The sequence below is a fragment of the Gallinula chloropus genome (genome assembly GCF_964237585.1).
Source record: "Gallinula chloropus genome assembly, chromosome: 2".
Lineage (NCBI taxonomy): Eukaryota > Metazoa > Chordata > Aves > Gruiformes > Rallidae > Gallinula > Gallinula chloropus.
Genome location: NC_140086.1, coordinates 106,536,947 through 106,680,056, shown reverse-complemented (window position 1 = coordinate 106,680,056; position 143,110 = coordinate 106,536,947). Strand labels below are relative to the sequence as shown.

At 44.5% G+C, this 143,110-nt stretch overlaps 3 protein-coding genes across 6 annotated transcripts; 2 read left to right on the top strand and 1 right to left on the bottom strand.

Moving 5' to 3' along the window:
* Positions 1-599: 599 nt before the first annotated feature.
* On the top strand, positions 600-25,542 carry STK17A (serine/threonine kinase 17a; the record flags this gene model as incomplete). The annotated part of the gene is made up of 7 exons (XM_084279876.1): positions 600-775; positions 8,625-8,837; positions 16,988-17,132; positions 23,499-23,625; positions 24,284-24,332; positions 24,448-24,627; positions 25,209-25,542. 7 exons carry the CDS (start codon positions 600-602, stop codon positions 25,540-25,542), a joined length of 1,224 nt encoding a protein of 407 aa, XP_084136002.1.
* A 6,400-nt stretch (positions 25,543-31,942) lies between these two features.
* Positions 31,943-89,362, bottom strand: COA1 (cytochrome c oxidase assembly factor 1). Of its 4 annotated transcripts, none has more exons than XM_084279954.1 (7): positions 89,221-89,362; positions 77,577-77,793; positions 60,137-60,340; positions 43,600-43,702; positions 40,396-40,547; positions 38,299-38,375; positions 31,943-32,098 (listed from the first exon to the last, which is right to left on the bottom strand). In XM_084279954.1, exons 4-7 carry the CDS (start codon positions 43,691-43,693, stop codon positions 32,071-32,073), a joined length of 351 nt encoding a protein of 116 aa, XP_084136080.1. In that variant the 5' UTR covers positions 43,694-43,702; positions 60,137-60,340; positions 77,577-77,793; positions 89,221-89,362; the 3' UTR covers positions 31,943-32,070. The 4 variants fall into 4 exon arrangements, with proteins under 4 accessions (XP_084136080.1, XP_084136077.1, XP_084136078.1 ...); XM_084279951.1 differs by lacking the exon at positions 31,943-32,098 and adding an exon at positions 35,338-35,672; XM_084279952.1 differs by lacking the exon at positions 31,943-32,098 and adding an exon at positions 35,338-35,672 and having other exon boundaries at positions 89,291-89,339.
* Positions 89,363-111,140: 21,778 nt separating this feature from the next.
* Positions 111,141-122,244, top strand: BLVRA (biliverdin reductase A). The gene is made up of 7 exons (XM_084279950.1): positions 111,141-111,301; positions 111,403-111,530; positions 113,186-113,305; positions 113,896-113,993; positions 115,391-115,498; positions 116,168-116,339; positions 121,918-122,244. Exons 2-7 carry the CDS (start codon positions 111,412-111,414, stop codon positions 122,189-122,191), a joined length of 891 nt encoding a protein of 296 aa, XP_084136076.1. The 5' UTR covers positions 111,141-111,301; positions 111,403-111,411; the 3' UTR covers positions 122,192-122,244.
* Positions 122,245-143,110: the final 20,866 nt, after the last annotated feature.

Here is a 143,110-nt window from a genome sequence, read left to right as displayed (position 1 = left end):
TGCGGGCCGAGCGCCGGTTCCACACGCGGCGATGTCCTTCCAGACCGGCTCTCGCAGTTTCACCTCAGGCTTCGCCCTCCTGAGGTACCGCTCCCTCGGAGCACAGCCGAGCGCCCACCGCTTGGGTTCCTGGGTCGCGCAGACAGGACGAGGAGCCGGGAGCGGCGGTGCCTCGCCACCCGGCACCGCGTCTTTCAGATGCTCGCCCCAGCTTTGCGGGCGCTTCTACCCAGTCGCTTGGCGGAGGGGAACGGGAACGCCGCCGCCGCCCCTTCCCCGCTCACAGCGGCCGCCAGCAGGTGGCGCTGCATAACCGTCCCTCCAGGCGCAGCTCGGCGGCCCGCCCCTCGCTCCCGTCCGCCAAGGTGAGGCGTTAAAGGGCGGGGTCAGGCGGCTGCGCCCCGCCCCGCGGCACGGCGCGTGCTGCCCACCGAGCTCCTCGCACGGCGGCAGCGGCAGCGGTAGCGGTTGGCTGCGGCCAGGAGCCTGAGGGGAGCCCAGCCCAGCCCAGCCCAGCCCAGCGCAGCTTGGCCCGGCGGGGAGCCGAGCCGAGAGGGGAAGGAGACGGCGTCCCTGCGCTGAAGGAGAAGCCCCGCGCCATGAGCCCCGAGGAGAAGCCGCCGCCCAGCCGCTCCCGCGATGACCGGCCGCCACCGCAGCCCGCTCCCGGCCGAGGCCGGCGGCGGGGCGGCTTCCTGACGGAGATCCGCACGCCTATCCGCACCGAGCCCTTCCAGGAGCGGTACAGCCTCAGCCCCGGCAGGGAGCTCGGCAGGTGAGCGCCGCGCGGGAGGGGCGCCCGGCGCTGCGGCCCCGCTCCCGGGGTGCGATCGCTCCTGCGGAGCCGGTAGGAGGGAGGCGGCGTCCCGTGCGTCCCCCCGGCCGCCCCGCCGGCTTGGCTCCCCTGAGCGCAAGGCGTGTGCCCGTGGCGGAGCCTGCCGCCCGGCTGCCGCGGGAGGGCTGTGGGCGAAGCGGGTGCCTTCCCTCTGCTCTGCCTCTTCCCTCCGCAGCGAGTCGCGGGCAGTCACCTGCTGCCCCGCTGGAGCAGAGCGAGGTGATAACGGGGGGGAAGGGGAGGGGGATGTCACTGCCCTGTCAGTGCCAGAGCCGCCTTTAGTGCCATCCTCTGCTGGCCTTGCCCCGCTGCGGGTCAGCTCCGAGGACGTCCGCGTCGCGCTGTCCGGGCAGGGTTTGGCTTGGCTGGGAGGGGTGCTGGGAGGCAGCTGTCAGCCCAGCTGTACCCCCGGCATCCGGGCGCAGCTGGCTGTCCCTCCTCGCGGGGAACGAGCCCGCCTCGTCCTTGCGAGGCTGCCTGGGAAGACACGGTGCTGTTCTCTGGGAGCCGGTGTGGAGAAAGAGAGTGTTGCTCCAGACTTCCACTCGAGACTGGAACCTGCCTGTTTGTTGGGGTTTTTATTATCCTTGAGCTTTGTAAGCTCTGGCGTGGGGAAAGACAAGTCTAGAAGAGTTGGCAGTAGCGTCTGCTTGAGAGTAATCTGATGGTGGAACTTTTCAAGTCATTGAAAAGCTGCCTAAGAAACTTGGTTCTGAAAGTTGCTCTACATACAAGGTTTAATCGGTGTCCGATTTCACCATCTGAGTGAGGTTTGAGGCAAAACGTCTCATTAAAAGGTTTTTGCATCTCAGGAGGTGTGTATGTGTATATATATATATATATGGAATGTATGTGCCACTCAGCCAATGTTTTTGTCTAAAATGGTGACATCAAGAATGACAGTGCTGTTACTCACAATTAACTGTGCTTTATCTGAAGAGTATTCAGGTAAAAAAAGACTAGATTAACTACACAGGATATACGGCAAGACACACTCCTTAATATATATTATGCTTTTTTCCAAGTTATGCTAACTGTATAGCTTAGTTTATACAGCAACAAAAGCACTTGAGAGGTAAAGTGCTGTTTCAAAGCAAATTTAGGTGCTATAAGTACCTCTAACAAATTTTAGGTTGTCTAGGTGTCAACCTACTTAGTAACTCCGAGGCACTAGTAATAAAATAATAACTGTTGGACTAGGTGATCTTTTGAGGTCCTTTCCAGACCCTAACATTGTGAGTGTGTGTGTCTGCGTGATTCATGTGGGAAGCAGGTGGGAGAAACATCCTGTAAAGTGAGAAAACTATTTTGAGAGCTTATTTTTTTTTTTATGATGTGACCACAAAGCAGCCTAAATTCTAAGTAACAGCCAGGAAGGCTTGAGATTAGTGTAGCACAGGATGCCCTGCTATCAGTGCTGCTTGGTTTTTTATTTTTATCTGAAGATAAGATGTCCCCTCAGAAAATATTTTGCAGCTTTGCCATGGAGGGAGAGCTTCTCTTACAGCTGGGTGTTACTCATCGGCCTGACTAGAAAACAGACTAGATGAAGTGTCCTTCTGGTGCACAAAAGTACAACTGAAACTCTTAGCTTTGCACTGTGAATGAGAATTAAGTACCACAGCCAATCTTAGCCTCCAGTTTAAACAAGTCAGTCTCAGTGTGGCTTTTTGTGTGGAGCAAATTTTGGCCAGAGCTACATTTAAACATGACCTTTGTTTTAAGGTTGTCATTTTGCACCTGTAGTATGTTAAAATGAGTCAAGTGGTGGATCTAAGTGTCTTGTTTTTGTGCAAGTGGCACATATTTTGTTTCAGACTGACTTTTTCTCTCTTGAACTTCTCCAATGTTTTTTGCTATCTTTTCTCTGAGAATATAGAAATCTGTACATTTGAATGGATGTGCTTGGCTTTTTATTTAACAATTCAGAATGCTTTTTTAATTGCATCTTTGAAAGTGGATACTTCAGCTCAAGTACTCTCATTAAAACAACTTCTTGCTAACTTCATGGTGAGAAGCATAGGTGGTAAATGGAAAGCCTCTCTGACACTTGTACCCATTTCTGTCCCTTCATTGATAATGTATGCTTAGCAGGGATTGTTTCCCATTTGTTTGTTCTTAAAGTGTGTAAACCTCTACCTGCGGGTAGAGTTTATCTTTACAAAGGGCTCAGACAAATTAGCACCCAGGTATGATGAGGTTTTTGTCTCTGACAAAAAGCAGTCCTCCTGCGCATGACATGATCTACTTTAATTCTAATTTGGCAGCTGAATTGATAATGAAAAACGTTACACACTCTGTATTTGTCCAATCCCGTTTCCCAGCATTAGGAAAGCCATTTAAAAGCTGAGCTTTAGACAGAGGTTTTGAAAAACACTTGCATAAATTGAGTTTAAATCTTGACAGGGAGAAAAAAGAAATCCGTTTTAGCACCGTTTCCAAGAGTAAGGCTGCTGCATGAACTCAGCAGGTTTGTGGGCTCTTTGGCCTGTGATCCAGTCAGTCAGCACATGTATGTTGAACTCACCGTGGCAATTGGAGCCTCTGTTCCCTTGTCCACCAGTGCGTGGAGGGAACCTGGGGAAATGTTGAGGTGGTGTAGCTCTAGCAATGCAGGGAAGGGAGGTGCTGGGACTGCTGGCGGCTGGTGACATGTTAGAGGTGACAGTCCTGGGCAAGCATTGCTGAAAGCCATGGATGAGCCTGGGAGGAACCTGGTCACAATGTCAGCAAAGGGACTTGGGTGCAAAGCTGTAGGAAATCAGGCTTCATTAGTTCTGCTCACAGGGGAAAAGTGCCTTGAGAATGCAAAGCTGGAGTGGTTCAAAAGGCTGCTGCCTTATTCTCTGGCTGAACAGACATTTGCGAGCCTATTGAAACATGTCTGCTAGGAAACACAGGTTAATTCAGGAAAACTACCGAGGTATTGGTTATAGTGGCTACCCTGTAAAGGAAGTTCACTTGCTGAAAAGATTTTTCAGGGAATGGTTTAATAAACAAAATTTTTGGCTAGTCTTCTCAGCTTTTATTTTACTGTCCCAGAAATCAGAATGTTCTCTCACAAATTTTCTTTTCCAGTTGCACAATGTTTCACATCAAACTTACTCTGATGGATGTTTTATTGGTGCCAGATCTGCTCAGGTCACTCAGATTTATGTGGTTTTGGACAGCGGTAGCTTGAGTTAGATTAGTTTGAAGGAGTATAACCTTTGCAGAGAACAAGATGTCAGTTGCTTAACTCCTCTTTACCATCTGTGCTTAAGATGTAATTGTGCTGTAAAATGGGGAAGGATATATTTTGTATTACTGAGCGCTTCTTTAAAGAGTCTAATTGTATTTAGTTGCTTTGCTCTCTTTCATCAACCAAACAAATCTAAATGCACACAAAATATTACTAGACTATTCAATAATTTTTTAGCTCATGGATGAAGTAATGCAGTTGTTTTAAAAAAATTTAAAACAAGCTTTGCTGATATTAGAAATATTCATTTGTGTACAGAAAATAATACTTCTGATGCTAGATCTGGGTTGGAGGAAGGCGCAAATGATTTGGTTTGATTTCTTCTCACAGGACAGTTAACAGTCACCTTACCCTAACTTCTCCTGGTGTAATATATGCACTGCATGTGTATAAATGTATGTCAAGTGCAATTCAGTTGATTACCCCCATTCTCAGTTTTATGTTAAAGCAGGTAAGATCACTCTCTACCCAGAGCTAAGAATAACAGGTTACTTTAATCTTCTGAGGAGGCAGAACAGAATAAGGAAGCATTCTTTGTTTCTAACTAGGGACCAGGGTATAATTCCACATACTGATAATCAATTACTTTAATTTTTTTCCCCACAAACTCTGGCATAACTTGCTTATTTCTCAGGTAGCTTTCATTGAGGTGCATCTTAGTCGTACCTGACACTTGTACCATTTTGTTCATCAGTGTGAATGTGTACGCTTATCATGCTTCTGGCCTCAGCTGTTCTCTGCAGCAGCACAGTTGGCATGAAACTGTTGTAGAACAAAGTGGAAGAGAGGTGAAAATTAAGTTTCCGGTGGTTGGTTGTACCATTTGAGAACAAATTTATGTGACTAAATTATTAATATCAGAAATGGAATCCACACACCTTGCTATTTAGAAATCAATACTTGTGGGAGGGAAAAAAACACACTTGAGAATTTTTGATATGTAATAAATTGCATGTAGTTTTGTGGATCTCAGAAAAGTTTGCTGCACTTTATAAAAAGTAAGTGTCTTCACAGGAATTGCTGTTGTTCCTGCCTTTCTTGTAGTGGTAGGGGCTTATAGGCCAGTTTAAAAATAATTAGCAAAGTAAGGTTAGTTCTCTGTTCTTCTGAGCCTATGATAACCCAAATTAACTGGTGTGACACAAATGTTCCTGCTTATCTGATTTGACATTTGATTTGAGGCTTTTGCTTTAAGCCATAATGTATGCCAGATGAAACAATGCTAATTCTGTTGGCAATCTGAAAAGATGACATTGAGCTTCTTCGTGATCAGATATGATTTATCTTAAATCATAATTCTTGAATGAGACTCTTGTGAGGACTGAGAACTGCTTCTAATTCCCTATTCATGTCTCCCTTCAAAGCATTTTTGTTTGTGTTTGGATGAGTGGTAGTCAGTTCTTAATTTTGGAAATGCACGTTAAGTATTTCCTCTGAAAATTGTTCTTCCTTCGATGCGGTGTTCTCGCTGCTGCACTTCTCAGTACAGCTAAACTCGCAATACTCCGATCTAATTCTGTTTCCACTATTTAATAGATTTCTTTTAAAATCCTGTTTTTCAGAACTCCTTATGAAGAAAAGCAAAGATGAAGTGTGCTCAATGTATACTCTATGGGAAAGTCTGTTTATATCTGTCTTATCTGATATTCTGTCTCTGTCAAAAAAATTCTTTACAGCTTTGTCTTTTGGCTTAAGCATTGAGTGGATGGTATCTTTGGACCTTGGCTTTGAAATTCTCAGGCATGAATCTAGATTGCTGAGCAGTAATTAGTTCTGTTGGCTATAAACATGGGGTTTGTCAAGTTTGATCTTTTTTGGAGCTGTATTCAGAAAAAAGATGAGTTCTGGGCAGGATTCTTGATCTTAAACAACTAAGAATTAGTATTTGTTGGGTGGCTGAACTCCTGTGTAACCTGTCCTTTTAATTACGTCACCTATCAGGCTTCTGGCCAGCTCAGCTAAACAGGACATGAGTGGCCACACACAGTGGTGGCTCTTGATGCCCCATGAATACTGTTTTATTTCCATAGTGACTAATGTGTGATGAATCGGCAGCATTGCTACTCATTAGGCTAATTAACTTGCTTCCAGATAGATTTTTGTGTGTCATGCAAAACAACTCTGTGCTTCTTGAAAGCTGTATTACAGAGATTTCAAACTTTTCTTAAATACTTTCTCCTCATCCTTCACCAGTGCTAGAATTAAAAGCTTTTGACTCTGTGCTGAGGTGACGTTCAACTGGAAGGAAACTGTTTGGAGACTGTAAGAAAAACAGGCTGAACCCAGCGGTGAGATTTTTTTTTTTAAATAAGGGCTTAATATCTGCCAGGTATTAAAATAACCTGCTGCTGAAGGACTTATCTGTTACTTTCTCAATTTTTTTTCCTGTTGCTTTTTTTTCCTTATCAGCATAGTTGCTAGGTTTTTCTCCTGTGCTGTTTTTGGTTTTTAGTGCTAAAAACTTCAGCAAGGATTTTAATACTTCTGATAAATGCATGGCTTTGTACACAAATGGTACAAGTGCATGTCTTCCTTTGGAATCAGGAAGGTTGCTGTCTGTCGTGGTTAGGATGGCAATACTGGGAGGAGATTTATACTTCGTGCTGCCAATGTTAATCTCATGAGTTTCCTGGATATCTACCTAAAAGAAACACTGTCTTCAGTGTAATTTTGAGATCAGGGGCATCGTTAGCACACTCATATGTTTCCTGATGAGCTGTGTCTACTATTCAGACTTGTTACTTCTTTGAAACCAAGGTGGTTTCTGATAGATGTGTACCGGACACCACGAAGGTTGTTGGCCTTTAGGTGTCTGTTCTTCCTGTGGTGATCTGTGCCAAGTCTAAATTGATCTTTTATAGTGATCTTCTGACTGCACCTTCCTTGTGCTACAAAATCCTACAAAATTGTTTTCATGCATTTGCAAAGCTATGATGTTGTCTTAACGTATATATTAATAATGAAGAACTTTCTCCCCAAAAGCCAGACTCAAGATATTGAAAGCACATTGCTACTGTTTGTCTACCTTCACAGCCACCTGGGCTGTGCTCTGATCTAGCCTTATTGTGCAGCAGATAATGTGTGCTTATGCAAAATATTATTGCTAGAGGAATGACTGTGGCTACATCAGCGGTTAGGAGTCAGATGATTTTAGTGAGATTGCCTTGCAAATACCCGCTTCACGGGATTTTATTTGACTTAATTCATTTAGACTGGGTAATTTTGAAACAAAAGCTTGCTGCAAATAAGCTGACCACAACTTCTCTTAGCAGCTACATTTCACGGGTAGCAGCCTGCCAATGGGTTAGGAGCTGTGGGAGAAAACTTCGCCGTGAGCTGCATTAGTTAAATCTGTGAACTGCAGCTTGAGAGAGAGAGAGAGGCAAAACCCATGTAATTATATTCGAAACTACTCTTAGTTTCAGGAACCCTACAATCAGTTAAATAAAGAATTGGAATAAAGACCTCCAAGCCATTCCTGCAGCTTTATAAGCAAACTTTTACATATAAATAAAAATGATAGTTTTGATGAGCATTATACCTGTATGGCAAGAACTAAAAAAAGATTGCTGCTCTTCAAAGCTCGAGAATTCAGCATTGCACTAGATGGCAGGCATTAATTGATAGGCCTTTTCCCTCTAAAACCCAATACTATCTGAAAGGAACTGAGCGGAGCAGGTGGTGTGGGGATCTACTGCCAGGGAGTTTAGAGCAGAGGCCTCAGCCCCGCGTGCTGGGGGGAAGCCCTCTGACGTCAGGCTGCAGTGTGGTGGTAGCGAAACTGCTGGCTTCTGGTGTGTGTTGTCAGAAATGACGCTCATTAACGGGGTTAAACACTTTGCCTTTAAACCCGGCTCTGCTCAGTGTGTTTGTATTCCCATTGTTGCAAAGACATAAGCATAAAGCTTTATGTTGGCTAAGCAGCTTTTTTATAACTATCCACATTCCTTATACGGCAAGAGTAATCATAAGGCACTGTGACAACTTCTGAATAACCAAAAAACTCTGCCTGATATCTTGTGAGACATATCATGGTAAAATTACAAAGTGCCCCCTTTGAAAATGCAGAGTCTGGAAATGGCATGGCAAATGCAGTAGGGTTTTGATTCAATGAGTGCTGGTTGTTGTTGCCTTGAATATGGTGGGATACTTTATCATATAACCCAGTTACAGTTTTCTAGTCAGAAAGCAAAAATTGTCTATTTGTATGCTTTGGATTTGCCAGGGTTTTTTAATGAAAGGTTTCAGGGTAACTTAATCTTGTGAACTAGCACAGCTTGTTTATTCTGTATGTTTGAAATCCAGTTCCTTGGATTGATAGGTTTTTTAATTCTGTAGTTTTCATAGAGGTTAAATTACATTCTGAGTTGTGCTGTTCCTAATTTTTAAGTGTAGGGATTATCACTCACAGAGGCCTTTTCCTATATTTAGAGCATATTTTAAATGTAGCCATTAACAGCAATTGAGTTCAAGTTTCCTGAAATGTTAAGGACAGTAAGCTGTCACATAGGGACTAAATTTTAACTTAAAATTTTTCTTTAATTTCAGGGGAAAATTTGCAGTGGTGAAGAAGTGTATCCAGAAAGACACTGAAAGAGAGTTTGCAGCAAAATTCATGAGAAAAAGAAGAAAGGGCCAAGACTGTCGGATGGAAATAATCCATGAAATTGCAGTCCTTGAGCTGGCACAATGCAACCTTTGGGTCGTTAATTTGCATGAAGTTTATGAAACTGCAACAGAGATGATTTTAGTCCTGGAATAGTAAGTACTAGTAATAATTCCTGATTAACATTCTGCAGTATTTGCTTAAAACTAACATTGTAAAAATATTGTGTGTCCATATGAATAATGTGAAAAGATTTTTGTTCTTTGCCTGTTACACTTGCCTGAGTTCAGAAAGAATTGCTGAGAAAATCAGTAGAGCAAGAAGTTATATGTGGCTTGTAACTACTGCAGATGATAACAAATTTCTCCAATTCTGTAGTATCTTTCCGAGCTGAACTATAATTTATGTAGTTAAAATCATTAGTGAAATATGATCTGTGTACACTCCCTACTTTTAAAAGAGGAAGAGGAAAGAAGCAATGAGTATCTTTTCAAAAACTGAAGTTCATTTCATCGCCAGTGACAAAGAGTGAAGTTTAGTGGTGGGGGTTTTTACCAGTTACGGAAAAAGGTTTTGCAAGCAATGTCATTATTAAAAAGAAACTGTCCAAAATTACAGGTTTTGATCTTAGAGCAAAAAGCTCTCTAAAATGTTGTCTTCTGGGGGAAGAAAGAGTAGGAGCATTCAGACCTAGAATGGTTTCTTTCAAATGACATTTAACTTGTGACTCTGCGCTGTCTTTGTTACACCCTTGAGTATGTCTGCATGGGTGTTTCTGCAGCTGTAGTGACTGTTCATCTAATGTGCCACTGGTTTAGATATTTGACATGTAGGTTGGAAGAAGCAGGCAAATGCCTTCTAACTGTTGAAAACTGTTAAGATCCTATTCAAGGATTTATAAATTATTCAAGTATCTGTTCTAATGCAAAAGTGTAACAGAACTCCTGGAATTTTAACTGCTGTTATTGGCGACTCATTAATACATGCTTTAAGTGCTAGCAGCACAGAGCTAACTAGAATACAGTTTAGGTTTCTGGATCCCATAGGGATGTTAACAAGAGTGGTAGAATCCAAAGCTTGATAAAACAATGTCTTTTGTTACAATTTTAATGCAAAATTACTAGTTCTCTTTTAGAATTCAATTATCTTAGAATTACACAACATTTTTAATCCAAAGTATCATATAGGTTGTCCAGTAGTTACCAGGTTGTTCAGTAATTAGCAACATTATTGGTTTTATACGCATCAAACAGTCATACCTTGTTTCAGATAAATAGCTGTGTCTTAGAGTTGTAAATTACAAAAACAATCTTTCCCTGACTTCAGCAAGTATGTCTGGATGCTTCTTTAATGTCAGCATGTTCCAGAGACATGTTGCAACAAACCAGGTATGAATGTTAGTGAATTTCTGACATTCTGTATGCAGAAGATTAAGGACTGTATCTAGAGTGCAAACTTCTCTAGGGCACTTCAGTTTCTATTAAGCGTGGTGGGCTGTATGGCAGGTCCTTATTTTGGGAAAGAGAAAACCAAATACTTTTAATCACTGGCCACTGCCTTTAACTTTATCTGCTAAGGTTTTAAAGTGTCTTGTCTTGATGTTGAATCTGTCAGAAGGGGTAAAGGGGACACCTAGTGCTTTTTCTTCATGAAGAGAACTACTAATGTTGGGAGGGCTGTTTTTTTCAATTTTGATAACAATCTCAAAATTGGCCACTGTTAACAGTTCTGAGCAAGGGGGAGCAGTGAGGCATTACGGTGGTAGTTTCAGCTGCAGGAGAGCAAAGTGGTAGCTGCTTGCATCCACCCTGACAGTCTCTGACTTGTGGTTATTGGGGCAAGACCTCAAACAGAGAGTTTAGGTAGAGTTGAAAGGGGTAAGTCTGAAGTATGTGAAGCCTCAAATTATTCTGTGGGTCAGTCATGTTTCTGTATTCCAGTGAAAATGGAGTGAATGAGAGAGAAAACTGGGCTTTTACGGGAAAAGGTAGAGACACAGTCTGGGCAGCCTGACACATCAGATTTGCTTTTTTGCTTTTATAAATTTGGGGCTCCACACTGTATGCAACCTGCCTGGCTTTTTCCAGTTTCTTATGAAAGAAAGAGCAACAGAGCACCTAATGCTCAACAACTGGCATTTTTAGAAAATAGGTTCATAGCTATATGTTTATACTTCTGTTGAGAGGATAACTGATACTGGTGGGTCATTAGTGGGTTGAATGTGAAAGAAACCTGCATGTGTAACTTCAAAATCTGTGACATTAAGAACTTTCTGCAAAGAATTTCTGAGTCATTATCTCACAGGGTCTTATGTAGATAGGGGCTTTTGTTATGCTTACTTTAACAAATAAGTTGTTGCTACCATCTTGAAGACGTGGTCAGGATTTATTTGATGTGTTGGAATGAAGTGCTTTTTTCACCTATGGTTATTTTGACCTGGATAACGTTACTACTAGTCTTGGATGTTACTTATTGTCCTACCTACTGGAGGTATGGCTGGTTAATGTAAGAGTCTGCTCTGCTGGCAGGCAATGATTCACTTGACATGGGATTCAACAGATAGAACTCAAAGCAAAACCATTGTAGTCAGAAATAACCTCTGCTCCAAGGTTTGCATCTTGTCTGTTAGCCTTTCAAAACCTTTTAGGGGAAAGCTCAGATGGCATTAGTTACCTCTTGATTCTGTTTCGTTCAGTTCTTGGGCTGCCTGATAGGAAATGGCAGCCTATCAGGAAAAAAAAGGCATTTAAAGGCATTTGAGAACTTAAAAGAACACTATCTGCAACTTCATGCATTTAGATGCTTCTCTTCCCGTATGTCCTTATAGTTTTGAATGGCTGGGTTCTATTGGAGAAGGGGGGCTGCTGGTGTGGCTTCTGCAAGAAGCAGCCAGAAGCTCTCTGCAGGTCTGACAGAGCAAACACCAGCCGGCTCAAGGCCAAGTTATTGACCAAGGCCAAGCCCATCAGTGATGGTCACAGCACCTCTGGGAATCACAGTTATGAGACAAAAAATGCCAACAGCTGCATTTTGCCACCAGAGAAGGGAATGAGAAGATGTAAGAAACTGTGTAGGCACCAAGGCCAGGGAAAGAGGCAGAGGATGCACCCCAGGTGCTGGAGAGAAAGATGCCCCTGCAGCTTGTGCAGAAACCCATGGTGGAGCGGGTGTCCCCCTGCAGCCCATGGAAAGGCCAAGACCCCACCTGCAGCCCGTGGAGAGGCCCCACGCTGAGACAGGTAGAGACATACAGAAGATGTGACCTGTGTTGGAGCAAGCCCCTGCCAGCACTTGCAGCCCATGGAGACGGAGACACAGATGAGTGGGAGAGACCTATGTCAGAGCAGGTTTGCTTGGGGAGGGAGGCTTGTGACCCTGTGGAGGACCGAGCTGGAACAGTCTGGGCCTGAGAGACATTCTATGGTTCTATGACTGCACCCCATAGAAGTGACCCATGATGGGGCAGCTGGTGGAGAGCTGAAGCCCCATGGGAAAGGACTTGTATTGGAGAAGTTTGCGGAGAACTGTCTCCCATGGGTGGGACTCCATGGTGCAGCCGGAGAAGGGTGCCCCTCTGCCCCCATCCCAGCTAAGAAGGAAGTGACCAAAACTCCATTCCCCCAGTCCTTGCCCCTCCCTGTGCCACAATGTGGGGGGAAAGAAGGGAGCAAAATCATGACTAAAGTGAAGTCTGCTAAGAAGGGAGGGGTGGGGAGATATCGTCCTGGTTTCGGCTAGGATAGAGTTAACTTCTTTTCTAGCAGGGATGGAATGCCATGTTTGGGAGTTAGGATGAAAGCAGTGCTGATAACGCGCTGATGTTTCTAGTTGTTGCCAAGCAGTCAAGGACTTTTCAGTTCCTATTTCCCTGCCAACAAGAAGGGAGGGGACACAGCCAGGACAGGTGACCTGAACTGGCCAAAGGGGCTATTCCATGCCAATTACGTCATGTACAGCATAAAAGGGGGGCTGGTGGGAGGAGGAGCAAGCAGCTCCAGGATGCACAGTTTTGGGGATGGCCTGGTTTTGGGACAGCTCTGAGCTGTACTGCCTGAGTTTGTGCAGTTTGGTGAGAAACAGAATCGTGTATCATGAGTTCCATATATTTTGCTATAAAGTCCTGTTGTTGTTATATCCATTTTTCTGCTATCCCAGTAAACTATTCTTATCCCAGCCCATGAGATTTTGGTTTTTTGGGTTTTCTTCTCTTTCCCTTTTCCCCTCCCTCAACTTCTACACACCCCACCCCCACCCCCCTTCCTTTTAAAGAACAAGCAGCTGCATGGTGCTCAGCTCTCAGCTGGAGCAAAACCACAACAGAGGTGCCTTAAGACCTGGTCACACTTCTCATTACCCGACTCTGGTGTCACTGAGTGTGCAGCGCAGTGTCATGAATTAGCGTTTTCTTTCCTTTATTCTGTGTTGAGTCTGTTTTTCCCGTGACACTAATTGGAAAATGATCTCTTCCTATCATTATCTAGACTCCTAAGCCTCTCAACATAGACTTTTCTCCCCTGTCCAGCTGTAGAGGGGAGTGATAGAGTGACTTTGGGCTCCAGCCAGGGTCAAACCACCACAGACCTCTCTTCAAGTATGGAAAAATTATAAGTTCACTGGCTTGTATGGTATGGCTTAATGGTATGCTTAGCCAGGGGAAGGAGAGTATGACTGTTAGCAACAGTGATCATGAACCTAAGCTGATAGTGTCACAGTCACCTTCGTGTGATCTTCTTGTAATGTAAGCTCCATGTACAGAAGACAGATGTGTATCCATTTATCTTTCAAAGATAGCCTTTTCAAGAAAGGCTTTTGACAGAACATAAAATTCACGAAGTAAATTTTTGGCCCTTACAGACTGTATATGGTCTCACCCAGCAATTAAAATCTAGTATATTCTAGGAACTTGTACTCAGTACTCTGGGAACTTGTACTTCTGAGCCTCTCAGAAGACTGTCTGAAGGTCTGGGGGAATGTTTTAAGTTTTTCAGTTGCACTGAAATATTTTTTTCAGTCTTTTTCTAATGATACACTAAATTACTGTGCTAGTGTATTGTAAGTGCACTTGAAAGAAGTAGATGCTGAATTCCTTACAGTGCATTGCTAAGATATGTTTTAAGGAAGATAAGTAGTCCCCATTGAATTTAAAGTCAACATAATTGTAACCAAGATTAATGGTCCAGACTTCCAAATGACTTTTACGTGATTTATGATGATAAGCAGTAATAAAATGTGAGCATGCTTTCATTGATGAAGACCAGTTGGATTTCTCTTCAAATTGTAGAGAATTTAATAGCACAACAGTACTTTAAAAAAAAAACAAAATAACTAAAGAATTATGTTTGTGGCTTTTAAGTGTGGAAAGAATTTTTCTGTCTCTCTTTTTTATGCACCTAGCTAAGGGAGTGTGTACTGGAGTAATCATGCATTCTAAGGAACAGTGGATTTTAAAGAATTATGCCCTTAAATATTTCCTTATCCATTTTTATCAGATTAAGGTAGCTTGTTTTCCTAAACACTTACCTGTCCAAAGGACAATTCCTTGCTTTTATCCTCTGGGAACATTTTCTTTGGAGGTGGGCGGGGGTGCCCAGTGGTTTGCAAAGTTGTTATTTTGTCATGACCAAAAAAAGCTGCGGTTTGGAAAATGTGTTTGGGGGGGAAATGGGTAAATGTAATAAACAACAGAGAACTCTTAGTCTGCATGTGTACAGAAATCATAGCAATGACTTGCCCATAATACTTTCCTAGCAGGTATTTTAATCCCTTGTGTATTTTTATTAGATTTTTTTCCTGAGTTCTAGGTAGGGAATACAGAATAACTGAGTTGAAAGTATTGTTAAGAAGCTTGGCAAAAATTGGCATAGATTTGCAGGAGAATCTATTTGGAGTTCACTTTGACAGCAGTCCTTCCACTTGTGACTGCCTTGGCTCACAGCTAGCTGACTGTTGTGCTTAAGGGAATGATTTAAGCTCGCTCCACAGCAACAACATGCAAGGCAGTCTTGCAGTAACAGCTCTCCCTGTGTTCCTGTAAAGGGTTGCTAGTTACTTGTTTGAATGTGGTTGGTAATTCTTTTATAGAATGAATTGTCTGAAACAACTTTTTCCATCAGTATCCTAAATAGCAAAGTTGATTTTTAAAAGGAAAACATCGCATGTGTAATATTAAAAAAATCTAGGCTTCTTACATTTTAGCTTAGTGCCTGCATCAATGTTCACTTGTTTATTAGTGTGTCTTAATTGTACCAGTTGTCTACAAAACAGACATATAGCAAACAGGGCTTTAGAAGACCCCCCATTGCTGACTTTTTTTTTTTCAGTTGGGTCTGTTAAAAATGAAGTATGATCTCTGGTTGGCAACAGCAGTTTCAGGGTATAAATCCTATTACACACAAAATAAGTAAAACATACTCTGCTATTTCAGTCTGACAGAGCTGTAGAAGTAAAATCCCAAGGTTATTGCTGTAAAACACATCATGTTGGTAATTTTGGTGGTAGATCTTATCACTGTATGTGCATTATGATTTACTGCTAAAAGGAATTAAATCATTCTTCCAACTAACATATTATGGCATTCTTAAAGTAGAAACTTCAATTTCTTCATTATAGTACATTTGTTTCTATCCCTGTCTTGAAGATGCAATTGAAGTTGCTTTTTAAAATAATTTGGTTTAAAATATTAGAATATACTATCCAGTGTCATATTGAAAATGTCATTAATACCTGAATGCTGTTCAAAGCTAAAATATTACTAACGTCTTCCTTCAACATAAATGTGCTGGGGAAAGATGTGTCAGGCCTGTGCAATTTTTCTAGAGGAATTCAAGTATTAATAAGCCTTTGAAAACCCATTTTATTCTAGAGTTTTGTCATCTTCAGTATATGATGAAGAAAGATAATGATTATTTAATAGACTTATCTTTTTAAAGGGAAATCTTAGTTTAATAAATCAAACTGTTCTTCTGTACCACTATGCCAACATATAAAACAGAAATATAAAACTCTTTACAAAACAGTGAAGACATAACACTCTTAAATTCTTTCTGCAAGACAACTGTTGGAAGAACTTTCAACAACAGTAATGAAAATAACTGGGAGGGCAAAACGTATTTATAAACTATAAGGTATTTTTCAGGTACTAGGACTGTAGCAGCAATATTGACAAAATGAACAATTGAGTATATTTGTGTCCTTTTTCTGGGGGCACATAATCTAAATGCACCATTTTTGTAGAACCCTTGTTGCATCCTTGTTGAATATGTCTCTGTCTCCTGGATTGGCCGGGTAATACGATTGATTAGGAAAGAGCGAGCAAAGGCAGGATAGGTGGCTATGCATCAATACAGATTAGGGATTGTGCATAGTCAGGTTTGGTATGTCACTGTTTGGAGTAACTGGAGAAGATACAGACCTCAGGGGTTTCACCATCTTTCAGTAAGGGAGGATTCTAGAATTTCATGCAGAACAAAGTGTGTATGTGTTGAATTCATGCATTGCTGACAACTAATTCAGCAGTCCCTATGCAAAATGTTTCTATTCTATTCTAATGTTACATCCATTCTTATAGGGCCTCTGCTCCACTGATTTTACTCTTGGTGCTACATAGTTATGCTATAAAATGATTGCGCTTCTCTGGAGTTGCTGCACTGCATGTGGCCTCAGAGTACTTTAAAAACTTCACTCATCTGCAGTTATTTTTCTGTATTTCGTTACGCTTTTATTTATTTAAACATCCGTAAACAAAAGATAAGGGAGCAAGCTGAGAGCTAAAATTTTCAAAAGTATTTTTAGATGAAAGTCATTTAGAAGCTTAATGCATCCCTGTATGCCAGAGACTTCACAAACAATTCAGTTACAAACTCCACATTTAGCCATTTGAGTATGTGCAAAATGTTTTGAAGAGGATTGGGGATGAGGCTGTTACACTTTGTGTTTACAAAGGCTTACCTGGGCCAGATTTCCATTTGGTTTCATAAGAATTGCAAAAGGCACATCTTTTATGTAAACGCTGCCCTTAAACAAATGTGGCATTCATTTTAAAGCATAGTAAGCAGTGTTTCCAAAAATAGTCCCTACAATTTCTGTAGTACTTGTGTTCTCTAAGCTATATGGCTAAAATCTGTGCTTCTCTGTAAGCAGCCATACTGCAGAGAAGTCTTTCTAGGTGGTAAAAGCTTGCCAAATGTTCAGTAACTGAAAATATCATTATTGGATGCTACCACCTGCTGATCTTATGCTAAGTACAGTAGTGCAAACAAAATGGGTGCTGTAACTTTGAAATAATAAAATTCATATGGTTCCACAGTGCTGCTGGGGGTGAAATCTTTGACCAGTGCGTGGCTGAAAGAGAGGAAGCCTTCAAAGAAAAAGATGTTAAACGACTTATGAAGCAGATCTTAGAAGGAGTTTCATTCTTGCACAGAAACAATGTGGTTCATCTTGACTTAAAGGTAAGATTGATCTATTTTTCTCATGAATCTCTTACTTGCTGGCTTTCTTACTGGTTCACGTGTTACACTAATTCTAACTTGTAATTAACACAATTTTTATGTGGTTATTCCTTAAACAATAAAATTCAAATTTTGGGGTGCAGTTGGCACCAGGGTTGCAAGTCTTTTGGGGAGTTTCTAAGACTATGTCAAATATAAACTTCATTTGATCAAATGATACGTAATGAATTCAAAAGTGGATTTGCATTGCAGCTTAAATTGCACTTGAGTACTTTGGGTAAGACCTGACTCACTTTAAAGTGCAATAAAACTGTCTGGGTATTATATGGCCATGGAAAAATGGGTTTGTTTTATTGACTTGAGTTCTAATGCAGCAACAGGATGGCAGAGACACTGGTGGTATAAAGTGTAATGTTTCAGAATGAAGGGTTCGTGTGGGACTGTTAAACAGTATATATATCATAGAATGTCTGGAGTTGGAAGGGACCCATAAGGATCATTGAGTCCAACTCCAGGCTCCACACAGGGCCAGACAAGTCAGAGCAAGTCACTGGGTGCATCGTCCAGACCTTTCTTGAACTCAGCCAAGCTGGGGGCTGTGACCACTTCCCTGGGGAGCCCGTCCAGTGCCAAATCACCCTCTCAGTAAAGAGCCTCTTCCTGATATCCAGCCTAAACGTCCCCTGTTGCAGCTTCATGCTGTTCCCTGGGGTTCTATCACTGGTCACCAAAGGGAGGAGATGGGCCCCTGCCCCTGCACTACCCCTTGTCAGGAAGCCATAGATCACAATGAAGGTCTCCCCTCAGCTTCCTCTTCTCTAGGCCACACAAACCACAGGACTTCAGCCTCTCCTCATGAGACTTCCCCTCCAGACCCTTCACCATCCTTGTTGCCCTCCTCTGGACACTCTCCAATATTTTTGTGTCCCTCTTGTCCTGTGGTGCCCAAAACTGCACACAGTACTCAAGGTGAAGCCACACTAGTGCAGTGTAGAGTGGGACAGTCACTTCCCTGGACCCGCTGGCAGTGCTTGATGCACCACAGTTGTCCCTCCTGGCTACCTATAAATGTGTTAACTATTACATTTCTGTATCTTGAATTACTGTAAAAGTTAATTTAAAAAAATAAATTTTGTCACTTGTTGCCAGGCAGTTGGCCATCACCCTATTGGCATATCAATTATCATAAATTACTGGAGTTAATATTTTTTCTCTTACTGAATAATAGTTTTGACCCAAATCATGAGAAAAGTCCAGTTGCTATCATATGAAATCTAGACTATTGCTTATGGTTAAGAAGGGAGTTGTAATGGGGATCCAGCAAACTGTCCTCCCCCATTGGCAGCAAGCTTCAATTAATTTTCTTTAGCTACCATCCACACATGCTTACATTCCATACACATGGAAAATGCAATTTTATCTCATTCTGAGGCTGAACTACTTCTTTATTACCAAGCAAAGCAGTATCAAAAATATCTTGCATTAAAACTTCCAAACTCTTTTTACATGTCCAAGTCCTAAATTTCCTACATGTGTAGTAAGCTGTTACATGTTGGTTCTGTTGCTGAGATCCTTATTTACACTTAATTGCATTTTGGCTGTAGTACAAAGCTACCAATAGATTCCAGTATCAAGCTGTATGTACTTAATATATAACCTAGCACGTCATGAACCATTCATCAGCTAAAGCAAATGATGAGTAATATTTGCACACAAATATGTCACCTGCCTGGTTTTCCAACCATTTATTCAAATTATGTCTGGAATCCTATAATACTTTATGTAGCCCATTGATTTAGTTACACACTTAGACTATTAATAGTTTTAATTGCTAAAAAATTTCCATTAATTATTAAGTGATGTGAGAATAAGTGTTCAGAAGGACTGAAAATGAGCAGTTAACATTCCTTGAAGTTCCAGTATGCTTATGGAAGATACTCAGTGTCTCTACTATAGCTGGCCAAAAGTATTTCTGTCGAATGTCCTTAAAGCAAAGTGTGTAAAATGAAAACATGTCTTCTGCGGACGGTATATACTCATAAGTGTTTGTAGTTAAAGCTGTGGTGTTCCTGAGCACCACCACCTGGGTAGCTGTAATCAGAAATACATTACCTTTATTTCACTGTGGTACTTAATGGCGGTAGTAGGCTGGGATGTTGATTACAGCTTGCAGACAGGTTGCTTTTTCAATGCTCAGAGAACACTTAACTCTTTCCAACTGATCAGAAAACTTATAACATAAAGCATCTCCGGTTATTGGTGAAAAATCCAGCATTGCTTTGCTGGCTTGTAAGACTTATTTAGCAAAGCAAATTGTTTAAGTGTTTGAGTTTAATGTTTATATGTTACTGCAGTGTGCAATGTGGTTTTCAGAAGTGAGGAGTCCTAGCTGCAGCATGATTGCTGTCATGATATATGAGACTATTGGCCTTTTGCAAAACAAGGTGTAGGGAAATCTTCAGAGTACTGGTGAGTAAGGATGATGGAAACTCTAGGATTAAAAACTGTAACTTGTGAAGATTGACCCATGTCCCTTTCAAGACTAAAAAAGGCCAACTTTTCAAGGAACTTGAAGTTGAGTGCTGGTTTTGGCTGTGTGGTCTCAAACTAACTTCTGTGGTATAGTATGGCTCATGCCTAGTGTTTACAGCACTATGGAATTTACTCATTACTTAGCTTTGTTTTGGAAGATTGTACAAAATGTACTGCTGGTAAGTGAGGTGTTTGCCAATTTCAAAAAGTTTACAAACACCAATAGCACAAGGAAAACATTTTAGCAGGTTTCACATTTGAGTGTCTAAAGGTTTCCTTTGTGTTTGTCTGGTACAGATACCTTTGGAAAGGTCCATACATTTTCCTGTCTCACACCTTTAAAAAGAAGTCAGGCTCTATGCCTGGAATAAATTAAGTCAAAATGGTTGTACGTGATTGTCAGCCTGTTGTAGATTTGTATTATAAATGTAACCAACAGGATCTATGACACTGACAGATAGGTTGCTTTTACTTCTGTCTAATCCCTTAATAGATGGAAAACTTTTCCTGTGAGACTAAACACTGCAGAAAAAATGAGGTATTTCTGATGAGGCTTAGCAGGATTGCCACCTGATCACTTCCTTCCTAGAGCATGATTCTCCTGAAAGATACTTGAAATACTGCTTGTTTTAATGGCAAAATACAGTCATGTAATCCAGTTTTCACTTGGAGAAAGAGCAAATATAATACTGCTGAGTGCAAATTAAGTGTCACTCGACAGTATTGTGTTGATGCTATTTAATTTGCAGGGTGTGCATAGATTGTAGTCAGGAGTCTTTCATCTCCTCTTAATGGCGCATAAAACCTGCAGAGTAAGGGAAGGCTCCACTCTGTGTTTTCATTTGCTGTTTGACTTGATCTTGTATTGGTGTTTGGTAAAAGCTTAAACTAGTTGGGAATAGAAGAGAATTTAAAAAGGCATGGGGGTTGAGTAAGGACGAGGGATTTTACTTTTTTTAGCAATATTATAAAAATAGATAGCTAACTTCACTAATGTTGTGGTTTAAGGTGAGGCATTGATTAGTTTAAAAACATGACCCCTTAGTAATACTCTTTTTGAAACCAGCTAAAGGTACAGGAAGTACTAGAGCCTGAGGCTCACAGAAACTTCTGGAAAATTTGCAACTTAGGGGTTTTGCCATTATATAGTCAATATTCCATAACCTTTTGGCAAGGTTGGATAGCAGGTATCCTATTTTATGAAGTATACTTATTACAAACAATTTATGCCCTTTGCAGAGTAAGTTCTCAGGTGAGACAGGATCTTTGTATACAGGTGCCTTTGCTTGGCCTTTGTGTTGACGTTCATAGGTGTCAGGAAGACTATGGTCTTCATGTGACAGTAGTTCAATTGCAGTGGAAGATGTAAGTCTGGTTAATATTTGTAATGATAAACGATGCTTTTCCCTGCTGTTATATTAACGATGCTTTTCCCTGCTGTTATATTAACGTGATGATAGAGATACCACCAATGTATCAGATTCCAAATTTTCTGGCTGTTGACAATATGCCTGGAAAGTACATCTTTTCATCTAGTGTTTGTAATCTTCCCCAAGGTCCCAGTTTCTGGCTCTGCTCACTGTGGCATTGGGCTAAACATGGTGAGGCCGAGTTATGTGGCCTCTCAGCACAGACCAATCCGGTAGCAAAGAGCATCCATTTGGATTGACTGTATAGCCGAGGAGTTTCTCTTTTCATGTTTCTTTAAGCCTTACTGCAGTAGAGAGGGAGGCTTTTAAATGTTGTCATTTGATGGGTTTTATCAGCCATTTCTTTACTACTTGACAGTAGGAGTGAAAGGCCCCGTATTAGAATGGCTACCAGGAGAGCCTCTGGCCTGCAACTCCTCTGCCCTATTTTTGTGGGCTGATCAGCACTAGGCATACCTGGATGTATTATAGCAGAGGAAAAACAAAGACACAGCATTACAGAGGTGGGAAAATGATCTTCCTTTTCTGAAGGTTTTAGAGTAATGGTGTTGAGCTGAAATCTATGGTGAGTTCAGAGCTAGGGCTTCTTTAAGGCTTCATGCTGCTGTCACTTCACATGAACCCCATAATGATTCCTTAAAAGACAAAAAGAACTGGCATTTAATTATGAATGAATTTTAGGGTTATGACTCAAGTCATACTGTGGATGGGGTTTTTTCTGCATAGGTGTGCTTTAGGTAATGAGACAGTTTTTTAAAAAGGCAGTAAAAACTACTTCTGGCAACTACATTATCTACTGGAATATTATAATACGGGGCTTAAGAGTTTCACAAAATATTTCCATTAAAGTCTTTTCCTCTTTTAAATACAGAGAACAAATGATTTTCTCATGCTTTCTATTTGCCTCTTCAGAAAGTAGCTAAATTTCCCACTGGGATGAACATGAGAGAAGCTAATTAGGGAGGCATGGTCAGCTTTTTTGGTTGTTTGCTTTTCTAATACAAATCCAGAATAACAAATGTGAACTATAAAGCATATGGTAATGTGCAGCTCGAAAAGCCTTTGTACAACCACCAGATCCCAGTTTGTAAGCAAAAAAAAAAAATAATAAGCTGTTCTTAAATACATAGATTTACAAACAGAAAACAGATTGGTAACACCATGATGCTAGTTAGCAGTACCGCGGCTTAACTTTGTAGGAGTGAAAGAACTTGGCTATATTTAGGTCTTGGAGCAAGGAGAAGTGGTCCCAGGTTTTTTAAAATGTAATTGCAGCATTTTATTCCTGTGTTCAAAAGCCACTCTTGTGGAAGCACAAGACTAGCGATTGACTAGGGGGTAAGGAGAGGACAGCTCAGTGGGTAGAGAAGGAGCAGAGACGTTGGTGTAAATGCAGCTGGATTACCAACCAGTGGTTGCCGTGGTGTTCTCACCCTTTTGCCCTCTTCCCTTTTCAACCACCCCTGATGCAAGGTCATGTGGGTGCCTAATAAATAAAGGCTTCTCCACTCTCATGGAACTTGTGCTTACCAGAGCCACGAGCGCAGTGTTGACTGTCAGTGTCACCAATCAGAGGGGCTAATGGTGGAACCCTGTGTGATCCATGGTGTCATTGGGACGGGGAGGGTCACGCTTTTTATTGGCAAGGATATGCTTCAGTTGCAAAAAAATTTCTTAAGACCTTTTGTCTAAAGTTAGTTTTCAGGTTGTTTTTTTTTTTTTAAACTGAGCTAACATTTAAAATACACAGCAAGGAACTTCTTAATGACCACAGAGTTGCTTTGAAGGATGACAGCCAAGATCTAGTGACGTCAGAGCAAACAAGTTTATCCAAAGGTGATGCTCTTAAACCTGTTTTTCTGGCTGCTGTATTTTTTTAACTGTTCTTCAGTTAATATTCTGCAATACAATTATTTGTACTTTGAACAAGATTGAGGTCGGTTGCAACAGACTTTCTTTAAACAGGTGTAGTCAAAGTAGCTTTATGTGTTCAGGTTTTATAAAGTGATGAGGCGTTTTCAGGCACCCTTCAGCAGGAGGCATTTTGTGCCATCTGTTGGAAGGAAGCAAGTAGGAAAGGGGAGTTTAAAAGGTGATATGAAGGACTAAAGGTACAAATGTTGGAGGTATTTAGATGTTATTGGTCAGTGATAGCTATTGGCATGTCTTTTGTATGTATTCTAAGCTATTAAATGTAGGAGTTTGATTCTCAGTTATAGACAAAAAAATTCTGTCACTCTAGCCTACATGTCAAGTTCACCTGGGGGAGAATAAATAAATGAATGATCCTGGATATTGTACTTATTGCTACCCCTGTTCTAACTTAATTATGCAATGTGGTGTCACAAATGTTAGATTTGGGTGATGCTGAAAATGTCCTTTTTGGTTTGTTTGGTTTTTACAGCCCCAAAATATTCTTCTAACCAGTAAGTCCCCTCTGGGAGACATTAAGATAGTAGATTTTGGACTTTCCAGAATAATGAAGAGCAGTGAAGAGCTAAGAGAAATTATGGGAACTCCGGAATACGTAGGTAAGTCGTAGGAGTGATGCATGGACCAGGTTTTGCGGAGTGAAAAGAGAAACTACCTCAGTTTGGTGAATGCCAGACTGGCAGTGTAGTTGCTGTAAAAGGTAGAGCTGACAAGCCTCCTCAGTTTAGCGAGTGGTAACTGTGTGCTTCTGCTGAAGATGAGTGTGTGCTTTAGGTCATTCTTACCAGAAGTGAGAGGGGAGGTATTACTTGGCTGAAAGCTCAAGATTACATATGCAGTCTCTCAATATATTATTTTAGCCCATGGAGGTTTGTATCCATCTTTATTTTAAAAAACTAAATCATTCCAGGCCTTGAAAATATCTGAAGTTGTGTGCTACATCTTCATGGGGATGGTTTTCCATGCTGGACTATGGAACATTGGATATTTCTGATTTTCCACAAGACATTTCTATATAGCTTCCTTAATTGGGAGTGAGACTGGCCTGGCTTCTGAGGATGGCAATAAAAGGAAAAGAAATTTGTTTTTCTTAAACCCAATGAATTCCAGTAATCACTGGAATAAGAATATCTTTATTTCAAAAGACCATTGTGCTTCAAATGGCTTTCCTTAAGTTTTACCACCTGCTTGTTATTGCACAGTGTAACTGCAGTATTTCTGCATGTGATAAAAAATAACTTCTTTCTTTCTGAACAGCTCCTGAGATTTTGAGTTATGACCCAATCAGTACAGCAACTGACATGTGGTAAGTTGAACAAATTAATGGTCATCATAATTTACTTTACTGAAAAGGGTGGCTTTAAGAAAAAAGTATTTCTAAAAATCCTACCTTGTGTTGTTTGTTTATTTCTTTAACTCAGGAGCATTGGAGTACTGGCATACGTTATGCTCACAGGGATATCGCCTTTCTTAGGGGATGATAAGCAAGAAACATTCTTAAATATATCTCAGATGAATGTAAGTTACTCTGGAGAAGACTTTGACCTCATATCAGAGTCTGCTGTGGATTTCATCAAAACTCTGCTGGTTAAGAAACCAGAGTAAGTAAGCACACAACTGTGTATGCTCCTGTGTCTCACTGGGTTCACTGAAATGCAGCAACCGCTGGAATTTTCATTTTAAAGTATAAGCAAACCCAGATTATTCCTATTTCATTGTGTAATTACTTTTCACATGTGTGAAGATAATTCCTCCATCTCCCTCCAAACTTGCACATTCTGAATGTATCCAGCTGCCAGTAATTAAAACTCAGAATGGTTTCAGGAGAGTGTGTGGGAATCGTAGCCTGTGGTACGGTGTACTGGCTTCCCTTGCAGGTACTTTGCTGATGTCTTACACTAGGTTCTTGCTCAGAGTTATTTTTTCTAATGTTTTTAAACTTGCTGGCAACATGGGAGACTGAGCTGGTGTTTAATGATCCATTAATGGCTTTGGTTTGTATGTTAGCAGCTCGCCTCCTTGGGCTGCTGTTGGTCTCTTTGGTAAAAAATGTCTGTCAGAGCTTTTTTAAAGATCTGTGTGTCTCTAATACACTCATGTCCTTGGAATGATTTGTATGGATCTCTTCTGCAAGGAACAGGATTTCAAATTTATCTTTTTTAACACTTTCCTTCCTCTGCAGGGACCGGGCAACTGCTGAAGAATGCCTGCAGCATCCCTGGCTAGAACAAAGTGAGCATCCTGCTTGCAGGGCCTGCAGTAAGAGTACAGGAGGGGAGACCAGTGATGTCACCCAGAAAGATGCAGATTCTGCCTCTGAGAAATCGGTAGATGCTGAGAAGACTGAAGAGGAAGGCTCCATAGTGACAGAAGAACTGATTGTGGTGGCTTCATACACTCTGGGACAATGCAGGCAGTCAGAAAAAGAGAAAGTAACTGAGCAGAAAGCCATTTCCAAGCGCTTTAAGTTTGAGGAGCCATTACTGCAAGGAGTCCCAGGAGAATTCATTTACTGAACTCTGTGGAGCTTCCTAGCCCTAACTGGAAGGCAGTGTTTTCTACTAAACAGAGATATCCTAGCCAAGTCAATTTCTGATATGCAATAAGTGTTCTGGGTAAAAAACAAGTGGCATCCAAGGAAAATGTGCCAAACTTTTAATTTCATGGAACAGATACACAAGGCTTCCAGTGGCTGACAGGAATTTAACAGGAAGCTTATTTTTGTTTGTAAATTTTATTTCTGGTTTTTTGTTGTTGCTTAATGGCAGAGTTTTTGTTAATTGTTCCAGTGTTCCAGAGGAGTTGACATTGGAAGTGTTTCAGTGACAGATGTCAAGAGAAGTATTTTAGGATATGTTTTGGCATTTAATGCAAATGTATAATGCAGGGTTTTTTCCCCTTTAAACACCTTTTAGCACTCCTGACTTCAGTGGAACTATCTACTGATCAAAAAATGGTATGAGGATGATTTGGTCAGGTGGCTTGGCATACAGATTTCCAAGCTATGCTGTATATATATTTCTTTAAGTTTACGTTAAGTCTGAGGCCCAAACTCACCTGGTGTGTGCCCCAAGTGAGCTGCACTTCTCTAGCAAGACATCCTCCTGTCCCCCAGGTGAAGAAATCTGTATTGCTGAACAAATCCCAGGGCACAGCAGTGATGCTTGGGAGCACAGTGAAACCCTGCTCGAGGGGGGTGGAGACATCGCTTAAGCTGGTCACTCCTTACAGCCAGCAGAGACCACTCCCCTCTCCCCACCCCGGGCTGGGTGAGGTGTGCTAAGATTCCAGCTCTGTGTGACTGCAGCAAATGACAGAGGGTCTGGTGTAGCTCTAAGTTCCTTCCACTGACTTCATGTTAGATCAGACAGTTTGTCCAATGAAAAATCAGCCCTTAATTCCACCCTACACCCCCCTCAAAACCCAGCTGGGGTTTTACTGGAAGTGTGAGGTCATGGCTGCCTTCTTTCTGTTCCTCTAACTGCTGCTTTAGGGAAGAAAGAAGCATCCTTGGGCTAAATTGCATAACCTTGTGCAGTATGGCTATCAGATGAGGAAGAAGATACTGCTTCCCCAAAACAATGAAGCACAACTTGTACCTCATGCTTCCTGCTTGCTGTCCCTCAGACACTTGGGAAAACACCATGTGTATGATGGGGCCAAGTGGGATTAGGGAGCTGTATGGGTGGATCATAGTTCTCAGTGGACATGGTCCCTCAGAGGACAAAGCTGGGACCAATTTGGCATCAAAATTGACTGATTTTTGCAATGTAGAGGTCTGAGGATCTCAGACCAAGTCCTAGTTTTCTAAGAAATATTTCATATTAATGCTGTTCCAAAGTTTAATTTTTATGTAATTGAAGTTTAGTGCTATTATATTGCATACTGTTAAGTATTCAACTATTTATTTGGTTTCCTTATGCTGTTCCTTTATAATAAACCCTGTTAAAAGTTTTCTTGCTATAAAACAATGAATAGAAACTCTTCAGCTATTTTTTTCCACGTTGCTACAGGCTTTCCCAATTTCCAGTCTACCAAGAATGTTGTTGCTTTTCTGAGTGAAGTGATGCTCAGTGCTCTGTGATAATTACTTACAGTTCCTCCTTTGCACAAAGGTGAATGGCTGTTAACAGCACCAGCAGTACTGGGGTGACCTGAGGAGCATCGCTGTGTGGATGGGAGAAAGAGCTAGTGAAGGAAGCTGAAGAGCAGCAGTGTGGGGCAGTGAACGTGCCCCACTGAGAGGGGCAATGAGTGGTTTCTCCACTTCTCCGTTGCCAGGGGTCTGGTTGAAGGCAGATCAGAAGTTGCACCTCTATTAAACCATTCAATAGGGCTTCTTTCCCTGTGGGATTACATACTGAGTGTTGATGATGTAGGTAGGGCAGCCTTGAAGACCTTCACCTGGGCAAAGTATTGGATACTGGAGTCTGGCTGCGCTTTATATTGTGATGCAGAGATGCTGACAATGCTCTGGAGAAATGAGTCACTGCTGGTTTGTCCCTCTCCAGTAACCTACAGGCTCTGACTGAGAAGCGACCACGAAGTGGTTTTTTGGACAGCTCTGGCCATTAGCAGAAGGTAAAGAGGAATCTTTGGGCCAGCGGGGTAGCTGTGGTACCCGGGTGTTGCTGGAGGTAGCCAGCGGCCGCACTGCGGCATGTTCGCTGATGCCACCTGCAGCCTGGGGCTGGGTCAGGCTTTTGGGCACCTTCTGCTGAGCCGCTGGCACAGCACAGTTTGCCTGGGGAGGGACAGTACCTGAGGAAGCTCATTTCTGCAAGACTAAAATTTCTCCCAGGTTCTGTTGCTGCCATTTGGACTCTTTTTTCCACATGCAGACTGCCTTCCTGTTACAAAGTGGAGCCAAGTGCTGAGGCTGAAGCGTGTCCACAGCCCACCCTTACAAAACAAGTGCATGTTGCCCTGTCTGCCTTACCTAAATCTGTAACAGCTCTGGCTTGCGCAAAGCAAGTTGCTAGAGGAACCTACATGCTCTTGAATTCCTATTTGTATAACTACAGGTCGTGTCTCAGATGGGGAATGGTCCTGAAGGAAAAGAGTAGACACTGAGCAGCAATGCATTTTGTCCTATATCTACTGTTTTTAATGTATGACAGCAAAGATTAACGTGTGTAAATGAACTATGGACTTACTACAAGGCCAGTTTCTCTTGAATTGGCTGCTCTGAGACTTCAAGCGGGCTGTGCTTGTTTAACTTCTTGTGCCTTAAGGTGGATCTATACAGGGTTTTTTTTAACATCTTTAAGAATTTGTATAAAGTTGTGAAAGTTTAATAGTGTAAGTTATAAACGAGGCATCTTAGCTCAGCCCGGTAATAGGAAAAGCATTTCCTCTAACATGTAACTGCAGGACTGTCAGCCAGCCCCACGCACACTTGAAGTGCTCTCTGCACTGCTGTGAGTGGGTGAAGCTGTGAGGTGTTCCTTCCCTGCGCTGCAGAAGGGGGCTGTTGGGGTCAGGGGTTTTGAGAGGCTTAGTTACCACTGAGGGAACAGGTGAGGACTGGGAGCAAATGGCTAAGCTTGTGAAGAGCTGTTCTTCCGCAGCTCCTTATGTGTGGAGGGCTGCACGTGCATGCACAGCTCATCTGGACAAAGCAAGCTGCTTCTGCCTTAAAGTGCTTATGGGGAAGGGGGTGTGGAGAAGGAATCAACCCCTTGGCCCTTGTGGGCACCACTCTGTCCCTGCTCTCCAGGCTGGGCGCGTGCTGGCTGCCTTCGTAACACTGGGAGCGTGGCTGCTGTTTGCTTGAGCAGAGGGAGCTGAGAGGAAAAGGAAGTGCAGATGTTCTTACCTGTTGCTGGAGAGTGGTTGTTTCTGGGGTTCTGACGTAAGAACCACGATCGATACCTGCATGTGGGGGTAGGTTTGGGCTTGTGCCTCCCTTGTGGTTGTTGGAGCAGATGGCTAACATCTAGCAGAGCCTTGCCTCTGTGGTGGGGGGGATTGTTGCTGTGCTCACCTTTAAGCAAGAGGTTACTGATTTATAGCCATTAAGCTAAAAGTCCTATAGAACAAACCTTGTCTGCAGCAGAATTTGCATTTTGATGTGTCTCACTTGTTACACCTTTTATTTGAGGGTCCTGAAATAAGGGTGAGTTCCAGCTTGTGCCCAACCAGGTGAATCCAGGGGCTGTTGAATAGGAAATGCAAATAAAAATTAACTGCCTGTTCTGTGTGGTGGTGCTGGCAGGGGATAGGGAGGTGGGGGGTGGGGGGGCAGGGGCATGGCCTTGCTCCGACCTGTTCCATGGCTGGAGATCTCATGAACATTCCAGGTTCTGTTCCTGGAAGACAGCTCAGCTTTTTAAAGAAATAGTGCCAGTTCATTGTACCTCTGACAAGGTGTTTACTGTTTCAATAACTTTACAATAAATGAAATCTTGTTTTCTGAAGAGCTGACGGGTCTTTTGTTCTTTGTACATTGGGAAAACACTTTAAAAAAACTCAGTTTTGACAGAAACCCCACACCCATCTTCCTTCAAGGCAGTGGTACTGGTGTAAAATGCCAAAAGCTGTGGCAGTTTGGTGCAGAACGGCAGGATGATGACCGGAATTGCCATCAATCGGTATTAAAGCTGCACTGTGCACCACTGCAGCTTCCATGCTTCCATGGCTGGTGACGGTGTACCTTCACACGTGGCTTTGATCACAGTGAGACCCAATGATCTCTCGAGGTCCCCTCCAACCCCTACAATTCTATGATTCTATGATTTCTGAACTGCCCTGTAGTATTGTTACACAAGTCCCTGTTCCAAAGGCCTTGTGTTTCCCCAAGAGCTGCTGTGAAGTTACTTCTAACGCCCACATAGCGGGATTGTGGATGGTTGTGTGTTCTGAATTGCGCGTGTGCTCATTTCACAGAGGGCACCACTCATCTTTCCTGCTCTGAAGCAATGCACCTGCACTCTGGAGATCTTCGCAGTACAGCGTTAGAGATGCTGCATTAAGCTGTCATGGGGATAATTAAGTTACAGTCATGTTACCTGTGCAAATCTACCCGGGTTTTTCCTGGTGGATACTAAACCTAGAAGGGGGTTGCCATTAAACTTCAGGCTTTCTGATTCCAGACAGGTGTGAAGGGACCCGCCTGAAGGTGTGGGGTTGGAAAGATGGGATTTAAATGCCCTGAATTTGCTGTGTGCCACCTAGGACAGTGGTGTATCTGGGACAGGGTGGAGCAGATGGAAATCAGCATTAATCCAGGTGTAATGAATCATGCTGGGCTGCTCTGAAGCAGTACAACTTCAGTATCCCAAGTGCACTGTGTCTGTCAGGGTGCTACTTGCCTGATGTGAGTTTCTGTGGGGAATGTCGGAGCACTGACTAGATGCTGCATTAGAAAAGTGTTTCTTCCCTGGAAAGGCATTTCCTCTTCTCACACCGCTTAGGGTCTTTAACTGTCCCTGTTAGAAGATAACCAACAACTCTCTAGCTCTGTAAGTGTAAAATATTTTGGTGAATGGGCTGGAGGGCAAAGCCTATGAGGAGCAGCTGAGGGAGATGGGGATGTTTAGCCTGGAGAAGAGGAGGCTGAGGAGAGACCTTATCACCACCTACTATTACCTGAAAGGAGGTTGTAGAGAGGTGGGTGATGGTCTCTTCAGCCAAGAGACATGGGGAAATGGCACAAAGCTGTGCCAGGGCAGGGTCAGATTAGATGTTAGCAAAAAGACTTGTCAGGGCCTGGAACAGGCTGCCCAGGGATGGGGTTGAGTCACCGTCCCTGGGTGTGTTTAAAAAAAAAAAGGGTAGATCAGGTACTTAGGGATATGTTTTAGCACAGGGTGGGAATGGTTGGACTCAATCTTAAAGGTCTTTTCCAACCTTTTGATTCTATGATATAGAAACCCAGCTGGGCTGGTTGGTTGCGGGGTGGAGGTTCTTGCCTTAACAGCCAAGAGAGGCAAAGGCTGTCTCAGAGAAGTTACTGGATAAAGGTGCTCGGTTCTTCTGGGAAAGCCAATTAATAGAAGCTGCATTAGATCAGTCAAGGGATTATACCGTTCTTGTATGTTTATATACTCGCTGCTACATAAAATGAACCAAAGGTGTGATGCCTCTTCCAGAGGAACACCAAGAGTGTGACAGATCTCCATCGCTTACTGGGGTCACAGGCTGCCCTGGCTGCACTGCAGGGAACTTCATAGCAGAAAAGACGCAGGAAAAACTGTTTTTCTTTAACGAGCAGACAAGGTGCAGGTGGTGGGGAAGAACCGGATCCATCCTCATTTCCAAGAGGGAGGTGAATCCCACTGACTGAAGTTTCCTGTCAATGCAAGGTACCTGCCCAAGCTGGGAAGTCAACTACCAGGCCATAAATTGGACAAAACCCTATTGCTACCAGGGGAGGCACACCAAAGACAGAACACACTGTAACAGTCTGCTAAGTGGTATTTGTTTATTGTTCCCCAGTTCTAAATAAGTTCTCCTCCTGAACAGCCTGCTGCCTTGCTACTTCCCTTGAGGGTGAGGACTGCCTGGCAGAAGCTATTAAAATCAAACTAGAGTGCAAGAAACAAACATGTAATCTAGCAGAGGTCACAAAGATGGTGGTTGTTTTAACCACACCAACAACTAGAAAAGGGACCGTGCAGATTTTCAAGGCAATTTAAAAGAAATTATTTAACATACTTAGAATTATTAAGATGATTAAAGGATTGCAGCAGCTGTTAATGAGTCTGGGAGACCTGGAGAAGAGGTGGCTTGGGAAGGATCTTGATGTACATAAGTACCTGGGGGGAAAGAGCCCAGAATACGGGAAAAGGTTCTTCTCAGTGGTGCCCAGTGGCAGGACACTGAAACACAAGAAACGTCACAAAAACTGGTGTGGGGTAGGGGTTTTTTTATTGTGAGAATGTTCAAACACTGGTACAACTTGTCCAGAGGTTGTGGAGGCACACAGATGTTGTGGTGGCTCACAGATGTTGTGATGATCTTCAAATCCTGAATGGACACAGTCCCAGGTGATCTGCTCTGGCTGACCCTGCTGTGGGTGAGGCAGTTGGACTAGATGATCTTTAGTGTCCTCCTGACCTTAATTGCTCTCTGGCAAAAAAAAAAAAAAAAAAAAAAAAAGCTTTCTAAAGTAGTTTGACTGGGTGCTTTAGGGCCCTTTATTAAAAGATTAATACTTTCTCAATAAAAATGAAATTATTGCCCAGGCTGGTGTTGAGTGATGTGCAACACAATATAATTATAATGAATCAGGGCTTCAATGACATAATGAAGTTAAACACCAGCTACTCTGCTCCAGTGGTCCTTAAAAGAAAAGACTGCAAGAGGAAGAGGAGTGCCCAGGTGCCCTCTTGAATTCACTTGGGCTTTCAGCAGCTGCTGGTGGTTCCGAGACCTTTGCTCTCCCTGTTTTCCTGGCATGCTCCAGCTCACTTGGCTGCTCCTGCTGCACCTGTGTCCTCTCTGAAAACAGCTGCTGTGGGCTGTGGTATATTTAATGGGAGCCACATGGCTGAAGCAACTTGGCACTGAACACACCACCTTGCTGGGTTTTTTTCTTCCTTTTAAATGTGTGCATCTCAAAAAGAGCTCAACCATGGAGAAGAAGTGGTTTCTGAGGCTCATCACAGAATCATCCAACCTTTAAGGTTGGACAAGACCACTAAGACTGTCAAGTCCAATGACCATGTCAACTAAAACATGTCCTTTCTACATGTTTTGTTGAACACCTCCAGGGATTGTGACCCCCACCACCTCTCTGGACAGCCTGTTCCAACGCCTGACCACTCTTTCAGTGAAGACATTTTTCCAAATATCCAAGCTAAATCTCCTCTGATGCAACTTGTGGCCATTTCCTCTTGTCGTATTGCAAGTTATTTGGGAGAAGGGACCAACTCCCACCTGGCTACAGCTTCCTTTCAGGGAGCTGTAGAGAGTGATAAGGTCTCCCCTCAGCCTCCTCTTCTCCAGGCCAAACAACTCCAGTTCCTTCAGTTGTTCCTCACAAGACTTGTGCCTGAAAACCTTTACAAGCTTCATTGCCCTTCTCCAGACATGCTTAAGGTCAAGAGGTAGGGGGTCAAGAGGTAGGAAGTTCTATGGTGGCTATAAGGTAGTGGACAAAAGTGGGAATTCGCACTGCTCTCTTACTCTTGTGCCGTTCCACCTGGCTGCTGGCGTCCCGCTCCACGTGCTGCTTTCTTCCTTCTCTAGGCTTAAGGATCTGATTTAGAGATGGCACTGCCCATCTTCACAGTTGTGATGAGGGGTTAGTTAGGATGCCAGGGAGTGCTCAAAGTTAAAGCGGGGTCCTCCCAGGTCTCTCTATAGAGGGAAGCGAGAGACAGAACCTCTTTGCAAGCTGTGCTTCCCCCAAGGTAATCAAGCCTGCAGTGCTAATGGTAGGGCTTGTGTGGGGTGTCTCCCTCGGGCTGGGGATAACCAGGGTGAGGGGTTGTGGTGCAGCAAGATGTGGAGTCAGGCTGGGACACTGTGCAGCTGGAGGAAGGTCCAGGAGGGTGGTGCACAAGCCTTGTGCTGCAGGCTGGGGTGGCCACGGCCAGGATTCCTGGAATCAGGAATTCACACACCTTGCAGCTGGCGCAGGCCCCAGGCTCACTAAACACACACCAGTGACGAGGCCACAGAACAGCAGCCTGTGGTGGATGCTCCCAGCAGAGATGGTGGAGGGATGGCATGGGCTGGCGCTGCTCTCACAGCCACAGCATCTTTGGAGACTGGGAACAAGTCAAAGGTGCAGCCAGAGGAGTAATAGATGGATGCAAAGAGGTTGATTTGGCTTTGCTTTCTCAATCGGGTCCCCACAAATTTTTTTCAGTGGCCAAAAGACAGAGTTGCCCAAGCCCTGGGATACCAGGTGGGCAGAAGGCCTCCGTGTCTCCCAGGTGTTTTTTTTGCTAGGTCAGCTGCAAAAGGGCAAGGCTCATGTTTGTAAGGCACACTGTACTTTGTTTTCTGAAACCAGACAGCAGTGATTTCAGTCTTAAAGCTGGCATAGGCTGTCTCTCCTTGATTCATCCTAATCCTTCCCTTGGAGTGCTGGACATTCATCTGGGTTGGATCAGGTCCCATAGGTGCTGTTCATCCTAAGCAGCTCTTTGTGAATCCCAAACTACATCTGGAGTAGGTTTGGGTGTTGGGTTTGGGTTTGGTTTTTTTTTTTTTCCTTCTAAAACATTTTGTTACTGATGTTCTTCCTCTCATCTCTCCCTCCATTTGCTGTGGCATTTGTTCTGCAGACTTATTCAAAACTACCTCACCGCTTCATGGGGTCATTGTTGAGCAGGGAAATGCTCACCGGTCTTCAATGATTCCTTGCTCCAGCTCTCCCTTTTCTATCTATTACTCATTACCTTTGTAAAAGCTTTTCAATGCCTGTCCCTTTGGTGGATTTCTAGGATTCAAATTTGGATGGAGCCAGGAGAAGAAGGGAATTTAGTGGTGTAAGCTCTGGGCTTTCACTAGCCCATCTTGATTAACCGGGTCTGTTACAACTAATGCAAGACAGCCTTTCATCTGGGCACTCTCAGGGGCTCGCATGTTACTTGAAGGTATGAAGGCAGACCAGTTACTTGTGTCTCTTCATCTTCTCAGACGGTGCCTTAGGCTGTGCAGTTTGTAGGAATGCTCAATTTGGGGGACAAGGGAGTGTGTGGAAATTTGCCCTTCCCCTCCCCCATCCCCCTTATTCCTCAGTTTGCTTCTGGGGACAGGCACACGTCTACCTCTGGTTGAGCTGCTGCCCTGTCAGAATCAAGTCAAACCCAAAATCTCTCGTTGTAGCCTAACTGAACTGCATCAGTCACTTACCTGTCCTGCACCTCCTGGGTGTTTTCCTCCCTGTGCTGCAGCAGGGAGTGAACGTGCCCTCCTGAGCTCGTGTTGGGCACTGCTGGCGTCAAACTGTGCCGGCTTCAGAGTAACCTTCAGCGTGGGCAGTGGGAGCACAGTGGGCTGCTTCCTGGGGTTCCTGTTACCATGGGTGGCCTTGGCTATCTCATGACTGTGAGGGTGGAAATCTACCTGGTACGTGACTTACTCATTAGGATCAGAGGGGGCTGGCGCTGAACTTCACCTTCCTCCTGCTTTTTAGGTAACCCCTTGCTGAGAAACAAGGGGAACCAGCCTCAGTGGGGACATCACTTTGAGAAGCTGACTTTGTCTTCCAGCCATGACAGAGTGGCCCAACTGTCCCGACTTTGGGCTGCAACTGCAGGAAATCTCAGCGCCCCGGCAGCGTCTTTGTTTATCCCAAATTCATAACCCCAGCACACAGAGACTGTGACACGTGGCTCCTGTGGACCAGCGAGTCTGTTGCAAGCTGTTTATTTCAGGCCCCTGCCGAACACATGGACGCGCCGGCAGAAGAAAGGAATTACAACTATGGCAACAACGAGATCAGTCTCGGAGAGAAAATTGTCTCAGAGCGCCCACTTAAGTGACATTGTCGCTTGTGACAAGCGAGTACGTTCCCGGGCACGGCAGGATGCAATCGATTAATAGCTCTTTCAGCCCGACAGGAGGTGGAGAAGCAGCTGCCTTTGATTTTTAACCCTCCTGCACACCGATGCTTCCCATGGGGGAGTGGAAAACTGGAACATTCTGACCGTCCTGCAGTTTCAAGGTGACATCCTGAAGGCACCAGCTGAGACAAACCAAAAGAGATTTTTTTCAACTCGTTTCAACTGCTTTTAATATAGTAGTAAAGTTGGGGTAGAAGCAGCTGGCACAGAGGAACAAATCATTCCACACATTCATTGCTTTTAAAAGTTCTCCCAAGCGTTTTAAAGCTCAGCTTGCAAGTGCCAGCTTCTCAAAGCTGCTTTCCCCAACAGCGTAGCACAGCCCAGCTTTAAAGGTCTGGGATGCATGTTCCTGTTTGTTGCAACCCAAATAAAATCCTACCAGCTATTTTTAGACAGGACATTCCTCCCCCCGCCCCAACCCAGTGCCTTTCTTCCTCTCCATCCTGCGGGTGCATTCCTTGCTCCGCTCCTCTCCAGCCTTGGAGCCAGACTGTGTTGCTAAGGAATTATCCTGGCTTGGAGGAGTTTGAACACTGTGCGATAACTCAATGTGACTGCTGAAACCCTGACGGGGTACGGAGGTGGTTACTCAAACGACAGGGGAAACTGTGTTTGTTGGAGGCTGAGGGAGAGCCTGCCTTCCTCTAAGCTCTGCTCCAAACCTGCTTCTGTGAGGTGGCTTGTGTTGCTTTTCCAGCTGGGAAGGACTATTATTTCAGAGTATTAAGATAGGAATTATTTTTTTTTAAAGCTCCTGGCATTCTCCCAGCTCTGCTTTTGCTGGAGCTGGTGCCAGGTACATACAATTAGGTAATTAGGCTGCCCCACCTCTGTGTGATGGTTCTGTGGCAGGGCTCTTCCCTCACCAGCTCTCCACCTCCATCCGACCCGCAACAAGCTGCTGCCTCGTTTAAAACGGGGCTTGAAGGAGCAACAGGTCACTCCCCTCAACAGGCCCAGGGGGTCTTAACTTTCCCTCTGCGGGCTTTGGGGCAGGCAAGTGTCACTTTGCAGTACTTGTGCCTCAGCCACCTTCACGTCTAGGCACCCTCTCCATCCCTGTGCTTCCTGCAACTGAGCAAACATCCCAGGTCCTAACCAGCTCTCATGCTCCCAACTTCCCTCCTTTTCAGTTGCCTTTCCCCTGCCATAACTACATAAATAAACAACCCCTGATGCCAGACTGCCCAGTCTGAAGCCTTTCAGTGGTGTGGGAGCCTTTGCTACTTTCACAGAGCGGGCTCACCTCCTGGTGCCACTTCACTCTGCCTGTATCGGTCCAGCTGCCTCCTGGGTCTCTGCTGCAAGTGCCCACGTGTGCTCTCTGCAGAGCCCCACCGGGGCCTCCTGCTTGTTATTTCTCTTGGGGATTTCAGGAGCTCCTCTTTCGTGCAGCAGATGGGAACAAGCCGTTTAAGGTAGTTCCTCAGCTGGGTGCAAGGAAGGACACCAAGTCCTGCCCAGCTTCAAGCGTCGCTGTGCGCAGGACCCCCCATGTAAGCCAGGACAGTTGGGGCTGACAGATCTGTCCCACAAACCCCTTTACAGAAGATGTGGGGTCTTTTGGTTTGGTTTTGTTTGGGGTTTATTTTCCCCTCTTAGGCTTGCAGATGGAAACGTGGGAGGTCATTTTAAAACAAAGCTCAGAGATGTATGGGCTTAGTTACTGCTGTAGTTTAACACCTTGAAAGTTGTCCTCACAGTAACTTGGTGAAAGAGGAGACGATGGGGGGGAGGGAGTGGATCGGAGCCCAGGTGCCCAGGGAAGCATAGGTGTGTAAGAAAGGTGGCTGGGAACCTCTGGGGGTATCGCTGGTCACTAGGAAGGAGGCCAAGTCTGGCCCTGAGCCTCTCAAGTCCCAGCCTAGTGCCTTCCTCCCATCATTTTACACCTTACTTCTCATGGCAATTCAGAAGAAAAATACAGTAAGTTGTGCTCATCTAATTATGAAAAGAAAACATTACCATATGGCTGGTGGCAGCTGAGCAAAAATGTAGCTTTGGTTTTCTAAACAGAGCCAACAGAAGTGCCCAACAAACTCTAACAAACTCTGAGAACAAGTACGTGTGAGGAGGTTTGCATCTAATGACATTTCCTCTTTTGCATGGAGGATGGACTTTGAATTCAGGTAGTAATTCTTTGCTCAGTTCTAGGAATGAGTTTTCCCTTTAACAGGAGTGGCTTACAGAAATGGGAAATCATTACCCTCTGAGGTGAAGTCAGCATCCTTCTACTCCAGTGTACCTGTTCTGGCACTTTTAACTGCACTAATTTGATAGCTTGAAAAAAAATCCTGCATGATTTTTATCTCATCTTGCTAGGCTCTGATGTCATGTGGAGGACAACTCCCCTGCTGCAATACGTGATACTACAGTTAGGACTGCTGTTCAACGGCCTTGCGCCTTCTTGGGGAGCAGGGGTGGGGGCAGGGGCCTGTTACCTTGGCTCACAGTATTTGTACGTATCCTGAGCTATAGTTTGTGGGCTATAGTTTGTGTATAGTTTGCGTGTCATGCAAAGGAACAGCTTGTGTTGTGCTGTTTGTATCCAGGATAGTTCTCAACTAATTTTCATTTTTTTGTCGTAATGAGGGTAATAACCTTTCACGAGACCTTCAGACATGAGTTTCCTCTTCCTCTGTGTGCATGAGCTCAGCCATCCAGATGACTAAAGCAAATACCCTGCCCCACTCTTCTCCTTTACCACTGCTCTCCCTAAGCCTACACGTCCCTCCCAGTACGCACCGTTGATGGGAGTGGTCCATCTCTGCGTTGATCCAGAGGTACCCCGCTGATTTTGTTCCAGATACCGGTAGCTTTATCTGCAGGATGTAAAAGCACATTAAAGAGTCAGTGAAGCACATTACTGAAACAGACACTGGCTCCTTCTGCTGTCAAAGGCACAACACCTCCCTTTTAACCTGAACTCTGATTTTACTCCTGAAATGTATTTCAGAATGTCCCGATGCTTTTCCAACGGCAAACACGTGCGTGGCTACACAGGTACACCTGTTCTGCTACACAGGTACGCCTGTTCTGCCACACAGGTATGCCTGTTCTGCCATACAGGTATGCCTGTTCTGCCACACAGGTATGCCTGTTCTGCTACACAGGTATGCCTGTTCTGCCACACATCAATCTCTCCCTGCTGAAACAATGTCCTGTGTTACAGCTGCAGCCCCCAGGGAAAAACCACTCGCTCCCTGAAATATTTATGAGCAAACACCTTTCCTTACCAGAACACACAGTGATCCAGAGGTGACCGGCGCTGTGCTAGAGCTTCCCACGACCATCACTAGCCCGTACGTCAGGATCCCACACAGACCAGCATATTAATGTGCACCGAAGCAACGCGATGTTAAATGATTTATTTTTCTCAGTGTCCCAGATTCTACCCCTCAGCTGTTTAACAAACAAAGCTGGGAGCTGCAGCACCGACCACAGCTAATTGCACTCCACGTAACGTTGGGAGGAAATAAATGGTTCAAGGGTAGCGTTTGCCGGTGGTGGTGGTACTGCAGCCACAAAAGGAAAATACCTGGGGTTCTCCAACTGGCCCAAGAGGCAGCAGCTGAGGATACTGTACAGCCAGTAAATTGATCTGTGATATAATAATTAATGATAATGAACTAGTTTATTTCATGAGAACATGAATGCTCATGAGCATGAAAAAGTTGGAGAAGAAAGTCAGTGGTTTGTGTCCTGGGTGAGGTCGGCAGAAGTTTGACTTCACCCTGAGTCACTCAAGGAACCGTCATTCTTAAAAGGTGACACAGGAAAACGTCAGTGGGACAGGTTCTCTTTTTCTTTGCAACCAGTGTACGAGGTCGTGCGCTTCTCCCACATGCTGTGGCCTTTGATATGTTGCCTTGTAGAAAGTCTAAAACCTGGGAAATTGGGAAATGTCTTGGCTTTCATGTGGGTGAAGCCCAGCTGGAGTGAGATGGAAAGTGAAATTTCATGGGAGTTTGTCTAAAGGCTGTTTTCCCTTGACCTGACAGCACCCCCTCCATCACTGCACCATCTGCCTCATTCCTTACTGGTATTTCTGGGTCCCCAGAACTGAAAACTAGTCACCAGGAGGATCAGAATGATTCAAATGTGACCAGATCCCTCAATGAATTGCCCAGAGAGGTCACCAGGGACATTTTGTGTCACCAGCAAAACCAGGGAAGATCAGCCTGGATCAAGGGGTAAAATCACCAATTGAAAGTCTCCTTTGGGCAGCAACCTGGAGTGGAAGCGGACTTGTATTTGCAAGGCTTGCCTCACCCCTACCCTGGGCTGATGCAAGGCAGCCTTGTGCAATCCCTCAGCACCCAGCACAGCATTCTCCCGTCACTACGTAACCCCAGCACTCAGCCCTGCACCCAGCAGCCCTCCTCTGTGGAACAGCCTTACAGGTGCTTTTAAAAACCACACCACAGGTGCTGTACCGCAGCGTAGCTGGAGAGCTGGAGTAAAGCTCTACGGGCTTGTGTGGGGCATATCTGTGGGGAAGAGGGAAGCAGCCACTGATTCAAAGGTGGACCTTGATTTGTTTCTGAAAATTATTTTTGTGGCTTACAGCAGCAGGAGGGAGTTTGACTGATTTGGGAGTTCTCTTGGCATTCTGTGATGTGTCCCTGTAGCACATCATGAAGATGCCGCTCTTGCTGTTTCTAGTCCCTCACATTAGAGCACCGATTTATGTTCTGGAAACACTTTCCTCTTCCAAATCAACTGTCATCCCACCCTACCACCTTCCAGTGCTCCCAAGTCACTCATGACCTGCCAAAAATCCCTTAGCTGATCTCTTGTCACTGTGGGAAACCACCTTGTGGTACTACCTCCCAACATCACCTGTGCTCTTTCTGTGTCCACATGGTTGCTGCTATCCGTCAGTCGGATGTTGTGAACCTTAAGAGGGGGGGCACCCAGAACTTCCAGGGCATCAGGATTGCTGTTCAGTTGCTCCAAAGCCTGCTGGTAATACTGGGTCCTGGCAAAACCCTCTAGGTAAGAGAAACAGGGTAGTGAGAAGAGTGTTCACTTAAAATCAAAACATAAGCAAAAAGAAAAAAAGAAAGAAGAAAAATACGTCTCTTCCAGACTCCCACACCCTCCCTGGAAAATACTCTGAAACTATTAATTAGGAGAAATCTGGCTATAGGAGAAAACACACCCTTACATCAGAGAAGCAGTGCTGAGCTATAATGTCATTGAGCTCACTTTAGTGAAGAGGGCTCTGAATATTGCATGTTACATCCTGATGTAGTTTAGCTGATGGCTGTGTCTCCCTGATTTCCATACATTTGTATGTCACCTCAATGCCAACATAAAAAAGGATGGGAGGGGAAGCATGAGAATTAACATCTGAAAATGTTTTGGATGCAATTCGATTTTTTTAAAGGAGGTGCAGAAAATCCCTAAAAAATGGAGAATATTTTGCTGATTTTTCACTGGCACAGGCTGCCCAGGGGGGTTGTGGAGTCTCCTTCTCTGGAGATAGTCAAGACCAGTCTGGACGCCTCCCTGTGTCCTAGGGAGCTGCTTTGGCAGGGGGGTTGGACCCGATGATCTCTTGAGGTCCCTTCCAACCCCTATAATTCTGTGAATCTGTGATTCCGTTGGTGTGAGGCAGGAGCAGCTACTGCTGCTGCTGCAAAACTCATGCTGTGGCCTTGCTACAGCTTTTCCAGTGGCAGCCATGAAGCTGCAGCTCTGCTGACAGCTGCAGCGAAAGGCCGGCACAGGGAAGCGCTGTCAGAGGCACCGGTCAAGCAGCGCAGCGGGCTGGATGCTGCAGCGTTGGCATGTGGAGGACACCTGCAGTAAATAGCTGTTTATCAGTGTCTGGTTGCTCTGGGTAGCTGGGACATGCTGTCCATCAGTGACCACTGCATAATGCAGAGCTGAAGCAAGAAACATGCTGACCCTCCTTATGGAGGCAGAGGCTTGCTTATAAAGAGTTTTGAGGCTTGCCTGTTGGGATTTCTGGATGTGCTTCATGCCAGCCTAACGTCACTCTCTTGACATCAAGACAGGCTAAGAATGTGCATGTGTGAAAATCCTACTATGGTAACTTTACTCTCACTTTCCAAAGGGTTTAAAACAAGGTGTAAGGTTTGTTTTCTGGTCTCTTGCCTGTCAATATTACTCTTAGAGTGTGAGGCAGAAGGATGCTGCCCCCTCTCCCTAATTACAGGCATCCCCTGTGAGCCAGCAGCATCCCCTTGGCATAGAAACAGCTTTTCTGGGCTGCAGCCTGTGCTGGTCATCCCTGGGGCACCCTAAGGGGCTCCAATAAAAGGGGTTGCAGCACACCAGCCCTTCAGTGTTTGGAGATCATGGCAAGCAGTCACCCAGGCCACATCAAAAGTATGTTGTGCTCATTCTGCAGGTTTGAGGGTTTGAGTACCCAGGTGCTCCTTCTCAGCTGTTCCTTGTCAGCATCTTGTGCATTGGATATAAATGTGTTTGTCCACAGGTTGTCAGTAGGAGAGCTGAAAGGATGCTGGGGTTGGCTGGGGAGACTGCTCCTGCGAGGATGGTGTGGAGGTGGAAGGTGTAAGTAGACATAGGATTACCTGAGTGTTTGTACAAGCTTTTTTAGGGACCACATGCAGTCAAACTTCCATTGACCCTGATGAGAGGGGATGAAAGCAAAAGCACCCCCCTCCCCCTGCTCCCACCACTACCGAAGCCACTTGCTCCTTACAGGTCCCAGTATGGGCCAGTTCTGTGCACTGGGACAGCAGAAGGAACCTGGGCATGGGCCAAGGGAGGAAGGGTCCCAGCATGGCTCCCTTGCCAGTGGGAGGCTACAGAAGGACACACTCTGCCCCAGAAGGTGTCCTTTCAACAGCCTAGTTGGTTTGTCACAGAGTTACTAGACAGCTACTTGGTGGCCACCAATATTGCAACAGAGCCAGAAGTAGCCGTTGTGTTGTGTCACTTGATTGCACTAAGTGATACGGGAAAGGAGCCTTTCTGTGTAGCACAGGGGGTGACTTTTCTTTTCCCTCAGAGACTTCTAGATAACTATGCTGAAGCTGAAAATTAAAAAAATGCTAATGTCTTTGTTAAAGCCTGATTCAGTATCTTAAAGTGTAAGAGGATCATACATCTGTCATATACTGCAGAGCCTGAGGGCAGGGGCTGCCTGAAATTGAAGCCTGCTTTCCAGCCTTGTCTGATTTGTTATTAATACATGTAAAATGAAGGGGAGGTTTCAAAGCTTATCTGAGGGCCTGAGGAACAGGCTTGGCTACACTTTTCTGGCAGCATCCTCTGATATATGGGTAGGTGAAAAGCGGGATCATTTGACAGTACCAGTGAGGGAGAGGCACAGGCCCAAGACGCCTATAGCACTCCTCAAGAGAGAGGCAATGCCCATTTCTGGTCTAAGTATCTAGAAACAATTTTAAGACAAAAAAAGCATCTATAATTTGGATTAATAATTTGGATTCTTGGCCAATGACATGTAGCAACTGGAGCTTTCTGTAAGCAGCAATGGCACCTGTCTAGCCTTTCTCTCCTTGACCTGGTCTTCTCAATGCTGAGCGCTCCTCTCTGCCCTTCATTCAGAAGAAACTAGGGATGTCTTAGCACTTCATAGGTGTGTGGTGTTTCACAGTCAGGAGCACAGAGAGATTTACAGATAAGATCACTGGAATTTAACACCTTGTCACAGATGGTCCTCAGTTGTAGAATTTCAGTGAGAAACAAAACCTGCATTACTGCTTGAGCTTTCACTTTGCCCCACCCTCAGACACCACCTCACCACCACCCTCACCCCCCCCAAAACCAGACTTTCTCCTGACCATAGCAGCCTGCTTCCTGTGCAATACCCATCCCTGGAAATGCCTGTAGCAGTGTTTGGGAAAGCAGCAGCCCTGGGGCTGAACAAAGCGGAACCCAGGAAGGCAGAACCCAGAGGCTCAGCCACACTCCCCTTAACTTCATCTGCTTTTCACATCTTGTGTGCTGCTATTTTCCCCAGTGCACAAAAGCAAGTGAAAGGGGCAGAGGAGAAATAAGGTTGCTAACAGCACCAGGGCTTACTTTGCATAAGATTATACATCACGATGCATCCCCCGCTGCTGAACAGTCCCATGAAAACGGCCATTTGCTTCAGTTTCCTTAGAGAAGCTGGCATTTTTCCTCTCTGAAAAGAAAAAGGGAAGATATTTGTTGTAAAAGAAGAAAGCTAAAGGGTTATTTCTCCCCTCCTCCTCTTTCCTAAAAGCCTTCCAAGCGGGTCTGAATGAAAGCACACAGCACAGGCACCGGGCTCTTGCTTGCTGGGGCCCCACTGTGCGCCCAGAAGGAAGGGTGGTGAGAACAGAGCAAACCGGGGACCCAGCCGGGTTGAATGTGTTTATTCAACTTCTTTTAGCGATGCCACCACTTCGCTAATTGCCGAGAAGAAAATGACCTCCCCAGCGTGGCCAGGGGCCAGCGCTGTGGCGCATTGTGGCGGGGGGCTCCGGGTGCCTGTGCGCTCGCTCGCACACTACCAGCATTCAGCCTCTGGGGGCTGGATTTCTCTCTTGAGTAAACTCCTCTAAAGTAAACATGCTCATGGCAGGGTCGGGTTTGGCCTGGAGTGGTAAGGGACAGAGCCAAGCCAGCGCTGTGCCAGCAAAGATAATGGAGCCAGGGTGTCCGTATTCTGTTGTGTTGGGTTTTTTTCCCAAGCCGTGGATAAACAGGAAGGTTCTTGCAAGCTATTTTTCTTCCTTCCTGCACCGCCTCCCCCTTCCCTCCCCCCAGCCCAAGCTTGCCCTTTTAATGAGTCACTATTCTGGCATTTGAATGAATGACCCAGCAGAATAAGAAACACCTCTGAGAAAGTCAATATACTAAAGACTTCCAGGGTTTGGGTAAGAGAGGGACCGTGCGGCCCAAAGAGCCTGAGCTAATCCACAGCAGGTTAGTAGGAGTCAAGCTGAGTCGTCACAGTGAGAGCAGCGTGTTGCTTCAGGCTGCGGCAGGATGGGACTTGACCAAGCATCCCAGTATCGGCTTATGCTCTTGCATCTCTCGCAGCTGGGATGGTGGGGAGAATGGTCCTGACAGCAATTAATAAAAAAATAAAATTAGCAGCAGGCTGCCCTGTTTGATGTAGGATGCTTGGGGAAACTGCATGGGATTTCTAATCCCAAAGGCTTCGCAGGTCGATCCCTGTGCCATGATGCTGTGACTTAAGCGTTACACTCAGCAAAAGCCGGTTAATAATGGCCCAAACCAGTTACAGAAATCTGACCTGGGCAAGGCCATTTGAGCCCTGTTGTGAAAAGCACCTCTAGCACCCCTCAGGTATGCGTTAGTCAGGTATTGCTCAGCCGACAACCACGGTTTAGAGAGGGTGGAGAGGCAAATGTCAGGACTCCTCGTCGCGGCTGGGTCACGGTGACACAGGCAACCTCCGCTCTGCTGACAGGCCTGTACGCCACCTCTTGCGTCCTCTAGCCTGAGGGAAACCACGAATGCAGCCCAAGTATGACTTTAATCTACTGCCCTGTCGGCAGTAGCATTCAGTTGTAGCGCATGCTAACCCGTCGTCGAAGGGTCTCCTTATTAACTAGTTAGTTCCCTTGATTTTAAGAGCTCTGAAATACATATGTTTGCTGTTTAGTTTGTTTAAAATTTATAGAAGGTCAGTAATGGTAGCAACCCAGAGAAGCACGTGGGTATTATGTCTATTTTATGCCCCAAAATCCCCGAATTGTGCCATTGGTACAGTCAGTCATCATCTCTCTTACTCCTGATCTGTTTCTCTGATGAGTGTTCTCCACTTCCGCTGGAGAACTTGAGCAGCGTGAGAAGCTGCAGAAGAGGAAGTACAAGTGTGTTTTTACAGAGAAACTGTGGCAGGCGTTTCACAAGGACAGCAAGAGCCTTCTGCTTGCCCACTTGTGCTTGCAACTTTCCTTAAAATAGAAATTTAAACCATTATGTTTCCTCCCCTCAATCTGCAAAATTGGATTAATAATTGAGTCTCCCATAAGATCAGTCTGTCCAGGAGGAGGATCTGACACCAACACCACAGAACGGGAAGGGGGAGGAGGGGAAAAAAACCCCAATGGTAAATCTGGAAAGCCAACCAGATATAGCAGGCTGTGACCTGTGGCATTTGGTTTTGCTGGTTTCAAAGTTGTGGCCTGGCAAAATTTGCTTTCTGTGTTGAAATTCAGGGTAGCTGAACACAAATGTTGGGGGGTAGGGGTACTGCCAGCAGTTTGTTGAGAAAAAAAGTGTGAAGACCTGAACCTCTTACACCAGCAAGGATGTTTTGAGAGAGGCTCAGGGGACCTGCTTAGCTGAGAGCGGAAATCAGTCTCTGCAGCCCGGTGTCAGAGGGTTTGAGGTTTGTTAGGTCTCAGTCTGCTCACACCCAAACAAGGGGAACAGAAAGTAACAGTAGCTTCAAGCTGATTAGCGCTCGCACACGCTCCATCACCACCTCCACTCACAGCAGGTCAGCGGCCACAAGCTCCTGGATGGTGCTGTGCAGAGATGGTGCCATCTGGCAAGGGAGCTTGGCAGTTGGGAAACGGTGATCCCAGTAAGCCCTGATACCCCATGCAGCACTCCCATCTGCTCCTGATGTGCTGCTCCCACCTGCAGCCACTGCTCACTGCTGGTTCTGCTGAGGCAGGGACATGGGGGGGCTGAAGTGCACCCAAGTTGCACAGCCCGCACTGGGTCTGCAAAGGTCTTCACTGCTGTAGCAGGGAGAAGTTATAATCTCCATTGCTTGCTTCCAGTTGCAGTGGGAAGCCCACAGGCTGGACCACCCCTTCCCCAGGCCAGCCCTGGCTGCTTTCCTCCCACTTGTTTCTCAGCTGTTTTCCCAAGCCAGTCCTACGACGGCATGTTGTGGGCAGAGGTTCAGAGCTACGCATTTTCACAAGCCTTTGCAAACCTTTGCTTTGATCCCACAATTCCCTATTAGTTTCCAAAAGTGAGGACAGAGGTGTCCTTGGAGCCCAGTGCATTCCTCGCAGGGTAGCTGCTGCTTCCCTTCCCTGACACCATGGTCTCTTGTGGCATGGATGTCCAGACATTGCACCCAAACCCTTGAGTATCCCTCAGCATGCAGCTGCTGATTACTTCTGAATAATGCCACTGGAGATCCTAATAGTTTAAGCTTGTGGAAGCCCAAAATGTAGTAAGGAGCTATTGTCTCTGAGGACTTGCTGCTAGAATTTTTGACTTCTGGCCAGCCATGTTTGCTGCTCCCATCTGCTGCTCTGCTAAAATGCCGTGGAGGTGGCTCACTAGGGAAGGGGAGGCACAGAGACATGCCCAGAGACGTGCCTTCAGTCCTGAGCCATTCTGAAAATTACTTACAGCCTGCAAAGCATAGAGGATATTAAACCCCTTGACTTCATTTGCCACAAAGGGAGTAACTGTAAGACAATGCATTGAGGAGAATATTATACACAGGACCTGCAATTTCCTCCTAAGGAGGGAAGTGAACATTGCTATCTGTGGTGGTGATCTCACCTCAGAACCTGTTATACCACTGAAAAGTATGTGAGGCAACTGGTAGAAAAACAGATTTCTTCACAGCCAGTAATTAAAAAAGCACACTTTCCAAGCTACGCTGCTCTGCAAAAACATCTTCCCCCCCTCCCCCCCATGTTATTTGTAGTGGTAAGGAAGATTAAGTGGAGATTAGCACACGCAAAAACACTGAGCCTACAGTTACCAAAAGAAGAGATGTTAAATCATTGCAAGTAGCATTCTACAAAAATGCATATTAAAGAGCAGAGCTTCCTAACAAGGCTGATGTTCATTTTATGCCTTGAAAATAGGAAGATATGGTGGAAAAGGTAGCATTCAACCTTAACTTCAAAGATAAGCAGAACTCAGGCAGTTAACAAGATTGAACAAACCCAGAGAGGTGGAAGACTCCCAGGGTCACATGTGAAATGCTGGGTTACTGCAACAATAAAGTCTGGTTTCAATTTGATTTTGTTTTCTCCACAGAGGATTTTCTAAAAATAGGCTAAGCTTAAGAGATTCTCCCTTATTTCAGCAGCTCCAGATTTTCTGTTTGGGTGTCTGAAATAGTTGCGGCTGAGGTTGGTCTTGGGCAGCTCCATCAAAGGCAGGTAGGTAGCTGTGAGCAAGGGCATTTTTACACAGGCCACAAACATTCATTTTATTTGCCTCAGACCTGAGCGAGGGAGCTGGGGCTGCAGGTTCTTTGGGGAAGGCATTTCCTCCTCCTTCTCTTCCTTCTCTTCCTCCTCCTCCCGGTGCTCCTCTACCAGCACCTCCAGCTTCTGCGTGCTATTGCTGACCAAAGAGTAAACAGTCACGTTGTTCTGAAATCTGAGAGGGAAAAACCTGATCCATGCAAACTCAGTGTGATCACTGCTGGCTATCTCAATTTGGGCCACTGCTGACTCACCTGGCCAAGACAATATAGTCCCAGGCCACCAATAAGCAGCTTGGAGCCTTTAAACCACTTTGAGCCACTGTAGTCTCAAGGTGTTGGCATGATACAATAAATATGAGTGGCAAAAGGCTACTATTAAATTAAAACTTATCAATAAGCCTGAACATGGATCTGAGAGTCTAACTTCAAGGCTAGAACTGTTGCCTAACCCTTCTGCAATGAAACTCTCCCTTGGGCTGGTGGGATTCGAGACAGCCCCAGGTCCAGCTTTTTTACAAGCCACCCAGGTAGCCATTGAAGTCACAAGAGATGAGGGCAAACCACAGACAAGCACAAGCACATGCTTGTATTTCACATTCCTGCTCCCTTGCCCATCCATTGATCTTGTAAGATCCACAAGGCATTTGGGTGTGGGCCAATTTCTCTACTAATAACATGCAAGGACAACATTTTAAAGACAGCTTGACACTCACTGTCTGCAAAATACCTTCATCATTAGTACTGTCACCGAAGAGAGGACAGTACAGAAGAAATGTTTCAACAGGATCATCATCATCACAAGCCTGAAGCACCTCTCCTATAAAGGAAGGCTGAGAGATTTGGGGTTGTTCAGCCTGGAGAAGAGAAGGCTCCAGGAAGAACTTATAGCAGCCTTCAAGTATCTGATGGGAGCCTATAAGAAAGCTGGAGAGGGGCATGTAGTGATAGGACAAGGGGTAATGGACTTAAGCTGAAGGAAAGTAGATTTAGATTTGATGTAAGGAAGAAATTTTTTATAAGGGCAGTGAGGCCCTGGCACAGGCTGCCTAGAGAAGCTGTGGCTGCCCCCTCCCTGGCAGCGTTCAAGGCCAAGTTGGATGGGGCTTTGGGCAACCTGGCTAGTGGAAAGTGTCCCTGTCTGAGGCAGAGGGGTTGCAACAAGATGATCTTTAAGATCTCTTCTAAACCAGGCCATTCTGTGATGCTGTAATTATTTCAGCATATTATTTTTCCCCTTTTCCACAGAAATAGTCTTAACATACTATCTACCTCATTTTTGAGAAATAAAAGGACAAATTGTGCCCCTTGCCAGAGACTTTGCACGTACCTTCTGCCTTCATGAAAACCTCAGCAACTTGTAGGAAAGAAGTTTGTTTAATTCACAAATCAAAAGTAGGAGTAATACTTTTTAATTTCTTTTTCCCTTGAGTGGATGCACTGAAGAGGCATATTTTGGCATTTAGGGAGGTAGAACACCTTTTCATCCAGCTTTGAAATGGTCCTTTCCAGGGTGTCCTTGTGGATCAGCTCCTAGAAATGTCTAACTTGCCCTGGTTAAAGTGCAGGGGACAGCTCTACAGATGAGAAGATTACTGGCAAGCCAGGAAACTGCACTAAGTTTATTTTCTGCCTTTGCCACTAGCTAATTAACAAGGAAAGTGAAAGGAGTCAATAGAGTGATTAAGGACTGTAAATAGCCACCTCATTCTTGTATCTCATCTCCCACGGCTCATACTACATGCAGGTGGATTTCTCAGTTAGTACAAAGCCTGACATGGTGCCTACAAATATTTTAGTTTCTTTTCCTATTTCTCCTCTCTTGAACAGTCTCATTTCCACATTTCTATATATTTATGTGTCTTTTTACATCCTCTGTACACCACTGTGGCAGAGTACTTCCTTACGTGCTCTTCAGCTTGGCTGTCTCCTCCGGCAGGTTCGCCTGTTCTGTGTATCTTTCCCTCCTGCCTGCCCACCTTCACCCCTCCATGTGCCCCCTTTCCCTGCAGACTGGGGCATCACCCTACACAAACAGTGGGGTCACCATTCCCTTTGTCCAAGGACCCTTCTCCTGCCTTCCTTCAGTTTATCCCTTCCTGCTCTAGGGAACCTGCTTTGGTGGGGGGTTTGGACTCGATGATGGACTCTGGAGGTCCCTTCCAACCCCTCCAGTTCTGTGATTCTGTGAAATGGGGTCTGTTTTAATTAACTGCAGGCAATAAAGGTGGGTGCCTAGATCCCTTTTGCTTTTCTCCTAAGTTGGAAAGATGCAGCAACCTAGTTTGTTCAGCCTTTTTGAAGGCCAGGTTCATGTGCCAGCCAGTTCAACAACCCACTTGAGATCATCCTCCAAGACAACTAGAGCTGCTGATGCTTTGTACTGAAATATGAGGGGTAGCACAGAAAAGCAGCATGACTAGGGACAGTTATTGCAAAAGCAGGATAATTATACCTGCAGCATGACCCATTTTTGCTGTTATTGGAGCACCACTATAGGTCAATAATTTGTCATTAACATCCCTAATTGTATGGTTGGGGGGTGGGGGGGGAAGATGTGAATGTTCACTTTTTGTGCTTTCAAGGTGAATTGCAAAGGATTTAAGAGTAAGAATTCCTAAATATGGTGAATGAAAAAGTTGCATCCAAGGCACAGGAGGGAAAGATCAGTGGTGTTTATGGTTTTAATAGTGAGTGGTTTGCCTGAGAAAAGGACAGGACAGCTTATTGGCTTCCCTGATGCTGGGAGTGAGGTCACGAGCACTCCAATTCAAGGTGCAGAGCTGCTCCACGCTGTACCCATGCCTCTCCACAGCACGTGTCACAGCCCAGCTTCCAAATTGGCACATTAAAACAAAAGCACCCCAGAAAGAAATCGCCAATGTAGTCCTTTGATTGTCTCGTGCTGTCAGGACAAGAGAGAACAGCACTCTGTGCTTAGCAGGAGCTTAGGGAAAGTGGACTGCCTGAGCCAGGGAGGTTTTCATAGTGTGATGTCTGTTTTCTGTCCATGGTTTCCTTAGAATAGGTTTACTGAACCTACAAGGTAAGTGACCGGTGAAGAGTACCAAACATTTCTCATGGAAAGATCAAAGAGCTTGCAGTGCTTTCTATGCAGCAGTAACTGCTCAGCTCCCTTGCCAGTCTCTGGGCATCTATCTGTGCCAATACGTGAAGCACGCCAAAGACACTGACAAGTTCTCAAAGCTGGAATCAATGACCTGTCCAGGCTGAAGTCAACTTAGAGATGGGGGAAAAGCATCAGGAAAGACAAGGAGTCTGTAATAACCATCCTGGCACATTTTACATTGTAAAAAGCAAAGAAAATGGTCACAAAAGTCCATAGGAATACTGCAGCCCTATCACTGAGCTGGGAACTGTGCATGTCTATGTTAAAAGTTAGTACCTGTCTGGAAGTTTCCAGTCGCTTACTCCTGTCCTGACAGGGCTTATGCCTGTCAGTAGCCTTATGGACTTTAATCATACAATCCACACACATGCCTTAAATAGGCATGCAGTAGGCAGTGACCTAAAGGGACTGAATATCAGGGCAGGTATAGGTAGTCACAAGGAAAAAATGTTTAAGGCAGGAACACAGTGTAAATCATATGATGCTTGTTCCCTTGTAATGTGTCTGCTTCCGGATCTGAGGGAGTAAAAGATGTGATCTACTCTGCTGTGATCAGCATGGAGCCTGATTTATAAAGCCTTTAAAAATATCAGTGGAGACCGGAAGGTTTGCAGCCCTGAGGCCAAACATCTTGCCAATACAATGCCTTATATTGTATAGTATTATAGCAGCACACACTTCTGACACTTCACAAACACCTTGCTCTTATTCATGCTTCCTACTGAAAAACAAGAATTAAAAAAAAAAAAGTTATCCGTAATCCCCCAAGATTCTCAGATGTGGTAAATTTATTTGCCCATCTCTACACCCTCCCCAGAAGGGTCCCTCCTTCAGAAAATGTGGACCCTACCCTACTTCTGACAGACAAGTCCCTTTGAAATGCATCAGATCAGCGCTTAAAGCCTAAGGCTTTGAGGAAAACTAATTACTTTCGAACATCTTGGACACCTGGATAGTTTCCAGAAGTTGGTCCTTGCCCATATGAGAAGAACTGGTTCAGTATCAGCTAAATCTGTTAACACAAATTAAGATCTGGGGAAAAAATAACCTCAAAGACTCGTGACTTTTTAATAAGCACTGAACAAAAACAGCACAAGACCAACAGGGATTCTGACCTAGAAACATTCTGTTCTCAAAAAGACAAAAAGGAAAAAAAAAAAAAAGTGATGATGGGAACCACTGAAAAAAAAGAAAAAAAGGAAGAAAAGAAACTCCCAGAATACTTGACAGTTTCCGTTCAGTCAGATCCAGCTTGTTAACTTGTGCAGAGAGCTGTGTGAGTTGGGAGATGGAGAGAGCAAAAGAGCAAAGGAGCGGTGAAGCCTGCCACACCATTTGCATGTGCAGCATCTGGAGTGAGACCTTTAACTTGATCTGAGGAGTAGCTACTGATTTATCCTTCCACCCTTGGAAAAAGGAAAGGATATGCTGGATGCTCACAAGACAGTTGGATGTGAATCAGCTTCTCTTACAAAACTGAGTCAGATCAAGAAGTATTTCAGAGAACAAATTACTGCAATCCGTATTTTCCTCCTCAGAACATGTGGGAAAAGATTTGAGAGGAAAAAAAATCTCTCTCTCTTGAATGCTTTAAATGAAGTCTCTATTTTATTCACTAAATCTTCTAAAGGCAGTGTTTTTGGGGAGTTTTTTTTTCATTTTGCAGAGCTATGGTAGAAAAGTGCAGAACGACTTCACCGGAAGCCTGTGCCAGGTCAGGCAGTTGGTCTCCAGAGACCTGGGCTGTGTCCCTGCCCATGTACCGTTCTTCTCTCTTACACTAAAACATACCAGTCTAGCTCAGCACAACTCCAAGGCCATTTCCTACTGTGAACCTGTCTTAAGGGATATAGGGACAGGCCTTTCCTATGGAGCTACAGCACATGGCCTTGCCCAACAAGGAGCTGTGACAGTCCAAGATCCGGTCAAAAGCATAAGCCACACTTCCAGCTACTGGTGATGGGTAAGACTTTTCAACACATTAGGTGCTTTGTGTGTGCTCAACACACAATACCTTTACAGGGCCTTTGTTCCCTAAAAGTGCTGGGATCTTTAAAAATACTTGGGTTTGGGTATGTCAACCAAATGCTAAATTACCAGGGGATAAATGCAACAAAATGTGATAAATGTGGCATACATGAGACACATAGGTGTGTTGTGATCCACTAGAAAAGGAAGCAGGAGTGGTTAGCGGGAAATCACTGCTGCTAATGATGCTGGCAGGGATCCATGCCCACAGACTTCTTAAATTGAAGGCTGCAGACAAAAGACTTTACTTTTGACCACAACACAACCATTTTTCCATTTGTTTTTGTTTTCTCATCGCATGTTATTCAGCTCTCTCTTTGAGGGAAATAGGAAGAGTGATAAAGAGATATCACCACTTCTATAAAGTGTCACTCCTGGGGACTTCTGCTTAGACAGAAAATGCCCTTGAGGAGTGTTACTTCCAATTCTTCTGTGGCTTTTGCAGTTCATATGACACCAGTGCAGGCAAAGGAGAAGATGGTGCTGCTCCCAGGTTGCACAAGCAGCTCAGGGACTGACTCATTGTATCACTGTGGCTAAAACCATAAACTTTGTGTGTCTCAATTCACATACGTAAAAATAAGTGACTAAACACTTCCTTAGTTCCTACTTTAATGGAAGATAGCGACATTTAATGGCTGAAAAATGCTCTGACAGGCTATGAAATTGCCCATGTACAGTACATGTATGTTAAGAAGCATGACAAGGTGTTCCAGGAAAAGAAACAAAAAATACTTTGCAGCCTGGCACAGGGTGTGTTGTAGGACCAGCAGAATAATTACAGCAGCCATAGCTGGCACTTATTAGAAAATTAAAGAAGCTGTTAGCAGGTCATTAATAATCTGTGACTACTTGCCTTAATAAGTGTTCTTCAGTAGACAGGCATGAGAGTGAGGGGGTGGAGGAAACAGTCACACCTTCTTCTAAGTCACTATAGAGGGCTGATACCCCTATTTTTCATCACTTTGTAATCTGGTTGTTTACTTCCCTCCTGGTGTCTCTTCCGGCTGGCGCTTCTCTCACTACCAGCTCTCACGCCAACGGACCACGAGGCTCTTGGCCAGGGCAGCCACCAGCCACACCTGCAACAGCCAGTCCCAGGGGAAAGCCGGCCTTCGCCGCCGTGCCCCGGTCTGGTAGCTGTCTCCCTAAACAGCTCTCCTGAGCACAACTTCAAATAACTCTTGAAGGTTATTTTGTCTGCAAGGCATCCCCGTCCATTTAGGAAACTACAGTTTGTTCCCTCACATCTTGCTCCTTGCCTTCTGCAAGTAGGCAGATGGCTGGAGGAGGAGAGAAAAGCAACTTGCTTCCCTGCTCCTTCAGACAACACACGCTCTCCAGAGCAGACAGATGCCTTAAAGTCAGATCCAGGGCATCAATTCATCTTTTAGGTTCAGCTGTAGTGTATAAAGCATTTGCTGGCTCTGGTCTAATGCTTTTTGACATTGTCAGGCCCCCTTCAGTGAACTACTGCCTTGTAACCAACTTGACAGCAAGTATTGTTCTACATTTATTAATACCGTCCGTGCTATCTTCAAACTGACGTGTTCCAAGGCCAGGCATCAGCTGTGCTCAGCTCTGGCTTCAAGAAAAAAATAATCAGACAACAGTACAGCCCTCCTGCTGCTAAGAAGTAAATAAATAAATAAAGACATGTCTCTACCATGCTGCTGCCATACCTTTTTACCATTTCAATCTCAATTTTGCAGTAATATTTTTTTTCTCCTTGGGGGCCTTAAAATTTGAAGTTCACACTTTCCCCCCGTACCCTCAGTATTTTTGCTTCTTTAGGAAAGGGCTTCTCTTCTCCTCCCCCTCCCCCCACCCCCCCACCCCCCCCCCCCCAAATCTTCTTTCAATTTATTCCTTTCTCTCTCTTTTGGATGCAAAACTAAATTCCAGAAACTTGAATCTACATAAAAGTTAATTAACTTCAGGGACTGTTTTTCTTCTCCATTTTACATTTTTTTTCCTTGAATGCAGATGGGGTTTTTTGCTATAGCCACTGTAATTTTCTATTATTTTTAAAATGTTCAGCTTAATGGGTTAAGTTTACTTAGTCAATAAGCTGATGATGCCCATGACAGGACCAGAAGTGTTTGGTTAGCAGCAGGGAGGAAAAAAATCAATAACTCCAAGCATTTGGCAGCTTTGTGGGCAGGAAATCATTTGTATTCTCTGGTTTAAATCAATGACCTTCTTTTCTTTGCTGTTCCAACAGGAAATTATAAACTCTGTGAACAGTATTTGCATAGTGCCTTCTGCAATACACTTGTATATGCCTGGGCAAAACAATATGTTAACCCTAGAAGTGCTTCTCAGCAGTCTCTGTTAGAGAAACCAGGGCGCTTCAGCACACAGCTTTCCAGCTTCAGGCACTTGTATTATTAGAAGCAAAGGCAGACTAGAGCAAGATATGAAACAAGTTCCACTTCCAACAGCACCATCAAAAGATGAAGTCATTATTATTTGATAGCAGGGTTGTCTGTTGCAGACTATGAAAAAATGCCAGCTTTGTATCTTGCCAAGATGTAGTATTTTCAGTATGACAGGCAGAAACTTCCTACTCCTGCATTAAAGCTGCAATTGCACTTTTGTATCTTGCTTGCCAGGGTTGCCCTGATGTGCCAGGTATGGTTTGAAAGTGCTGCACCTTTGCTTGAACTCAGCTTAGCATTACAGAGCTTGTGTCTGTGAAAGTTTCAGCCTCCTTTATCCTGCCTGTCTGCTACATGCACTTCAGGAAGAAAAAGGAATTGCCCCCCTTGTCATGCCATGCCGATGGGAAGCATTCCAGGAAGGTGATGTTCTGAGGAAAGGCAGTATTGAGCCTGGCACTGAACTCGCCTGCTAACATTTTCAGCTGCCCACCACTGCATTAAGTCCAGCTCGGATATTTCTTGGCGTGTAGGACAGCTGCCACTCAAGAAGACAAGCTAGTCACAGGAGATGGGGGAGGCTTGAGGCTTGTGACCCTTTTTTCTAGGTTTCCCCCAGTGATCACAGTGCAGTACCAATGCCTGGGACTCTTGTCTATAGCCAGAGCTAATTGTTGCAGCTTGCAGCACCAGTAACTGGCACTATAAAACTCCTGAACCTAAGTACCTCTTGATGTGCTTATCTTCATCCTGTACAGGAGAATAACATGGTAAATCAGTCTGAAAAACAAGGTAACCTCAGAAACCACCAAGGTCTCAGTAGTCTGCACTGAAATGTCATAAAATTCAGGCATCCAGATTTCCCTGCTTTGCTTTTGACATGTCCTTCTATGGTAATTCTCAGCATCCCTCCTGTGTTCCCAATGCCACTGGCACAAAGCTGTAGTCATCAGGTGATACTTGAAGTATATTTATTAGTTATGTCACAGCTCTCCCTCCCTGAAACAAAATGGATAGGAAAGTTATTTGGAGTGACTGAAGTGGAAGTAATATACAATTCTTGGGCTCCTGCTTTGTTTCTATCAAGTTGTCAGATGTAAGGCTGCCCATCCTGACTCCACAAGCATTTCATTCCTTCCCAGTGCAAACTCTACCTGTCTGTTGGAAGTCCCTTCCAGAGCTCCTGCCTCCCCCTTTGCATTTCTAAAATTTGCTGTTCCTGTTTGAAGGGAGCCACCAAGAAAATGAGATACCTTGCTTCACAAGAGCATCACAGTATCACAGGGGGTTGAGGTCAGAAGGGACCTCTGAAGGTTACTTTGTCCAATCCTCCTGCTCAAAAAGGGTTGTCTACAGCCAGTCGTCCAGGACAATGTATCATCAAGGATGGAGACTCCACAACCTCTCTGGGCAACCTGTGCCAGCAACTAGTCACCCTCACAGGGAAAAAGTGGTTTTTCATATTCAGACTGCAGTTCCTGTGTTTCACCTTGTGCCCATCACCTCTGGTCCCTGGACACCACTGAAAAGAGCTCCCTCTTCTTCACGCTCTCCCCTCAGGTATTTACATGCATTGGTGAGATCCCCTCTAGCCTTCTCTACTCCAAACAGTCCCAGAAAGCGGGGTGCTAAATCAAAGGATGAACTGGGTAGCTACTGCTCAGTTGATTTTCTTCTCCTGAGTGGGTAAAAAGGCAATGTGCCTTTCTTCCCCTGTTGCTTTTCCTTCCCTCCCCATGCACACATCTGCTAAAGCTGTCACTTTTTCCCACTGAACACCACGTACCTGGAATCTTTCCATATCACAAGAAGAAATGCTTTAATCTGGAAATACGTGCAAATAGAATAGCTGATGCCAGAAATATGAACTGGTTTGGTTAGTTTTAGGCTTTGGACTGATTTGTGAGTGAATTATGATTACATGTGAATAAAACATAATCAGAAACTGTGGAGTGACAGTGGCCTATGTGTAAAGAGGAGAGCTGCTCCTGTTACACGTGGGAATGTATGGGGCATAATGTAATTCTTCTGAGGTTGTGAAAGGTATGCTATGTGACTAATTCATTTCACTAATATATGACAAGCCACTTTCATAATGGAAAAAATTACTTTCCTAGATAATTTGTTTTTAACAACTTATTGTAGTTGCTACCCTCCTAAGGTTCTATATTTTCTGCTATGCAGAAAACTGGTATGGAATAAAAAAACCGCTGATAGACTCAAAAACTGCAAAACATAAGTTTGTGGGTTGTTGTTTTTTAATATATATAAGCTATGGTCTTTGAGGTTCTTGCTCAGAAGAAAACCATGTATTTCATGTGGCCTCTGTTTACAAAAAGGAAAACAGAATTCTTTCTGGGGAAAAGAAACTAGATTATACTGCAGGAAAAGAAGATTTAGTGCTGCAATATCCGAGAGTACTCAGATCAAAATTCAGCTCCAAAACTCTGTACTGAATTTGGGGCACAAATTTACCAATTGGCTCTGTTCTTGCATTGCACTTAAACATAGTGCTGTATTCACAGTGAGCTAAATGGGATTTGCTGTAGGGGTAAAAAGCAAGACTTACTCTCTTTTGAGTTTAACACAGGTTAATGACTTAGCTGACTTCATTAGAGTAATTCTTGATTTATACCACTATAAGCAAGAGCGAAGCCAGATTAGGAATGTACATCAAAGTGAATGTTTAGGTGTATATTTAATCTTTGTTAAATGAAACATTCCGAATAAAATGCATGATTCACTGCTCTGTGAATGCATTGTGAAATGGCTTGTGGTATTTTCTTTTTAACCTTCATAACATTAGTAACAAGGACAAGGGCCTGCAGTCTCCAAACGTTACTCTTCTCATGTGACATTCAGTTCAGTGTAAACCAAATCACTTTAAATGAGGTATAACTTGGTACCAGAGAAGATAGAGTTGGCTAGATTACTGTGGGTATGTACAAACAATACGGTAGCAGAATTGACTGACAGATATATGGAGCTAAAATTTACTAGATCTGTCCCTTTGCCCAAGGATGGCACAGAAGAGGAGCAAAAATTCCTCCCTTCCTGATATTGGCAATATTCAGACCCACTGGAGACACCCTCAAGTCTCTTATTTGCTCTTCGCTGTTTGTGTTGGCCATTCCTTTCTAAGAGGCCATTCTCCTCCGCCCAAGACAAGCAGCTAGGCAGGCAAATGGTGCTGTATCCTGGCTTGGAAGTTCCTATAAGCATGGGATTTTGCCCTGGGGATGTTTTGTCTGGGCCATTTTATGATGCGAGGGTCTTACTGGAAGAAAGAACTGGCCCTACAAAGTCTGGATGCCTTGCTGAAAGACGAATACTAGCTAGCACGTATGATACCCAGTACTGGTGGGGAAAGTAAGGAGGAAGTAGCCAATCATTTCCAACTTATACAACAAGCTGCACTCCTTGGGCTGCATTTTCCCCCAAATCCGCTTGTTAACTCTGATTCAGTACGTGCCATTTGTGCTTTACAGGACTAAGAGTCTCAGCCAGTTTACTGGCGAAAGTAACAACTTTCTCATTAAACATTAACGGCAATGTTTTAATTAGTCCCAGGGTTCTGGTAGAAAGTTAAGTCCTTCCTTCAATAACCAGCAGTTACAAATGCAGTAAGTGTTAATAACCTAATAGGAAGCAAACTAGGCAGGCGTACATTCCATTACCTAGAGAATGGATTTCACGTAGCTTTTTGATGGACTGTTCACACTTTAAACAAAAAAACAAACAAAACAAAGTGGTTGATTTTTAATATGGAGGGTAGAGCTGTTTGCAGCAGCTAAACCTGCAGCCCCATCACATCGCTTCCCATTTCTCAGAGCTGATGCTTAACGTGCTCCCTGCTACACAATTTGAAGCTAAAAACGTCACCTGGTTTAGAGGTGGGGAGGAGAAGAAATTAAACGGGAGCAGCACCCAGCCTCAGACTTTTAGCAGCTATGCTCAGATGCCAAAAGAACAATCATAAGAAATCATGAGAGATTTAAATAGCTTATTTCTGATACAAGCTTTTCAAACCATAAATAAGACTTTTGTAAAGAAGCAAGAGTATGTATGCATGGGAGTTACGTGGGAATGGGAAAAGGCTGCATATGTGAGTGTGACACCAGAAATGATTTAGAGGGAACAACTAAGGAACAAAGTTCTATCAAATGCTGGCCTAAAGGCCAACTGGCGCAACCAGCTGGTTTTCATCTCTATGCAAAAGAGGAGCAGCCAGTTACACTGGCCTTCCTCCTCAGTTGCTCTAAGTCACCAAAGTTTTAGCTGGGGGCAACCATCCAGGAAGACTAGCAAATGGCAAGGAAAACCAACAATGAGGTTTTTTTTACGGTTACTGTATTTTTATGGATACAGTAACCTTTAGGGATACTGTATCTTTAGGGATACAGCATTGTTATTTGGTAGCCACTTTCTGATCCTTGTTTTTGTACCCCTATAAAATGTAGGGTGCCACTTTGTTAACTTAAGTCACTGTCCAGCTTAGGACAAATCTTCTGAACCTTCCAGTTTAGGAAGTCAACTGAAGTTGCACAAAGAAACGTTGAGCTTTTGACATGGCCAAAAAGCAAGACTCTTTTTGGCAGTGAACAGGGCTTTTCTACAGATTCACCTAGCAGCACTGCTGTAACTGAGCTCTTAAAATGCAACCCAACATCAGCACAATGCTAGGCTGTACTAACAAGACCTTATTTACTTATATTGTTGTGTGTTAGGAGAACAAGGAGAGGTCTGGCAATATGAGTGTCAGCTACACAGCACTGTGTTCTAGTGATTTTTGCCCTGTCTTGGTTTAAAACTGTTGTATGATAGGCTGATAACTATAATTATTTTAAACTCAATTGTGAGATGGGTTTAGGCTTCTGAGGCCTGACTTACCGCATTCAGATTAAAGGTCAATATCTATAGCTTGATTTTTCAGCAGCTGAGGAAGCCGGGGAGTGTTGTTTGACCTGTAAAGCACTCAGCATCACAACAGGCTTTTATGGGCCACTCCTCCAAAATGGTGGCTCAAGATGGCTATCATTTGGTAGCCTCAATCCAGCTAGAAAGCTCTCCTGACAGTTCTTACCCAGAATCCACCTAGAACAAAAGAGAAAATACAACGGAGTGGGTATGTAGCAGAGGACGAATATCCAGACATTCCTAGGGATTCAACAGGGTCCCTCGACCTCCCACTCAAAGACAACATCCAGTACTGTCAGTCTGCCTGCCTGCCTATTTTCCTTATAACCAACTTGCAGTAAAGCAGGAAGTTACCCCATGATGTTCTGACATGACAGCAGTCCCATCAAAAACATTAGGGATCTCCTGCAGCTTTGTCTGGCCTTACTTACAAAAACCTTATTAAAATAACCACACGCTCTTTTGCACTGAACCATGCCTGCTGCCTGTCTGAGCAGTGCTAGCAGTATTTGTGAAAAGGAGGAAATAACAGACCACGTACTCCAGTCCCACAACTAAATATAATTTTTGGAATAGACATTCCTCCTGTAAAGCTCTTCCTCTGTTGGTAATAATGAATACATCCACAATAGTCCATGTAATGGGCCTTTTTGTTTACCAGTTTATCAATTTTTTATGAACTAGCCAGCTTGAAAATGGAAACATTAATTCCTATAATGGCACTTTGTGTTTACCAGTCTCTGCACATGCAGCATTTTGCTCTGTACATGTACCAGAAGGAACAAAGTAGAGGAGCTAGTGATTTTAAACACGAAACATTTCAGGCTGCAGCTAAGATCTTTAAACTAGTAGGCTCTGTGAGAAGAGGAATAAGAAAACCCAGGATACTCCAGATTTAGGCCTCTTGGGAGTCTCCAAGGCTGACTGAGAGCATAGTTTCCTGCAGCATCTCACATGCAGAGAAGATCCAGACCCTCTTCAGTATCCAGCCACATGCTTCCACAAAATTCTAATATTTTCAGTATCTCACAGACCCCGTGCCCCTCCACCACGTTACAATAGGGAGGGAGGTTCTCAAACTGTATATATGTGGATGTGGACACAAGCACAACACATATGCCGAGAACAGGCATTTCCGTAGGAAACGAGTCTGAAATATGTACAAGCCAGACAATACAAAGCCAAGCAATTTTCAAGACAGCTGTTTAAAAGCTTGTTAAACATTTGCTAAACCCCAGTCCTTGTAACAGAACTGCATACCACTCCATCCAAACAGCAGCATCTTCAGTACTTCAAGCATGCAGGAGTTAATATTACAGTATCACCAGAAATGAGACTTTTATCCATTGGTCACTCTGCCTTAATTAATAGGACACTTTTCAATTAAACTTCAATAACATCTTTTGAAAACAAGTTTTACTCCTACTATATTTCTTTTGGACAAAACAGTCTGCTCAGCTGTATTCCCAGCTGTACATTTTGTTTCTCCCAGCCTGCTGGGAGCTACTTAGAAAGAGAGTAACTTAGGTCAACCACTAGGATTTTCTACAGTACATATTACATCACCTTTCCTGAGAAACTTGTCTGAGCAGATCCCTTTTCTTGCTTTCTTCTTTCATAATGTCCTTCACATTCCTGTTTCAATATTTGTTGTTCTCTCAGTTGCTGGCATTTTAAGGAAAGGTTACATAGCAAAGGGGTCACTAATGGAGCCTTTTTCTCCCTGTCCCATGCTCCTAGAGAGAAAACTGTAGTGCGTGGCACCTTTAGAGAAAGGTTTTCCTTCAGAAAAACCCTCAGCATTCATTGCTGGTTTCAGAACAAGGAAAAGAATTTGGAGCATAAATTACCTTGGCCATTTAAATTCTAATAATGAAGAAGTAAGTAATAGCAAAAGGCAAAACAAAACGAAGACAGCAAGCTATGCTCTGGTGCAAGTAGAAAGTCAGCATTTTACCCTCATGCCTGATACTTAGGTGACTGTGCCCCAGTGAAATTGCTCTGTCCCTCTGCTTGCTTCTTTATGAGTCCTGGTCCTTATGAAATGGCATTGGAAGTCAACAGGCACATGTCTTTCAAAATGTCCTCTAGATAAAATGTACCAGTTGAAGTCTGGTCCAGAGACAACTGAAGGTGCTGGAAGCCCGCCCAATTCAGGTCCACAGACTTCAAAGCAGGCAATGTAAAAACAAAATATGTTAAGTCTGAGGACAGGATTTGGAATAAACTGGGAATGGAGCCTAGGGGAATAAAGATAAACATTTCCAACCGTAGGTATATAAACTTGGATGACTTAATCTACATGGTGACCAGTGCCAACACATGCACACGTGTGTGAGCCGGCACATGAGCCGTCTGCTTGCTGTTGGTTCACGCGGGCTCTTTCGCAGTCCCTCGGTGTGTGCACTGGGCTGGTACAGTCCATTGTTGGGGCAGCAGCTCAAAAGCATGGTAAGCATACTTATTTTGACTAAAGCTAAATGGCTCAACATGAAGTTGGGAAGTATCTTCCATTCAAACACAGCTCCTTCTTCTAAACACAGTGGCTCCCACATGATCTTCTTGAGTAGTTTGAGTCTTTCTGTACAGACAATGGAGAAGGAAATCTAATTCCCAGTCTAGGAAAGGAAACACAGCTAAATGAACGCTGTTAGCAAGGGCAAGCATATTCTCTCCTCTGGTTTGAGAGCCCACTGAGGTTTAACAAAATCTTTTCATTAGCTCTAGTAGAGTCTTTATTCCACTCCATTTGAATGATCTGTTTAGGATTAAGCATTTCTTTAAAAACACACAGTGTTTCTCCGGAAGTGTTTTCCATTCCATGGTAACGCTTCATTTTAGCAAAAATGTTGAACAATCTGTGTCATGTTTAACATGAAGTTAACTGAAGCAGCCTGTACCCTGCAGTAGTGCTCTTTGGACCTCTGTTTTTCAAGGGATCTGTGAAAAATCAGCACAAAAAAAAATGCAAACAAGTTATTTTGAGCAGGCCTAAATTTAGTACAAAAAGGTCCTCATATTTGCTGGATTTTTTTTTAAGGAGCCAAAAAAAAAAAAAGCAAACCAAAAAAATAATTAAAACCCACTGTGCTTCAAGAGCAAAATCAGCTAAAAAGTAGCGTAATCCTTCAGCATCAGCAACCTGGGAAGATAAGTAAAGCAATGGATAGTAAAATAGCCAAACACCGGGCACACAGTTAAAGTATCAGCATGCTGCTGATGGCATATAAACAATGCTAAAAGAACAGGAAATTATTAAAACAGAAGGCAATACTTCATTTACTATTCAGCTGGGAATACTGCTTAGGAAGTCACTAGTACAGGCTCATGATGAATACTAGAAGTGAGCACAGGCGGAAACTTGCCTGCTACCCAAATGAGTATGACTAGTGCTGAATGTTTCTCTTACTAATCTTTCTTAGAGGCTGAACTTCACTTCCAGAAAGACAAGATTATTTGGGAGGTTCTGGTTTCACACTTATTTGCACAATCAGATGTGTGGAGCTCTCCAGGTTTTGATTTCTCCTGAGCAGAAAAAAACATCAGAGAGTAACAAAACCCAAAGCACTTGTTCAGAACTTGATTTGCTGACCATCCAGTTGTGTTAGATTTGGAATGTCCTTCTCTTTTCTGGAAGGTAGAAAAGAAGGGGCTGGGGGTAAGGGGGAGGGGGTGGGGGGGTTGGGGGCGGTGGGGAAGTGTAAAAGAAAAACGAAGAAAACTAGCCCAAAATAGTATTCTGCTCTTGTTCCAGTTGAATTAGCCAGGATTTTGTCACTGACCTCTGACAGACTGGGAAAGACTTCAGTGTATGAGAAACAGCACTAAAAGATTAGATTGGAAAGGGGATGTTTCAAACTATTGCATGGTACAGTGTGCCCCCCATCACCACTCTGCCCCTTTTGACTGAAACCACTCACAAGACCATGCGAGTACTTTCTCACTCTTCCTGTTTTAGGAGTCTCAGGTGAAGAGACAGAGGCCTCATGCCAACCCATTGGGAAATACGAGGCATGAGGTGTGTCTTCCAAAAGGTCTGAATCAGGATTGCAATGCCCAAGTCAAGTCAGATGCCCGAAGTAAGGCAGCAGTCTCTATCGAGACTACCCTTTCCCCTTCCTGCAATGCCCAAGTTGCTGATTTTCCCACTGGCCTTTTCAGTTGTGTTCTGTTAGGAAGGGATCATACAGTAGCTTAATTTCTGAAGCACCAAAGATGCTGTAATGAGAGATTTGGTTAACAGTACTGAGGAGCACTTGGTGTCACACGCAGAAGGCCAACACAGGATGGGCTGCTACCACAGGTAAAGACAACTGGGTCAGTTCGCAGATAGGAAGCTGTGGCTTCTACAGAGAAAAGGCACACTCAGAACAAATGAAGGGACGTGCCCCCTGCGCTTCCATTTTTACCCCTTCCTCTCCTCCCACTCCATCCCTTGTCCTCCTGCCCCTTTGCAAAAATCCCAAATGGTCCTGGTCCTGTTACAACTATGGGCCATTTGTCAGAGATTTGTCCCCTCCCTCTCTGTATGAGCTAATCGTTCCCAGCAAGCTGTCTGGGGTGATGAGTCAGAGGCACAGAGAACTGACAGATCAGATGTGGTATTTGTTTTCTTTTTTTAAAGCACAGCAGTAGGCCTCATCCACGAGCATAAAGGAAGGGGTAATCAAAGGCACTGCAGCTGGGAGCTCTAAGGGTAATGTCGGAGACCTGCAGCTTCCAGCAAAAGTCTTGTATTTGCTATATTCTTTTTTTTTTTTAGTACCAGGCATTGCTGGATGTTTACTCAGTGACACACTGCATTAAAAGTTGCAACACTCATCTTTAAACGTTAATTATCAAGGCATGATTGCTTCAAAAATCCACTGCCTGAAGGCAGGGCCTAGGAAGTGGAAAATGTAATTTCAGAAAGAGATGAGAACAAATGCGGAGCCTTTTAATTGCAGGTTAGTACAAATGACTAACAGTAAAACAAAAATCGTTTGGATGTATTTACTGTTCTAAATGTTGAATTCAAAACTTAGCAGTGACTTGCCTGGGGTTTGTTTTTTTATCCCCCACTTGTTTATTTTTTTAAAGTCGGAGAAGCTGGTGAATTTCAGAGAAGTGCAGGAAGTACTTTAATAAAAATTCAGGGAAAGGGAAGGGAAGGAGAAAGGGAAGGGGAAAGGAAAGGGGAAAGGGAAGGTGAGAGGGAAGGGGAAGGGAAAGAAGAAGGGGAAGGGAAAAGGGGAAGGGGAAAGGGGAGGGGAAGGGAAAGGAAGGATTAAGACAGAGAGGAAGGGAGGGCTCAATGATACATGCAAAGTCAGTTGCAACAGTTGTTGGACAGTTACTGTGCTCATTTGGAGTTTCATTTCAGGATGAATCAGAATCACAGAATCACAAGATTGGATGTTTAAGATCATTGAGTCCAACTGTTCCCATCCTATGCTAAACCATATCCCTAAGTACCTCATCTACCCATCTTTCAAATACAACCAGAGATGGTGACTCAAGCACCTCCCTGGGCAGCCTGTTCCAATGCCCAATCACCCTTTCAGTGAAGAACTTTTTCCTAACGTCTAATCAGAACCTGCCCTGGCACAACTTGAGCCCATTCCCCCTCATCCTATCACCTGTCACTTGGGCAAAGGGACCAACACCCACCTCTCTACAACCTCCTTTCAGGTAACTGTAGGCAATGATAAGGTCTCCCCTCAGCCTTCTCTTCTCCAGACTAAACAACCCCAGCTCCCTCAGCTGCTCCTCATAAGGCTTGCTCTCCAGCTCCTTCACCAGCCTGGTTGCCCTTCTCCAGACACACTCCAGGACCTCAGTCACCCACAATCACTTCCCTGGACCTGCTGCTGGCCATGCTGTTTCTGATACAAGCCAAGACATCATCAGCCTTCTTGGCCACACTGCTGGCAACCTGGGCACACTGCTGGCTGCAGTTATTCTCGGCATCTATCTCCATCTACTAAAATCTACCTGGAATTACCACCTGTACAACAACAGATCAGGCCTGTTTCATCACGTGTGGCAACACAAGATTAAATACTCCTGTGACTCAACATTGCCATATCAGGTGTACCAGCCTGAAGCCAACAGAACCATTGCAAGAGCAATGGCATCTTCATCTCCACCCTTCTGGCCTTGCTGCTGGCAGACTGGGGACAGCCCTACGTACACACCTTTGCAGAGCATCAGATGCACTTCTTTTCCCTCAGGGGTAGATAACTTGTTCATTTTAGCTCCCTATTGCCCCTCAGTGTTGGCCATGCCTCGGAGCACAAAACCAACAGGTGATGTAGCTCATAGTCTGATGGGCCTGAGGCTGGTTTTTGGAGTGATGATAGGAGAGACCATAAGGGCAAATGAAGTTGTAGTTACGCACCAAAGCCCAGAGGCCAAAGAGGCTCAAAATCATGCCACTCATTTTTCTAATGCTGATGTTCACCAGGAATCTCCAGTTCTACCTCTGGGTGTGCTCTGAAACACTTCTGACCTCATAGCACTAAAGAGCTTGATGCCTGCCTCTCTAGGATTGAGAAATGGCATGCCACTTCACTACCAGCAGGGCCTGATCCACTAGGCTTATCAAAAACCTGCCTAACCCATCTTGTTCCATCTAGAGGAGAGAAGACAGGAAGAACATGATGATAGTGCTCATGCCCCATCTCCTCTCCCCACTTGCTTCTGCCCAACAGTTCTCTATGGGAAGCTTTTTCCCCATGACCTGGGAGATCTGGTTTCAACACACTCCAAGTACGTTCTCTTGCTGAGCCAGTCTGCATGCTTCTGCTAAATGGGGAATGAGAGGCCTTTTTTACCTCATGACCATCCTCATCAGGCCTGTACTGCAGACCCTTGCCCACAGGCCAGTTTTTGCAGGACAGCTCACGACCACACTCTTAATTTAAGAGTTCACTCCCTAACAGAATGGGCTCCATACTGCATAATGCTCAGCTCACATCTCCTCTTGTGAACCTATGGGTAACAGTTGTTATTTTCTGAGCAGGGGCTTGATGGTTGAGGTTTCTTTCCAGTTCAAAGGCTGGAAAATACTAACAGATGTATGCTGCAGGCCAGCAAAGCAGCGCTGTGTGAAAAACATTACGGAGACAGAAAAGATTGCTGTGTGCTCTAGGAAAAGTTATGCTATTGCCTAACCTGGAATAATGCTGAAGCACCGTTCTTATTGAAGGAAATACATTTGGTGGCTTCCACATCTATCCTGTCTGGCTGGAGCAAACCCTGGAGTGCACTACATGGCTGACACCACTCACGTTTCCTATGGGGATACCAACAGATTTGTTGCAGAAGGGAGCTCAGACACTGACAGGTGTCTGACATACTGACCACGGGTAGTACGACTCACCCGGAAACCCATCCCTGGAGCAAAATAGGAGTGTGCCAAGCTACTGGTACAGGCATAGGATTTTTTAGCAAAAGCTGTTCTAATTTGATGAGGGCCATGAAGTTCAGGAGAGGGATCTCTGCTAAGCTCACTACTCAGACAAAGCATCAAGCAGAATATCAAACCCAAGTGAAACACAGCGCTCTACAGCTGCCCTCAGTTTGTGTGGTCAAATAAGTAATGACAACATTTGTGTCCTCAAATACTCCTCCCTCTCACATTTTCAAGTAAGCCAGGTGGGTACTGCATTTGTAGGGTGACATCTGGAAGTGTGCATAAGCCAGAGGCTTGCTCATCAGCCCCTCTTTTGCCAGCAATCCAGTGACCGGTTTCAGTTCTGTTTTATCACAGGTACAGTTGGGAGACTGAGCGGAGTCTCTGGTGCCTCTGCTCTCCTGGATGTCAACTGCTGCTATACGGAAACCCAGCTGCCACTGTGTTTTCCTGACTGCCTCTGAGATGATTGCTATGGACAGAAAATATTAATTAAATTTTAATTAATAAATTGATTATTGTGGGGTTAATTACAGCTATTTACAGGGAATGTATGGGATTTGGAGGGCCTACCTTCTGGTGTTTTTGCACTAAGTGTTGCCTCTCCCTCTAAGCTCTAATTAGCCAGCTTTTTTTTTTTTAATAGCCAGTCTCCAGTGATTGCTCAGTAGCTCCCATTTTGTTCCTCATCAGCAGTTCTCCAGCACAGCTGCTACAGAAGGGAAGCTACCCTGCAGTTTGCTTTGCAGGGAGCAGGTGATAAAGAGTCTATCAGAAGTGGTGTAAACCAGAAACATAGCACAAAAACAAAGAAATAAACCCAAGAGGCCCAGCTCCTAACATTGTCTAGTAAGGGGACTACATAAGAAACAAAGGACATGTGCAGAAATAAGAAGGAACAGCAACATCTGAAGCTGCTGCAAGGTAAAAACGATCTTCTCTCCATATGCAGCCCTCTTGTCCAGCTGCATGTTCTGCCTCCCTGCATAGGCCTAACACCAAGAGTCATCAACAGCAGACATGCACCAGAGAAAAAGCAGGCTGTTCCACTAAAAAGTCAGCTGTGCAACTCAGAATAACTTCTCCTCTACTTCCCATTTTCAACCTGCATGTTTCCTCCTTAGCAGTAAAACCTTTTTAAAATTGAAATGGAGTTAATTATATGTATTTTAAAAGCAGCTACTTTCAGCTGCTCAGTGTACAGCTTTAAGAGCAAGGGTCCTTTGAGGTGACTGTTAAACTAAAGGCAAACAGTAAACACCCTGTGCCCAGGTATCAGTTCATTCTGGCCTGCTTTTCAACTTCATGCCACTAGATGCAAACCAGTAGCGCCTAAGAACCAGCACAGAATACAGCTATGGGAATTTGGCTATTTTGGATGGGGTTTTCTTGGGTTTTTTTTTTTTTGCAGAAGTGGTCAACATGATCAGCAGGCAGCTCACTGCTATCTCTCCAGTATCTCCTCCTGCCCGCTAGTGCCCACAGCTGAACGGTTTTGCCACAGAGGGAGCAGAAGGCAGCTGCTAGAGGATGAGGACTGGCAGTAACGCAGCAGCCAGCAGCTGGCCTGGTGCCTGCCTTCCCCTCCCCGCTGCAGCAGCTGGCTCTGTGTGGCAGGCACAGGAGCCCGGTTTTGGCTCCTGCTGAGGTGAGATGGGGTGAAGAAAAGAGGCCGGGAGTGGGGGAGGAGGGGGAGGAGAGTCGGGGGGTCGGAAGATTTTCTTTGTAACCAAAAGCAATAATGCTAGTAAGGGAAAACAGGGATAGACTGGACGACGTGGAGAGCAGGATATCCCCAAAACCCAGCATGGATCCTTGTGGTTTCTGAGGTTGGAAAACCACTGCCTAAATTAAGAAAGCTATCTTCCATCTCGAGAAAGGAAATGTAAAAGCCAGAATCGCTCTTGCAGAAAAGCCTAACTTGTCTGGCTCCTCAAGCGTGCTTTAAGATTTTATCCACTCCCCTTTGCAGTGAAACAGTTTCACTGCCCAGGGGTGCTGAGCTGAGGGCTTTCCAGCACCAAGTTGTCTCCTCATCCTGCACTTTGATGAAAGCCTCAGATTACAGTGATAAAACTCTGCCCCAGATTTACCTTTCACAGTCACAGAAATTTCCCCCAAAAAAAGAGAAGATAAAGCACTGTCTCCCTTTCTAGTATTTATAAGTTAAAGTGTCATCTGAGAAAGGCTTGCCAGCACATGTGATGACTGCTTGCCCTGAACCACATCCATGTCACAGAGTGACAGTGTCCACACAGCACTAGCAGCTGCTGCAAGACGTCCTTTAAAAAACCCCTCCAAATGGTGTCTTCAGATGGGCTTTTCCCCACTTCAACAGCAAAACTAATTTGTAACCAGTAGGTAAAGATCCTGCTGCTTAAAGCTTTTGCTCCTCCCGAGGATGAGTTGCTTATTCAAGTCGCAATATCCCAGTCACACCAATGACGACTGGGCATTCCCATGCCCGTCACCTGTGGGCCCAAAAGCCTGGAGCCAGGCAAGGAGAGCACAGGCTTGGTTGCAGGCTTTAAAGGGCTGAGAGCGCTTAAGGAGGCTGAGACCTCGGATTAGCGAGGTGTTTCCAGCCGGGGCGGCGGTGCCCGCCTGGTTGGAGCCGAGCCGAGCCGGGCCGGGCTCTGGGCTGCGCTGGGCTGAGCCGGGCTGAGCCGAGCCGAGTCCGCTGCCGGCAGGCTCGGGCTGCCGGTGCCACCTTCTGGACACAAGCGCAAGCGTTATTCACCTTCCCTTTGGGATGGAAGCAACGCCGCAAACAACCTGACTTGATTCCACGCTCCAGCCCTACTTTTTGTCTACCTCCCTTTAATCCCCCCCACTCTGGGGGGAATCAGCCTTAGCAGCAGCACGACCCAGGACAGACACGCGTAGTGCATCCTGCCTTCTGTGGAAAAGTCCATGCTGCAAGCTCAGAAAGAAGCTCCCTCCCTTTAGCATTTCCTCTTCTCCAAGCATCTCTGAGAAACAGTCAAGCATGGGAGACGTAGAGACAGGACTACTCCTAAGAGATATCTGTGCATTTCAGGCCAGGGAGGAAGAGCAGGGGCGTGCAAGGGCACATATGTTAACAGCAGTGGCACCATCTCGGGGGCTCACAAAGTGTTAATTTCAGCAAGGACCGGTCTGTGGAGAGGGGTCTGACCGCTATCGCTGTCCGATCAGCTTTAATGGCCATATGTGAATGCAGAAATTTTGCCATTTATGTCAACAGCAGTGATGTTCTCAAAGGGAATCATGCTCTGTAACATCCAAACCACAAACTGTTGAGCACGGTTACACCACAGGCATTATTGAGAGCAAGGCTAAGGTTAGAGAGGCCACCTCATCCTGAAAGAATCCCAAAATTACATCTCCTGCGGACAGCATCTGCTGTCCTACCTATAGCTGCAGAGTGGGACCTGAACGCTGTCGCCCAAGCAGTAAACAACATGTATATACCCAGCGCAGCCTCTGAAATGGTCCACAGCTTGGAAACAACATTTAGTGCAGAGAAGGTGTGTCCAAAGAATAAAGAGCACAATAGGGAGCAGCAGAGCAGGGAAAGCTGTGAGGTTGACAAGAAGTGTCTGCATTGGTGGAAAGCAAAAAGGAGGCCAAAGGAAGAGCTACGGCGACAATGCAGCGATGCAGCAGTGAGAAGCTGCAGGCTGCAGAGCACAGTGCTAAAAGGCTCCTCACTGAAGACTTGTTCTTCTGATCCAAACTAAGATGGAGCTTAAGAAATGCAGAGTTTGAAGCTGTCAAATGCTTGCAGCAGCTGCAAACATGCAGCACCTAAACCAAAGGGCCTCAATTTAGTGGCAGCTTTTTTTAGGGATTATTGTAACATGAGACAGTGGCACTAGAGGCAATGGGTCATAGGAAACGCACAGGTAATGAAGTGTGGTGCACGATGGGGACTTAAAGAAGCTGTGAAATCACAGAGGCTGCTGTACTTCTGTACTGCAACATATACTTGTTTCCATTTCACAGACTGGGGCTCACCAGTGACCTGGAGACAGGCTGAAGGACCCATAAGGCAAATGGGCAGCAATTTCAGGGCAATATGTCTATTTCAGAAACATAAAGTACTTGAAATATTTTCTCATTACATTGGCTTTAGTTCTGTGAAGCCTTCCTTTAATATGCACATAGCTTAATGATCAACACCAACGGTGTGGTGATTAAAGCTGTGTTGCAGCTTTGATATTGCCATGTTGCTATTACACAACCCAGCTACAGATGCTAACCCATCCAGGTCGTCAGTTTTTGTCTCCACTCAGGTTTAGTTGCTGCATAAGTGGTCCAAATGTATGCACTGTTACTGCTTGTTCAAGCAAGGGCTTCACTGGTTTCTTTTAATGTAAATTCACTAAAACTAGCAACAACCTATCTTCCACACAGTGTAATCAGAGTAACTGACGATAACAGCAGATTGCTTGTGTCAAACCTCTTATTCCTACCCACTGTTAAGTCTCAGTTCCCCTAAGTCTCCAGGATGGGCATGGACTCCTGTCTGAAATAAGTTTCAGCAGGATCTGATATTCTGAACCCCAATGAAAGGGATTACTTGATGTGCTTCTCTTTAGCACTGGTACTTGACAGTGTTTTGTGCTTTGTAACAAAGCTAGTCAGTGCAGTGCTTTAACTCTCTTTGGCTACTAGGAAATAGCAAGATCTCTATTTATAAATTTTATAATTTCCGGTCTTTATTGATTTTAAAAGCATCTTTAGCATGCAAGCAGCTGTTTAATGCATTTTGACCGAAAAGCAGGGCATTTGCATTAGTATTCCCAGTAGAACGTTTGTCCTTTCGTGTCCATGCATTAAGGCCCTGTTTAAAATCTGTCTGTGTCCCTAATCTCTCTGGGGAGCTTTTCCTGAATATTCAATGCTAGTCCACAGTCTGTAACAAAAGAGGGAGGGGGAAAAAGAGACAGAGAACAGTGTTTATGCATAAAGTTCAACAGCCTTTTCACATAAAAACATATGCACACACAAAAGCACCTCAACTGTAGAGCCTGGCATTGCCACAGCAGAGATCTGACAGCATGTGCAGTTCTTCAAGTTAACTAATTTACAGTAAGGGCATAAGGCATCTGAGATCCAGATGCACTCTTTCAGGCAGCCAGGGCCATAAATAAAACAGAAAAGAATGCTCTGACTCTAACATGGGTTTTACAGAGATGTGTTGAAGGTCTAGCAGATGGATTTTGCTGTCTCAGCTTTTACCTGTATAACAAAGTAAAGGCAGAAAGCTTCTTACTGGCTCCTTCAATTCAAAACCTTTGCATTTTCTCCCATATGCTCCCAGGAAGATATGGCTAATTTAACAACAAGCAAAATCCTACTCCCCCAGGGAAGCTGATGGCAAAACTCCCACTGGCTCCAGCAGGCTCTGGGTTTTGCTCAACATTAAACGCAATTGGCTGAACTTGACTAACAGCACAACCAATACTGGAATCAAATTTGTATTCTTTCATCTACAAATTTGCCACCCTAATGCTGCCCCTGGTGCTGCTGTCCCCTCGTGGTTCTCATGGAAGAGCAAAACCAGTGACACAGCTGCTGCCACCTAAACTGGGCTCACTTCAGCCTCAGCCCGTGCTGACACACAGCTCTCTTCTATGGGGGAGTGAGGAATCCTCTCTTGAATAGGATAACATATCAAAACATTTTTTCATGCCATTAACTTTGTTTTTCTGGATCTACATGCTGTTCCAATGCAGTGCTTATAAAGCAGAAAACTGAAATTCTGCATTTGAAAGACAGCATATCAGATAGCAAAAATTTCAGATTTTTAAAAAAGTTTGCTGGTTGATAAATTATTTCTTTCCCCCACGCAGAAACTTCACAGCCATCACCCAATCTAGCTTTCATAAACATCTGAGTACTCTTCTTGGAGCCAGTCTGCTGTTTGGGCAGATGGCACAAACATTTTACAGTCCATTTTATCCCTGATGCCTATAGTTAATGCTCACTATTAATAGTGGGATAGACACACATGGGTACATATATGAACACACATGCATATACAGATATGCTAAGAGAAGAAAACATTTCTGACATGTTCTGGTGAGGAAATCAAACTGTCAAAGGTAGATTCCTGAGCTCAGGACATACTAGAAATAACATCCTCAAAACTACATATTGAGCTGACTTCAGAAAAAATTGTGCACCATGAACAATTAAGCAACACTTCAGTATTTCTGGAAAACCAATTCCTGTGTGTCTTTTAATCTTTACCAAATTACATCTGCTCACCTGCATTACTTGGTTTTAAAATATAAGGTGGTTATATTTTAATTTGGTTACTGTGGATTCTCACTATTTACCACACTTCACTCTGATCTGTTCCTGCAGGTCTCAGATTCTCTTGCCAGAAGTACATTTAAAGGTATGTTTTACTCACTCCATTTCATAAGCAGGGAATACATTTTCTGCTCAAGGTTCTGGATTTAAAACAGAAAACCCCAGCTCTAAGGATGGGGAGATGACAGGGAGAGAAACAGCCAGCCTGGAACTCCCTAAGACCAACGCCTGCATCAGGAGGGAGCAACAGGGGCAATTGCAGGGATGGGAGGTAGAGCAGGCAGTACAGCGCAGAGACATCAAGGGAGTTGCTGAACTAATTGGGCACATCCTTCCAGAGCCTGCCTTAAGAGGCAATGCTTGACTCTGGCAACGTTGCAGCCTGGGCTCCAGTCATCGTTCTCAGCGCCGTGTCTCAGTGTCCCCACATTCTCCATCCCTGCTTGCTCGCAGGAGCGGCCCCGTAACACACCCCTACTTGCAGTCACCGCAGTGCTTGGTAATGCAGCTTAGGGAAAGCCGGAGGAGGAAGAAGAGAATAAACATCTGAAGACCAATGACTCAGGCTAATAGAGAATGTGCTTAAAGCAACTTGTTTCGTCAATGGCTCTGCTATTTGTTTTACACCTTTTAGACTTGGTCATCCCAATTCTTTTTCTCCACAACTAAGTGGCCAGGAGGAAGCTCTCTCACCTATTATAAAAGCACAGTATGCAGTAATCATAGGAGGCTACTGTTCAAGACAAAGGTGTGAACTCCACTTTTAAGAATGTGCTGGGCTGTAATTCTGAAGAATGCATTTATTAGCAAACTCCTGTTTTTATAAGCCACAAATCAAGACAGCTCCCTGCAGCACTCGAGCAGCTTTATGAATCATGAGCCCTGCAGTGCATTGCCATGAGACTTTGCTTTAGAAATAAAATTGTTTGTTCAAGAGCAGAACACCCCAGTTCAGCCTTCTCTTTCCACAACTGCTGCTCAGTCTCAAACCAGAAGGAAACAGCTCCGGAACTACACATGCACTTAAGGTTCTCTTAATATCTACGGATACAGTATAAAAGCATCATGGTGAGTTTCTAAGTCTGACACGTGCCTAATTAAGCAATGTTTACAGTATTTGGCTACTTGGCAAAACTAGGCAGCTAAGTAAAACAGGTCTAGCACAGAGTCAGTCACATGATTTTATTGGGGAGGGGGGGGAGAGGGGGGAAGGGGGCCAGCGGGTAAGTGCTAGAGGTTTCCCAGATATCCCTTATTTCAAATCCGGAAAAAAAACAATGGCCAGCTCTGTACCAAACCACAGGTCAACAGATTTCAATGGTCCAAGGTTAAAATTGGCCTCCAGCTAGCTGCACAGACTTATCCCACAGGTATTAAACAGGAAACTTTTAAAGCTTAAAAATAGTTACAGTTATGTAACTTATTCTTTTAAAAGGATTTTTATCATGTAGGTGAAGACTAGAAGCTTTCCTCCTTTGAAATGTTTGTGTTTGACACTTCCTCTGTAGCACAGTAAGTCTGTTTTTTCTCTCTTGTGCGGGCCGTGCATTGCATTTTGTTTTGCTATTTTGTCCTTTTTTCTTCCACAAAACAAGCTGTCAGCAGCATGGGAAGTAAATCTGTAACTGGGACACGTAAGAACTCTGTTCTGAGACTGCATCGCTGCCCCCAGTAAAGTCACCCTTGGAAACAAGAGCACTTGAGAATATCTTAGCACACAGTGAAAGGCTTTTCGCTACGGTTTATTTAGCTGAAGAGGAAAAACATAATTTAAGTAAAAAACCTCAAGAGATTAAAGATGCTAAAACTATGTGGTCTCTGCTGAACTTCCTGCTACTGCAGGCCACAACCCCTGAAGAGCACTGTGTTTGAATATTGGCTTTGGTGAGGACAATACTTTTGGACTGAGAGATAAACCTAATTTTCTTGGACTGATATGAAAGCTAAACAATAATATAGGCTCTTCTCCTACTACCACAACCACTCCCAAAGCTAAGGGAGTCCAGCCCAATACCAAAGGGCCACGCTAAGCACAGCTGGTTGCTACACAAATTGCTTTAGCCTGCTATTAACTTCTTCCTCTGCTCCTTACTCACTGTCCTGTATCACAGCCAGTAGCTGTACTCTCCACATGTCCAGCCTCAATCCCCAGCAGATCCATCTCATCTGTCCCCAGATGCCACAACAAGCCACCATTTCCCAGGTGGCCCAGTTTACCTAACCCCGATCTGCTGGGCCCCGGAGCCTATCTCCACTGTCAGATGCACCATACTCAACCAGCCCGGCTATGTAATTAGCAGTGCAGCTGCACCGCCACCAACCTGCCAGTAGGCATGTGGCAGACCACTTCTTGGCAACTATTAATCATACATTGCACAAGAAACTGTTCCTTAACGCAGGCTAGTCTTTCCACTCCCAAACTGTGTAAAGGACATAAAAGCTTTTGGACATGCAGAAAAGTGAACAAAATGAGTGGTAATTAACTCTCATGACTACAAAGGCTAACAACTTCGGCACTTGCAAAGGGGATCAGAGGCAACTGAGCTGAGAAAGAACTGTAGCAGAACAAGTATTTGCCTGGGAGCAAAGGCTGCCAGAGTGCTTATTTTAGAATGAATAGTCATGTTAGTTAACTAGAGCCAACTACTGAACAAATAGCTCACGTTACAGCATACCGAGGTAGACTAGATGCATCCTCTGATCTACTGACTGACAGACCTACTGCAGTGGGGTTTTTTTCAATTTCTGAAAAAAATTCAATTTCTTCTGAAAAAATTATATTTCTTTTTTCAATTTATAAAAAAAAACCCCAATCTATCCTGCATAGCTGGTCCTGGGTTTTGGTATAGAGTCTTTTAACAGATTAATAGGAATGAAACTTGTATGAAAAAGGAACCTAAACCAAACTTACTCACTGCAGCATGAGGCATTTACATTCAGCATGAGTGTATGGTTTGCAAAGAAAAAAAGGGCAACAAAACTAAAAGTTTTTCTGTAAAGTGACACATGCTAACCCCTTTTATCTCTGACAGGACAGGCAATCTTTGGTACACTACATGGCCTTGTCATTTCTGACCTTTTAACACAACTGCAGTCTCAGCATCAAGATTTGCCCTGTTGTGTAATGGCATACTATGCACTCCACCACACCCTACATGTTACTTAAAATGCTGGTGTGGACAATGGATATGACTATATACTTTTCAAGTAGTAAGGCAAAGGAACAATTTTCTTGGGAGCGTTTGTTAAGGCAGCCAAAATTAATCCTGAAAATTACAAGTAAAATGTGTTCTGATTATCACCATGCAAGTATACACATCTCATCTGGAAACACACATAAATTGATGAGTAAAAGTTCACTTCTACATGAACTGCTTTTCACTTATCATAAACTCTAAGGATTTCTCAGGGACAAAAGATTCACTTGTCAGCTGCTATGCCCTTTAATAAGCTTAACAACTATAATGACAGAAGCAGCATGTCCCCAATTTAGCAAACCAGGCTATCTCTGTCCAGGTTTCACTACAGCTCTGGAGGCCTGGAAAAAATATTCACTGCAGTGAATCTTCTGTACCCTTTAGGGAAATAATCCACTGAAGAGATTTTCTTCAGACCTAGATTTTGTGGAATGGACAACAAAAGTATTAATTTGCAGGAGCTGCACGAAGTGTGTGTGGCTCCTCGTGCTCTGTTGAGGAGAAATTCACATACCAATAACCTGCGTTGTGCTCCGCTAAGTCCTGTGCTGGTATCTCCCGCCTTAGTTCAGGCCCACAGCAGGCTTCTTCCTCGAGGCTTACTCAGCTCCAAAAGGATGGCGCTTGCATGTAAAGCTCTTGACAGCAGCTAGGGGTTCTCTGCCACAGGCAATGCAGCCGCTGACATCTCAATCCAAACCGTCCAAACCCAGTCAAACCATCTCAGTCACCTGTAACACGAAAATGAAAAAAGTTCTTTCACCTTTCCAGCTAAATATTTTTCTACTGTTTAAATGGTATGATCCTTAGGACAGAGGGTCAACCCCATACTTATCCAAAATCAAGCATAAGTTATCCTTTGCTTTAATTCTTTGAGATCTCTGGCTAAGAATCACAACATAAGATGTTAAACCACATTTGTTTAATGCCCTTTTTAAAGCTCAAACCAATTGTAAAGCAGACCAGGTAGATTTTCACTTTAGGTTTACTTTGTTTACTTTGTTTACTTTGTTTCTATCCTCTTGATTTTCTGTGCTCTGGGCGATTCCAGGCAAGTTTCTTGCTGGTCTCTTACACTTGTTTTGTGCCATCTTACACTGCTGGAACCGTGCAAGTAAGGAACTGTAATAACAATACTAACAGCTCAGATCTAAGAGGGCATAGCTATTTTTGCTGGATTACTTTTCTGGCACCGCACTTAAAGCATCAAATGATTTGACACCTGTAATTTTATATTTGGAATAACACAAGGTATTCATACTTCTTTTGTAATGTAAGATAAAAGCAAACACTATATATGTTCTCATTCCAGTGCTGCTGTCTGGCAGCTATTTGCCTAAGGAAAAAAAAGTACTGTTACATTACAGAATACATGGAAAAGTAAAAACTATGGAAAAGAAATCATTAAATAGCTAACTTATTCCCCTGCTAGCACTAGACTGCTCCCTGCAGCATGTTTTAGAGCATTTTGTCCAGTCTGGTTTTACAAGTTTCACATTACTTTCATTTATATCTTTAATACATCACCAAGTCTAGTGTGGTTTGGTGCTGCTTATTTTCCTTGTCTTTCGGCTAGAAGACTCAGTGCTGGACCAGCTGTTCATATAGAACAGGCTCCAAAACTACTGAAAAAAATCTGGACTCTTTCCACTAACTTCAACCGGCTTTGGATCAGGCTCACGAAAAGACTGCGAATACATTTCATCTAAGACTAAGCAGGTTACAGTCAGCAAAGGATAAAGAGGATTAGCTGTGCACAATCCAAAGGCACACTAGTCTGCGAGCTTCTGAAACAACTGGCTAACACACTTTCGCTTTCACAGAGAGAAAGGGCTAGGTTCGTTGCTGGTGCACTGCCACGAAGTCAATGCCACCATGCCAGGAACAAATTTGATCTGGAATCTTCCCAGTTACCCTCATTGCAACTGGGGTTTACCTAAGCTAGAGATGAGGAGATTTATTTTCTAAAAATGCAAAAGCAAGTGCTGTCTGCTTTCCAGTTGAAGTTTAGGTCTTTAGAGAGACCCCTATGGAATGAATGTAAGGACAAACGCAATGGGTTTTGTCCCTTCCCTCCGTCAGGAAAGGACGGACCCCCTTTCTTCTTCCAAACCTGAAATGGGTCATATTTGGTTTAAAATACATCTACTTAGACCTCCACTTTCTGTCACCAAAACAGATGGGCAGCCCCAAACCATTAATTACCATATATTTTATAGAGAACTGATACTTCAACACCCCCCCACTGTGTGTGCTCTGAGTGCGTGACTTCTGAAAGCTAGAATGCTTTTTATCAGGAATTATTCCACCAGTGGGGGACTCATTCTGAGCAACACAATCAAACGAAGACGGTGGTACGCAGTTATTCTGCCCACCCTTTCTAAGTTCCCAGCAAACCCTGTCAGAGTTGGTGATGCTCTCAGCTGCTGAGAATGCTTTAATCAACCAGGCTCTTTTTTTTTTCCTGGTCCCTCTGTTCCCTACAAACGGGGGACTTCATGGCACTGCTTTGTTGGACAATGTATACAGTTATAACCTACGCTAGAACTATGCCATTAATGAAGGAACACTGGGGGTGTGTGTGTCAAGCAGATGAGAAGGTTCTTTTGATCTTCCACACGCCACCACTCCGGCAGATGGGTGTCTAAACTGCTTTACTAATGTGCTGAAGTCTTCCATCATTTCTCAAACCATACTGAAGGAGTAATCAGAATTTCATTCCGTTCAGATTTTCTGCTCTCCCAGCTCAAATCCAGCTGATTGTTATGCAGTAGGAAAAAAAAAAGATATTTTTGTTTTTAAACATGGATTTTCCAGGAGGTTGGGAGGAGCATACTCTCTGAGGCAGCCAACAGGAGCCTCTCAAATTCCTGTCTAATTTCAAAGCAGTTTCCACAGCACTATGGGAGCTGCATTTAGCTTTAAGTACTACTTCAAAGGAGCAAAACAAGGGATTCAAAGCTACTTTTCAGGATACCTTAGAATCAGAAGAGACATGGCTAAAAAGCAGAAAGATTTATGAACATGAAGATAGAAATGCTTTTAGCCTCCAACACACAAATAACTGGGGTCAAACAACCCAACTGGTTTGAGGCCACAGAAGTATAATAAAGTTTGTATGTAATTGCCTGTAAGACCTTGATGTAGAAAATCCCTGCCAACTCTTCCAAAAATATGATTCTCATGTGGCAGTGTGACAAAAACTGTGAATCCACCCGAATTTCCCCAGATTGAATGACACAGCTATAAATGACAAGGGGAAGAGAAAAAGAGGCAAAGTAGGGCCTGTGTTCTGTAAAAGAATCAAACTATCACTTCACAGGCAGCTAAACTGATCTAACAAGTCACTGTTGCAGAAGTGTGAGGTCACACATCTCAGTCTCTTTCCCAGCCTCCCAGCTGCAAATGCAGCAGCTTGGGTATTCTGATCACAGAATCACAGAATGTTAGGGGTTGGAAGGGACCTTGAAAGACCACCTAGTCCAAACTCCCCTGCTAGAGCAGGATCACCTAGAGTAGGCCACACAGGAACACGTTCAGGTGGGTTTTGGACGTCTCCAGAGAAGGAGACTCCACAACCTCTCTGGGCAGCCTGTTCCAGTGCTCCGTCACCCTCACAGTAAAGAAGTTTCTCCTTACATTCACATGGAACTTCCTATGCTCCAGCTTGCACCCGTTGCCCCTTGTCCTGTCATTGGACATCACTGGGAAGAGCCTGGCTCCATCCTCCTGACACTCGCCCTTTACATATTGATAGACATTAATGAGGTCACCCCTCAGTCTACTCTAGGCTAAAAAGGCCCTGCTGCCTCAGCCTGTCCTCATAAGGAGTATGTTCCACTCCCTCTGTCATCTTTGTGGGTCTGCACTGGACACCTTCAGTCATTCTGTCACCTGATTTACCCCGCTATTCCAGAGAAAACTGTCCACCTTCCTGCTATTTCTCTTCCAGGCTAATAAGTCAGAGTGTCTAAAGGAGGATCCAACAAATGCTAGAACCAGCGCAAAGTAAGCAGCAGGATGCCCAGGACCTGGGAGGGCAAAGGTCTGGGGACTGACAAAGTGCTCGCAAAGTGAAATTGTCCCAGGGTGTCTCATGGAAGCCCTACCTTAGTGCAAGGACTTGTCATTAGATGTGAAGGGGGAAGTGAAGGGCGAAGTGGAACAAGTATGGGTCCTGGTCAATGCTGCTTTGGAGGAGTGCAGAAATAAGGATGTACACTAAGGGGCTAGGAATCTCTCACGTCTGTGGAGGATTTCCTGTGTAGAAAAAAGTATGTGCATATGCAGCAGCTGCAGCTGCATCACACCCAGGAGCCAGGGGATGTGTAACCCGTATGCAAATAACTGCACAGTTCCCCTGTGAAAGCGTGGGGCTGACTGCACAGAGTCATGGTAGCTGCACAATGTATCTACTGAAGAGTTTTGCACTTACTGTACATGGTGGGACTGCACAGCACACACACAGAGCTGCTCCTGCCAGGCTGCTTCATGTTCTGTAACTGCACCACATGCTCACAGTGCTAAGGTCCAGAGTTTCCAGACATGGAGCAAGTAGTTCAGAAGTGTCTGCTCCCTACAGCTACCAGACATCCGGAAAGCCCAGACAAATTTATGAAGTCCTCAAAATGCTTAAATGTGATTTCCAGGCAGAAAGTGTAAATGTGCTGGGAAAAGGAAGCGTGCAACACCCAGAAAGTACTTTGCTGCTTGTAGAAGATCAAACACAGGACAAGAGAAGTTTAGGAACACCTGTTCTGGTGAACTGAAGGCAGGGCTGGGAGCTGGAGTGTCGACTTCTTCACCTGTCTTCCCTACTGACTTGATTTACCCTAACTCTTGTTTTACAAGAAATTTGAGAGGACATACTTTCACATAATGGAAGTATGAGAGGTACCACGCAGTTCAGCTTCACAAACATTCCTGTCAATGTGGCCACTACAAAAGCTGCATTAAGAAACTTATTTCAGACCTAGACACCTGCGATGAAAATAACTGTAAATGAGTAAGAGGCTATGCACTAATGTGAGAACCCACCCTTCCCTCTCCTTTACATGGTGTTGACATAAAATTAATTACTTAGCTCACAGAGACGCAATACTTAATATTTGTTAAGTGCTTTGAAATTCTGATGGAAGACATCATACTAGAGTGCATTATGACTAGTACAGTGTAAAAGTGATGCCAGTGGTGTTGCTCAACCAGAACGCTGGAAGGATATTCATTCAGTTTCTCATTTAAAAGGGGAATGGAGATTAAGGTGATTCAAGAAAGTGTTTCAAAACTCAGTTATCTTAAAGGAAAAGGGAGAACTGGAGAGAGGTGCTAAAACAGTTTCCAGAGGAATTTACTGTGCAGTGTTCATTAATTCCTGCAAAGCCAGAGAGTAATTGCCTACAGCAAAACCCTGGCTCTATCCAAGTACATGGAAAATGTTTCACCAACTGCAGCACAATGAAGATTGTTAGCTTTTGTCATCGTTTCCAAGAGACGCATCCAGCACCCAATACACAGGTTTGTGACTGTGCAGTTACTTGTTTACAGTTTATATTCAGGAAATAACCTCATCAAGCTAGGGCATGTTCACCATGTAAAAACAACTGCTCAGCTTCTTATCATCTTTCTACTACATCCCGTATTTGGAGTAAATCTTTCCATTCTCTTAATGAATTTGGACCTGAGCTACCTATTTAAGTTGGTGGCAAAACCCCAATTAAATGGAAGCAGTGTGGAGATCACTGTAGAATCTGTAGTAAAGAAGGAAAGAAAATACTCTGTATTTAACAGTGGTTGTAACTCATATACACCCCAGAAGTTAAATTCATTTACTCAGAAGTCTGTGGAATTTGTAATTCATTCCTGACTGGAAAAAAAGGAACAAAAATTCAGACAACTTATTTTTTCAGAATTAATCCTCCACACCTAACAGGAAAAAGACTAAAAGAAACATACTACTCATCACTTCTGGATAAGGCAGAGTTAAACAGCACATTTTTCAACTGGAAGCTTTGCACCTGGGAGGCTCAAAGGAGAAGGGCTATAAAAAGTAGCAGGTGAGAGGCATCAAAGTTTGAGAGAAGGTGCCTGGGAGTTTCTAGCTTTAAGAGGGATAATTTTACAGTAGGCGTCTATAGCTAAATAAAATGAAAATTTGCTAGCATACAAAACTTGGGGTTTATTTTTTTTAATTGATTGAAGCCTGTTATTTGGTGTCTATGGGGCTCTTAGTGAGCCTTTTTTCAAGTGGTGTGTGATGGCTTAATGTACTATACAGTGTAGGAAATGTTAGAGGAGCTATTTATTGTTGTAAGCTATTTCTTAAGGTAAGGTTTGTACTATAGCACACCAGCCCTTCTAAAGCACCTATGTCTCTATACAGCTGCCTAGAACAAAGGTAGTGACAAAGTTACACATATAAGCTTTCTCTCTTCATTTGTGCTAGTGTGCTGTATCTTTCTAACTGTATTTCAGGCTCTTAAGCATGTAAGTTTTAATTTTTTCAGTGCCTGTACAACTGTGTTCGTAACTCTACATACCCAGTAAAACCCAAGGAAACGTTCCTGGATGCCAGGATTAAGTTTAGATAGCTGCAGCTCTAATAACTCACATGCAATTCTCTGCTTTCTATTTGACAAAGGACTTTCATAAACTTCTTGCAGCAGCTTATGCTGTAGCTCTAAGCACTGGCAGCTGCTTTTCAGTCCTAGTGGAATAAGCAACATCATTCTTCCATCTAAACTCAGCAGTCAAAATGGGTTAGTGTATGACCTACATCATGTTGCAGCTCTCTGCATCCCAAGGAGAGACAATGCAGAGAGGCCAAGGCAAAGACTCAAGCCTAAAACTTTTATTAACTGAAAGTTAAATACTTGATGCTTTAAAGTCACGTGAAGACAATACCATGTCACTTGTCTACACAGGATATGTCTCCTTCCTCTGAACACTTGTAACTTGCTTACTGGAGAATCAGCCCCATCAAATGTGGCAAGTGTTTCTTTAGAGTTCACCTTTATGATGTCTGGAGATAATGGTGGTCAGGCAGCACAGAGGAAAAATTACTGCCTACTGCTTGGCCAGGCTGCTTGCAGGGAAGGCCACTGAAAAAACGCTTACTGTGGGTTTTGGAGAGTCTAATTTTGTGGAGAGGCCAGCAGAAAATGATACAGGAGATCAGAGCATGCAAGGCTTTATGTAAGTCAAAGACATCTACTGAGCGATGTCTGTATTGAGCTGATAAGACCTGAAGGACTTTTAAAGACAAATACTTAATGTTCTTAAATGTTCCTCATTTTAAGATCTCTGAGAAAAACACAGTGCTGCTAAATAAGGTGTTTTATGGCTTGTTCTCCTCACTGTGTGTCCATCTATATTATCCTTGACTTTTTCCCTGGCTAACTTGGCTTTCTCCTACTTTTCAACCTACGTTTGTCCCCCAGTAGGGTGAAGAGCAGCCCCAGCAGCAACCTCTAAACCCCCACACCTATACGGTAAGCATCTGAATTGCCTCTAAGCACTTCCCATCAAGCCTGATCACTCTTACCTAGCGTGCTTTCCAGAGAAGGTTCTTGCAGTTCTCCCATCTTTCTAACTTCCCTTTCTGTACCTGGGTTTAACGTCAACACCGCTTTTGTGGTTCTCTTATGCCATGAACAGGACACAAAACCCTGCTTTACAGTTAGTCTGTGTACCTACAACATGCCACAGCGAACTCTGGTTAGGCAGCCTAGTGCCCTGTATCTGCAGATATCTCTGTATTCTGAGCACCCTCTTGTTTTCTCCTACTTCATAAGTGCTTGACATACATTTCCCAGCCTCAGGTGAATGATTTGTCGTGTTACGTTAAAATCAGTGTCGTTTGGATGAGCATGTGTTTTTCAAGTAGCCCAGATCTCAGCGTGACACTCGCTGTTTACACTCTGCATTTGTGGTGTTCATCATCACCCTACAGCCAGCTGTGGAGACTCCTGTATGAATACTCGGAGACTGGGAAACATTGGTCTGAGATCTTTGGGACTGTGTTAGACTTCTGTTGGATCAAACTTCCTTATGGATATTCCTGTTCCCTATGGGTCTTCCTTCTGGCAGAGTTCAGTACATCAACTTCTAATTATTTTAATGCTAGACTGATCTCTCTTGTAATTACTGCTGGCTATATCTACATCAGGAATAAGTACAGGTCTAAATCAAGATACCTGATACTGAGGGCTGTGTTCCCACTATGTGGGTTTTGTGTGTGACTTGTTAGGACTGGCTCTTGCCTGCTCTCATGGACTTTCCCACCTGTGAGCTGAGGAGAGTGTTAGGCATTCTGTGGTGCAGCCTCAGGTGGTCCATCCCAAGGAAAGCTTCAAGTTCAGGTCAAAGTACAGTACATGGAGACAATCTGCTTTAAAAGCACTCTTGGCTCTAACTCCTTTAACATCACCAAAGTGAGAATCTACACTACTGCTGGAGTGTAGATCAACACCTGCCAGACAGTCTGGGAGATTACTGCTGCCATTAATGAAGTTAATCCACATCTGGAGAAGGCACACAGGGATGTGGAAGATTTCTATCTCTTTGTTAGTTAATGGGAGAAGCTTACAAAGCCATGCTTCAAAGCAGATACAGCTACAGATATGGGAAAGGAAAACACTCCCTGTTCACGTGCCTCCAGTTTGATCTGTGAGAGGTCTAATATGAGGGCAGAATCCATTTTTAGGTAATGGATAATTGGGAGTACTATGTTTAGTGTAGTGATCAAATAAATAGCATGGATGACTTTATTTGGTGTAGGGAGGGGTGAGAAAGGCAGGGTAAAACCCTCCAAATTATCTACTCTGTACCGAGGATATGCAAAGTACTCAGCTTCAGAAACAGGGACCATATATTTTAGCTGGTATTATGCTGTGAAAACACTTAATGAAAATATGTAAATACTAAGAAAAGCAAATTACTCTGCCCTGAGGGAAGGGGGGTGGGAGGGGTGGGGGCGGGGGGCAGGGGCGGAAGTTTAAATACAACTGTTACTGGGGCTGTGCAGTTGTTAAAATACCACCACCCCACCAGATGTAAAAAGACACTCTTAACACCAGAAAGCATCCCCGAAACATGCTTAAAAGCAAATGTTGGTGTAAGTAGCTGGTGATGGTTTTCAAATTGCTTACAACAGGGAAAAGACTAAGAAGTAATGCTAGACTGACAGCTGGAACTGTGTTAGCAAAATGTCAAGTTTTCTTGTGTATTGAGTAACTTCAGAAGTACACCCTCAAACAGTTTCTATTCCCTATGATAATGCTGAGTAGGAAAAAAGACTGCAGATTTATAGTCGTGTAACTGCTGCTTACGCCCAAAAACCGAGAACAATACAGCCCTTTTCTGCAACCTCCACAGTTATGCAAAATCAGAGCTCAAAACCTTAGACTGAGTCACTAACAGCATTACAGACAAACAGAAAAATTCCAGCTAAACCCTCCCCACACAGAGACACTTGAAATTGCAGACATTTCCAGATCAAGTGTTCATGCACATCCGCTGTTGACTTCTGTTTCTGCGGCACTTGGAGGGTTGGAAGTTGGATAAGCAGTGAGGTGCCTGCATAAAAGTTAGACTAGAGTTGATGTGGCCTCCAGATCTGTATCTACCTAACTCTCAGAACAACCACAAGTTGGGCTGCCACCAAACCATCCCTGGAGCTGCTCTGAGGGCTGTGCTGCAGACAGGTAAAGTAGTGCAGGCAAATAAGAGAAACTACCATGCAATAACAGTGCTTGAATGGAGCCATGTCTCTTAACAGGTAAATTGCACTGACCTGTGTTGCCTAAACTGTGGCAGGTATAAAAGAAAGGTCAAGTGCCCTAGCAGCCACGACGTTAGGGAGGGCATGTGCTTGCCTGTCTCTTTGTGTGAGGTGCCTTAAGTGTAGTGAAAACAACCCCCAGCATCAGCTCTTCCTCCTGCTCGATTTTATGTTGTGGTCACAGCTGCAAAGGTAAGGATGTTATTTTGCTCCTTTTGCTCATCTGGCACTGAGTCAAAACTCAGAAGTTTGTATTAGAAAAGTGGCTTGGAAAGTACTATATTAACAGCCACGCAAAGCCTCTGACTTCTGGGGAATAAACAGCTTTGAAGTAAAATACGTGCAGCAATAATCCATGCACACTTCATTAATTTCAGAACTGCAACAGCAAAGTACTATTTAGAAAAAGCTGTAAGAAAGTAATGAAGGGTTTGGGGTTTATTTTTTCTTTTAATCCCAAAAGCTCCTTATCTCCATTCTGCATGCTTTTTTCATTCAATTTACACTAGTCTATATTAAAGCTCACCTAACAAAAAGAAAAACATACATTAAGTTTGACTAACCTCTTCACCCTGACTCCTTTCTTCCTCAGGGGAATAAACGCAACAACTTTAAAATTGCTATACTGCTTGTTGAAGATAACTTTTATTTGCACTTTGTGCTTAATGCAATTTGGCTGATTATGAATATTTTGGCACCTTAATTTATTATGGTGAGATAGTGAGGGCAGCCATTCTTGTCAAGTGTTAACTAAGACAAAGCAATCTCTAGTCACTAAGCTGCCAAAGTAGCAGTATTTTGTTATCTGTCAATGTGCACGCATCTTTCCATACCACACCCCCAGTCAAGTTTGTGAACCCATAACACAGTCTACTAGGCGTTATGAAGCATCAGTTTACTGCTCAAATTTGAGCCAAAGCTTAGAATCAAAACGAAGAGTAGATGCAGCCTAACACTGCATTTAAGCACAGCTGTGAGTTGTTATTGGAAGGGCTGCACATGCCCCTTTTCCCTCCCTTCTTCTGGACTGTGTAGCCGCAGTGTATGCTGTGTCCAGAAAGTAGCGATACACCGGAAAACCAACTTTCAAAACAGCCCGACTGATGATGACCTGATGTAGAGATACATACAGCACGCTGAACAGCTGGGCAGTGGAATAGGGCCACCTTGCTGTCACTGCCTGCTACTACACCAGCCTGTGAGGCTGGCCTAAAGGAGAGGCCGATTTTTTTCTTTCAACACTTGAGTTTATCAAAAACTGCCTCTAAAAGAAGCGATCCAGTTCACTCTTATATATCCTGCTACCCGCTCCCTTCTTGCGCTTGAAGCGTTCATGTGAATCAGTAGAACGTAATTGATTTGAGTCAAAACCCACTAGGCTGGGAGGCAGCAGGGATGAGACTTGCCAGTAAGAAGGGCCAGGGGAACCCCTTGTCTGCTTTAGTGACCAGAGTAGCTTAAACTGAAGTTTCAATTTTTAGAGAAGGAAACAGTGATTCCTTTTCTTCACGGTGTCACAATATGAAACAAGCTCAAGACTACTCAATCACTTCACAAGCTGTCCATGAATGACGAGGCAAATCTGACTAGTTTCTCTCCTATATGGATCTTACAGCAAGTCACTTTCTTTACTTACAATTCGTGCTAGCTGCGCTTCTGCTACCGGGCTTTCCACAGTGCAGGGCACCGTGGGCCTGTCCTTGTTTTAAACTTCACCTCAGCCCAAGGGTTGCCATGTTACCACCCTCTGTGCCTGCTGGCCATGGGGCAGAAGCAGTGGCACCCTGTGCTGCCTCCACCTCAAAGCCACCCATGTGGGAGCTGGCAGTGCTCCTTTGGGTAGCACTGTCTCTAGAATCAAGTGGGTGAAACCAGCATTAGAGGAGCAGGTCTTTACCGCAGCTCAGGTATTTTCTGTGTATCAGGGGGTTTTTTTTGTGCTTGCTGGATAAATTTGCCTCACATCTCACTTCTAAAAGCGGGCGAGGGGTATTTAAAGTGCAATGACCGTTAATGTGGTTCTGGCAGTCCCACTGCGAGGTGATGTGTGTGTGATTACTGCACTCGTTCATCCTCTTGGGGATCCAAGACTCCTCACTACCTCAGCAACGCTTCCCACGCAGCAAGCTCCACACCCGGTTAGTGCCCCTCCTTTCATCCCAACCGCCTTTGTGTCTGCTGTTCTCCCGTAGTCACTGTTCCCTTCAGGAACCGGAGCCCTGACAGAGCTCCCCCGGTGCAAATCCATCCCCCGCGCCCCCTTCCTCCCACCCGCGGGGCCCCGACTGCCCCACAGCCCTTCCCGCGCCGCCGCCATTTTGTGCAGCGCCGAGCCCGCCAGCGAACTGGAGGGTTCACCCGAGTGCCGCGCAGCCCGTACCGAGAGGGCGGCGGCGCTCTCCTTAACGGCCGTAATCGCGTCCCGGGTTCGGCTGCCCCTCCCCACTCACAACAGCGGCGGTCGGCGGAAGGGCTCACGCGTGGGCCGAGGGGGCCGCCATTGCTGCGGCCTGCGATGCCGGTGGGGCACGGCAGGGGGTGCTGCCGGGCGGCGCTGCCCGCGGCGGGGGCGAGGAGCGGGAGCGGGAGGGGAGAGTGTGGCGGCGGTTGTGGCGGCGCCGGGCTCGCCCGTGTGTAAACCAGGGGGATTTCCCGAGGGTCCCGCTCCTCGAGGGCAGGGCTGGCGGGTTCCCTCGGTCTGTGCCGACTCGCTCTTCCCGCCGGAGGTGGTGGGTGTCCCCGCAGCTGTGGCCCCGGCTGTAGGGATGAGTCGGTTGAAGCCTGTGAAGAGCGGCTGCAGTTCCTGGCCCGCTGCAGTGCCGAAGCGCAGCCCTGCCCGTAACCCGAACCCTGTCAGGTCCGTGCTGGCAATCCAAAACCCAGCTGAATTTTCTGCCTTGGCTTGAGATCTGCTCTCTCTCGTCGCGACTTATTATTTTACCAGCCCTAAACCGGGGGACACCATAAAAATACGCATTAAAAGAAACTTAAAAACCCCAACAATTGCTGCATGCGTCTTCCCGTCTAATCCCCGGAGAGAACTCGGCATCTCGCATCTGAGGGCCTGATCCCATGCACTGATACAGGCGTTTAGCTTAATTGCCGCTGCAGCCTGTAGCTTATCTGTTCCATTCCAAACTTATCCCTCATCATTGTGCTATGTAAGCTGGTGCCCCTGTCAGAGTTTGTTTAAGCGGGCTGCCCAGAGCAGTCACTGAGCTCGGCACTTAGCCTGTAGCAGCGTTGGTGAGGCGTGCGTGGGCGCCGCTAGACTACAGGGGCCCGAGCCTTGGCTCGCAGTTTTGATTCATCAGAAATTAAACGGTGAGTGTACCGATGATTCCAGAGCTGGTTCCGCCGCTGTTCCTTGGTGCACCGTACCAGCTTTGCTATTTATTGTATGTACTTCCTGGCTGAGGAGCTGAATCGGGCATTCTCTGGCTGTTGCCAAGCCAGTTCATTCTCTCATCCAACTGGTTTGCGGCTTCTTGTTTAACACTTTTTAGTTTACCATTGGGATTTAGTAGAATATTACCTGCTATTGAATTCTCCTAAATAAAACTGCTTCTTAGGGTGGAGAGGTTCTAGCAGTTGCCAGTTCAACTCCTGTCATCAGAGTGGTGATTACATTATCTTGCATTGCTTAGTTGTTCCTGACAAAGTAATTGAGAAGTGGGAGGTTGCTAGATGGTAGTCGAAGCTAGTTAATACATTTGCTTGGTAAGACTTGTGGGACTGTGGAAGGTGAGACTGGGCAGAAACATAGCATGGAGAGGTAATCAGCAGAACAAAACAGTGTGCAGATATGACCAAAACCCCCCCACAAACCCAAACAAACAAGACAATGAGAAATACAGGACAAAAAAGAGAGTATGCAGCCCAGCCTAGCAAGAATTCTTCCTAAGTCCTGTTAAAAGGCTGTTTTGCATGCAAAGCCTCAGATTTTTTAACCTCTCTTTCTCCTCCTGCTTTTCCACATCTTTGTGGGTATCAGTTGCCTTTACCTTCAGGGGTGGTCTGATTCCTACATATCTAACTACTTTCTGAAAAATGTATTTCATATGTTCCAGACCTGAAGAAGGATTTTGTGCCAAAACCTTGTCTACGGTTCCCAGCTATGCTTGTGTTCCTCTAACAAGCCCTGCAGGCCTTCTCCTCCTAATTTTGCAACGATGAAAGCTATACAGTATCCATCAAATTTTGATGAAGTTTTATTTATATTGAAAGGTACTCATGATTTATAGATACTCTCTCTGCTATTTTATAGATACTTTCTCTGCTATTTTCATATGGAAATAGACTGCATAAGAAAGCGACATACTATTAGAGCTACATCCACACTGGGAGCTATTTGCTGCTGTTTCGTCCAAGGCTGGTGTTTCCCCCGTCCGCTGTCACCCCCCTGGGGAGCCTAGCTTCTCTTGCCATACCAGCAGCTCATCGTGCAGCCACAAACAGCTCCTCCAGAGCCCATGTCTTGTTCCACCTCTGGAAGAGCCCCTCCCCCAATCTTGACCAAGTTTGGAGTTCTGTTAAATGTTGGGTTTGTTATCTAGCCACCTGAATAAACAAACCTGTGGCAGAGCAAGCTTGAGGCTGTATACAGGGATCAAACAGCAAGAAGTTACCAGACTGGTTTAGGCTAACCTGGTGCAAAGAGGCAGTTGTGCCCTCCTATTTGGCCACTCCCACCTGGTTTTGAGAGCTGATCCATCTGGAAAGTTTTTTTTTTACTCAATTTTTAAAAGAATTTTAATTATGAGATTGGACGGGTCTCGCATCCTGTAGAACACGTGGCTGTGCAAATGTGAGCTGTTACTGAATCCAAAAGCTCTGAGTCAACCTGCTTCCAATCACTACCATATGCATTCTTCCATAGGTTCTGCTATTCGTTATGGTTTCCTATCATGTGCTAATTGATTCATTACTTTATGCTAAGCATGCAATCACGTGCTAGTCATTAGCAGCCCCATATGTTGAACTCATGATGAGTATCTCTGAATGCCCTATCTCCTGCTCTTCCAATCCTCCTTCGTGCAAATACCGTGCATACCTTGCAGACCTTTTGATGGATTTCAATGTCCTGCTCATTAGTCTTGTATGTACTTCTTCAGTCACTCTCCCAAGCTCCTCCTTATTGCAGATGTATAATGACTGTAATTAGAGCTGCCCATACGTAGATCTGTGCTTGGGCCTATGGCAATACAATGTGTTTCAGAGGGAAAGAAAAGAATTTTGAAATGTCCTGTGACATATTGGAAACTACCAGCATAGTAATGTCAGTATAAATCCCATGTTCAGATGAAGTTATCTTAGACCAGGGGCAAAAAAACCCCCAAAAACCAAAACTCCAGAACTGGGTCAGAAGATGTGACTCTGGAAAAGCAAATGTAGCTGGGAGGAGTTCCTACAGTCTTGCTGGTGAGGAAGTTAACTGGTCAGAAGACATGAGTGGGAAAAGACAGAAAGAAAGGTATATCACACTTAAAATCCAAAACTGCAGGATTTCAGAATAAAAGAAATTAAGGAAAATAGAGCTGCATTGATTTTTTAATTTTTATAGGAAGAAAGCAGACTTCTTATAATATCAGTATTTATACATGGCATGCCCAAAGATTTTCAGAAACAGGTTAAACTGGGCACACTCAGGTGCAAAAACAAATAGTTACTGATTTCTCCAGAGTTATTTCTACTTTGTGTCTGAGGTGAAGGAGTACAGCATGTGATCCTTTGGACCTGTAGTCCCAATGTGACAGGATTCTTAGGTTCTGTCGTAGTCTGTGAATGCCCAACATTAGTAGGGTATAGAGTGATGTGTGGGATTCAGAAAGTCCTCATTTCACAGAAACATAAGAAATTTCATGCATTTTATTGCAGGAACAACTGACCTGGGGGAGACTAGCTGCACACTCCCAGGCTGTTATCTTCCCAGCCCTGAGCGAAGCAGATGAAAGTCCTGTCGCATGCAGATAAGTGATAGCAAGCAAAGAGGCTGGGAGTAAGTGCTGAGTAATAAGTGGCTCTGCAAGGAAAAGCTAAGCACTGTGCTTAAGCGCAGTATGCTGTCGGCCAGGAAGGGAGACAAATAGTCTTGAGTAAGAGCTTGTGTAACACCTGGGCTGTCCTAGCGACTACTTTCTGTGTGCTGCCTGATGGCACAGAAAGATTTCTGTCTGCTTGGCTCTGCTGAAACTCCCGATTTCCCGAGCACGGGCTGAGCCTGCAGCATAAACCCTGAGGATGCAGCTGAGCTGGTGCTGCTGATGTACCAGAGCCTGCAAGCCATTGCGTGACTGGGCTCTGGGGCGATGCCTGAATGGGGGGACTGCTGGGGTCTTGCGCAGGTCCCCAGAGAGGCGTCAGCCCCTTGCTAGCCATGTGCAGCTTTCTCGGCGTTTTCTAGGCTGAAAGAGTCCAGCCCTGGTGCCTGGACCAGCTTCTCTGAGGCGGCAGCTGCTGCTGGCTATAGCCCGCCCCTATAGTGTCCTTATTGGATTCCTGGCGGAGGGGGTGTTGCTGCGATGATAGCACCAGGGCGAGAGGTTCATTGATATGCTGGCGCTACGCGGGGTTGCGTAAGAAGGAGCTGCAGGGAGCGGAGGAGAATTAAACAGGATCACGTTTCTCCTCTGTGAGCCGAAGAGGTTAGTGACTATTACTTAATCCCTGCTAACTGTAATTAGGAATTGGAAGCACCGCTTTCGTCTTCTGACACCCTCCTTCCTTCCCTCTCCCCTTCCCAAAATTGCTTGCCACCTGCGTCTTGCCCTTGGTGTTGAAGGAGTGAGGGAGTCCTGCAAGTCACTATGTCCTAGCTGCTCCAAAGACTCCTGCCACACTGGAAGGGACAGGCCAGCAAACGGGGAGGGGGGAGGACAGAGACAAAGAGAAAAGCCCTTTGTTTGGAGGAATGTCCAAGGTGCAGTGGAGCAGAGCATTGGCCTGTAAGTGATGTGGAAGTAGCCAACTTAGCATAATTGTGCGGCCAGACCACCTCATGGTGACAGTGGGAGAGATTATTTAAAACCTTTCCTACGAAGTATCTTCTGGACTTGTTTTAACAAGTGCTGAGCTTCCTCCAAATCCGGTAAAAATCCATGTTTACTGCAGGTGTTTGACACCCCTCCTGAAACAAGCAGGCCATTAACCTTGTTGTACCTCAGTTTACCCACCTGGAAAGCAGAGGTGAGAATATTTTCCTTTTCTGAAGGGATGTGTTCAGGTCACATGTCAGACGGCCCTTGTTGGGAGAAAGGTGATTCTTCTGTTCTCCAATACAGTACAGAATCCATGTGTAAAACACATTGACACTTCAATAATAATTACTTTGTGCTTTACTCACAGCTACCACCAATCTCTATCTTAAAAAAACCCCATGCATCAAGGCTCAGTCTACACACAGAGAAAAGACAGGCTCAGCCTTTACGTAACTCTACTGGCATCATGTGAACTGTGTTGGAACTTGTTCAAAAAAAACGAAGCTAGTGTTAATTAGGGCAACAGTTTATTGGACTGATTTTGTGTGAAATAGTTTTTATCAAACTCTTTGCATTGTTTTGCCAAATAAATTTTCCAGGAATGAGAAGAGCCGGTCAGCTGTTGGTTCTCTGATTACAGATGTGAACACAGAATGACACTGTGCCAAAAATCAATAATTTAGTCTTCAAGCATCTTTCTGTCATCTGTGTCAATAAATGGGAAAAAGACAAATCTATTTCAGTAACATAAATCCAACCTGAATTTTAATCTTTGCAAAATTAAGAGTAATAGGTAAATGTTCAAAAATTATTTTCAGTGTATATAAGCAAGCCTTAGTTCAAGTCCTACTAAAAATTGTTGTCATGAGCAGTGCACACGACTTAGATATTCAGTAATTGATAGTAAAATAGTAATGATTGATACGATTCTTACTATTGGATCAGGGAACTTCCCTTATACTAGAAGGCTGACGATCCTGAACTTGACCTCCTCTGAGTTTATATGCACGTGGTCCACAAACTTTTTTCTAATATCAACCTCAAGAGTTTCTTTAGACAGTGAATTGAGTTACTGTTTGTGAGCAACTGGAATTTAAGTCAATGAAGTATGGTTTGTGTTATCCTTAAAGGAATGGCAATGCATATTTTGTGTGGCTAAAAAGGAGAATCAGTCTTTGTAGTTTTCAACTTCTTGTTTTTAATGTCATTATTTTTCAAATTGTAGTTTTAACTGGATGTTTCAATGACCCACACCTCAAAGAAATCCCAACCCAGCAACCCCAAAAGACTACCTCTGAGAGACATAGTTTTAAATGTCAAAGGGCCAAATAGAACACAAAGAATGTCCTGCTGTATACACAGAGTTCAGAAACTAAGCTCAGCAGATGAGAACAGATTGAGAAAAGGGTCACTTTGGTCTCTGCACTGAAAATGAACTGTCCTTGTCAAAGCAAGTGAAGATGAATGGATAAATGGATTGACCAGTTTTCAAATTAAAATGGGAATTATTTCCCATCTTGCACTTGGGGACTTCAGTCAGATGCGGGAGTGGAATGTACAGTGGCATTCTTGCTTTTTAATGGTGACTGTAACGTCACCTCAGGGCTGTAGAGAGTGGAAGCTGCACTGTATGTTGTGCAGATTTGTTGTAGGAAGCTTCAGTGGTGTTTTCCATTGCCACTGGTGTGGTCCACTGAAGCTCTGCTTGTGTTGGCTAGCTAAGCAGTAGTCAGGGAGTAGGAGTTAAATACAAACCCAAGTTGGGAAGAAGAGGAGAAACTAACAGAAGCTTGGATAGATATGATACAGGAGTGTTTGCAGTGGGAGAATAACTTGTCAGGAAAGGGGTTCCTGTGTTTAACACAGTGGTAAAGCAACATTAACATATGTGAAACCAGGGTTAATGCTTTCACCTGTAATTTTCAGGCAACCAAAGGACAGATCTTTCTGAAGTTTCCAGGTAGTTTACAGTGTAATAAAATAACTTACAATATGCTTGTACTGCACTTTATTAAGTAAGGCATCCAAAAGTTTGCTTCACTGAGTAGGGAGGGAATGGAGCTTAGGGAAGAAAACCAGTCTGAAAGCCAAGGCATTTAGTAGCTTAATCCTGTAGTTAGAAAACCACTCCTGAATGTATACAAGCTCTGTTGTAATTTAGTAGAACAAAAGGTTGCTGAGGTCCATCCCTTTCCACTGAAGCTAGCCTCCAACCGTGGGAAGTGTTTCTACTCATGGTAAACCAATCTGTTAGGCTTACATCTTGAAAGTTTATAAAATAAGTACAACTGTAATAAAAATATAAACATACATTTGACTTGTGTCTTATCTACTAAGCAAAAAGAGCTTTAGCTTTTTGTTTAACTGAATTTAAGTATTACCTAGACTGATGTTTGCAACCCAAACAGAGCTCTACTGTGCTAATTAGAAAGCATTGCAGAAAACACACCTGACTGGGAAAGATAATGCAATGCATTTGCTAATCCTGTCACTCCAGATGGGTGCAATCTACCGTTTTAACAGTATGAGTGCAACAGTTAGCATCGTAAAAAGTCCCTCCATCTTCCCTCCTTCTTTCTGCTCAGTATAGCATTATAAACCGGATAGAAAGACCCTGTTTGGGGCAGCTAGCATTCCCATTTCAGGAACTATCCTGAATGCTAAATTAAAGGCTGCACTACACTGGCTAATAAAGGCAGGCTGTTCTCATGGCTCAAGTAGTGTTACTGCATTTATTAGCTTTCCCTCATAGGGAAATGTTTAGACAGAAAGGGATCTTTATTGTCTTGCTACCTTTGTTCTGTGAATGAGAGGAGGGGAAAATTGACAGAAAGAATATGGAATTGGTTAAATAACCCCATAATCCTCCAAAAAGAGAAAGAAATGGTACAGGGCGCGAGGGGGAAAATTGACACCCTAGTCATTCCAGTGGAAACACCATGGGTGTTTTTTAGCTACACTACAAGCTGTAAAGCTTTATCAACCTTTCTGTTGCTAGGGAGAACAGCCCTGTGTCAGTATTTGCTGTCTTTTGCAGGCTCTGACACAGATGAGCAGCAGAAAACTGGTTGGTCTGATATTTAGTGATGAATTCAGAGGCTGTGGTGGCTTGTTCGTACTTGTCTTCAGAGTAATTAGCTAATTTTTCTCAGGCATAATACAATTGTGTGCAGCTGGAAGTGGGATCAGTGTGTTTGTATAAATCTGTCTGCGCTTAGCCTTGGTGACAGTAATATATGAAGGACTGAGATTTTTTTGTGTTTGTGTCTTAAATCATAAATTTAATCATAGAATTTGGATTGGCACATTAACTTCTAGCTTCTGTCTTCTTCTACAGCTATGGTTCTGTAGTGGCAAAAATCTGAGGGACGAAGAGAGAATAAAGATGGATTCTGTACAGGTTACAATTCACTGTTAAGTGGTGAGGTTATAAACTGGGGTAGTACACTTCTGGCATTGGAGGTGACAAGGGCTTTATCTGCTTTCGTTCTTGGTGGCCAGTTTAAGATAGAGTAGGCCTGGGGTTTTGGTATGTATTCAGTACTTAAATTTGCAGTCTGAACAACATAGAGTTTTCTGTTAGAAAAACAGTCCTGAGATGTCTTAGGTTCATCGTCCAGAAGTCAGGATAACCAGTACCAGCAGCTGCTGGAAATGTTTGCTCTAGAAAACATGTTTTCCACTTGGACTTTGTGATCTTTTCAACTGGCAGTACCTGAGTAAAACTTTCTTTTTTTTTTTTTTTTTTTGAAGTCTATTTTACATTTACTTACTTCCAATGTCACATCCACCAGGCAGGCAAGGCAAACCAGGGAGATTGAGACCTGTCTGTCCCAGCTCAGCAGATGGGTACGTGTAGAGTTGAATTTTGTTACTTGCCCCAAGGGCCAGGTTAACCCTCTCTTAGCTATTCTCTTTTAACCACCACACTGGCAATATTGGCTTCTGATCCTCTGCGTGGTACTCAGGAGTAACAACAATTACCCATGAGGTCCAAGCAAAGCACAGCTTGACTTAAAGGCCAGTATGGCCATAAAGCTTGCAAACGAAACTGCCCCACACCATATATTGGGAGCAACGGATTGCAGTCAGTAGAACTTTGCAAACCTGGAAATGCTGTCACGGTTCTGTGCCGAGAGCAAGGGTAGAAGTTGAGAGAGGCTGAGGAAGAGAGTAAAAGAGAAAAAGGAAGATGATGTCACTACCCGTGGATCCAGCGTAGATCATCCTAACGGTGTGGTCCTTGGATGGAGGGTGCGCGCCAGATGTCCCGAATGTCCATCTTTGATGCTCCCTGTCCCCACCCTTCAGGGAGGCCTAGCATCTCTTGTGCAGGCTCAGTGTTGAGTTGCAGAGCGTTCTGGAAATGAGTGGCTGGGGAATGGGGGTCCCAACCAACGGGTCATTTGACCCCCCAAGTGGGCTGATGGAGCAGGGACCCCGTTCAGCGGCCTCACACCGGATTTTAGCTAGAAGGTGCTGTGCCTCCATAGGGCCCCGCTTGCCTGTCACTGCTCCTTATGGGGTAAGGACAGTATCCTGTCTCTCAGTCAGGGTGGCTGCTGACTGAGGGGCTGCCCTTGCAGGGACAGTGTCCAGATGGTTTATCGAATGCGGAAGCATAATGGCCAGTTTGTCAGAGCGGCTGCTTTGAGCCCAAGAGTCTACTGGCTTTGGGAGGATGGCTTTGGGAGGACGGAGGCCTTAGTCCAACCCGCAGATACTTGCGGGATCAAGCCCGTCGTGAGGCGGGATCAAGGCCCTTGTGAGGCGAGACCCAGCCCACAAAACATTACCCGGCCTCTGCAGGTTCTGTTATCTTGCAGGAGAGGCTGTTTGAGCCAAACCGCTCGTCCTGCTTCCCACAAAATGGTATTTGGAACAAAACAGCACAGTAAAGTGAAATAACTATCCTTGCATTTAGCTCGGTGTTTACAAAGGTAAGACGTACTGTCTGTTCTTTTATGCCTGGCATTTGTAATAAGGTCTTAAGACTAAAGGCTGTTGAATAAATCCAAATAAGCAGGTCATTTGCCTGACTCTGCTTACTGCTTAAAAATAAGAGTGTTTTGAGAGTTGTTCCAATGCTGTCCTCCTGCACAGGTCATGGTGACATCCAGCCTGATCTAGTAATATTTGCAATATAGGCACAATGAAAACAGAGCAAAAGAACTATAAAAATATCCATGTTATATGATAATACAAACAGGGCTTAAAGTGGCTTGATGGCAGCTGGTCCTCTGTTTCAGGGGAGAGGAGTGCTTCACATCCTTTTTCTTCTTGCTTTCTGAGCAATGTATTTGACAATATAATTGTCTGGCTGCTCTTTCACCAGATAGGATGCTGCTTCTTTCTCAAGAGGGGCAGGAAAAGAGACCACAGTCTTTATTCCCTGCTGTCTCTGAAGAAGGCCTAATTTTGCACCAGGGAAATGCATGATGCACTTTCTTTTTCAAATGGAAGGTCAGCAATTTTGTTATGTTTATGTACTCAGGTTAAGAACACCTTTCCAAAAAAAGGCCGGTCCACTGCCACTTACCACCGTCTCTTGTCAATTGGCTGTAGCTTCCCAGCATCACATGTCTTGTAATATCAAACCCACAGTGTTTTGGTTTTTAAAACATGGGGAGGAAGCCCTCCTCGTCTGGATGCTGCTAAATTATCGCCTCCTAAGGAAGTATGAAAGTGCTGATAACCCTGAAGATAAAGTTTCTTTTGGTTAGACAACGACTAAATAAGTTTTTGACTCTTCGTCTTTTGCCTCTAGAATCTCATACTCCCATGCTGACACAGATGGCCTTTTATATCAAGGGAATCATCACAGGTAGGGAGAACTGATGCAGTTGCCAAGTCACTCTCTGTCATATTTGAAATGTCATGCAATTGAGTGAAGTCCCCAGTGACTGGAAAAAGGGAAACATCATACCCAAGGCAGAGTGGTTGGACTAGGTGATTTTTAAAGGGCCTTTCCAATGCAAACCATTCTAACAAAAAGAAGTTGAAAGTACATTCCTTTACAGTGTGCTCATTATTATTATTATTTTCAGCTCCTTCATCACTGTAATTTTGCTCATATGCCTATTTTGAATAACCTTTCCTATTGCTGACTGTAAAATCTGTGAGGTCAGGAGGAAAAAAACATCCAGCCTTGAAAGCAAGTGTGGTCAAATGGCTTGTAAGCTGTAAGTCTGGCTCACAAGCTATTGTTTGGCCATGTTGTTATGCTCCTCTGATGCAATTTAATCCTAATCAAAGCTGATGGATGCAAGAGGTCTTGGTGGACAGATCACTGCAGACAGTTGTCATTTACATATTCTGAGTGGGGTTGAGGCTCCTTTGACCATGGTGGGGAAGATCAGAGACTTACTGTCCAGTATCTAAGACAGACACCTATAAAATAGTGCCAACTACAGATGCCCATGTGTAATGTGTGTGTTTATGCTATTAATGTGGGATGCCTTGTGGTTTCCATTTCTAATGATAGATAAAGAGATGATTTGTCTGAAACCTGTTTTGTGGAGAGGCCACACTCATACCTGAGATGCGGATGGCTTAAATAATATAAATTAATCTTACACAGTGAGGTTTTTTCCCAGAACCTCAGAATGCTTTGTTGAGTTACTGTAGCAGAAGGTAAGAAGGGATTTAGACTGATAATTAAAAAAGCTGCAAGGCTGAACAAACTAATGAGCAGGATTGCTGTTACATTTTAAAATTAATTTTGTGTTGCCATCTGTAGCATAGGATGGTGGTGGTTCAGTACAGCTACTTCCCTTTTCTCAGAACTCAGTGACCTCTTTGGCCCTTGAAAGGAACAGAGCAGTTCAGGACACGAACCAGAGGAGGGGATGGAGCTCTTCTCTTAAAAGAGTAACTGTTAAAGCACTTCAACAAAATATCATAGAAAAAAAATGAAGTGGGTATGTTCTAGTAAAATATGGGTAAGAGAGAAAAATGTCTGTATTTCAAACAGAAGTACTCACTCTTGGAAATCTCCAGCTTCCAGGTCGAGTTCTTTTTCTACCTCTTTTACATGATATATTTTCCTCTTTCATTAGCCCGAGTGTTGTCTGCTCCTGAACCTTTCAGTAGTTGTTTAGTTATTGCAAAGTTAGGCAGTTGTGCTGATCCTGCCTTTGATGGGGTATTACCCACTTGTTCAGCCACAGTTTTTATAAATAAAATCCTGGTCCACATCAAGGATGTTCATTTGTCAGAGGAAATGAAAAGAGTGATAGTGGGTTCTTTTATGCCAATTACATGGCCACAGTGGTTCTGAATAGCATTTAAAATACGCCTCTGAGCAGACAGTCAGCTTCACTAAAGTCTTCTAAGTCAACATCTTTAAAGGCACACTGTGAGGAGGAAAGGTTTTCTAAGCCTATTCACCAATTATAGTTATTTTTACATAGTTTTTTGGAGAGGGTCATGAGTTTCATAGGTGCTGCTAGCAGCTTCACTGGTCTCAAACAACCAAGGGAGGTAGAACCTATGATGCCCCTAATATACTGGCACAATCCTCCTGCATCCTTCTCAGGTAAAATGTCACAGAATGGGCCAAATCTTCAAGTTGGTTTATAATTTTTATTGAGTTTTGTATTCATTACACATCCATGTGCAAGAGTTGCAATATAAGTGCCTCTCTCTTCAGACATTTTTAATACACAAGTAGGTTTTGGGAGTGGCTTTAGCCAAGTAGGATCTTCTGCCTTGCTTGCAGTTGGACCCAACTTGAAGGCCGGTTTTTTAGATACTTTTTGGAGACTTTTTGGAATAATAAATCTGGTAATGACAGAGCTGCAGAGAGGCAGACATTTGTAAATAGGAACCATTTCTAGGTCATTCATTTGCTTATCAAGCCTGAGCATGTCAGGTTTTAGGTCGACACACCTGAAGGTTCAGGTTTAAGCATGCTCACAGCTGTAGAGCTGGCTGTACAGGTAAATCAAAGATAGTAGGTAATTTAGCTTTCTTCTTGGTATATAAACCTACATCTCTGCTTGTAGAAATAGCAGGGGGTAGACCTAGGAACTGTAAGGGGAGAAAGGGAGTTTTCTTTTGCAGTGTGTCCAGTTATACACAAAGAATTGTTCTTCCTAAAACGTTGTATGAGACCAGGCGTGCAGCTGAAGTACTGTGGTAAATAGGCTTCTTAATTGTTCTTAGGCTAACTTTCTTGTAAGTATAATTTAAATAGGATAACAAATGCTCCCTCTAGTGGCTGGTATTCTGAAGAAGGTGCTTTCAGTTGGGACAACTTCAACAGATGAGCATGTCCGGACTACTTGACGGCCAAATCACATTGAACTGCAGACTGACTTCATGAGGGAGCAGGCTAGTGGCTGGCCTGTATGATTCTTGAGTGTTGTGATGCCACGTAACATGAAAAATACTGAGCTCTAAAGTTGGAGGGAACTGAGTAACCTCAATTGTTAATCTTCATTTAAGAACTACTTTTTTTTCCTACTCTCAAGCAATTGCTGCCATTGGTAGATTTCTGAAATTTAATGGGAATGGAGAGCATCCATTGCATTTTTCAGTCCCTACTGAGAAATGGTAGACTGGTGACGGAGGGGTTAGCTATGCCATGTGTTGCTTTTAGGATTACAGACTTATGCAAAACTTCATCTACTTCCAAGTTATCTTAAGCTAGTTATCTAAAAACTGGTCTGAATTTAGCACTCTCAGTTTATTTTAAAGAGTGAATACAGTTTTGTTGAGGTAGGGGAAGAGAGTATAGGAAGAGAGTAGGAAGTCAGCTGAAAAAAAATACACTTGTCTGATGACCTACAGTTCATGTATATATTGTTTGCTCTGAAGAGAGTATGGAGCAGGCTCTGGTGTTACAATTTGCCATCATGGTAATGATGGAGGCAGAGGTTTTAATCAGCCGTGGTAAGCAGTATCTTTGTGGTGAGTGCAGCATGTGGCAGGAATGCTTTTTTTGTTTTGGGAATTCTCAAAATAGGTCATCCTGTCAGGAAGTGACCTTTAGTGGACCGGAAGATAGGTATCATCTCTTGGGTTGCGTCCATAAAGATATTAAAAGATCACACTTGTGGCTGGATATGTGTTTTGTACTGGTGCCTACTAATATTACAGTAAACAGCAAAAGCTCCTGTTCCCTGATGTACTTAGAAGAGTATTCTCATTGATATCAATGGGATTACTTGTGATCAAAGCTAAGCATGCATATAATTCCTTGTAGGGTTTGGGTTTCAGCTTAATTTAACAGCAAGAGAAAGGAAAAAAAAAAAAGATATTTCTGTGTCATGCATTATATGACATTGTTTTCTATAGATATTAAATACAAACCTTGGTTATATCCACCCTTTCTAGATGTCTAATCTCTGTGGGACTTCCTACAGCAAAAGAGAAGACAGGGTTTAGTAATACCTACTGCTTATATTACACTTATCAATAGGTCTGAGAGGGCTTTATAGAGAGAGAGATTTCCCCTTGTCTGGAATAAGGAGGACTGACAGTGAAAGGGGATGTGTTTTGCTTTCTTTAGGTCACCCAGTAAACTTCTGGGAGAAAGTAAGAACGCAGCTGGGAAACACAGCTTTCCTCTATCTGCCCACCCCAGCTCTGCATTTGTGAGGCCTTTTGAAGAAGAAAATGCTTGTAGAAAGGACTGCAGTAATTGGCAGGCAAATTCAGGGGCAGATGTAATTGAGAAAATATTTCAGAACACTTTTCCGTAATTGTCCATCATCTCTTTCATTTGTATTATAGCAAAGGCTTGGAAGCCATTCCTGGCATTGGAGTTTACCTGCAAAGTGCTCATGAATCTACCAAGTGAGGTGGAGAAACCTCATCCCTTGGTAGATGACATAGCAATACCATAATGAGCAGCATAGGAAGGGAAGGGAATGTACTGAGATTATTTGGCATGTCCCAGCTCCCTTCCCTGTCAGCTATACCTCTTTTGATTAACTCAAAGTAAAGTTTCCCAAAAAATGCAGTTATCATAGGGTAATAGGTTGGAAGGGACCTCAAGGATCATCTGATCCAGCTTTTTTGGCAAAAGCTCCATATAGATAAAAGCACCACCTAGACAAGATGGACCAGCACCCTGTCCAACTGAATCTTAAAAGCATCCAATGTTGGGGAATCTACCACTTCCCTGGGGAGATTGTCCAATGACTGATTTTCTCATTGTGAAAAAATTTCCCTTTGTGCCCAGTTGCAATTTCCCCTGGAGTAACTTGCACCCCGTTACCCCTCTTTTCCATGGGACACCTTGTAAAAAGGGAGTCTCCATCTTAATTTTAGCCACCCTTTAAGTACTAGAATGTGGTGACGAGATGTTCCCATATCCTTCTTTTTCTCAAGGCTGAACAAACCCAGTCCTCTCAGCCTTTCCTTCCTAGTGCTTTGATCATCCTGGTGGCTCTTCTATGGACCCTCTTCAACCTGTTCACTTTTATTTTTTTGTACAGTAGGGACAAAAACTGAACTCAGTATTTCAGGTGTGGCATGACGAGCACTGAGTAGTGTGGGATAATGACTTCTTTATCTTTGCTGGTGATGTCATGCCCTCGTTAATGCAACCCAGCATTCTGTTGGCGTTCTTTGGTCCTGCAGCACTCTGTTCGCTCATATTGAGCTCATTGTCCACCAGGTCCCATTCCACAGAGCTGGTCTCCAGCAAGGTGGTTCTGAGTCTGTGTTGCATTCCTGGACTTTGTTTTCCCAGGAGCAAGACATTAGATTTCTCCTTGTTGAACCTCATAGGGTTCTTGTTAGCCCACTCTTCCAGCCTATCCAGGTTTTCTTGCAGGGTAGCTGTCCCTTCCAAAGTGTCTATTACTCGCTCAGTTTGATACCATCTACAGAATTCACCAGTGAACTTGATCCCATCGTCCAGATCCCTTATAAAGATATTAAACAGGATTGGGCCCATTATCAATCCCTGGGGACCCCACTTGTGACAGATTACCAGTTCAAAAAAGAGCTCTTTTCCACTGCCCTCTGGGTACAGCTTGTCAGACAGTTCCCCATCCACCTCATGGACCGCTTGTCTGGACCGTAATGTATCAGTTTCTCTAGGAGGAGGCTGTGAGGAAGTGTATCAGAAACCTTGGAGAAATCCAGGTAGACAATGTCCACTGCTTGCCCTGTATCAACTGACCAGGTTACCTTGTTGTAGAGCTGAGCAGGTTTGTCAGTCACAAATTGCCCTTGCTGAATCCATGCTGGTTTTCCCAATCCCATGCTTCATTTAACTTGTGATAGTTCCTGGGAATTCTCAAGGACTGAAGTAAGACTAATGGACCTATAATTGCCTGGATCTTCCGTTAAGCTGTTCTTGTAGATGAGGGTGGTACTAGCCTTCTTCCAGCCTTCTGGGATGTCCCCCAGTCTCCACAACTTCTCAAGAAGAACCTGGCCTTGCAACAACATTGATCAACTCTCTTAAACACCCTTGGTTGGATATTTTCAGGGCACATCAATCTGTAAGGGTCAAGCTCCTGTGATACTTAGCATACCAACTCTTCCATCACTGATGAAGTAGTCTGGTTTTTGACATGTAATGTGAAACGTTCCCATTTTTAAACAGTGTAAGAATCAGCACAAAACAGCAATGTCTTTGTATGAAATAGGTGTTTAAGCACAGTCTCAGCAGTTAGTGTGTAGTGGCTTAGCTGTGTGAAGACTGCTCTGGTGGCTTTATTGGTCTGCAGGGAAGCCAGGGGACATTGTTTGTGGTCCATAGGGACCTGGCAGAGTCCAATTCTTATAGCTTCAGTGTTTATGTGGGTGTTAAGTCAAAAAGTGGTGGAGGGTGTGTTTCGGGGCCTGTTTATTTTTATTATTATTTCTTTGAGCTAGTATCAGTTTTAGCTTTTTTCAGAGTTATTTTCTCTATCCTGTGTTCAGGCACAGACTGGTACTGTAGCAATGATATTGTTTGATCCTGTGGAAAATTAAGATGTCTAAATCACTGATAGCTCCATGCCGTAGGTCATCCTTCTAAGGGCTCATCTAAAATGGACATACTCCAAAGTAATTGATAATCAATTGCCAAACTACTTTTTTCTTCTACCACCATGGGCAAATTCACTTTCAAAACTTGTTGTAAGAGATTTTTGTGACTGTGGCTCACCTTGCTTTAGTCATATTCTGATTAGCCACCTACAAGCAGTCTTTTGGTTAAAGGATAGTTGTGAAGAAACTCCAGTTATGTGGGATTGTTTATTTACCCACCAGAAGGTCTCCAAGGCTCTCTGTAATTCACAGAATTTTCACTAGGTTAGAAGCGACCTTTAAGATCGAGTCCAACCATTCCTGTGATATGCTAAACCGTATCTCTGAGTTCTCTAAGTTCACTTCAGAGTAGTTCTTGAAAACTTAACGTAAGCTCGTTTGTTTTGGTTTTGTTTGGTGTTTCTAAGGGGATATTTTTCTCAAATAAAAAGTGGAGCCCTTCATGTCTTTCTCCTATTTTTTTTTTCAGGTGCCTGGAAATGGGCTCAGTTCTTTCCTGGGTAGTTTCAGCATTAGCAGTGTGGCATCCAAATTACATCCAGATGAACTTTGGCTCCTCACTGTCACCTATAGAAATCTGTTGTGTCATGCAAAGCACTTCAGTAGGCCAGGTCCAGCATTTAAACTGGGCACATAAATCACCATTTTGGCCCCCAGATTGAAACAATGCAGGTTATCTCAGGGCAGAGTTTCAAACAAAATGAGCTTGACCAAGCACCTCTCTGCACATATCTGGGACTCCATCTCAGAAGTGTGACTTGCCTTGGGTTTTCCTCTTCAGACCAGCAACCAACTCTGAACCACAAAGGGTGCCTACAGAGAGAGAAGGGCAATAGGACAAAATAATCTTTCCTACTGAACACATGAACCTCACAGCACTTGCAATTCAGTCCTCCACAGGGTGGAATATGTCATGTATTAAAAACAGATTTTCAGATTCTTGCAGTACCTCTCACAGTTTTGTGTTAGTTTTGTGAGATGCTTTTGCTGCAGATGTTTTTGCTGTGGAGAGCAGCCTTACTGGGGTGGGAGTCAGGACTGCTGCAGGCTCTGGAGTTAGAGTTGAATTGCAGAAGTATGTGTTAATGAAATTTTTCTTTTATGCCTAGGTATTATTGATGAAGACAGTATATCTATTACGAGTGTAGTCATTTATTATTAACCATCACTGTATGTCATAAAGGTCCTTGTTTGGCAGCTGCAACACAGCATCTGGCCATATATCAGCATAACTATATCTACTTCATCTTTGACAGCCAGCTGGAAAACCAGAATTTAATCAGAAAGTCCAGGCAAATAAGCCTGCATATAAATGTAATTGATGCAGGTGTTTGTTTAAAATGGCATTTAAAAGCCAGGAAGAAAAGCCCGCTCTGGCAATGTTTCCAAGGTACAGCGCTGCTAGTCAGGATTAGAGACTGTTTGCTGCTTGCAGGCCTCCGTGAGAGCTGGTACCTCAGGGGGATAACTCACCTGCCAGAGCCCGAGTGCCTGCCAGGAAACTGTGGCATGGGCTGCGATAGCCAGAGGGCTGGCTGTGAGGGCTGGGGAGATGCTGGGCAGGATGATCCTTGTGAACATAACTAACAGCAATCAAAGAAAATACACGTTTGCTCCACAGCGTCCAGGTGCCGCTGTTTGCCTCCGAGACTCTAATCGGTCTTGGCGGATTTTTGAGAAAACTTTTTGAGTCTCACTTTGTGTTCAGTTACTGTTTTAAAGAGAAAGTAGCAAAGGGAGTGTTGGGTGTTGCCCTCTTTACTCCTTGCAGAAGGAATTTTATCTCTGGGTTGCAGCACATGCAGAGCAAAACCACAAACTCCTGCTCCAGCATGTTAGCATTCAAACGGGTGTTTTCCTTCCCTCCATTTCTGTTTCTCTTTTTTTCTTCAAGTTCTGCCTTTAGTTAGCATTAGTGAGGCCTATGCTGGGTCTGCTTCCCAAAGGTACTGGCAGCACCTGCAGAGGATAAAGTGCCCAGGTGTTTTCTGGCAGAACAAAGGATTTTTATGTCTTTGAACAGGTTGCTAAATTTGAACATTTGTACAGTCCTTCCCTTTTAAAAACAACACTAACAAAAGCCACACTGCTCGCCTTCTGCTTTCTCAGGCAGATGCACCTTGCTGTGGGTTAACACCGTGAGGGGTAAGAGGTGGTGGCACAGGCTATATAGCATGTACCAACACCCTGGGTACAGCATCTACCAGGGCTCTGAGTATCTGAAGTCAGAGATGCAGGGCTGGAAGGGACCTCTAGGTTTCAACTTGCTGATTTGACAGTGACTGCTGCTGTCAGTCCAGTGTTCCCCTAAAAATGTCTGTCGAGAAAGATGCTGCAACCTCCACCTCAGGGCTCATTTCTCCCCATAAGGGGAGCCACTTGTTCTGTCTGTTGGTGGGGAACAGCTCCTGCACTCGCCAGCAGCTACTGTGCTCCCCATCCCAGTTCATGGGGGACCCTTGGAGGGGCTGGCAGGGCTGCCTGCAGCCAGGTCAGGGAAGTTGCTGCTGGGCAGTGGGAGGCACTTTGCAATCACAAGCTCTGAGCATGAAGGATGTGCCTTTCTAATCTTCTCACCAGCCCCTTTGCTTTCATACAGGCAGTTAAGAAAGGGTGGAGAAAAGTGTTCCTGGATGCTGGCTGATGTACAGTTGTACCACTTACTGTACAGTTTTTCAGTACGACAGGAGCCAAAGCTCAGCAGCCTTGAAAATGGCTCTGAAATCTTTTTGTCTAAGCTTTAACTGAGGTCACCAATCTTAAGAAGGTGGCATGGAAGGCAGGTCCAGCAGCTTATGGTTTGGCCTGGAAAGATAACTATTATCCTGGTGTAAAGGTTTGAACTTGGGAGTTGATTTTTCATGAATTCCCCATGACTCTCAGATGATTATTCTCTATTCTGCTCCTACCTGGTTTGTGACACTTCCTAAAAACATCTGATTTATTTTTCTCCCTGAGCAGCTCCAGGATTTGTTGTGTGAGCAAAATGAGGGCAATAAAAAGCAGTAGCAGGGATGCAGACATAGCGATTTTTTCTCTTGGCTACGTGCAGAAGCAAAGGTTCTGTAATGAACATTCAGTAACCGTCTCTTTCTGTGTGGATACCGTATGAGCCTGCAAACCCTTGACCTGGACAGACTGGCTGGTAGCTATGGCAACAGGTTGCGTAGTAACAGGTTTTGTTCCTAGGTTAAAATCATCTTGCATCTCTTAAATGTGACTTTTGGGGAGGTCAGGAGTCATTCCTCAGATAAAACTAGAAAAGTTTTTAAAGAAGAGGAGGAAAATCTTGATGTTCAATAACCTGAACATCTGCTCAGAGATTTGTCTTTGTTCATGGCGATGGAAGAAGGGAGTCTGCTCCCCCAGCTTCTTCAGTTCGTTTCAGCAGAGGTCAGCATCTCACCAGGAAAAAAAAAAAAAATAAGGCATTTCTTGGAAATAAGATGACTGCAGGAGCTTCAGAGGAATTTGTCTGCTGTGCGACTCCCACTCCCAATCCTGCTAAGATGGTAGGCAAATATTAACAGCTTAACACTCCAGTAACCTTGAAAATTTCTGAACTTAAAGTAAGCCCCTGATCAGCTGCTCTCCAGCTGGACAGCTTCTAAACCTCTGCTGACCTGATCCTAATTTACACTGGAGCCTTTTATGAATCTCAATTTTAAAGAATTATAAAAGCATATTCTTCAGCAGCACAGGTTTTTTTTGCTCTGCTTGTGAAGGCCCTATGAGAGGACTCACAGGGGTGACCTCCCCAGAGCACAGGTGCCCCACTCCAGTGTGCTGCAAGCAGAGCCAAGCATGGCAGAAAGCTGGTGTGGATAAGCAGGGACCTCCTGACTGAGCTCAAACACAGAAAGAAAGTGCACAGTCTGGGAGGGACTATCCAGGAGGGACATAGAGACAGTGGCCATGCTTGCAGGAGCAGAGCTGGGAAAGGCAAAGCTCATCTGCGACTGAAAGGAGCTATGGGAAAGGTTCCTCTGGGCAGCGGTATGGCTTTTAAGCTAAGTGGACGCACAGCAGCCCATGGCACAAGACAAGGAACATCCAAGGGTTCTGAGAGACTTGGTTAATGTCACTGCAAAGTCACTTGGTGATCAGGGGAGGTTTCTGGTGACTGGAAAAGGGCAAGTGTTGCACTCATCTTCAATACTGTTAAACGTCTTTATTAACTGTCTGGACAATTTGGCAACTTTTATATTAAACACACTGATGTGTTACACCCTTGTACCTGTTTGGCCTATATAAAGTAAGCAGAGTTCAGCTCTGACAGGAACATATATGCAAGCAAGAGCTCAGAAAAACAAACCCATACATGACGTGATTGGAGAGGAACTTTACTTTATTATTTTTTTCTGTAAGTTGATGTAATTTCTTAGCAGCTGTCAACCTCTAGCACTGTCAGAACAGTCATGGCTGTGCCGCTGCACTGTGGTCCTGTCAGACAAGAGGCACAAGGAAGAGTGGAGTGGAGTTGTCCATTTATCCATTTGATCTCAGAAGGATTTGAAGGGCTGACAGCCAGGTAGTGGAAGTGATTGACAGATTTCACTCAGGTGAAGGGATCGCCAGTGGTGGGAAGGAGAACGCTGAAACAAAAGAAACAGAATTTGAAGGGGTGCTGTCAAAGGATGGAAAGAGCAAAAAATGTAGAGGGGCAGAGTTAGCTTGGGTTTAGGCTGTTTTTCCTGTAAATCTTAAAATGACAGAATATTGCTAGTCCTCAGGGTGGTGGAATAGTGCAGGTTTGAAAGGTGACACTGGTTGCCCAGTGTTTCTGCAAAACATAAAACCAACAGAAGAATTTATTACCGTTGGCCCAGCAGCCCAGCCAGCAAGTGCAATACCTGGCTCATCCTCTGCATGATGCAATTGTGGCAGGAATGTGCTTTTGGGAGATGTAAATCTTGAGGACATGCCTGCTTGTCATTGCAGAGAGGCGGTAGAGCTTTCTTCGTGCATGGAAACGTCAAGCAAGCATCTTAACCAAATTATCAGATGGTTGGTTGATTCTTGACGTCGTAGGATGTGCCAGCGGTTACATGGGGGAAGAAAAGACGCTCTTTGCTTCCTGTCCCGCAGTATCCTGGCTATGCTGCCGTGCTCTGCGGAGGTCCACGTGTCAGCCTGGGGCAGGCTGTGCTGCAGACGCTCAGGAAGTCGGACAGGTTTATATAAAGCTCTGCTGGGTTTGCAGAACCTTTTGGCTCCTTTCCAGCCTGGAAGCGGTAATATAAATAGAAGAATGTCTCACTTTTGAAGTCTGCCTTCTATTCACGGAAAGGAAGAACTTTGTGCCAGAGCTGTGATATGCTAGCTGTTAAATACAAGTCTCAAGACCAGTCCTATGACAGGCTGAACCACTTGACCCCATTTCAATGGGATGCGAGTGAGCTCAGTAGCCTATAGCATCGCATCTCTCTTAGCTGGTTGCTGATATCTGAATCCTGAATAAGGCTTGGCTGTCTGGAGCAGGGTTTGAGAGTAATCCATCCTCCCTCCTCCCCTCCCAACTGCTTCTCTCCTTGCTAAAATTAAAAAAAAAATGTTGTTCTTTTTTTTTTATTTTTTTCCCCTTTGGTCAGATTAACAAAATGTTTGGGACCGTGGTGGTTGGAGTTGGAATTGCTGGCTTAGCACGGATCCGAGACCTGATGAATCCAATGCCTTCCAGCCCTTCTGAGCACCTGAAACTCTTTGGATTTGTATCCAGGTCAGAAATTTAATCTTGGCATGCTTAATATGGTTATTTGTCATGTTCCCATGTGGAGGGCATTTGAGGGGGCAGGAGATGAATATCCAAAGTGTTATATTACTCTTATAATTAAGGCTGTCTGAAAAAGGGAAAGTTTATGCAAATATGCCTGTCATTCTGAGTGGCAGCTAGGAAATGAGCATAGAAAGCTTTGCAAGAGGGAACAAATAGATTACCTTAGTGAGATACCTAGCAGAAATGACTGAAAGAAAAGGTGAGAGATTCTCGCTGCTGGATCTGTGTGATAAAAGAAATGCAATTCTATCTGACTGAAATTTCCTGTAGGTTTATGATGGTACCAACAAAAATTACCCTTCAGAGCTCATGTCTGCATGAAATTTACAGAAATGTTTAAATTAGATGTTATGTGAAATTTTTAAAAACATCTTTTGCAGAAACGTGCTGTAAAGCTCCTGATGCTGCAACTTCATCCTCAAATTCTATTTTATCTTTTTTAAAAACTAAATACCCCACTGGTAGATGTCTTAAAATAAAAAGTCATAATTCAGTACATGCAGTAGGGTGGCCTCTTGGAGGACAGCTTCATGCTTTTTCTCACTAGCTTAGAGCCATGTAAATTTAGCAGGACTGTATTATGCATACATCTCCGCCTGAGCATTCCTGCTAGACCATCTGCCCCATAACAGCGGAGCATAAAGGTTTTAAATAGTTAGGTGGTACATGTGTGGATCTCAGACTGTGGATGTATTTTCCCAGCTATATTTAAATCATGTAGTCAGGGCTGTTTGAGACTGAAAGGACCCATTAGGTCATCCCTGCCAAATACACTCCTAGCTCCCTGGTGCCTTTTGCTAGTGCTATGGCTAGCCTTGAACAACACTGAAGACGGGGGTTTCACCACTTCTGTTGAGAGACAGCGCTGCTGAGAGGCACAGTTCGTCAACAGCTTGCCTGGATGTATTGTCTTGCCCTTTGCACTCCGATCACCTGCAATTCTTACCTGTCTTTGCTTTCAAGTCCTGCCTGCAGCCTACCCTCATGCCCTGTGTCACCCATCCTAACTCTGTCAAGATATCTGCTCCAACCTTTACTAATGCAAAGGGCTTTTGGGAGGAGTGTGCGTGTTTCATTTTCGAGTGGACGTGTGCTCAGCATGGTAGCCAAGAGAGCCTTCCCCTTAGCACTGACATGGTTGCATCATAGCCAAGCATCTGCTTTGTGCCTCTTCTGACTGTCCATACTTGCAGTTGCATGGGGCCCTGCCAACTCAAGTGCGTGTTGGCCAGTGTGGTGAGGAGTTGTCCTACCATAGGAGCATTGTCCTCTTTCAAGTCACTCTTTTAAAATGTCTCTTTTGTAATGATGATTGCTAAGAACAAAATATCCAAATAAAAACCAAAAAACAAACCAACAACCAAACATAACCAAGCAGCACTTTACACTGACCTATATGTTTTCTTCTGTTGTACGCTCCACTTCGGTCTGTAAGTGCTCACGCCCTTCCTTGATCACAGGCTGCCTTTGTTCCACCCTGGTTGAACTCAGTGAGACAGTGGTCTATGGGGACAATTTCTAGTGCTGCTATGCAGCATGCAGTTGGGAAGAATGACTGTGATGGTTATGCTTTCGTTGTATGTATGCTAAATACACAGGAGAAGTTTTGGGAATATTAATGAGGCCAAGCAGATTAGCCTGGAAGATGCTCTAAGAAGCAAAGAAATACATGCAGCCTTCATCAGCACAGAGAACAAAAGCCATGAAGAAACCATCAGGTATTTTGACATGTTTTGGGTTTTTTTCCCCTTTTCTCACACTTTCCCCTGTAATTTATAAGCACGGAGAGCTGTGTAAAGCTGTTGCTGGTGGAGAGACTGCCAGACTAGAAGCCTGAAGTGAATGGTAGCAAGTTCCCTAGAGTACCCAATAAGCCCTGGAAGAGAGCAGGATTTAAGATGCATTCTTTTCCCAAGTAATTTCAGTTGTGTACCTCTAGGCCTGTGTTTGATGGACAGGCATCTTAGATCAGGATTCAAAGCCATTCCTCATAGACTATACAGAGGAAGGCTTCACTGTCCCCCTCCCCCCACTTCTGTCCAGACACCCAAATGCCTAGAAGTTAGAAACTGTAGTGCTCAACACTGCCATTGTCGGTGAGTGAGGGAATTCTGTAGAAGGATAATTAAAACCCAGCTGTCCCGATGTTTACATGTGTGATACAGCCACCAGACCATCCTTGCTAGGGCAATTGCCATTTGTTTCTGTTGCTCCAAGTTGTGCTTTTCTTTATATGGGTCTCACTGTGGGAGAGGGATGATTATGATGATATATATATTTTTAAAGACTGATTTTATATCCATTTCAGAATGTTTTTAGAAGCTGGGAAACACGTGCTCGTTGAGTACCCCATGGCTTTGTCTGCTAAAGCAGCCCATGAGCTCTGGGAGATGGCTGAGCAGAAAGGTAACGCACTTGTTCTCAAGGGAGTAAACACTCTTACTGTTGGGTAGCATCAAAGGCACCAAACTCAAAAGCAAGGCTCCAGTCTGCTATTAATCATGATGTACAAGGGAGTATGCCCATCTCACAGATGTGCCTATCTAGGGTTTAAGATGAATGCCAACAGGGCAATAAACACACCAATGTCAATGCTAGGAGTAAGGTACGTTTATCCTCACAAAAGCACTGGTCTGTCTGACACTAAGAACACAATTAGAAAAAGAAACTTCTGTTGCAGTGGTAGTAAAGCACTTAATGAATGTTGCCACTGGAAATGGTGCACTTCCCTGTCTTCTCTCTCCCTGAAATTAAACTGGAAACTGCTCCCCTACTTTCTAGTGTTTGTGATATGCTGGTCACACACAGCTGCTCACACTGTTGTAGGCCAGCAAGGCATCCCTGGCTAAAAAGACAGCTTGTCTCTGAGAAAAATCTCTTTATTTCTGGAATGTGTGTGGTCCCATCCCTGCAGTGCCAAGGGTCAGAAGCTGGCAGTTCAGTTGAGGCCATTGGGGATGTATGAGGCTTCAAGGAAAAGGACAGTGCTGGGCAGGAGCAGAGGGAAAACCATTTGGACAAGCTGCACTATTTATACCACCACTTCTTAAAATTCTCCTTTGTGACTTTTGTCCTAAACCACAGGAGGTATAGGATTTCGGCTTCGCTCTCTCCCTGTCCCAGCACCACTTACTGCCTTGTTGCTCGCCAAATGGCTTCCCGTTGAGCAGAATTTATGCCTCTTCTCTCAAAGCAACAGCAGTTACTGTCAGCAGCCTAAATTGACTCTTCTGGAAGCCTTCCAGAAAAACACATACTGAATGAGGGCCACATTCAACATATATCAAATAGCCTCAATTCCAAAGTCGCCCAATTAACTGCAATGGAGGGAAGTACTCCTTAACATATTGTTACAATCTGGGTCTGAGTATTCTGCTATTTTCCCCCCTCTTTTTTCATTCCTACTACCCTGGGAGGAAAAATGCAGAACAAGGAAATGTGAGGGGAAAGAGGCCAAGAACTAATCCATCTTTTACTTTGAAGACTAATGTTTCAGCCTAAGTTGGGTCTTGGGCTTCATTACAGAGCTTCTGTTAAACACAGTGGCTACTGTTCCTATAGACTTTGTATTTGTTGTCTACTAAAAATCCTTAACCCAGATTGATGTCTCAGTGCAGGGCCTACATTTGGTTTTCTTCCTGACATCATTTAGCCAGCCAAGGGTGAGAATGTTTTTAAGTGACTTCCCACTGGTGGCTGGTGAAGCCTTACTACTTTGACGTGTCTTTGATTTACACAGAAAGCTCTTATTTAATCTGTCCTAGTTTTTGGTGGTATTTCTGTTTGGTTTCTTTTAATATCAGATAAAATCCTTCATGTGGAGCACATTGAACTTCTGACTGAAGAGTACAAGCAGCTGAAAAAAGAGGTGGCTGGGAAAGACCTGGTGAAGGGAACACTGCATTTCACAGGTCAGCAACTGTGAGGAAATTGAAGTCCATTTGGATTTGTCTGCCTGCACCACAGGGACACTAGTCCTTCCAGGTTTCATTCGGTCCTCTTCAGACAGGAGTCTGTCTATAAACTGACTAGAGACACATGTATCAGTTCTGGATATTTCCATGAAATTGCAGAGTTGCCTGGAAAACACCACTGCCTTAACAGTTGGCTCCTACGGACTGTTGCTGTGCTGATTGCTTTTTGCTCTCTGATAAAGAATGCGAGCCCGTGCCTAGAAGAGAGAGCGCTTCTTTATCTCTTCTGTGCTCTGATGGTAGTGACCAATTCCTCGTTTGTATTGCTCTCAGAGAGCAGGACGAGCTCTGAGGAAGTGTCCCAATTTCTAGTGGGGACCATTAGTCTTTTGCACTAGTTTTTCCCCTGGAATCCACATACACCATCCTGTCCTCAACATTTCCTAAGGGTTTGTTGTATTTGTACTTTGATCAGCCTTCTCCCTCATAGCTCACCAACTGATCCATTTCAAGGTTAACCATGTTTGTTGACTTTCCTAATCAGTCCAGCCACTTTCTACACCCTGGTCTCTAAGCCTGCAAGGTGGCAGCTTCTTTGGCCTTCCCTGTGCAGGGGACATTATTCTCTTTCCCACTGCTCAAGATTTTCTCTTATTGTCACACTAGGTAGCGTCCTTGATGAAAACAAAGCAGGATTCCCAGCTTTCAGTGGAATTGCCAGACTGACTTGGCTGATTGACCTCTTTGGAGACCTCACTGTTACCTCTGCCACGAGAGAAAAGCAGAAGGATAAGAATTATTCCAGAATGACTGTTCACTTTCAGACGGCAAACAAGAAGTGAGTAATGATGATGGCAGCAGGTGAGCCAGGCTGCTCATCCTCTTCCTCTCATTGAGAAAGAATGGGTGGGTGCTAGCATGGAAGTGTACAAGAGAAACAGACTGAAAGTGCTTCCTCTAGTAATGACAGTAAAAAGAGCTTCCACCAACACTGTTTGCTGAGGAGCACAGAAGTTTAAATAGCTCTTTTGTGATGTATTAATGCAGGAATGGGCCTATAAAGCATTTTTTAATACCCGAGACTGAAAGACCCTTCTCTTGCACTCTGAAAAATTGTTGAGAGGCAGAATATTTTATTTTTGCATCAGACATTCTAGTTGTACATCGAAAACTAATGTTTCTTTGAAGGTTGAAAATATATGACTGTTTGAAAAAGTAACGTACTACTCATACTACTTAGCTTATAGCACTATAATGCCATATATATACTACATAATGCACTAACAAAAGGCCAATGAGCAAAATTTGCTCTTGACTAATGCCTGCTCTACAGTCTTGAGGTTTCCTTGATTTTTTTTCCTGAGTAGGTCATCAGTTTGTTTCTCATTTCTTGTTATTTTGCTTTTCTTGCATGAGTGTGTCATACTGAGCCAGGATTGCTTGTAATTTTTGTCCAGTCATTGCACTATGCCTGTCTTGCAGAAAGCTCTTCTGCTAATGCTTTTTATAATAGCGACTTTCATCTCCCTTTTATAACAATAGCCTTGCCATCAAATAGTGTTTCATACTGCGGATTGAATACTCAACTTGATCCAAATTCTGGTGGTATATTTTGCTGGCAAGTCCAGTTTCATCATTCTGGGCCATCTGCATGGAGGTCATGTGTTTTTAGATAGGTTGAAGTTACTTATGAGGACATTTTACTGGATGTTATAGATACAATCAGAGTGTCACAGAATTGTAGGAGTTGAAATGACAACCTTAGATTGTAGGGGTTGAAATGATGTTGTGTGATGTTAAAAAGCAGAGAGAACTTACCCAAGCACTGTATGTTTCCTAGTTGTTCCTTCTCTTCACTCCTGTTTTCCTGTTTATTCATAAAGCGCACACTACCTTTGAGCTGGATGATCTCATGGGTGTATAATGAAGCAGATGAGAAGACTAGGGAGAGAAAGGGAAAATTAGACTCCCCCAAAATATTCTGGCCTATCTTTATTTGTAATAAAATGCCTTTTTTTTCTTGAATATATACTGCTAGAACACTTTAAACCCACAACAACAAACCCCACCCCACAACCCCAAAAAACAACAAAAAAATAGATAACACCAAACATGAATGCTTCCTTCTTTAAGAATCTTACACAAGAGCTTAGTCAAAAAAGTAGTAACCTGAAGTACTAGCTATTTGGGGAATGAATAATCAGGGCTTATTCATACTGTTAGTTTCGCCGTGGGTCTAATAAGCTTTTTTATTAGCCAGTCTTACAAAGCCCACTGCAGTTTGTCATGGAATAAGCATCTTGTCTTAGAAAGCTTCCTCTCTCTTCAAATGAGACAGAATTTCCAATTCCTTTTAAAATGCAGTTGTGAGAGGACACAACCCTGCGTACAAGCTCTGTTTACCCTCTGAGCCATTTGCCAGTAACACGAGTAGCTGTAAAGATCTATATAGAATGAGATTTTGAACTAATTCCAGCAGGTGGAACTAGCGGGTGGCTTAAAACTTTTCTCTGGCTGCCCTGTCTCCTAGGTAGCTCTCAGCGGTTATGTATGACATTTGCTGGATGCAGAACAGTTTCTGGATTACGGGGTTTCTTCCTCCGCCACACCACTAACCGATACCTGGTTTTCATAGCCCACTACTTTTTTTTAAGGTTCAGTAAGTGTTTTGTCACCATGAGCATTTTAATGACCTCAGGGACGGTCAGCTTTATGCCTCTGGGATAATTTACGCTGGCTGGAAAGTTACATAGTGTTCCTGTATTCTGTTCTGTGGCAGGGCCATATTTCCTGCTGACCTTCCCCCCATTGACGTCAGCGGGAGTTACAGCAGTAGGGAATTTGGCCCACTCTTCATCAAGTGAAGTTATGGCCTGGCAGTCATGGTGGTGGTGTTACAGCTCTGATTTTGCCCAACTTTTATTTTGCTGAAGGATGGGAAAGGGCTGCACATTTCCTGAGAAGATCTCTCATCCTTTTCCAAAAGACATGAATACACTAACCTTGAGAAATCAGGTTAATTCAGCCTATTTTTTGCCTTGGAAATTACAGCAGGTGCAGAATGTAGCAGCCTGTGTTCTGCTTGTTAAGCAGGGATTTGTGCAAAGGCTCTAGTCTGTCTCTGCTGCACAGCCCACACTGTCTGCTCATCTGTCTCTGGGTGGATTTTGGAGGAGCGTGTTAATGCCTCGATGCCCAGCTATCTGAGAGATGACCTCTGCCTCTGTTGTGTTTCCAAGACAGTTGAGCTGACAGCCTCTCTGTGATTAAAAAAATCCAGCAATCCAGGAAAAGCCAAACCTCTACTGACAAGACGGCTGGTTTGGGACTGCAGTTCCTGTCCCAGGATTACAGAGCTTGCATTCAGTAAATGTCAGAAAGAGAATTTTTAGTGTGAGTTGGAGAGATAACGATTAGGGCAGTGTCTCTTTTGATGTTAACTAGGGTTAGGGCCTAGTGGTCTAATCCCCCTCCAAGGTAAGGTAGCATGGTATATAAAAATATTGGTATTTTCAAAGTGTGAACGGGCAGATGTTTAAAAGAAATGAAATACATTTTCTGAACACATGTTCTGGCACTGAATGTTTGAAATAATGTTTGTATTGAGATCTAAGCTTACAAAGTCTAATAAAAGCTGAACATCCATTAAAAATCATGTAATGCATGCTTTCTGCAGAAAGTTGCAGATTAAAATATTAAGCTGAGTGGACTCAGAATTTTCTCGAGCATGAAACCTGCTTAATTCTTCTGCAGGTACAAAAAAGCGTTCTCTTCATTTTGGTTTATTTAACTAGGACAGTCCAACTAGGGCCACTCATTTGAAGAAATAAGGAATTAGAAAAGCAGAATGTCCCTTCCAGTCTCTGAATAAACTGTAGTTAGGAGGGCTCTACCAGTCTAAACTCTGGAAAGACAAAATGACCATTAAAGGTCAGGGTGGTTTCTTCACTGAAGAAGGTGCTCACTTTGTAAAAAGTCAGTATAAAAGTGGTTTGTTAGTGTTTGGTTAAGCTTTCTTTTTCTTCTTTAACTATCCAACATATTTAATGTGGCTTTACTCAGCTATCAAATGTGGCATTTGTTGCTTGTAAGTAACACTACTAACACTTCTAAATAACTAACTACATCTATAGCCAAATGATACCTTGTGACAGATCTTTAATGAAAATAGGGAAATTATTAAAAAACCTGTCAGTTCTTCACAATTTTCTGGCAAAAAATACAAACCTGCTTCTATAGCTACAAAATTGCTTAAATAACATGCAGACTTGTAGCATACAAATCTTTATAGCAAAAAAGGGACCAATTTTAGCATAGGAGTTGCTGTTAATTAAAAATTAACCTGTTTTGGTTACCAGTCATGTCGAATCAACCTCTCTCTGGGAAATAACTAAAAATCCAATCGCAGAAGACAAATCTACTAGTAAAACCAACATTTTCCTGCTCACTGGTCTAAATCAGTCATTTTAATCACTTTGATTAAATTCTGCCTGCTCTGCACGATTGTGCTTCTGGTTCAGTGGCTTCCCCAAGCTAGAGGAGATGACATATGGTTCAGCCTGGTCATTGGTGTGCGTCTGCTCTAGATCACCCCAGGATCTTACCCTGCATGGACTTGGCCTGTTTTGGATCATATCACGGACTCCCCTCTATAACACTGTGGAGATCTTTGCCTATGCCTGCCCAGTGGTTTCTTCATACCTGCATACCTGGGATAAAGCAGCTTTGAATAACAGTGGCCTAAACCATCTGTAGCTCTTTATGTTCTTCTGACAGCAAAACAAGCTCTGTTGAGTCAGATCAAAGCCCAGCTTTGCTCAACAGCCTGCCTCTGAACAAGGTCAACAGCTGACACCCCTGGGAAGAAGGATGAAAACATAGAAAACACCAAGTGATAGGCCTCTCAAACATCTTTCTGGTCTGCAGTGAGACGTAGCCTTGGAACTTCCTGAAGCACACAGTGTCCTTGGATTTATTAGTCTTCTGAAGATCTTTGGTGCACTTTTGCAGGCTGTGATTTTGGTACTTTGAATTTTCCCTTCCAGTTGTTTTATACTATTAAGTCAGGTTCATCTGGCCATGCGTAATTTGTAGGGTGTTTGTGTGGCAGAACAGGTGAGCAAAGCATAATTGATTCAGTGATGTCCATATAGAAACTAGTTCCTAAAGCATAAAGGATGAGAGGTGTGGAATCATTGAGTGCTCTGCAGAATGTGTGCAGGGTAGACTGACAAGGGCTTTCTTTCCAGATCTAATGATACTGAAGATTTAATGGGCAGTACTTGGAGACATAATTTATTCTTCCATGCTATTGATGCCCTCGTAATTTGTGAGTGGCAGACTAAAGTGGGCCATAAAGGACTGTGGAAGGGCCATCAATAACTAAGCAAGAAAAATAACGTGCATCCTCTAAACACAGGCAGTAGAGTGCTGATTAATGAGATGCAGAAAAGTAATGACATGGTTTACATGGTTGACAAAAGAGCAGGAAGGGAGAAATGTGGCTATGACTGGTGTTGAGGACCATTCCCCAATACCTCTGCAGGCATTTGCAGTGTTGGGCCAGGGAGTGTCTTATAACCCCCGTGGCTCCTCTTTCCTCAACTGAGCTGTGAATTTGGCGGTGAAGCTGTGAGGACCTGTGAACTATGCTAGTCAAGCACTGATACTTGGCCAGGAGGCCGTGGCTATCAAGTTGGCATAAGACAGGACTTCCCTCTGATTAAGAAAGACCTGCTTGAGAGTCTGTCTAGCTGAAACAGGCAAAATTGACACCTTCTGATGTAATCTCTAGGGTCAGCTCAGTGCTCCCAGTGAAGAGAAAGAAACATTTAAAAAGTTCAGAGAGTGTATGGATGCTAATGTCTATGAATGGATTTGCCATCTGTCCAGCTGTTCCTAAGGAGGTGGTGTTTGGTTTGCACAGTAGCACCTGGGTCAGCACTATGCATCAGAGTGATTTTTCTTGCTGGAGGAATGACTGGACATTGGGGGTCTTGTGAGTTTATCTGTGTTTGAACAATTCCAAAATATTTGTGTGTTTAGCTGCATTTTTCATCCAAGTCCACAAAGAAACAGACTATCTTTCCCTCTTCCCTGTGAGATGGCTAGACATCTCTGGCTTTCCTTTGTACACAGAGAAAACAAATCTGTAGAGAGTACAAATGGTGTGCTGAAAGTCACGGCGTGAATCCGTGGCAGAGTTAAGACTATTACCAGGTATTCGGCTCCGTAACCACAAGGCGTGTTGATCAGAACATGTTACCTGAATATGCAATGACTGACATTTAAAAAGGGTTTTAAAATTTTATTAGGTCATTTTCTGTAAATGCTGAGAGGGAAGAAAAGCATAAACTATAACTGTTGGTTCCATTTCTTCATAAATACTCTTCTTTTTCTCTGCTTCTCCACACTAGACCTCTGACTTGGATTGAAGAAAGGGGACCAGGGATGAGACGTGAAAAGAAAATCAACTTCTGTTTCACAAGTGGTTGCCTGGAGAATTTCCCTCAAGCCCCAAGGTCTGCTGTGGGCCTTTTCATGCAGGATCAGAACCTCTTTGCCAAAAAACTGCTGGGCCAGGTGTCCAAGGAGGAGCTGGCTGCTGAGAAATGGCGAATTTTGCGGTGTCTTGACCTTGCCGAGGTGATCCAACAGCACTGTGAACAGCCAGAGAAAATCTGTTCCTGAGACTACACTTAGGGAAGAAGAATAATGGCAGATGGGAAAGCTGTAGGGCTAGAGCTCACTGTTGCCATCAAGCAGTTGCTGTTTCTGTTTCATTACTTTCTTTTGACTAGTGTTGACTCCTAGGCTTTCTGGGTGGGCTGGAGAGCCTGGGCTATATACCCTGTGCCTTCTGGTGTGTGCCAGAACAGAGCAACATCACCCTGCTCCAATACACTGCAGTCCTTCCAGGCAGATAGGAACCTAGCAGCAGTGAGCTTTACTGAGGTTGCTGCTTCTTCAGTTGGAAACATCCCTCAGAGGAGAACCTGGAGGACTGCAAATGCTAGACTACTAAACCTCCTGAGTTACCTTTTTTTTCCCTCCCTCTGTTCAGATACACCTGAAAACGAGATATGCCTCATTTCACAGTATTCATGTAGTATTATCTAGAAAGAAGCATTAGCTAGAATAAAGTTCTAGATGTTTTCAATCTCTTTACTTGATCTGCAGAACTTGTGCCACCACAGACCTCACCTTTTTTTTCCAGATGCCCTGAATTGTTCTGTGTGTTTGCTCTAATTAGTATTTGTGCCTCTTTGTTGGGATTTTGTTTGTTTGTTTGTTTTGTTGTTTGGGTTTTATTGAGGTTTTTTACACTGGAAATCCTCCATCTTCAAACAGAATCTACACTAGTATCAAACCAGAAAGAAGAAATATTTTGTCTCTTGATAGATGCCATGTTGAGCTCACTCAGTAATTTCTCTGGTGCCCTGTGCCAACATAGAAATCTTTTTTTCCAGCAGAAATTAGCAAAGTACATTGAACGAACACATTGCCTGCCTGCTTTCTACTCAATCCAAATATTAATTTTTGAATTATTATTTTTTTAATTTAAATTACTGGAAGCAGCATATCACTGCCCTTCATTTGTGTTCTGTATCTAATTCAGCATACGAATGGATCACAGCCAAAAGTAACATACATCCTGACTTTAAGACAAAAACCCAACTAATGTGATCCTGGAAACAGTGAAATTAATTAGAAATAGTGATAAAATTAGAATAAAACTGTAGAAAATGGAGCAATTTGCAAATATGGCCGGGCAGTTAGGGCCTATGACACCTGTGGGGATGAATCTTTAGCATTTTACACTAGTCCCGGGGTCACATGTGAAGACGTGTTACCATTTCCCTAAAGAAACATTGCAGTTTTCAGAAAAGCCTTAAACACTGCACAAACCTGTTAACAATTCCTCTGTTTGCCTTTTACTTTCCAGTTACAGCATCTGTGGGTGCTACATTTACGTAGGAGCAAACCTCAGTTGTTCTTTTAAGCACAGAACCATCTTTTTTTTTGTTGGTGTTTTTTTCCTGCATTATCACTTAAGCAAGTTTTTAATAAGGGGGCATAAACGTGGTGAACATGTATATAATTACAGCCAGGCAGTATTGATGGAAGGAAGTCTTCCTTTAGGGAAGTCATGATCATTCAGAAGCTGGATACAGTTTGGTTGGTTTGAATTAGGGAAGGAAAGACTGTGTTTTTATTCCTCAAGTCAGTCAGATTTTAGGAGCAACTGGAGCTTGATATGTGAATGAATTCTACAGGCAAATTAAAAATAAAATTAAAAAAAGATAGTGTATTCTAGTCTGTTAAAATCAGCAAAAAGCCTCCGAGTGGCTTCAGTGGATTGAAACCCAGGTGGGTTGCCAGCAGATTTGTGTGGGCAGATGGTGCTCTTGTCCACCCAAACGGACACCTTACTGAACATTTGCAGGGACTTCTTTACCAAGACCAGGGATGTTGCCTGGGCAGGTCTGATGCTGCACAAGAGGAAGAAGTGGGTTTGTGGCAAAATGGGAAAAGTCCATCTAGGATCAAAATCTGTGTCTGTCTGTTGGCTGTGTATGGCAGCACACGAGAGGCCCTGTCTTGAGAATCTCCTCTGCTGTGAATATGGGGTGAATACCACTTCTTTGCACACTAACTCACAAAGGGTAGCTGGGGGGGTGGGGTGTGTGGTGGCGGATAAAGGGAGGGAAAATTCACACTCCCCGTCTACAGGCATCGAAATTAGCCAACACCTTTCCCTGGGCACTCTCTACAGTTGCTGTTGAGAACAGTGTTTCTCTAAGAAATAGGGAATAAACTCATGGAAGATCTGTAGAGAAGCAATCTAACATTGTGCAGTGAATCACCCTCCAGAGAAGCTTGTTTCTATCGAGAGTGCCTGGGGAAATTAGATGGTTAATTTGAGTTGGGGAAGGCAGATGCCTAGAGCTGGATAGCCCTTGCTCTCCTCCACCCCCCTCCCATCCCTCCCAGGTCTGCCCTGCTCCTGGGAGCCTGGGGCATTCAAATGGCTTTTCCTTCAGCCATATGAATTTCCCGTAGTACCGCCATGGTTTTGTATACAAGACCTACGGGGTGTCAAGCTTCAAATGTATGTACTGTTTAACCAGATGTTGAACACACCAATAAAATATTGGAGCTCTTAATCATTCCTTTTGCTTCCTGCTGTCCTTCATTAGCAGTTCTCAGTGCCTGTGCTGAAAGTGGCTCTGACCTGACTGGTTCTTATCCCCTGTTTCGTTCCCCCAGCCCTGTGAAATCCTGGCAGTGGCTACAGGCTGTGATCCTATCCTAAAGCCCTCACCTGTCCCTCTCCTGTTTCAAAATTTTGAACACAAATATGGTGGGGTTTGTGACTTACCTTGTGAGCCCTTCCGCAAAGTTCCTGCCCTTCAGGTCCCTTCTCACTCCTGCCCAGGAGTTCTGGCAAGTCTAAATCTCAGCTGTATGATCCGATTTTCCCATTCAACAACTGGTGTATCTGAGCAACCTTTCTGGACATGCCAGGTAGAATCTGAAATGGCTGTTGAAATGGGTTTTCCTGTGGTTTTAATACACTGCTTTATATCATAGCAGAGATGCTATTGGATATTATTTTCCAGATAGCATTTGGCATAGCCTGAACCCAGCCAGTTTGAGAGATGCAGAGGAATGGGAAGTAGAAGGTTGGTATATCATGTTCTTTGGCATGAACAGGTTGGTGTATCACATTCTTTGGAGGTAGCTGCTTTTCTATGCTTTTTGCTGGATGCCACCCTGCTCCTGTAGGATGCTGTAGGAAGAGTCAGCTGTGGTACATGTTATTAGCTCTGCCTGATGCTATCGGGTCATTAGGGAAAGTGCTGTAATGCAGAATGCTCCGAAGGGAAGGAGGGATGCTAAGTTTGCTGACACAGGCTGAAGCTCCTCTGGCAGATGAGGCACGGAGTCGCGAACTGCTGCATGCTAGCTGAAACCTGGAACAGATGGCTTGATCCAAAGGCGTTTTCGAGGGATAGAGATCAGAGGAATGGAAAATTTCCAAAGAGCAAAGGAAGTAGCTATTGGTATGAGATCCAGGCCTGGAGGTTGGTGGCCCTGCCTCTGGCAGGGGGGTTGAAGCTCTATGATCCTTGGGGTGCCTTCCAACCCATGCCATTCTATGATTCTATGAGCACTTGCAAAGCTGTGTGGGAAGCTCTGGTCAAGACTGAAAGAAAGTGGGTGTGATTTTGGGATCAAGTGTTTACCAGTTCTGTGGGAAGTGGGAACACGGTCTAATTTAACTGTGCAATTACCAACAACTGTCAGGAGCAGTATGAGAACATGGGGGGAAAGGTGAAGAGGGTGGGGGGACACCATATAAGCTGCTTGAGGTAGCGTAACTTATAAGGAGGTTATCATTGGAGCCCTCTGAGCAGATCAAGCAGACAAGGAAGAAGACAAGAAGTGGCAGCTGTGTGGACTGGAGCTGTATTTTAAATGGTCCTAAACATGTCAAAAATGGCTGTTTTAAAATGAGTGGTATGTGCAGCATCTGAATAAAACTACAGCACTGAGTTACAGAAAGTGCTTCAGGGATCCTCCAGCAGTCTGTAGAGGGGTCAAGGACTGAACTGTACAAATAATTTCATCTGTGACTCAAGACACTTGATTCCTTCAGGTTGGCAGTATGGTCAGGGCTTCAGGCACCCTCACAGTTTGCTGGTGAGTGACCCATCAAAGGCGATCCTGGCTGGACATCTAGCTTCGTAACAGTGTCTCCAGTGAGATTTGCAGAACCATGTACTGATGTGCTTCATGCAGTAGCATTTACTGCTCCCCAAGGTACGTGTTATCCTCTGTGCAACAGCAAGAAAACATAATACCAAGAAGCCAAGAATCTCCAGTAAAACGACTCCAGATTTTTGACAGAGATAGCAAGATACCTGGTTAGCCTTAAATGCTGTAGGCTAGTAGCTGTAGAGGCTGGATTAAATGAGGTTACAGGATGCCACTGAGTGACCTTTCAGAGCTTTTGTTAAAGAAGCGATGTAGCACAGATATTGCCAGTACAAACTTCAACCCTAATCCAGAAGGACCAAGCCTTATGATGGGAAGACAGACTATGAGGATGCACTACAATCTGGTGCTGTACAAAACACTGGAGCCAGTTCTGTCTGATTTACCTTGGGTAGCATGAGGACCACTTTATGGTGTAATTTCATCCATCCATCCATATGTGGCCAGCTGGTCTGTGTGGAGCACTGGGCTAACTTGTTAGGCCATGTAGACACACCCACAGGTCAGCCCTAAGTGTAATTGACTCCTGGCTTGTCATCTGAAACTGCCAACATCAATAGGATCTTTCTCCTGTTTACAATTATCTGTTGAGCAGCAAGGGGAACCCAAACACAGCTTCTAACCTGTAGGCTCTCCTTTCTTGCTCACCCAACCTGGATAAGAGAGACAGCTGTTTTCTTGCCCTTGAACAGAAATGTAAGGCTCAGGAGGCACAGGACTGCCACATGGTGATGTCTACAAACCTGCTGAAATTGTCTCGTTGTTAGAGTGGGCAAAGCTGCAGGCTTGGCACTTGCCTTCCACGTCTTGGCAATAAACACGCTTTAGTGGGGCCCAGCTACATGCAGATGAATAAGGAGGGAAACTTAAAAAAAACCCTGAAATAAAAATCCCATCGTGAGAAGCTCCAAATAACTGCCTGCAGATCCACATGCTAGCTCTTACAACAATAAATACATCCTGGTCTAATGCAAATCACTTCTTACTGCTAAGTAAGTACTACTGCTTAAAAAAAGCTTCTCTAAAACTTCATGCTTCTGGCATCCTAGAGTGCACTTAGTGAGCTGGTTTTCTGATTTATGCTGCAGCTGCTCACACCACAACCTGCCTGCTAACATTCCTGTCTACCACACACCATCCTTCCTGACTTCTTCTGAGTCACCTCTTTTCCCTGATAAAGGTTAATTTACCCAATAACTTGTCTCCAAAACAGCTGGGACTGATTTCCTCAATGTAGTAAATAACTAATTGTTGTGGGTTTGCATGATAAGGTTCTGGTGGGCGGTGGGAGGCTTCTGCAAGAAATAGCTAGAAGCTCTCTGTAGGCCCGACAGAGCAACTACCAGCCAGCTCAAGGCTGGAGGTGCTGCTGACCAAGGCCGAGCCTGTCAGTGACAGTCACAGGGCCTCTGGGAATTGTATTTGAGAGGAAAAAAGTGCAAGTGGCTGCTTTTTGGCACCAGAGAAGGGAGTGAGATGATACAAGAAGTTCTGCAGACACCAAGGTCAGTGAAGAAGGAGGGGGAGGAGGTGCTCCAGGCACTGGAGGGAAGGATTCCCCTGCAGCCTGTGGAGAAAGCCATGGTGGAGCAGGTGTCCCCCTGCAGCCCATGGAAAGGCCCCATGCTGGAGTGGGTACAGACATATGGAATATCCTGTGACCTGTGTTGGAGTAATCTGCTGGAAGGACCTGCAGCCTGTGGAGAGAGGCCCATGCTGGAGCAGGTTTGCTATGGGGAGTACTTGTAACTTGTGGGGGACTGGGCTGGAGCAGGCTGGGCCTGAGAGGTATTCTATGATCTATGACTGCACCCCACAGAAGTGACCCACACTGGGGCAGCTGGTGAAGAGCTGAAGCCCTGTGGGAAGGGACTCACGTTGGAGACATTTGGTGACGACTGTCTCCCATGGGTGGGACCCCATGCTGGAGCAGGGGAAGGGTGTGAGGAATGACCCCTCTTCCCCATTAAGAAAAACAATTTGTGATGAACTCCCCAGTGTCTCCATTCCCCATCTCCCCCTGTGCCACCTGAGAGATAATGGAAGGGAGAGAAATCATGAATAAAGTTGAGTCTGTGAAGAAGGGAGGGGTGGGAGGAAGTGTTTTAAGATTTGGTTTTACTTCTCATTATCCCACTCTGTTTTTTTCTCTCTCTGTGTATGGTGGTTTCCCTGTGTGTGTGTGTATGCAGTGTAATCAGTTAGATGGGGGGGAGGTGTTATTCTGTGTTGTCTGTTTTGCCCATGACACCAATTGTGGAATGATCTCTCCCTGTCCTTATCTTGACTACTAAGCCTCTCAAGATATATTTTCTCCCCTGTTCAGCTGAAAGAGAAGTGATAGAGCGGCTTTGGTAGGTGTCTGGCCTCCAGCCACAGTCAAACCACCACAGTCCTTTTTGGTGCCCAATGTGGGGCTTGAGGAATTTGAGATAAGGACAGTAATTGGAAGAGGGAATGGGCAAAGCAGACTGAACATAGCTGGGGAGTGTAATAATTGTGGGGAATTTCAGTTGGAATGTGGATTTTAATGGTAATTCTAAATATGTGCTTTACAGAGGCAAGAGGTGGAGTGTTGTGGTTTTGCATGCCCAGGTTCTGGTGGAGGAAGATAAGGGACCTACAGGGATGGCTTCTAGATGCAGCTAGAAGTTTGCTAGGTTAAATATTAGCAGAAAGTGAAAAAAGAAGCTTGACAGAGCTCAGCGTCAACAATAATGAATGTCCCTTTGTGAAGAATCTGTCAAAAGGGATTTCTAAAACAGTCCAGAAACAAATAGATAGGGTGAGGATATCTCTGTCTTAGTAGGAAGGAGTGGGTAAACTATAACTCTGTTTTTTTTCTCTGACATAATTCAAATAGTCTCTTTGCATGACTTGGGAAGCAGCTTGCTGGCAGCATTTGGAGTTTTTTGTACTTGCTATATGTGATGCAGGTATTTATAACCGACATCCTAGGCTGGGTAGGCAGCAGTATCCTTGTTCTGCGTGGTTCTTACAGGGCTGTTTATATCTTTGTGTGTGTCTCTCTTGCCCACACCAATGGCTCTGCTGCCATAATTGCCTTGTAAGTTGACATCTCTGCTTTATTCTGGCCCCTAATATTAGCAGTACTTGTAGGTAGCATGGCTTTGCCAAGTTTTGTTAGGATTTGAAATGAATCAGGACACCTTTTCTTAGCTTCCTCTGATGTGAAATTTCCCTTTATGAATTCAACTGCCAGCAGATTTGCTATCAACTGTTTAAAGACTTTTCTTTGTAGTACTGGTGCAAAATACACATCTATTATAGAAGAGACCAGGATGCTGGTATTTTCCTTTCATTGACTGTACCTGCATTTTAATAGAGCATTTCTGCATGTGGGGACTTCTTAAATTCCTAGTCTCATTCACATAGACAGCATTCATGTTTAGACTTCTTTTACTCTGCAGAAGTCTACTTGTGTCCAGGTTTTTAATGTTATGGGAATTTCTTTTAAGACCTTTTAAGATGGGAAGTTCCCAATATTCTTCTCTTGTTTTGCTCTGTGGTAAAAACCAACTAGACACAACACGTGTACTTCACTGTTTCTACCCTGTCCACGCTGACCTGGTCTGCTAGTTGAGCTGCAGTGGCTGCAGGCAGAGCGGGTTTGTATGTAGTTTTTTGTGTAAGTCTTGCCTCTCACTGGGAGTGCTTTTTGCTTCACAGAGTGCAAGCCACCTCTGCTGCAAACCTGCTGTGTTCTAACACTTGTTTCTCTTGTGGTAGCATGTCCTGCTGTTGTACCTCCACCTCTGCATTCTCATGAGGTGTTTTTTTTTTTTAATTTTATTTTTATTTTATTTTTTAAATTTTCACACCTGCTTTATTACAGATACCCATTTTATTACATGGCCATGCAGGTCATGACTGCAGATGAGAGCACTCCCATGTGCTGTTAGACCTCAAGTTTTTCCATGCTAACTTACAGCCGCTACAGCTTTCTCTGATTTGGCTTCTGAGCTTGACTTCATTAGGAGCTCATCTTTCAGCCTGTCATCCCAGCCTGTCAAGGCACAGTCATCTTCTTGTCAGCTGTAGCCAGGTTACACACTCATGAATCATTTTGGAATGTCCTTGATTTCACTCATCAGAGAAGCTCTTTGCATGGAGGTGTTTTTCACTGGGAGTAATGAGGTTTTGTTTAGCTCAAGTGGGGCACCTAGGTTTGGGTTTTTTTCTTTTCTTTTTTTTCTTTTTCTTTCTATTCTGCTCCAGTGAACTTGTCACTGGAGATGAGGGGCTCTGCATGTACCCTTACCTCTTTCGCTGGTGCATAGCATTGTGTGGGCTACATCTGCTGACAGCCCTGAGATGTTTAGGTCTGTACGTACGCAGACTGGTCCTCTGCAGTCCTTCCAGTCTGAAAAGTCACGTCAGGCAGCATGTTTCTTCCAATACTTCACAAAAAGGGGCCCTTTTTTCTGTCTTCTAATATCATGGATTTTGAAGGGAAGGACAAGGTAAAGCAAAAAGCTTTCCTTGTTTTTGCTGTTTGCGAATTCCCTCACAGGTACTCAGAAACTCATGGCAGAGCTCAGCTGTGGTGTTTTAGGGTGAAATTCTACAGCATTTCTTCAGGCAGGCTGTCAAGTGCCCATGGTTTGTCCCTGCCCAGCTGCCTCTATCTAATTATGGCACCTCCATCTTCTACCCCTCTTGTGCTACATGTTGAGGTTCCTCCAGATGTGCTGTGCTCCTGCCATTGCTGCTGCCCCTTTTCCAATACCTCCAGGCATGTCCCTGAGGTGATTAGTGGGGCAGCAGCTGGAGGGATGGATTCCAGCATGGGGAGAGGAGGTAGGAGGCTGAGCTGTCACTCTCAGTACTTGACCAGCATTCTCACATTAAGGAATAAAGAAAAAAAAAATTCATTGAGGGGAATTAGTTTATTTTTGGTGGAAAATACCTCAGAAAGCTTTTATTTCTGGTGTTTGTATATGAAAAGCCTAGAGTTGGTGCAGTTTTCTGTTGAAAACAGTTGCAAGAACTCAAACCCCACAAGGAGCATCTCTCTGGGTGTTATGCCTGGGTATCTCAAGTCTAAAATGCCTGTAGGTAAAAAGCATCCACGTCGTGCTCTACTGCTTTTTCTCTTGCTTTTGTGGCTTCCCTCCAGCAGGCATAACTGTGTCTCCTTTCCAGGGCCGCTCTTCGTTTCCCACATGTGCTGTCTCTTTATGGCAGCTCTTCTAAAGTCATCCTCTGAAGGAAGAAGCAAGCGCCTTGGCCATCTCCGCACGTTTGGGTGGCCGTGCTGCTGTGTCAGGTGAGTCCTGCGCCCTACCACGCCTTCAGGTAGCACCTGGTTTTTCCAAGTAAAATTTAAGTTAGTTTAGTCTGTAGCACCGCGAATACTACGAAGCACTGAATGTCAGCCTGACTGTTTCCTTACTCCACTGTGTGTGTGTGTAGGCCTCTCTTCTCTCTTCATGTGCGTTTTGTACAGATTCAGGTTGCCTGCCCTGATACAAAGCTGTGTTCTGGAGAGCGAGGAGTTATATGGGGAAAAGGATAAACAAGGGAAAACTAAGTAATTCCAGTAAAGAAAGAATAAGGATTCTTTTTCCCTCTGTTGTTAGCTACAACATCAGTAAAACGCTCTACAGTTTTGATGTATCCTCTGCATATGTATCTGAAAGGAATTTTTTGTGCCTTGGTATTTGTTTTGCAACATCTTATTATAAGATGTCACTCACAGTGCTCTGGTCACTGAGTATGTTAAGGCTTGTTTATTAGGCAGAAAAACAGCAGTAAATCATAGTCAGGTAGTTATTACTGATGGTGTAGTGTCTTGCTGTCAGTATAGCTCTGATCTTTTGGAAATTCAGAACACAAACTCAGACATGAACGTATCCCACTGATTCTTAATGCATTAAATCATTACAGTTTAATCTGCCGGTCCGGTTTTAGCCATTCACATCAGGGAACAGATTTGTTTTAAATGATGTACTGCAGCTGTTTTCTTTTTTGACTGTTCAGCTCATTCAGACTAAAGCAAACAGTCTTCAGACCTTAAGCCTCATGTAGCAATTCTTATCCACGCAAAAGATAACAAGGGGCAACCACACCAAAATGTATCACATCTCACCCACACTTCTTCAAAGTGCAAAACAAGGGAGAGCCTCTTGAGCTGGTATTTGTCTATTCAGATTCCATTTAATGCCCTCTCAGAGAAGCTGTACTGCTAACATGGCACAGCAAAAGAGAAAAGCAAAGCTGGAGGGACACCTGTTGATGGAAGGTGCAAAGTAAATTGCTTGAGGGATCATCAGTGAGCAGGAGCTGTTCAAGGGAGGTGTTCAGTTGGAAGTGTGTGGATCCAGAAATAGAACCACATTGTTTGCCTGGTGAATAAAAGCCGACCTGAGCATGTCTAGGGCAGAGCAGGTGTGTGTGTGTGGGGGGGGGGGGGGGGGGGGTGGGGGGGGGGAGTGGGGGCAGTAATTCCATTTTGTGATGCCAGAGTAGATTCTTATCCAGTCTGGGAGAAAGCAGAACTTCTGACCAATTTTTGTGGATGCAGACAAAGCATTTGATCTGTAAGCCCTGAAGTAACATTTTATCTCATTCAGAACAGAGCTGTTTGGTGGGTTTTTTTTTAATCAGAACACCACAAGTCAGGCAGAGTGAACATTTCATGGGCCAGTGTGTTGACCGTGTTGAATCTCTGACTCTCTGAGAAATACTCTTATTTAGTGAAACAGAAAATAAGACTTTCATTTGGAAATTGAAGGATGCTTTTCCAGGACTGAGATTTCATTTTTTCAAGGCAGCTCAATTTTTATATTTCAGGAATGGTAGAAAAAAATTAGTTTAGTTAAATTACATTTTAATTAAAAAAAAAACAACCCACCCTCCTCTAACAAAGGCTTTAAACCTAGTTAAAACTGCATTTCAAATTAAAATGCAATGCCTGTAGTAAAATAATAAGCAAAAAATATAAACAAAGTAACATGATAAAACCAACCAAAAAAAGCACATCTTTTTCACCTAAGATAAATTTGCTGAAACTGTGGCAAGTCTTAGCAGAATAACTGGAGACAGAGTTTTCTGACTCAATAAAAAAGCTTTATATAGCCCTAATTTCTCAGAGAATGCTCTTTATCATTTTACTGCATTTATTTCAGTATAGTTCCCTCTGAAGAATAGCTAAGCAAAACCAAACAAAATGGCTGAAAGTTTAAGAAGCAGAAATACTTGCTTGGTTCTTTGGTCCTGTGCTTAGGAACTAGGTATGAGGGGCTATCTCACAGTTTTGTGATTTTCAGGATCAAACCCCAGATTCAAGTTCCTTTGTAATAAACCAGTTTCAAATACAGTGCATTTTATAACTAACTTTGCTACATTTCTTCTCTATTAAGTACATCCAACATAGTTCTTACTGCTCTTAGAGAACAGAATAGCCCATCTGCCATCTAAAGCAAATCATGAGCCAAGTATTAATAGCTCAATACATAAGAACTGTCATTTTTTAATAATAAAATATTGTCAATGGGAATCTGAGTGTATACACTCAAAGTTATATGTGCATTTGCATCCTTGCATTATCAGTATCAGAAGAAAAGTAAAATTGAAAGCTAAGTTTTGCACAGGATTTGTGATGTTATCAATGATTATTCACAGATGTAGTTAAATTTTGGTTTCACAAATACATATTAAACAGGATTAAATTCTGCTATTTAATTTGAACTGATTTTCCTTGCTGACTTAATTGCAGATTTTCATAGCTTTAAATCACTTTGGTACCGATATATGATTACTTTGGTACTTGAAATCTTAAAATACAATTGTTTTGGTACTTGAATATGTCCAGAGTATATGGCACCAAAGGTGACAAAGGGGGAGGGGGGCGGGGCAGGCATGTTCCCTGAGGAGCTGCTGAGAACTCTGGGCCTCTCTACTTGTCTAGTTGTGGTTTTGACCCAAATGAGAGCGAAGCACCATGCAGCCACTTGCTCTTGAAGAGGGTATGTGTGGGGAATTGGGGGGAGTGAGGAAGAGGAGGAAAAAGAACCTCAAAAAAACCCTAAACTTCATGGTTTGGGATACAGATGGTTTACTGGGATGGCAGAGAAAGAGAGATATAACAGCAGCAGGACTGTATAGCAAAATACACAAAATTGGTGACACACGATGCAGTTTCTCACTGAACCACAAAACTCAGGCTGAACAGCTCAGAGTTGTCCTAAAACCAGCCCGTCCCCAAAGCCATGCGTCTTGGAGCCATGCCCTCCTCTCCTCACCAGCCCCCCATTATGCTGAGCATGGTGTAATTGGTATGGAATACCCTCTTCTGCCAGTTTGGGTCATCTGTCCTGGTGTGTCCCTTCCCATCTCCCTGGGTGTCCCCACCCTGTCTTCTTGTTAGCAGGTCAGTAGCAAAAACTGAAAAGTCCCTGACTGCTTAGACACAACTAACAACTGTGTGTCATGAGAACTGCTCTCACCCTAACTCCCAAACACAGCATTCCACACTATCCTAGAAGGAAAATTTATTCTGTCTGAGCTGAAACCAGAACGCTAGTTTAGAGAAAAGGAGGCTGAGGGTGAACCAAGGGAGCAGCCAAACTCGGGAACAGGCTTCCTAGAGCGCTGTTCGCTGCCGCAGTCCTGTCAGTATTTAGAGGCATTTGCACAGTGCCCTTCTCTCCATGCTTTAACTTTGGTCAGCCCTAGTGGTCAGGCAGCTGGACCAGATGGGCACTGTAGGTCACTTCCATCTGAACAGTCCCACTCCATCCCATTCATTTCCATTCTGCTATAGCCTAATGTATAACAGTAAACACAGCAGAAAATAGAAGGGACTAGCAAGGTGCCCTAGGCTTGCCGGTGTGCTGGAGGGAAGATATTCCAGACTTCTCCCTCCTAGCTTGCCCCCTGTATGCCCTGTAAGAGCTGGCTGGAATTGGAGCCCCATTCAGGAAGAGGCCTTGAAAATAGTTTTTGGAGCAGGAGTATTTTGGGCCTTGGGCGCAGCGTGCTTCACAGATCCACTGCAAACTGTGCAGGGCTTTGCAGTTCATGGGGCACCAATACACAGGCGGCAGCATGGACCAGAGGGTCCAACTCAGCCCACTGGGCTCCATTCACACAGTTTTAAGAGTTCCTCCACCTGGGAAAAGGGTCTCTTTGTAGTCAGTCTTGCTGTGCAAGAAGCCGAGAAAGCGGTCAAATGACAACCAGTAACCCTGAGGGCACCTTTCCAGTGCTAAAACCTGTGCTGGCCGCACTCCAGCCCCTGCAGGGGTGGCACAGAGAGACAGTGTTAGAAAATGGTGTGCTCAGGTTGACAATGCCAGTCACGTCTCCCAGGCAGAGAAGGGAACACCCAAAATACTTCCGGTACAAGTTGACGCGTCTGCTTCCCCAGATGAGGAACCTCCTCCTTCCTACATCAGTGTCGTGGGTTCCACCAGGACAGAGTTAATTTTTCCTTCTAGCAGCTGGTGTGGTGCTGTGTTTGGCAGTCAGGATGGGAGCAGTGCTGATAACTCACTGATGTTTTTAGCTGTTCCCAAGCAGTCAAGATCTTTTTAGGTTCTTACACACTTCTGTTATGAAGAAGGCAGAGGCATCCAGGATGCGTGGTTTGGGGACGGTCTGGCTTCGGGACGCTGTCACGTGCCACCAGGCAGGCAAGGCAAAGATTGAGACCTGTCTGTCCCAGCCCAGCAGATGGGTAAGTGTAGAGCTGACCTTTGGTACCTGCCCCAAGGGCCAGGTTAGTCCTCTCTTAGCTATTCTCTTTTAACCACCACACTGGCAAGATTGGCTTCTGATCCTCTGCGTGGTACTCAGGAGTAACAATTACCCGTGAGGTCCAAGCAAAGCACAGCTTGACTTAAAGGCCAGTACAACCATAAAGCTTGCAAACGAACACACACACCCCCCCACCCTCCCCACCCCCCCATACACTGGGAGCAACGGATTGCAGTCAGTAGAACTTCGCAAACCTGGAAACGCTGTCACGGTTCTGTGCCGAGAGCAAGGGTAGAAGTTGAGAGAGGCTGAGGAAGAGAGTCAAAGAGAAAAAGGAAGATGATGTCACTACCCGTGGATCCAGCGTAGATCATCCTAACGGTGTGGCCCTTGGATGGAGGGTGCACACCAGATGTCCCGAATCTCCATCTTTGATGCTCCCTGTCCCCACCCTTCAGGGAGGCCTAGCATCTCTTGTGCAGGCTCAGTGTTGAGTTGCCGAGCGTTCTGGAAATGAGTGGCTGGGGAATGGGGGTCCCAACCAACGGGTCATTTGACCCCCCAAGTGGGCTGATGGAGCAGGGACCCCGTTCAGTGGCCTCACACCGGATTTTAGCTAGAAGGTGCTGTGCCTCCATAGGGCCCCGCTTGCCTGTCACTGCTCCTTATGGGGTAAGGACAGTATCCTGTCTCTCAGTCAGGGTGGCTGCTGACTGAGGGGCTGCCCTTGCAGGGACAGTGTCCAGATGGTTTATCGAATGCGGAAGCATAATGGCCAGTTTGTCAGAGCGGCTGCTTTGAGCCCAAGAGTCTACTGGCTTTGGGAGGATGGCTTTGGGAGGACGGAGGCCTTAGTCCAACCCGCAGATACTTGCGGGATCAAGCCCGTCGTGAGGCGAGACCCAGCCCACAAAACATTACCCGGCCTCTGCAGGTTCTGTTATCTTGCAGGAGAGGCTGTTTGAGCCAAACCACTCGTCCCGCTTCCCAGGAAATGGTGTTTTCGAACAATCTGCACAGCTGAGCTCTGCAGTTCAGCTGGAAACTGCATCCCCAGTTTTGTGTATTTTGCTATTCAGTCCTGTTGCTGTTATTTCTCTCTCTCTGCTGTCCCAGTAAACCATCTTTTTACCCCACTGTGTGATGTTTGCCTTTGGTTTCCCTCCCCTTCCTCATCCATCTCCGAGTGAGCGGCTGTGTGGTGCTCAGGTCCTGCCTGAGTTACCCTGTCTCTGAGGTTCTGTTACCTTGAAAGATGGGTTGTTGGAGAGAAACGGCTCATTCCAGTTCCCAGCAATTGGATGTTTGGAGCAATACAGAGTTCTGGATTTTATTAAGGCTTTTGGTCCTGTCCCCCCTGGACGTTTTCCAGCTCTGAGATGAGCAGGGACATGGTGTGCTGGGTGAAGAGCTGGCTGAGGGGCAGGGCTTCTAAGGTAGGAGTGAATGAGGCTGCACGTGTCTGTTGACCAGTCACCAGTGCTTTTCTTCCAGGCTCAGTTCTAAGGCCAGTTCTGTTCAGCACCTGAATCCAGAATCTGGATGCAGGGGTTGAATGCGTGGTTAGTAAGAGTGCTGATGGTCCTGAACTGGGCAGTGGTGTGTGTTGTCTCGAGGGATGAGAGGCTTTGCTGAGGGATCTGGATAGATTGGAGCATCGGGCAACCATCAGTGACATCCAACTGTCCCAAGACCAAAGGCCAGTTTCCACACGTGGGGCCAAGGGTCAGCCAGTTCCAAAAAACGATGAAGAATAAAAGGCAATTGTGCATTTTATTTTATTTTATTGCGTATTATTGTATTTTATTGTATTATTGGCTTGGCCGCCTTGATGCTGAGGCTTTTCCCTTTTTCCTTGCCTTGCCTTTTGCCGTGGCTTTTCCTCCTTGCCTTCTTTTTTGCCTGGTGCCTCTCGCCTTGCCTCTTACTTCTTGCGTTCTCTTTTTCCTGCCATTTTTCCATTTCCAGTTTGCTCTTTGCCTTTTGCATTTCCTCTTACACTCTTTCTTGCCTTTGGCCGTTGCTATTGCTTTTTGCCATTCCCTTTTTTCTTGATGTTTCCCTTTTCCCCTTGGCCGTCTGTTAACTTACCTCTTGCCTATTGCTTTTCACTATGCCTTCTGTCTCACCTTTTGCCATTTCCTATTTTCCTTCCTTTCTGACACTTAGCTTTTGCCTTGCCTGCTTCCTTTTGCCTTGGCTTTTGCCATGCCTTCTGTCTTTTTGCCTCTTGCCGTGCTTTGTGGGTTTTGCCTGGCCTTTTGTGTCTTGCCTTTTCTTTTGCCTTCTGCCTTGCTTCCTTGCTTTTGGGCTTGCCTTTGCCTCTGCCTTGCCTCTCGGCATCTTCCTTTTTCTCCTTGCCTTTTCTCCTTCTGCATGCCGTGGCTTTTTCCTTTTGTCTTGTCTTTTCCATTTTGCTGTTCCTTTTACGTGGCTTCTTCCCTTTTCCCTTTTGGGTTTTGCCTTGCCACTTGCCTTTTACCGTCTCGTGGCCTTTTCCTTTTCCATTGCCTCTTGTTTTGCCGTTGCTTTTGCCTTTTGCCTCTTCGTTTTTTCCTTTCCCTTTCCTCTTTGGCTCCGCCTTTGGACGTGCCTCTTCCTCTTGCACTCCCGACTGTCTTTTCCTATGCCTTCTCGCTTGCCTTTTGCCTCTTCCTTTGGTCCTTGCCTTTTTGCATCTTGCCTTTTGCCTTGCCGCTTTCTTTTGCGTTCACACCTTCCCTTTGCTTTGCCTTTTACCAGTGCGTTCTGTCTTTCTGTCTGTTGCTGTGCTTTTTGGCTTTGCTCTGCCTTTTGAATGTTGGCAGGCCTTTTGGTTTTGCCCTTTTTCTTTCCCCTTCTGCCTTTCTTCCTTTTGCCTTTTCACCTGCCTTGTCTCTTCGTGTCTTGCCTTTCCTCTTGACCGCTGCAATGACTTTTCACTCTTTCTTGCCTTTTGCTCTGCTTTTGGACTTTCTTACTGGCCTTGCATTTTGCCTTGTGCATCTTGCCTTGCTTCTGGCCTCTTGACTTGCCTTTGTGCTTTGTGCCTTCTCCGTGCTGCACTCCACAGGGGGACTATCAAATGCGACCCACCAACACTCTGAGCCCCAGGCTTCATCTTCCTATTTACCATTGCAGGTCTAACAGGAATCGTCCCGGCAAACTCTTCACTAGACATCGCTCTACATAACTCATACTGTGCACTCACTACACATCGCTCTACACGACGCACACTGCGTAGTCGCCCACATCCACTACGTACTACACACGACGCTTACTATGTAGTCGCCCGCTTCCACTACTTACTATACACGACAATACTATATAGATGCCCGCTTCCACTACGTACTATACATGATGCTTACTATGTAGTCGCCCGCTACACCTATGTACTATACACGACGCACACTATGTAGACGCCCGCTTCCCCTACGTACTATACAAGGTGAATACTATGTAGACGCCTGCTTCCACTACGTACTATAGTAAGCGTCGTGTATAGTACGTAGTGGAAGCGGGCGTCTACTTAGTATTCGTATTGTGTAGTACGTAGTGGAAGCGGGCGACTGCATCGTATGCGTCGTGTGTAGTACGTAGTGGAAGCGGGCGTATGCGTCATGTATGTAGACGCCGTTTCCACTACGTACTACACACGACGCATACGATGCAGTCGCCCGTTTCCACTACGTACTAAACACTACTCAAACTATGTAGTCGCCCGCTTCCCCTACGTACTATACAAGACGAATCCTAAGTAGACGCCCGCTTCCACTACGTACTATACACGACGCACACTATCTAGTCGCCCACTTCCACGACGTACTATCTACGACGCTTACTATGTAGTCGCCCGCTTCCACTCTGTACTATACGACGCATGCTATGTAGCCGCCCGCTTCCACTACGTACTATACACGACGCATACTATGTAGCCGCCTGCTTCCACTACGTACTATACACGACGCTTACTATGTATTCCCCGCTTCACCTATGTACTATAAACGATGCACACTATGTAGATGCCCGCTTCCCCTACGTACTATACACGACGCCTACTATGTAGACGCCTGCTTCCACTGCGTACTACAGTATTGTATTGTATTACTCATGACCCAACTAGGTACCCTAGAAACACGCCTTACTTCCATTCAAAACTCAAACACAGGAGAACACCTACTGATAGCCCTCCACATCATCCTTCTATTACTCCTCATTCTAAAACCAGAACTCATCTCCAGAACACACAGGCACATATAGTTTTAACTAAAACATTAGATTGTGATTTTAAAATTAGAAGTTAAACTCTTCTTACCTACTAAGGGGAGTATTAATCCAGCATGAACTGCTAACTCTCGCCTCTGAGCTTAAAACCTCAGTCCCCTTACTTTTAAAGGATAACAGTAATCCACTGGGCTTAGGAGCCATCAACCTTGGTGGAAATCCCAGTAAAAGTAGTGGAAGCAATATTCCATACATTCATACCAATCACACCAATCATACCACACCACTACTACTCCCACTACTATCAAAAACACTGAAACCCATCCCAATCACAATCATACACACTACCAAAGCAGCCTTCATAACAAGCCTACTGCCAATACTACTATTCATATATTCGCACACAGAATGTATCGCCGCCTACTGAGAATGAAAAGCCATTCTAAACAAGAATATACCTACGCCCCATGAATGCAACATCGCCACCCCGCTAAAATCCAACCGAATGGACAAAACACCTACACTATCAACAGTAACCACCCCAAACTTCAAACACTCTACAAAACCTTCAACCAACGGCCCAACAAGCACCAAAAGCAGGCCCACAAGATATCGTGTAACCCGTCAATCCCCCTACCCTTGAGAATACGGGTGTCTTATGCATTCTTCCTTTCATTTTTCCTTTTGCCTTTTCCTCTTCTCTTTTCTCTTTTTTTTTTTAATTTATCTTCTGTTACCTCATACAATGCTACACTACTTCCTTGTCTTAAGTCTCTACAGTTCTGTGCTTTGCTTTGCTCTTTCTTTGCCTGTGATCTTTGCTACCTTTCCCTGTCAGGCTCTGCCAGTGCTGCAGGTAAAGTGCTCTTGTGGCTGCCCCGTGTGGGTGCAGCGAGCCGGGAGCCCTGTCAAGGGGCTGTGCTCAGTGCTACCGAGGAAAAGAGGACAGTCCTGGGGGGGCATCCCTTGGGGCCCGTCCCGGGGGTCCAGAAAGCTTCCTCCCCCGGCACGCGCGGCACGAGTGCACCTTCGTGGGGCCCGAGCAGCGGGCCCCGAGCCAAAAGGACCCAAAGGAGCCCTGGCAAGGGACCAGCGCGCTCAGTGCCACAGAGGCAGGCAAAAAACCCCGGGGCACAGCTACTAGCCCACCGTGGGGGAAAAAAAGCCCTCCTCTCCCCAGCTGCAGGGCACGAGAGGCCACCTTCGTGGGGCACCAGCAGCAGGCAGTGACCCAGCCCAGATGGTCGGGAGGGGCCCTGGCAAGGGGTCCTGCTCAGTGCTGCAGAGGAAGGCAAAAAACCCCCGGGGACCAGTGCCAATCCGCCCCGGGGGAAAATTCCTTCCTGACCCCAGCCGCAGAGCTGGCGATCGGCTATTCCCTGAGCAGGTGAGCAAGACCGGCTCCCTCCTCCCACCGGCTGGTCACGCCTCCCAGGAGAGGCCCGAGCCCTGTTCTCCCTCAGCCCGGAGCCTGATCTCCTCCCCGGCCCCATCAACTTGGGGGCAAGGATGCTTCCCGCGCCTGGCAGGGTGCCGGCATGGGCTCCAAAGCTCTGGGACCCCTTCAGAATTGCTGCACCCTGGTTGCTTACGGCTGCTGCCCCTGGCTGCGCGGGGGATGAGGATGGCGATCTCTGGAGCGCTCCTCAGGAAGGCATATCCTTAGTGCGGCCACGGCCTTCGGGGTGTGGTTCTCCCTCAGCCCTCTTGGAGGAGTTTCACCAGCTCCTCTAGGAGCTCGTCCTCCTGCGTGTGCCTGGGGCTGTCCCCGGGACAGCTCTGGCAGGGGCCTGGCAGGACACCCCCTTCTGTACTGCCCGGGGCATTGTGACTTCACTGTTTCCTGGCGACGGGGGGGGGGGGGGGTGGGATGGGCGGCACCCCCTGTGCACAGGCTGCAGCCCCCCCCCAGCACCCCTTAGAGGAAGGCCTTTGGGTGCTGTAGGAACTTGCAGTCTTTTGTTCTTTATAGTAAAAAATTATTGATTATTTTCCAGTTCTTAGAGCTAAGTAAAGTCAAAACTCGATACAGCTGCAGCACAGCTGGACGTGGAATACGATGTTTAAATGTCTCTTACCAAATCCCAGTGCACTAGAAATGAAGAGTAAAGAGTAACAATTCGCTACTCTTTATTCTGTGTATCTTCTGTCAGTGTGAAAACGTTGAGGAGAGGTTTTGCAGTTTCACGCTAAATATGCACGTTCATATCACCCCCTAATATCTGCACTGGCAGTCTGTGGGGGGCCGCCCCCAGGCACAGCCTGGCCTGCTGCAGCCCCGCCCAGCACCCTTAGAGGAAGGCCTTTGGGGTGCTGGGCCCCAGGCAGTCGCTGTGCCCAGGAGGCACAGGGGCTGTCCCGGCCTTTGGTGGCCATGCAGCGGGCACAGCTGCTGGGTGTCCCTGACCTGTCCTCTGCCCCTGAGCTCCCAAGGACAAAGCCACGGTCCTTACTCTTCTCTCAGGCCCTGACACAAACCAATCCTGTGTCACAGAGAACATCCCTCGGAGTTGTTCCCTTTCTGTGCCAGATGTAAATTGGATGAGGCCACACAGCGTGGAGGACGAGGCACTCAACTCACTCTTGGGGAGTTTGAGGGTGTGTGACCTCCGCAGCTACAGCCTGGAGGAAAGGCAAAAACGTGTATCTGGAGCCTTGGGTTGGGTAGATCGTGCCAAGAGACTCCCATGAAAGTAGGACAGACGTTGAAATCCAAGGGAGGTTGCATGGGTATGGTGGAAAGGATGTAATTTTCTGACCTAGAACATTGGGATCCATGCCCCAAAGTACAGCCAGGGACTCCTTTCTCACTCCCTTCTCCGGTGGCACAAAGCTGACGCTTTCATTTTTCCCCTCTTACATATGTTACCTTACATACAGGCCTCTGGCATCACTGATGGG

What these genes read in the sequence shown, in the direction of transcription:
- COA1 (XM_084279951.1), bottom strand. Translation starts at nt 43,693, where the DNA reads ATGCCAGCTTCTCTAAGGAAACTGAAGCAAATGGCCGTTTTCATGGGA. An exon ending in GATGTATAATCTTATGCAAA is followed by an intron (nt 40,548 to 43,599) that starts GTAAGCCCTGGT and finishes TCTCTTACCTAG; the next exon opens with AGGGTTTTGCCAGGACCCAG. An exon ending in ATGGACCACTCCCATCAACG is followed by an intron (nt 35,673 to 38,298) that starts GTGCGTACTGGG and finishes GGTTTGTCTCAG; the next exon opens with CTGGTGCCTTCAGGATGTCA.
- BLVRA (XM_084279950.1), top strand. Translation starts at nt 111,412, where the DNA reads ATGTTTGGGACCGTGGTGGTTGGAGTTGGAATTGCTGGCTTAGCACGG. An exon ending in GGAGATGGCTGAGCAGAAAG is followed by an intron (nt 113,994 to 115,390) that starts GTAACGCACTTG and finishes TTTTAATATCAG; the next exon opens with ATAAAATCCTTCATGTGGAG. An exon ending in GGGAACACTGCATTTCACAG is followed by an intron (nt 115,499 to 116,167) that starts GTCAGCAACTGT and finishes TTGTCACACTAG; the next exon opens with GTAGCGTCCTTGATGAAAAC.